The 144,179-nt window shown below is 43.8% G+C and overlaps 2 protein-coding genes across 2 annotated transcripts in view; one reads left to right on the plus strand and one right to left on the minus strand.

Annotated features, from left to right (window-relative positions):
• Positions 1–6,276: 6,276 nt before the first annotated feature.
• Positions 6,277–101,778, minus strand: LOC138667130 (uncharacterized). The gene is made up of 21 exons (XM_069755439.1): positions 101,615–101,778; positions 99,210–99,340; positions 94,396–94,487; positions 93,439–93,534; positions 83,969–84,070; positions 81,680–81,732; positions 80,979–81,118; positions 80,247–80,296; positions 79,966–80,055; positions 67,225–67,338; positions 63,965–64,020; positions 63,729–63,865; positions 47,455–47,522; positions 47,025–47,114; positions 43,236–43,334; positions 42,280–42,332; positions 31,703–31,824; positions 30,686–30,735; positions 30,501–30,605; positions 7,334–7,427; positions 6,277–6,385 (listed from the first exon to the last, which is right to left on the minus strand). The coding sequence occupies exons 1-20, from the start codon at positions 101,726–101,728 to the stop codon at positions 7,336–7,338; spliced, it is 1,854 nt and encodes a 617-aa protein (XP_069611540.1). The 5' UTR covers positions 101,729–101,778; the 3' UTR covers positions 6,277–6,385; positions 7,334–7,335.
• A 41,761-nt stretch (positions 101,779–143,539) lies between these two features.
• The window catches only part of LOC138666187 (olfactory receptor 8B8-like), a 948-nt gene continuing 308 nt past the window's right edge, over positions 143,540–144,179 (plus strand). The window contains exon 1 of the mRNA XM_069754427.1: positions 143,540–144,179. This exon is cut by the window's right edge and continues 308 nt beyond it. Coding sequence (XP_069610528.1) covers positions 143,540–144,179 — 640 coding nt within the window.

The following is a 144,179-nucleotide window of genomic DNA, read 5'->3' on the forward strand; positions in this document are numbered from 1 at the left end:
AAAGTAGGAGGCTGATGGCTGCAAGAAAAGAGAAAGGGCTGGGCCTACAAGAAAGCAGGAGGGGTGATGCCTGCAAGAAAGGAGGAGGGGCGAGGCCTAAAAGAAAGGAGGAGCAATGCAAGAAAGGAGGAGGGGTGAGACCTACAAGAAAGGAGGAGGGGTGAAGCCTGCAAGAACATAGGAGTGATGAGGCCAACAAGAAAGTAGGAAGGGTGAGGCCTACAAGAAAGGAGTAAGGGTGAGGCCTACAAGAAAGTAAGAGGAGTGATGCCTGAAAGAAAGGAGGAGGGACAAGGCCTACAAGAAATTAGGAGCAGTTATGCCTGCAAGAAAGGAGGAGGGGCAAGTCCTACAAGAAAGTAGGAGGGGTGATGCCTGCAAGAAAGGAGAAGGGGCAAGGCCTACAAGAAAGTAGAAGGAGATGATGCCTGCAAGAAAGGAGAAGGGGCAAGGCCTACAAGAAAGTAGGAGGGGTGATGCCTGCAAGAAAGGAGAAGGGGCAAGGCCTACAAGAAAGTAGAAGGGGATGATGCCTGCAAGAAAGGAGAAGTGGCAAGGCCTACAAGAAGGTAGGAGGGGTGATGCATGCAAAAAAGGAGGAGAGACAAGGCCTGCAAGAAAGTAGGAGGGGTGATGCATGCAACAAAGGAGGAGGGGTGAAACCTACAAGAAAGTAGGAGGGGTGATGCCTGCAAGAAAAGAGAAGGGGCAAGGCCTACAAGAAAGTAGAAGGGGATGATGCCTGCAAGAAAGGAGAAGGGGCTGGGCCTACAAGAAAGTAGGAGGGGTGATGCATGCAAAAAAGGAGGAGGGGTGAAGCCTACAAGAAAGTAGGTGGGACGATGCCTGCAAGAAAGTAGGAGGCTGATGGCTGCAAGAAAAGAGAAAGGGCTGGGCCTACAAGAAAGTAGGAGGGGTGAGACCTACAAGAAAGGAGGAGGGGTGAAGCCTGCAAGAACATAGGGGTGATGAGGCCAACAAGAAAGTAGGAGGGGTGATGCCTGCAAGAAAGTAGGAAGGGCAAGGCCTACAAGAAAGTAGGAGGAGCTAGGCCTGCAAGAAAGGAGTAGGGGTGAGGCCTACAAGAAAATATAAGGGCTGGGTCCTACGGGAAAGGAGTAGGGGTGATGCAACAGGAAAATTTGATGGAGACAGTGTGGACAGTGCTATACAAAATAGGGGAGTGGGCTGTCAGAATCATTCCCTGTGGTGGGCCTAAGAATGCCCTTTCCATTTTTTCTATGTCATATCCCTCCAAAATTGCAAATATGGTTCCATTGTGTTTAAAATATGATTTACAGTTAATCCGATTCATCACCCTTACAACCTCCTCAGTACGACATTACACTGTCCCGTTGTCCGCTTTGTGTCAGTCACTGGGGTCGGGCCTACTGTGCTGCATGCTATAGTATATACTGAATTCTAATCTTTACATCTTCACATTTATAAAGAGACCTCGCTAATTCATCTGTTCTGTAGCCTGCCATCCTCTGCAGGCGATGTTAGTGTTACCAGGGGGGAAATAATGATTTTAATCTTTCTTCTAAGTAAAACCACTTCCCCTGCTTTATACACTGCAATTTTATGATTCACAGGGGAAAAAGTGAATGTAGGAAGGCAGACAAATATTGGAAAGTCAGATACTTAAAGGTAATGTCCACACTTTTACTCCATTTTAGAGTTTTGATATTCAATTATTTATCTTGTACTGATCCTATGCCACAGTAAATCCTACATTATACTCCAGAGCTGCACTCACTATTCTGCTGGCACTTACTTAAGCAGATTGCTGAGATGCAACACACAGATAAAGACAAGGCAGAAGTGATTTTGAATAGGAAGTGAATAGTGTGGGAACAGAATACGTCAGAATACAATATTGGCAAATCTGATATAAAACACAGTATAATTTATACAGCAGAATTCCTCTTCCCTATCCAGTGGGAGTAGCATTACAGGAATAAGGGTGTCATTAACGTGGTTCTACTCAGGCTACAGACTCTAACGGGGGTCTCCATTTTTTCCCACTCCAGGCCGCAATTCTTTCCTACAAAGTCAATTAAAGCTTTATGGGCCTTCCTCACACTGGCTGACCCCCGTCAGGTCTGCTGTACGACCCTGTACCGAATTCTGTACAGTACGTTGGAAGTAAAGGCTCGGCTGACTCGCGGCTCCCAATCGCTGCAGTAAACGTCCACTCCCAGATTGGAGTCCACACTTTGGGCCAGGACAGATGAAGGCTGGGCTTTTGGTCTTGACAGGAATAGTCTGGCCCTTGGGTTTTGACCGGCAATGGGCTAGGCCTCAGGTCTAGGCAGGTATAGTCTGGGTCATGGATCTTGGCCGGTGCAGGGCTAAGCCTCAGGACTTGACAGGCCTAGTCTGGGTCACGAATCTTGACCGGAACAAGGCTAGGCTGTAGGTCCTGACAGGCATCGTCTGGCTCTCGTTCTTAATCATCATCGTCTGGGTTCTGTTCACTGTCGCGTGATGCCCCTGGGCCCGTACTAGTGACTCGGCCGTGGTGTTACTCTCAGCGCACGTCCTTTTGATGTCACTTATTGGCGCCAAACTGCTTTCCGCCTTGTCACTCTGGTCTTTTATATTAGGGAGCTGTGTCACAGATGTCACGTGACTCGGTGCTCCTTTTGAACCTGTCCTTCCTGCAACACTTCCTCTTTTTTCTGGTTTCGCAAGGTTCCGTTTAAGTTTAGTAGGTGGCACTCCCCAATCATAATAATCATAATGTCATGATCCAGTTCTGAGTTTATGTTCAGCTGTTTTATCTTTGGACTGGTCATGTGGGAGTTAATCCCCTCTGCCTCACTTTGAAGCTGGCTGAGCTATTTAAGTCCTCTGCAGCCTGTGGGCCAGTGTCAGCTATAGTTCATGCTGCACGGTTTGAGCACCTGACCTGGATCCCTGTTCTAGTGTTCCTCTTTGCCTCTGACTGCCTGCACCCGTTTATGACTTGTTCTGACCTTTGACCTGTACCCCGACTCCGTCTTACGTCTCACGTTTTGGTAACCACGTTCCCGGTAGGTTCTGACGTCTTGCTTGTCCCCGACTATTCTCTGCTCGCCCCTTCTGTACCGCGCTGCTATCTCCGTGTATGACATTGGCTTGTCTCACGTCTCTTTCTTTACCTGTGACACCTGTGTTGTTGTTCAGTGTTGGTGCGCTGTGTGTTCAACCTCCTTTCCTTAACCAGCACCCCCTGGTGGAGGTTGCTCTATACTGCACTGCAGCAGCACATTACACATAATGGTGCACACCTCTGGGGAATCTCATCTTTTATTGTGCACTCTCGCACACACACATTACACTAGTCATCCTGTACTGATCCTGAGTTACATTATGTATTATACTCCAGATGGAGACTATTGAAACTTGCCAAAAGTAAAAAAAAATGTTTTCAAAACTATTTAAAAAAAAAAAGAAAAGTTCAAATCACCCCTCTTTCGCACCATTCAAAATACAACAATAAAAATCAAACATACACATGTTTGGTATCACCGCGTTCAGAATCACCTGATCTATCAATCTAAAAAAAGAATTAACCCGATTGCTAAATGGCGTAACAAGAAAAAAAGTCAAAATGCCAGAGTTACGTTTTTTTGGTCGCTGCTGCATAGCAATAAAATGCGATAACAGCGATCAAAAGATCATATCTACATCAAAATGGTATAAAACAAGAGGTCAGCTCGGTGCACAAAAAATAAGCCCTCAGCCAGTCCCAAATCACAAAAATAGAGACGCTACAGGTCTTGGAAAATTGCGCCATTTTTTTTTTTTACCAAAGTTTAGATTTTTTTTCACCACTTAAATAAAAAGGAGCCTAGACATGTTTGGTGTCTATGAACTCGTAATGACCTGAAGAATCATAATGGCAGCTCAGTTTTAGCATTTGGTGAACATGGTAAAAAAAAAAAAAAATGTGGAATTGCACTTTTTTGATTTTTTTCCCGTTTTACAGTAAACGATATGTTAAAGCCAATTGTGTTGTTCAAAAGTACAACTTGTGCCGCAACCATATTGACGTAAAAATAAAAAGTTATGGCTCTGGGAAGAGGGGGAACAAAAAACGCTACACTATATTGAACAACACAGTGGAAATTAGTGAAAATCCCGTTGTGTTTATTGCACCAAAAATTGTCCAGGAAATGATGTCGGGCTCCATAAAGCAAAATAAAATAAAGATACCAGCGCTCCTCCTACAAAAAAAGGTGAAACAAAGCCGTATTGGCAGTCAGGCTGATCCGAGCCATCCACTAAGAAAACACCGCCCTATGCTGCAGCGACGTCAACAGGATATCGTCCTTCTTCCTCAGGGATTACCATTGTGCAGAGCAGTGTGAACTCATATAGTTTGGAATCAATAGTGATTGGTTGAAGTTTTTTTTAACTTTTATCTACTTTTTTTTTTTTACTATTACTTACTTTTCTTTAACTATTATTTCTTTAGTATCATTTACTTTTTCTTTTTTGCTATTTACTTTTTTTTTTACTATTATTTCTTTATTTTTTTTACTACGATTTACTCTTTTTTACTATTTTTTTCATCTTTTTATTATTATTTACTTTTTTTACCATTCACTTTTTTAAGGCTATATGCACACGTTCAGGATTTCTCGCAGAAATTTCCTGAGCAAAATCGGACATTTTCTGCAAGAAATTCGCATGTGTTTTTTGAGTGTTTTTCTCTCGTTTTAACTGTATTTTTACCGCGTTTTTGTTGAGGTTCCCAATGCAATAATATAGTGGGAAATCTGCAAAAAATCCGCAAAATTATTGAACATGCTGCGTTTTTTACCGCGATGCGTTTTTTTTTTTAGGAAAAAAAAGCAATCATGTGCACAAAAATTGCGGAATGCATTCTAAATGATGGGATGCATAATCCATGCGTTTTTTTCGCGCTTTTATAGCGAAAAAACACGAAAAAAACGTGAAAAATCTGCAGCGTGTGCACACAGCCTTACTGTTATTTCTTTTTTTTACTATTATTTACTTTTTCTTTTTTACTATTTACTTTTTTACTATTATTTCTTTACTATTATTTACTTTTTTACTATTTACTTTATTTTACTATAACTTCTTTACCATTATTTAATTTTTTTACTATTTACTTTTTTTTTACTATTATTTACTCTTTTTTTACTATTTACTTTTTTACTATTATTTCTTTACTATTATTTACTATTTACTTTTTTCACTATTATTTCTTTTTTTTCACTATTCACTTTTGTTTTACTATTATTTCTTTACAATTATTTCCTTTTTTACTATTTCCTTTTTTTACTATTATTTCTTTTTTTTCACTATTCACTTTTGTTTTACTATTATTTCTTTACAATTATTTCCTTTTTTACTATTTCCTTTTTTTACTATTATTTCTTTACCATTATTTACGTTTTTTACTATTTACTTTTTTCACTATTATTATTTTTTTACTATTCACTTTTTTTTACTATTATTTCTTTACAATTATTTACTTTTTTACTATTTACTTTTTTTTACTATTACTTCTTTACCATTATTTACTTTTTTTACTATTCACTTTTTTTTACTATTTACTTTTTTACTATTATTTCTTTACTATTATTTACTATTTACTTTTTTCACTATTATTTCTTTTTGTTTTCACTATTCACTTTTTTTTACTATTATTTCTTTACAATTATTTCCTTTTTTACTATTTCCTTTTTTTTTTTACTATTTTTTTTACCATTATTTACTTTTTTTACTATTTACTTTTTTTTTTTTTTACTATTATTTACTCTTTTTTTACTATTTACTTTTTTTTACTATTATTTCTTTACTATTATATACTTTTTTACTATTATTTCTTTCTTTCTTTTTTAAATATTATTTACTTACTGTATTTATCCACAATTGCAAATAGCGCAATTTCACTATTTAAACCAGCTGGCGTAGATGTGTTCAATTGAAAAATTAATCTGCTCTCCATTTTAGACATCTGGTGTATGAAATCGCCCCTTTCCAGTGTTTTTCTACTTTTTCTATTCCCCAAAAGGAGCTGCCCTTTAATTTCCCACCATGCACTAATTAATAATGCGCCCTGCATATCGGCATGTGATATTACACGCGTGTGCCCTCATTCTTAGGGTACGTGCCCGCTGTCAGTAAATGCACGTAATGTCATTTTTGATGCTAAAACTTCCCTCTATTGTAGTGACACCCACTGACCCTCCCCATTCAGAAATACAGTGAAGTCCAAATAATTCTCCGCTTCCTTACTAATGGTGGAGGCAAAATCTAAATTAAAATTATTTTTTATTAATATTAGTTAAAAACACATTCGCAGATTCTTCTCCACCAGACCGCATGGTTCCATAAAGACTCTTGAAGCTTGAAGATATTTCATCTGCAATCACAAATAATAATAATAAAAAAAAAGTAAATTCTCAGTCGTAATGTCAGTATCAGTAGTAGAGTAGTGAAACATTCAATTGTAAATCCCTGGTGGCCTGGAGCACTAAAGTAGTAGGTTTAAAGGGATTGTCCAGTATTATTATATCGATGGCCCATCTTTAGAATACGATCAGTGACAGAGTTGTTCAAAGCAGAGACCGGGTGCGGAAAAGTAAAGAAAGTGGCATGGCACCACAAATATAGTGTGGTCATGGAGAGCAGAATAATAAAATTAATCTCTATATAAAGTGACAGTGCTACATATCCCAAATATATTGCTGCATATGCATGAGGCCATATCAAGGGAGATACAGTTATAGTTCATGTAGTGAAATCTTGAGACTCATTACCAACATTGATGATGTCAACATGCACCTGACAGTTAATAGCTCTTACTCATGTTCTTATCTGTGGTGCACAGCCCCGACGCGCGTTTCGCGTTGGCTTCCTCAGGGAACGCCAAAACTCTGTCACTGATATGTTTTTTTTTATTATGCATTGCCTTGTATGTATATAATCATGAATGAAAGTATTTTTGTATTCTATTTTGGACAATATACTCCATTTATTCTGCATGCATCCTTGATAGGAGTGTCCATACTTATTGTCCGTAATAGTCCTGATACGTAGGCATAGGACTGTTTTCAATATTGAACTATTATGATATTGTATTTCATCAATACTAGAACCCACCACTAAGGGGAGCTAGTATTAAACTCAGTGGCCAATCAATAGGCTTGTCCCATCGGTGGGTGACTAAGGAGGTAAGTTCTCTTTTTTATAGTTAGAACATGTTCATCTTTTTTTCTCAACTACTGGACAATCCCTTTATGTGCAAGCCCTCCCTCTACTATTTGCCTGTTTTTTTTTTGCTACCCCATCATAGTAGTTACCCCATTACCTCTATTCCTTCAGAAAGACCACGCGGATTGATAAACAGGCCGCGAAATGTTTAAACCTTGTGAGCTCATCGGGTTTGGCGTTGCCGGATTTAGCTGTAACAAACACAAATCAATGAATGATTAAAAAACAGTTAAAAGTTAACTAAGGGTGGAATTATAGAGGATTGAGAGGTGCTAATCCTGAGCTTCCAAGTGTCCAACAAGAGTCGCATAAAGTCCCATGGTGATCTGATGATGTAAATGACCCCAATGATAATGGCTCAGTAGCACCATCCATGTTCCCTAATAACAGTACCATCCACATGAAAGGGTAACCCCAATAACAGCACTCCCTCTAAACAGGACCTGTCACTTGCCATAAATATGTCAATTTTATTACCTGAATCCGGCAACGTTTTCCTTTTGTTCCTATTCCTCTCCGTTCTAGAGATATGGCACTATCTTCTCTGTGTAGAAAATCTAGCCTTTATATCCAACTAGGCGGGGTAATCAAGAACACGGCCACAGAGATGAGTAAAGGAACACACCCACTTGGTTGAAAAGACAAGACTTATATATAGGGAAACGGAGGCCAATATCTCAGGAACGGAAAGGCACAGAAACAAAAGAAAAACATCGCCGGATTCAGGAGAACAGCGGCATTTACACCAGGTCTAAAAATCATTAATGAAAAGTGACAAGGGATTGTCCGCATACTTGCAGACACGTGACTGCCTGCTCTTGTTGCAGGTACTGGAGAATTCGGACAACGTAGGTGTGGTGCGTAGGCTCTCAGGATTAAAAAAAATACTATGTAACTGAACAATGACATATTAATGCCATCACCATGATTCCTTCATCAGTACCTTCAGTACTTTTTTTTTAACCTTGCTGGTCTTCTCCTTTCAGAAGTATTATGGGTATTTATATTTACCATAAATGATGGTGCGATTCATTTATATAATGACCGTTTTTGCTTTTTTCCCCTTAATTGATGATATTTCATGTACTTCTGTGAGTCATATACACAGTTGCAGTTGTAATGAGTAATATCTCTGAATACACCTGAACCATCTGGTAATGAAACCCGGATGATCACAGTTAGCACAGAGATAATGTTGGGAAAAAAAGTGAATGTGTCATCGAAAAATTACCTAATGTTTAAATCAGGTTTTTGTGATAAATGTATTTTTTTTACATTTTTTGGGTAATTTTTAAAATGTTTTACAAATTGTGACTTCTATTTGTATTTAGTTGTCCCTGTAGTTTTATACCCCTAAATAAAATCCTGAGTAATCAATTGCTTCCAAAATTCCCACAATTAGTAATGTATGTAATTTTTTCTCAGTATAACTACAGCTATTCTGTGAAGGCCTCAGAGGTTGGTTTGAGAACATTAGAGATCAAACAGCAAGGAACACACCAGACAGGTCAGGGATAAAGTTGAGAAGAGTAAAGCAGGATTAGGTTCTAAACAAATAACCCAAGATCTGAACATCTCATGGAGTACTGTTCAGTCGATGATCTAAAAATGGAAGGAGTATGGCACAACTGCAAACCTACCAAGACATGGACGTCCACCTAAACTGACTTCCAAAGCAAGGAGAGCACTAATTAGAGAAACAGCCAAGATGAACAAAGTCACTCTGGAGGAGCTGCAGAGATTCACAACATAGGTGGGAGAATCTTTCCACAGGACAACAGTTAGTAGTAAATTCAACAAATCTGCCCTTTATGGAATAGTGGCAGGAAGAAAGACATTTTTGAAAACCATATGAACTCCTATTTGCAGTTTGAAAATTGCCATGTACTGGACTCACCAAGCATGGTGAAGAAGGTATCTGATCAGATGAGACCAAAGTAGAAGCTTTTGAGCAAAATGTAAAATGCTATATGTGGCAGAAAAGTAACACTGTACATCACCCTGAAAACACCATCCTCACCATCACACATAGTGGTGGCATCATCCTGATGAGAGGAGGCGTTTCTTCAACAGGGGCAGGAAGGCTGTTCAGAGTTGATGAGAAGATGGATGGAGCTAAATACAGGGTAATTGTGAAGGAAAACCTGTTAGAGGCTGCAAAAGTCTTGAGACTGCAACATAGGCTCACCTTCCAGCAGGACAACAACCATAAAAACACTGCCAGAGCTACAATGGAGGGTATAGATCAAAACATATTCATATGTGTTAACGGCCCAGTCACAGACCAGACTAAAATCCCATTGGGACTTTAAAATTGCTGATCACAGTCGTCTCCATCCAACCTCACTAAGCGAGAACGAGTGTACAAAGGAGAAGGAGCAAAAAGGTCACCTCTATATGTGCAAAGCTGGTAGGGACAGACCCCAACAGACTGCCGCAGTAATTACAGAGAAAGGTGGTCATACAAAGTATTGACTCAGGGGGGCTGAGTACACATGCATGTCACCATTTTCAGATTTATATATTTCTAAAATATTTCGAATACCATCTATCATTTCCTTTACAAATCCTTGCTACTTTCTGCGGCATTACATAAAATATCAATAAAAAAAATTATAAGTTTATGGATGTAACGTTAAAAAATGGGGAAAAGGTTCACGAGGTATGAAGACTTTATCAAGCGATTGTATATTACAAAGTGTCTTATATTTTTTTGTACTATTGATTTAAGCAAACTTTGCTAAAATTATAGTTCCTGTTTGAGAGAAGTTTTTTTTCTCTTTTTTTTACCTATGTGCTGACTGTGATACCCAAGGTTTCATTACCAGAACCTAAAGGTGTATTCTGAGAGATTAGTCATTATGGCTGCAACCGAACCTGTGACTCACAGGAGCTCATAGTACATCATCATTGACCGGGAATAAAAGCAAACGTTCGAATAAAGGAATCTCTGACACTTCTGGTAAACATTAACATCAGTATTTCCGCCTGGAAATGGAGCATTGACCACTTGCTAGTCTTTCTTTTCCTCTTTGTGCTCTTTGTACGTTACATTTGGCCATTGGATGTGCAGCGATTCCTCACTTGTTTGTGTTTTTATTAATTCATCATTTTTATTACTTTTTTGTACTTTGTTCCTTTTGAAAAATGTAAAATGTTCATATGTGTGTAATGATGATACAACTTGAATATATCCTAACCTGATGGGAAAATGAAAAATGGAGCTGCCTCCCCTAATCATCCATGCGATCAGTACTCATTGAGGGTCTTGAATGGTTAAACTAAATTTTCCCACTTTTCTACGACCCTGACTTTTAGCGCTGGTGTGTGGTTGTACTTTCTACAAAATTTCCAAAGTGTACATGCAAGCAATGCTACAGGAATCACCTCCCACTGATGACATTTGTGTACGTGACGTTACATTAAGTAACTAATCTGCCTATTGATAAACCTCAAAGGGTTATTCCCATCTTCATAGATTATATTTTCGGATAGTGCTGGAAAAAACAAGCATTTTTGAAGTTTAATGCTTTTTAATATTTTCAATAGTTCCTGAGATATTAATGTTTTTATTTTCTTTTGTTCGCGCCTCGATGCCAAGGAGACCGACCACCATTGCAGTTTAGGAGAAGTGGTCGGTCTCCAAGACAAGCTGTAAACCGAGAAAAAGAAAAGTGTTAATATCACAAAAACGGCTGAAAAATATAATAAGCAGTTAATTGCAGAAGTACTTATTTTGCCAGTAGGAGATCTGTGTTATGTTTCCTCTCACCTACAGTTAGGTCCATATATATTTGGACAGAAACATAATTTTTCTAATTTTGGTTATAGTCCTTACCACTAGAGTTGAGCGACCTTGACCTTTTTAGAGTCGAGCCGGGTTTCGCGAAACCCGACTATCTCAAAAGTCGGGTCGAGTGAAATCGGCCGATTATGACGTAAAGTCGGGATCGACCGAAACACGAAACCCAATGCAAGTCAATGGGGCAGCATAGTCGGCAGTGAGTGGGGGCCAGGAAAACACCTAGAGTGCCCATTTTAATGTCAAAACCATCCATTCTTCTTAATGAAGCTTGTCAAGCGTAATTTACCTTATAATAATTGGAAGGCATTTGAAATTGGGGTTCATTTGGCTAAAGTTGTGGTGGGTAGGGCTGGTTCAAGTAATTAGTGGGCCCAGGAAATCTGGACCACGTCACGGCAGTGGAGCAGGGAGAGGTAAGTATTTCAACTTTGCAAGTGCTGTGAACCTGAGCAAGCAGGGGGGGCCCACTCGTTGGCATTGGCACTGGCACAGGGCCCCTCAAAGTACAGCGGTGTTTGCACGGCGGGGGCGCGTAAGGTGTAAGGTGTAAGGTGTAAGGTGTAAGGTGGTATGGTATGCGGGAAGGGGGACCTGACTTTCAGCAGGGTCACAATCTTGCAGTGTAGCGTGCACGGGAAATGTTGCGTTATGGGTCAATGTACCAGCAGACTCATCTATCACTGGCTGGGCAATGGGCAGGATGAGGAGGAAACACAGATATAGGCCCAAAGAATAAAGTGGGCTAAATGCAGTTCAAAATTGGTAACACAGGACTAATCAGGGGGCATTGCAGTGGAGGACAACTGGAATGAGAGGCTGACACAGAGAGTAGGCCCAAATCAGTAAGTAGTCGAAATGCAGTTCAAAATTGGCAACAGTAGTAAACAGGCGGCACAGCTTTGTTCAGTGGAGGAGAACAGCAAGGAGTGGCAGACACCGATAGTAGGCCCCAACCCAACTAGTAGGCCAAATGCAGTCTAACATTAACAACTACTTAGCGAGCGCCTGAAAACGGAATTTCAGGACAGGAAACCAGGAGAACAGCAAGGAGCGGCAGACACCGATAGTATGCCCCAAACCAACTAGTACGCCAAATGCAGTTGTTCCGTTTAACCACAATTTAATGAGAGCCTGAAGATAGAAGTTCAGGAAAGGCAACCTGGAGAACACCTTGGAGTGGAACACACCATCTCTCTACACCCCATACCCAATTTGTAGGCCTAATGCAGCGTAGTTTCCAACAACTACTAAACGAGAGCATGATGATCGAAGCATTGGCGAGGAAACCTGGGGAACACCTTGGAGTGGAACACACCATCTCTCTACAGTGGAACACACCATCTCTCTACACCCCATACCCAATTTGTAGGCCTAATGCAGCGTAGTTTCCAACAACTACTAAACGAGAGCCGGAAGATCGAAGCTCAGGAAAGGCAACCTGGAGAACACCTTGGAGTAGAACACACCATCTCTCTACACCCCATACCCAATTTGTAGGCCTAATGCAGCGTAGTTTCCAACAACTACTAAACGAGAGCCGGAAGATCGAAGCTCAGGAAAGGCAACCTGGGGAACACCTTGGAGTGGAACACACCATCTCTCTACACCCCATACCCAATTTGTAGGCCCAATGCAGCGTAGTTTCCAACAACTACTAAACGAGAGCATGATGATCGAAGCATTGGCGAGGAAACCTGGGGAACACCTTGGAGTGGAACACACCATCTCTCTACACCCCATACCCAATTTGTAGGCCTAATGCAGCGTAGTTTCCAACAACTACAAAACGAGAGCATGATGATCGAAGCATTGGCGAGGAAACCTGGGGAACACCTTGGAGTGGAACACACCATCTCTCTACAGTGGAACACACCATCTCTCTACACCCCATACCCAATTTGTAGGCCTAATGCAGCATAGTTTCCAACAACTACTAAACGAGAGCCGGAAGATCGAAGCTCAGGAAAGGCAACCTGGAGAACACCTTGGAGTGGAACACACCATCTCTCTACACCCCATACCCAATTTGTAGGCCTAATGCAGCGTAGTTTCCAACAACTACTAAACAAGAGCATGATGATCGAAGCATTGGCGAGGAAACCTGGGGAACACCTTGGAGTGGAACACACCATCTCTCTACAGTGGAACACACCATCTCTCTACACCCCATACCCAATTTGTAGGCCTAATGCAGCATAGTTTCCAACAACTACTAAACGAGAGCCGGAAGATCGAAGCTCAGGAAAGGCAACCTGGAGAACACCTTGGAGTGGAACACACCATCTCTCTACACCCCATACCCAATTTGTAGGCCTAATGCAGCGTAGTTTCCAACAACTACTAAACGAGAGCCGGAAGATCGAAGCTCAGGAAAGGCAACCTGGGGAACACCTTGGAGTGGAACACACCATCTCTCTACACCCCATACCCAATTTGTAGGCCCAATGCAGCGTAGTTTCCAACAACTACTAAACAAGAGCATGATGATCGAAGCATTGGCGAGGAAACCTGGGGAACACCTTGGAGTGGAACACACCATCTCTCTACACCCCATACCCAATTTGTAGGCCTAATACAGCGTAGTTTCCAACAACTACTAAACGAGAGCATGATGATCGAAGCATTGGCGAGGAAACCTGGGGAACACCTTGGAGTGGAACACACCATCTCTCTACAGTGGAACACACCATCTCTCTACACCCCATACCCAATTTGTAGGCCTAATGCAGCGTAGTTTCCAACAACTACTAAAAAAGAGCCGGAAGTTCGAAGCTCAGGAAAGGCAACCTGGGGAACACCTTGGAGTGGAACACACCATCTCTTTACACCCCATACCCAATTTGTAGGCCCAATGCAGCGTAGTTTCCAACAACTACTAAACGAGAGCATGATGATCGAAGCATTGGTGAGGAAACCTGGGGAACACCTTGGAGTGGAACACACCATCTCTCTACACCCCATACCCAATTTGTAGGCCTAATGCAGCGTAGTTTCCAACAACTACTAAACGAGAGCCGGAAGATCGAAGCTCAGGAAAGGCAACCTGGAGAACACCTTGGAGTAGAACACACCATCTCTCTACACCCCATACCCAATTTGTAGGCCTAATGCAGCGTAGTTTCCAACAACTACTAAACGAGAGCCGGAAGATCGAAGCTCAGGAAAGGCAACCTGGGGAACAATTTGGAGTGGAACACACCATCTCTCTACACCCCATACCCAATTTGTAGGCCCAATGCAGCGTAGTTTCCAACAACTACTAAACGAGAGCATGATGATCGAAGCATTGGCGAGGAAACCTGGGGAACACCTTGGAGTGGAACACACCATCTCTCTACACCCCATACCCAATTTGTAGGCCTAATGCAGCGTAGTTTCCAACAACTACTAAACGAGAGCATGATGATCGAAGCATTGGCGAGGAAACCTGGGGAACACCTTGGAGTGGAACACACCATCTCTCTACAGTGGAACACACCATCTCTCTACACCACATACCCAATTTGTAGGCCTAATGCAGCATAGTTTCCAACAACTACTAAACGAGAGCCGGAAGATCGAAGCTCAGGAAAGGCAACCTGGAGAACACCTTGGAGTGGAACACACCATCTCTCTACACCCCATACCCAATTTGTAGGCCTAATGCAGCGTAGTTTCCAACAACTACTAAACGAGAGCATGATGATCGAAGCATTGGCGAGGAAACCTGGGGAACACCTTGGAGTGGAACACACCATCTCTCTACAGTGGAACACACCATCTCTCTACACCCCATACCCAATTTGTAGGCCTAATGCAGCATAGTTTCCAACAACGACTAAACGAGAGCCGGAAGATCGAAGCTCAGGAAAGGCAACCTGGAGAACACCTTGGAGTGGAACACACCATCTCTCTACACCCCATACCCAATTTGTAGGCCTAATGCAGCGTAGTTTCCAACAACTACTAAACGAGAGCCGGAAGATCGAAGCTCAGGAAAGGCAACATGGGGAACACCTTGGAGTGGAACACACCATCTCTCTACACCCCATACCCAATTTGTAGGCCCAATGCAGCGTAGTTTCCAACAACTACTAAACAAGAGCATGATGATCGAAGCATTGGCGAGGAAACCTGGGGAACACCTTGGAGTGGAACACACCATCTCTCTACACCCCATACCCAATTTGTAGGCCTAATGCAGCGTAGTTTCCAACAACTACTAAACGAGAGCATGATGATCGAAGCATTGGCGAGGAAACCTGGGGAACACCTTGGAGTGGAACACACCATCTCTCTACAGTGGAATACACCATCTCTCTACACCCCATACCCAATTTGTAGGCCTAATGCAGCGTAGTTTCCAACAACTACTAAAAGAGAGCCGGAAGTTCGAAGCTCAGGAAAGGCAACCTGGGGAACACCTTGGAGTGGAACACACCATCTCTCTACACCCCATACCCAATTTGTAGGCCCAATGCAGCGTAGTTTCCAACAACTACTAAACGAGAGCATGATGATCGAAGCACTGGCGAGGAAACCTGGGGAGCACCTTGGAGTGGAACACACCATCTCTCTACAGTGGAACACACCATCTCTCTACACCCCATACCCAATTTGTAGGCCTAATGCAGCGTAGTTTCCAACAACTACTAAACGAGAGCCGGAAGATCGAAGCTCAGGAAAGGCAACCTGGAGAACACCTTGGAGTGGATCACACCATCTCTCTACACCCCATACCCAATTTGTAGGCCTAATGCAGCGTAGTTTCCAACAACTACTAAACGAGAGCCGGAAGATCGAAGCTCAGGAAAGGCAACCTGGAGAACACCTTGGAGTGGAACACACCATCTCTCTACACCCCATACCCAATTTGTAGGCCTAATGCAGCATAGTTTCCAACAACTACTAAACGAGAGCCGGAAGATCGAAGCTCAGGAAAGGCAACCTGGGGAACACCTTGGAGTGTAACAAACCCTCTCTCTACACCACGGAAGGGCTGATTCTTAGGAAGGAAGGCTGTCGGAAAGAAGCAGGGCGCGTCCGAGGGTGATTATATTCTTATTAGGTATATACTCACCCTCGGACGCGCCCTGCTTCTTTATTTGTAATGAATGTTTATTTGCAATGTGGTTTTGACTTACTCTATTTTTTTGGTAAATAATGATTTTATTATTTTCATTGTTTTGCATCTTCTTGGCAATAATATAAAGAAGACGCGACAGGACAACACTCGGTGGATGCCATATCTGTGTTTAAAATTGAAAAAACCTTTCAGTTAACTACTTGCAGGAGAAAGTTATTGTAGCTGATGGCCATTTTTAGTACTGTACCAGATTTTTGTTGTATGTGTTTGTTTTTAATGTTAAAATGTCTGCATTTGATATCTCTCCAGTATTTTCTTTTTTTATAAGCAAAATACTTATTTTTATATTTTCTGATGTTGGTTCCAGGGGTACACGGGCAGCAGTGGTGTGGTCAGTGGAGGCCTAGTGGAAGGAGTGACCGCAGACAGGCATCGAAGGCCTAAAATAATAACACATGGCTGTAGGCAATTTTAAATTGGTTCCAGGGGTACACGGGCAGCAGTGGTGTGGTCAGTGGAGGCCTAGTGGAAGGAGTGACCACAGACAGGCATCGAAGGCCTAAAATAATAACACATGGCTGTAGGCAATTTTAAATTGGTTCCAGGGGTACACGGGCAGCAGTGGTGTGGTCAGTGGAGGACTAGTGGAAGGAGTGACCGCAGACAGGCATCGAAGGCCTAAAATAATAACACATGGCTGTAGGCAATTTTAAATTGGTTCCAGGGGTACACGGGCAGCAGTGGTGTGGTCAGTGGAGGCCTAGTGGAAGGAGTGACCACAGACAGGCATCGAAGGCCTAAAATAATAACACATGGCTGTAGGCAATTTTAAATTGGTTCCAGGGGTACACGGGCAGCAGTGGTGTGGTCAGTGGAGGCCTAGTGGAAGGAGTCACCGCAGACAGGCATCGAAGGCCTAAAATAATAACACATGGCTGTAGGCAATTTTAAATTGGTTCCAGGGGTACACGGGCAGCAGTGGTGTGGTCAGTGGAGGCCTAGTGGAAGGAGTGACCGCAGACAGGCATCGAAGGCCTAAAATAATAACACATGGCTGTAGGCAATTTTAAATTGGTTCCAGGGGTACACGGGCAGCAGTGGTGTGGTCAGTGGAGGCCTAGTGGAAGGAGTCACCGCAGACAGGCATCGAAGGCCTAAAATAATAACACATGGCTGTAGGCAATTTTAAATTGGTTCCAGGGGTACACGGGCAGCAGTGGTGTGGTCAGTGGAGGCCTAGTGGAAGGAGTGACCGCAGACAGGCATCGAAGGCCTAAAATAATAACACATGGCTGTAGGCAATTTTAAATTGGTTCCAGGGGTACACGGGCAGCAGTGGTGTGGTCAGTGGAGGCCTAGTGGAAGGAGTCACCGCAGACAGGCATCGAAGGCCTAAAATAATAACACATGGCTGTAGGCAATTTTAAATTGGTTCCAGGGGTACACGGGCAGCAGTGGTGTGGTCAGTGGAGGCCTAGTGGAAGGAGTGACCGCAGACAGGCATCGAAGGCCTAAAATAATAACACATGGCTGTAGGCAATTTTAAATTGGTTCCAGGGGTACACGGGCAGCAGTGGTGTGGTCAGTGGAGGCCTAGTGGAAGGAGTGACCGCAGACAGGCATCGAAGGCCTAAAATAATAACACATGGCTGTAGGCAATTTTAAATTGGTTACAGGGGTACACGGGCAGCAGTGGTGTGGTCAGTGGAGGCCTAGTGGAAGGAGTGACCACAGACAGGCATCGAAGGCCTAACATAACAAAAATGTCAATACAATGGTATTGTCAGTGGCAGGCATTGAAGGATGTCAGCGCATAGACTAAACATTGGTGGAGCTGTGAGATAATTTTGCAAGTGGTAGAGCACTGTTTGAGCTGGGGGGGGGGGGGGAAACTGTCTTGTGGCCGGCGGTACAGGCCCAGGGCCCCTCATATTACAACGGTGTGTCTGACGTTGGGTGCGCACCACCACCGCCAGAGACACTTTATTGTACTAGGAGGGACCCAGTGGCAGTGCCGTCGACCAAAAGCGGGCTCACCCACCTCTTCAGACAAACTGCACTCTCACGGGTGCTGTCGCCAAGTGTCGATACCACGGCCCCGTGTGGGGAGTTTGGCCATTTAGTGAGGTGTAAACATGTCGTATGCTGGACAGTCAGGTGCAGAAAATTACGAGATTGGAAAAGGCATTCAGAATAGTCCACAGGCAAGACCTTTTCATAGGAAAGCTAGGTGTCAGCCGGGTAAGGTGGGGCAAAAGATTTCGAAATCCAGTTGTGGTTCATTTTAATGAAGGTTAGATCATCTACATTTTGGGTAGCCAGACGAGTCCTTTTTTCTGTTAGTATTGAACCTGCAGCACTGAATACTCTTTCTGATAGGACACTAGCTGCCGGGCAAGCAAGCTCCTGCAATGCATATTCTGCCAATTCTGGCCAGGTGTCTAATTTTGATGCCCAGTAATCAAATGGGAATGACGGTTGAGGGAGAACATCGATAAGGGATGAAAAATAGTTTGTAACCATACTGGACAAATGTTGTCTCCTGTCACTTTGAATTGATGCTGCAGTACCTGTCCTGTCTGCGGTCATAGCAAAATCACTCCACAACCTGGTCAGAAAACCCCTCTGGCCAACGCCACTTCTGATTTCTGCCCCTCTAACTCCTCTGGTCTGCTGGCCCCTGCAGCTCGTGTGAGAACGATCACGGGCGCTGTGTGCAGGGAATGCCAGAAGCAAACGGTCAACAAGAGTTGATTGTTTGGTTGCTAATATTAGTTCCAAGTTTGCCTTTATAGCGAGGATCAAGGAGGCAGGCCAACCAGTAATCGTCATCATTCATCATTTTAGTTATGCGTGTGTCCCTTTTGAGGAAACGTAAGGCATAATCCGCCATGTGGGCCAAAGTTCCAGTTCTCAAATCTGCGGTTGTGCTTGGTTGAGGGGCAGTTTCAGGCAAATCCACGTCACTTGTGTCCCTCAAAAAACCAGAACCCGGCCTTGCCGCGCCACCAATTTCCAGTGGCCCCGGAAAAGCTTCCTCATTAAAAATATAATCATCCCCATCATCCTCCTCGTCCTCCTCCTCCTCTTTGCCCGCTACCTCATCCTGTACACTGCCCTGGCCAGACAATGGCTGACTGTCATCAAGGCTTTCCTCTTCCTCAGCTGCAGACGCCTGATCCTTTATGTGCGTCAAACTTTGCATCAGCAGACGCATTAGGGGGATGCTCATGCTTATTATGGCGTTGTCTGCACTAACCAGCCGTGTGCATTCCTCAAAACACTGAAGGACTTGACACATGTCTTGAATCTTCGACCACTGCACACCTGACAACTCCATGTCTGCCATCCTACTGCCTGCTCGTGTATGTGTATCCTCCCACAAAAACATAACAGCCCGCCTCTGTTCGCACAGTCTCTGAAGCATGTGCAGTGTTGAGTTCCACCTTGTTGCAACGTCTATGATTAGGCGATGCTGGGGAAGGTTCAAAGAACGCTGATAGGTCTGCATACGGCTGGAGTGTACGGGCGAATGGCGGATATGTGAGCAAAGTCCACGCACTTTGAGGAGCAGGTCGGATAACCCCGGATAACTTTTCAGGAAGCACTGCACCACCAGGTTTAAGGTGTGAGCCAGGCAAGGAATGTGTTTCAGTTGGGAAAGGGAGATGGCAGCCATGAAATTCCTTCCGTTATCACTCACTACCTTGCCTGCCTCAAGATCTACAGTGCCCAGCCACGACTGCGTTTCTTTCTGCAAGAACTCGGACAGAACTTCCGCGGTGTGTCTGTTGTCGCCCAAACACTTCATAGCCAATACAGCCTGCTGACGTTTGCCAGTAGCTGCCCCATAATGGGAGACCTGGTGTGCAACAGTGGCAGCTGCGGATGGAGTGGTTGTGCGACTGCGGTCTGTGGACGAGCTCTCGCTTCTGCAGGAGGACGAAGAGGAGGAGGAGGGGGTGCGAACGGCTACAGCCAATTGTTTCCTAGACCGTGGGCTAGGCAGAACTGTCCTAAACTTGCTGTCCCCTGTGGACCCTGCATCCACCACATTTACCCAGTGTGCCGTGATGGACACGTAACGTCCCTGGCCATGCCTACTGGTCCATGCATCTGTTGTCAGGTGCACCTTTGTGCTCACAGATTGCCTGAGTGCATGGACGATGCGCTCTTTAACATGCTGGTGGAGGGCTGGGATGGCTTTTATGGAAAAAAAGTGTCGACTGGGTAGCTCGTAGCGTGGTACAGCGTAGTCCATCAGGGCTTTGAAAGCTTCGCTTTCAACTAACCGGTAGGGCATCATCTCTAACGAGATTAGTCTAGCTATGTGTGCGTTCAAACCCTGTGTACGCGGATGCGAGGCTAAGTACTTCCTTTTTCTAACCATAGTCTCATGTAGGGTGAGCTGGACTGGAGGGCTGGAGATCGTGGAACTAGCGGGGGTGCCGGTGGACATGGCAGACTGAGAGACGGTGGGAGATGGTATTGTTGCCACCGGTGCCCTAGATGCAGTGTTTCCTACTACGAAACTGGTGATTCCCTGACCCTGACTGCTTTGGCCTGGCAAAGAAACCTGCACAGATACTGCAGGTGGTGCGGAAAATGGTGGCCCTACACTGCCGGAAGGGATGTTGCGTTGCTGACTAGCTTCATTGGCCGAGGGTGCTACAACCTTAAGGGACGTTTGGTAGTTAGTCCAGGCTTGCAAATGCATGGTGGTTAAATGTCTATGCATGCAACTTGTATTGAGACTTTTCAGATTCTGTCCTCTGCTTAAGGTAGTTGAACATTTTTGACAGATGACTTTGCGCTGATCAATTGGATGTTGTTTAAAAAAATGCCAGACTGCACTCTTTCTAGCATCGGATACCTTTTCAGGCATTGCAGACTGAGCTTTAACCGGATGGCCACGCTGTCCTCCAACAGGTTTTGGCTTTGCCACGCGTTTTGGGCAAGATACGGGCCCGGCAGATGGAACCTGTTGCGATGTTGATGCCTGCTGCGGCCCCTCCTCCTCCGCTTCAGAACTGCTGCCGCCTGCACCCTGTTCCCCCAATGGCTGCCAATCGGGGTCAAGAACTGGGTCATCTATTACCTCTTCTTGTAGCTCGTGTGCAACTTCGTCTGTGTCACCGTGTCGGTCGGTGGTATAGCGTTCGTGATGGGGCAACATAGTCTCATCAGGGTCTGATTCTTGATCAGCACCCTGCGAGGGCAATGTTGTGGTCTGAGTCAAAGGACCAGCATAGTAGTCTGGCTGTGGCTGTGCATCAGTGCACTCCATGTCAGATTCAACTTGTAATGGGCATGGACTGTTAACTGCTTCACTTTCTAAGCCAGGGACGGTATGTGTAAAGAGCTCCATGGAGTAACCCGTTGTGTCGCCTGCTGCATTCTTCTCTGTTGTTGTTTTTGCTGAAGAGGACAAGGAAGCGACTTGTCCCTGACCGTGAACATCCACTAACGACGCGCTGCTTTGACATTTACCAGTTTCACGAGAGGAGGCAAAAGAGCTAGAGGTTGAGTCAGCAAGATAAGCCAAAACTTGCTCTTGCTGCTCCGGCTTTAAAAGCGGTTTTCCTACTCCCAGAAAAGGGAGGGTTCGAGGCCTTGTGTAGCCAGACGACGAACCTGGCTCCACAGCTCCAGACTTAGGTGCAATATTTTTTTTCCCACGACCAGCTGATGCTCCACCACTACCACTACCCTCATTACCAGCTGACAATGAACGCCCCCGGCCACGACCTCTTCCACCATACTTCCTCATTGTTTTAAAAACGTAAACAAACTAACGGTATTTGTTGCTGTCACACAAATTACACGGTGAGCTATAACTTCAGTATGATTTAGCTACCCCTTTACAGGTGAGTGAGACCACAACGAAAATCAGGCACAATGTTACACACTCTGTTGTTGGTGGCAACAAATGAGAGAGATGCCACACACGCAGGACTGTCACTGAAGCACAAATGTAAATATTAATCTCCCACTGATTTGATTTTTTTTTTTTTTTAAGGGAGACTTTAGGAAAAAAAAATAATAGAATAAAATGATTTTTTCAGGAAGAATTTAGAAACCAAATAAAATAAAATGATTTTTTCAGGGAGAATTTAGAAAACAAATAAAACAAAAAAAAGCTTTCTATGGCCCACTGAGTGAGAGATGACGCACACAGGAGTCAGGAGTGGCACACAAGCCCAGAGGCCAATATTTATCTCCCACTGATTGATGTAGTGATTTTTTCAGGTAGATTTTGGAACCCAAATCAAGCTAAAAAAAATAATAGGCTTTCTATGGCCCACAATTGGAGAGAGAGAGAGAGATGGCACACCCAGGAGTCAAGACTGGCACACAAGCAGAAAGGGCAATGTTAATCTCCCACTGATTTGTTTTGTTTTTGTTTTTTTTCAGGGAGACTTTAGGGAAAAAAAATAATAGAATAAAATGATTTTTTCAGGAAGAATTTAGAAACCAAATAAAATAAAATGATTTTTTCAGGGAGAATTTAGAAAACAAATAAAACAAAAAAAGGCTTTCTATGGCCCACTGAGTGAGAGATGACGCACACAGGAGTCAGGAGTGGCACACAAGCCCAGAGGCCAATATTTATCTCCCACTTTTTTTTTTTGTTCCAGGGAAAATTTATAAACCCAATAAAAAAAATAATAAATAGGCTTTCTATGACCCACTATCTGAGAGTCAGAGAGAGATGGCACGCTTAGGACTGGCACACAAGCCCAAAGGCCAATATTAATCTCCCTTTTTTTTTAAGGGAGAATTTATAAAACCAAAAAAAAAAAAAAAAAATAGGCTTTCTATGGCCCACTATTTGTGAGAGAGATGGCACGCTCAGGACTGGCACACAAGCCCAGAGGCCAATATTAATCTCCCACTGATTGATTTATTGATTTTTTCAGGTAGAATTTAGAACCCAAATAAAGCAAAAAAAAAAAAAAAGGGCTTTCTATGGCCCACTGAGTGAGTGATGACGCACACAGGAGTCAGGAGTGGCACACAAGCCCTGAGGCCAATATTTTTCTCCCACTGATTGATGTAGTGATTTTTTCAGGTAGATTTTAGAACCAAAATCAAGCAAAAAAATAAATAGGCTTTCTATGGCCCACTGAGTGAGAGATGGCACACACAGGAGTCAGGAGTGGCACACAAGCCCTGAGGCCAATATTTTTCTCCCACTGATTGATGTAGTGATTTTTTCAGGTAGATTTTATAACCCAAATCAAGCAAAAAAATAAATAGGCTTTCTATGGCCCACTGAGTGAGAGATGACACAGACAGGGATGGCACTCTAGCAGAAATGTCAATCTTAACCCCTTTACCCCCAACGGTGGTTTGCACGTTAATGACCGGGCCAATTTTTACAATTCTGACCACTGTCCCTTTATGAGGTTATAACTCCGAAACGCTTCAACGGATCCTGGTGATTCTGACATTGTTTTCTCGTGACATATTGTACTTCATGATAGTGGTAAAATTTCTTTGATAGTACCTGCGTTTATTTGTGAAAAAAACGGAAATTTGGCGAAAATTTTGAAAATTTCGCAATTTTCAAACTTTGAATTTTTATGCAATTAAATAACAGAGATATGTCACACAAAATACTTAATAAGTAACATTTCCCACATGTCTCCTTTACATCAGCATAATTTTGGAACCAATTTTTTTTTTTTTTAGGGAGTTATAAGGGTTAAAAGTTGACCAGCAATTTCTCATTTTTACAACACCATTTTTTTTTAGGGACCACGTCTCATTTGAAGTCATTTTGAGGGGTCTATATGATAGAAAATGCCCAAGTGTGACACCATTCTAAAAACTGCACCCCTCAAGGTGCTCAAAACCACATTCAAGAAGTTTATTAACCCTTCAGGTGTTTAATAGGACTTTTTGGAATGTTTAAATAAAAATGAACATTTAACTTTTTTACACAAAAAATTTACTTCAGCTCCAATTTGTTTTATTTTACCAAGGGTAACAGGAGAAAATGGACCCCAATAGTTGTTGTCCAATTTGTCCTGAGTACGCTGATACCCCATATGTGGCAGTAAACCACTGTTTGGGCGCATGGGAGAGCTCGGAAGGGAAGGAGCGCCGTTTGACTTTTCAATGCAAAATTGACAGGAATTGAGATGGGACGCCATGTTGCGTTTGGAGAGCCACTGATGTGCCTAAACATTGAAACCCCCCACAAGTGACACCATTTTGGAAAGTAGATCCCCTAAGGAACTTATCTGGATGTGTGGTGAGCACTTTGACCCACCAAGTGCTTCACAGAAGTTTATAATGCAGAACCGTAAAAATAAAAAATCATATTTTTTCACAAAAATTATATTTTTGCCCCCAATTTTTTATTTTTCCAAGGGTAAGAGAAGAAATTGGACCTCAAAAGTTGTTGTCCAATTTGTCCTGAGTACGCTGATACCCCATATGTGGCAGTAAACCACTGTTTGGGCGCATGGGAGAGCTCGGAAGGGAAGGAGCGCCGTTTGACTTTTCAATGCAAAATTGACAGGAATTGAGATGGGACGCCATGTTGCGTTTGGAGAGCCACTGATGTGCCTAAACATTGAAACCCCCCACAAGTGACACCATTTTGGAAAGTAGACCCCCTAAGGAACTTATCTGGATGTGTGGTGAGCACTTTGACCCACCAAGGGCTTCACAGAAGTTTATAATGCAGAGCCATAAAAATAAAACAAAATTTTTTTCCCACAAAAATTATTTTTTAGCCCCCAGTTTTGTATTTTCCCTAGGGTAACAGGAGAAATTGGACCCCAAAAGTTGTTGTCCAATTTGTCCTGAGTACGCTGATACCCCATATGTGGGGGGGAACCACCGTTTGGGCGCATGGGAGGGCTCGGAAGGGAAGGAGCGCCATTTGGAATGCAGACTTAGATGGAATGGTCTGCAGGCGTCACATTGCGTTTGCAGAGCCCCTAATGTACCTAAACAGTAGAAACCCCCCACAAGTGACACCATTTTGGAAAGTAGACCCCCTAAGGAACTCATCTTGATGTGTTGTGAGAGCTTTGAACCCCCAAGTATTTCACTACAGTTTATAACGCAGAGCCGTGCAAATAAAAAATATTTTTTTTTCCACAAAAATTATATTTTAGCCCCCAGTTTTGTATTTTTCCAAGGTTAGCAGGAGAAATTGGACCCTAAATGTTGTTGTCCAATTTGTCCTGAGTACGCTGATACCCCATATGTGGGGGGGAACCACCGTTTGGGCGCATGGGAGGGCTCAGAAGGGAAGGAGCATCATTTGGAATGCAGACTTAGATGGATTGGTCTGCAGGCGTCACATTGCGTTTGCAGAGCCCCTAATGTACCTAAACAGTAGAAACCCCCCACAAGTGACCCCATATTGGAAACTAGACCCCTCAATGAACTTATCTAGATGTGTTGTGAGAACTTTGAACCCCCAAGTGTTTCACTACAGTTTATAACGCAGAGCCGTGAAAATAAAAAATCTTTTTGTTTTCCCACAAAAATTATTTTTTAGCCCCCAGTTTTGTATTTTCCCAAGGGTAACAGGAGAAATTGGTCCACAAAAGTTGTTGTCCAATTTGTCCTGAGTACGCTGATACCCCATATGTGAGGGTAAACCCCTGTTTGGGCACACAGGAGAGCTCGGAAGGGAAGGAGCACTGTTTTACTTTTTCAACGCAGAATTGGCTGGAATTGAGATCGGAAGCCATGTTGTGTTTCGAGAGCCCCTGATGTGCCGAAACAGTGGAAACCCCGCAATTATAACTGAAACCCTAATCTAAACACACCCCTAACCCTAATTCCAACGGTTACCCTAACCACACCTCTAACCCTGACACACCCCTAACCCTAATCCCAACCCTATTCCCAACTGTAAATGTAATCTAAACCCTAGCCCTAACTTTAGCCCCAACCCTAACTGTAGCCCCAACCCTAACCCTAACCCTAGCCCTAACCCTAGCCCTAACCCTAGCCCTAACCCTAGCCCTAACCCTAGCCCTAACCCTAGCCCTAACCCTAACCCTAGCCCTAACCCTAACCCTAGCCCTAACCCTAGCCCTAACCCTAGCCCTAACCCTAGCCCTAATCCTAGCCCTAGCCCTAACCCTAGCCCTAGCCCTAACCCTAGCCCTAATGGGAAAATGGAAATAAATACATTTTTTTTTATTTTTCCCTAACTAAGGGGGTGATGAAGGGGGGTTTGATTTACTTTTATAGCGAGTTTTTTAGCGGATTTTTATGATTGGCAGCCGTCACACACTGAAAGACCCTTTTTATTGCAAAAAATATTTTTTGCAATACCACATTTTGAGAGCTATAATTTTTCCATATTTTGGTCCACAGAGTCATGTGAGGTCTTGTTTTTTGCGGGACGAGTTGACGTTTTTATTGAAACCATTTTCGGGCACGTGACATTTTTTGATCGCTTTTTATTCCGATTTTTGTGAGGAAGAATGACCAAAAACCAGCTATTCATGAATTTCTATTGGGGGAGGCGTTTATACCGTTCCGCGTTTGGTAAAATTGATAAATCAGTTTTATTCTTCGGGTCAGTACGATTACAGCGACACCTCATTTATATCATTTTTTTATGGTTTGGCGCTTTTATACGATAAAAACTATTTTACAGAAAAAATAATTATTTTTGCATCGCTTTATTCTCAGGACTATAACTTTTTTATTTTTTTGCTGATGATGCTGTATGGCGGCTCGTTTTTTGTGGGACAATATGACGCTTTCAGCGGTACCATGATTATTTATTTCTGTCCTTTTGATCACGTGTTATTCCACTTTTTGTTCGGCGGTATGATAATAAAGCGTTGTTTTTTGCCTCGTCTTTTTTTTTTTTTTTTCTTACGGTGTTTACTGAAGGGGTTAACTAGTGGGACAGTTTTATAGGTCGGGTCGTTACGGACGCGGCGATACTAAATATGTGTACTTTTATTGGGTTTTTTTTTTATTTAGATGAAGAAATGTATTTATGGGAATAATATTTTTTTTTTTTTTCATTATTTTGGAATATTTTTTTTAATTTTTTTTACACATTTGAAATTTTTTTTTTTTACTTTTTTACTTTGTCCCAGGGGGGGACATCACAGATCAGTGATCTGACAGTTTGCACAGCACTCTGTCAGATCACTGATCTGACATGCAGCGCTGCAGCCTTCACAGTGCCTGCTCTGAGCAGGCTCTGTGAAGCCACCTCCCTCCCTGCAGGACCTGGATCCGCGGCCATCTTGGATCCGGGGCTGGAGGGAGCAGGGAGGGAGGTGAGACCCTCGCAGCAACGCGATCACATCGCGTTGCTCCGGGGGTCTCAGGGAAGCCCGCAGGGAGCCCCCTCCCTGCGCGGTGCTTCCCTGCACCGCCGGCACATCGCGATCATCTTTGATCGCGGTGTGCCAGGGGTTAATGTGCCGGGGGCGGTCCGTGACCGCTCCTGGCACATAGTGCCGGATGTCAGCTGCGATAAGCAGCTGACACCCGGCCGCGATCGGCCGCGCTCCCCCCGTGAGCGCGGCCGATCGGCTATGACGTACTATCCCGTCCAGGGTCAGATAAGCCCAGGGCACCTCGACGGGATAGTACGTCTAAGGTCACAGAGGGGTTAATCTCCCACAAAAAAAAAAAAAAAAAAATGGAACTGTCCTTCAATTACTATCTCCCTGCAGTAATCTCAGCCAGGTATGGCAGGCAGCAATAAGGAGTGGACTGATGCACAAATTAAATAAAAAGTGTGGACAAACCAAAAAGATAGCTGTGCAGAAAGGAAGGAACAAGAGGATTTGTGCTTTGAAAAAAGCAGTTGGTTTGCACAGCGGCGTACACACAGCAATGCAGCTATCAGGGAGCCTTCTAGGGCAGCCCAATGAGCTACAGCGCTGAGGGGAAAAAAAAAAAAAATGTAGCTTCCACTGTCCCTGCACACCGAAGGTGGTGTTGGGCAGTGGAAATCGCTACAGCACAAGCGGTTTGGTGGTTAATGGACCCTGCCTAACGCTATCCCTGCTTCTGACGAAGCGGCAGCAACCTCTCCCTAAGCTCAGATCAGCAGCAGTAACATGGTGGTCGGCGGGAACTCCCCTTTATAGCCCCTGTGACGTCGCAGACAGCAAGCCAATCACTGCAATGCCCTTCTCTAAGATGGTGGGGACCAGGACCTATGTCATCACGCTGCCCACACTCTGCGTTTACCTTCATTGGCTGAGAAATGGCGCTTTTCGCGTCATTGAAACGCGACTTTGGCGCGAAAGTCGCGTACCGCATGGCCGACCCCGCACAGGGGTCGGATCGGGTTTCATGAAACCCGACTTTGCCAAAAGTCGGCGACTTTTGAAAATGTTCGACACGTTTCGCTCAACCCTACTTACCACAATAAATTTTAAGCAAAACAATTCAGATGCAGTTGAAGTTCAGACTTTCAGCTTTCATTTGAGGGTATCCACATTAAAATTGGATGAAGGGTTTAGAAGTTTCAGCTCCTTAACATGTGCCACCCTGTTTTTAAAAGGGCCAAAAGTAATTGGACAGATTCAAACATTGTAAATAAAATGTTCATTTTTAGTACTTGGTTGAAAACCCTTTGTTGGCAATGACTGCCTGAAGTCTTGAACTCATGGACATCACCAGACGCTGTGTTTCCTCCTTTTTGATGCTCTGCCAGGCCTTCACTGCGGTGGTTTTCAGTTGCTGTTTGTTTGTGGCCTTTCTGTCTGAAGTTTAGTCTTTAACAAGTGAAATGCTGCTCAATTGGGTTGAGATCAGGTGACTGACTTGACCATTCCAGAATATTCCACTTCTTTGCTTTAATAAACTCCTCGGTTGCTTTGGCTTTATTTTTTGGGTCATTGGTCGTCGTTTCATACTACAAATGGACAATCAGTTTTGCTGCATTTGGCTGGATCTGAGCACACAGTATGGCGGCTCTGAATACCTCAGAATTCATTCGGCTGCTTCTGTCCTGTGTCACATCATCATTAAATACTAGTGACCCAGTGCCACTGGCAGCCATGCATGCCCGCGCCATCACACTGCCTCCGCCGAGTTTTACAGATGATGTGGTATGCTTTGGATCATGAGCTGTACCACACCTTCACCATACTTTTCTCTTTCCACCATTCTGGTAGAGGTTGATCTTGGACTCATCTGTCCAAAGAATGTTCTTCCAGAACTGTGCGGCTTTTTTAGATGTTTTTTAGCCTTCTTATTCTTGATGCTTATGAGTGGCTGCACCGTGCAGTGAACCCTCTGTATTTACTTTCATGCAGTCTTCTCTTTATGGTAGATTTGGATATTGATACGCCGACCTCCTGGAGAGTGTTGGTCACTTGGTCGGCTGTTGTGAAGGGATTTCTCTTCACCATGGAGATTATTCTGCGATCATCCACCACTGTTATCTTCCGTGGGCGCCCAGGGCTTTTTGCATTGATGAGTTCACCAGGCTTTCTTTCTTTCTCAGGATGTACCAAACTGTAGATTTTGCCACTCCTAATATTGTAGCAATTTCTCGGATGGTTTTTTTCTGTTTTCGCACCTTAAGGATGGCTTGTTTCACCTGCATGGAGAGCTCCTCTGACTGCATGTTTACTTCACAGCAAAACCTTCCAAATGCAAGCACCACACCTCAAATCAACTCCAGGCCTTTTATCTGCTTAATTGAGAATGACATAACGAAGGGATTGCCCACACCTTTCCATGAAATAGCCATGGAGTCAATTGTCCAATTACTTTTGGTCCCTTTAAAAACAGGGTGGCACGTGTTAAGGAGCTGAAACTCCTAAACCCTTCATCCAATTTTAATGTGGATACCCTCAAATGACAGCTGAAAGTCTGAATTTCAACTGCACCTGAATTGTTTTGTTTAAAATTCATTGTGGTAATGTCTAGAACCAAAATTAGAAAAATGTTTTCTCTGTCCAAATATATATGGACCTAACTGTATGTCTATATGTACAGGGTGGGCCATTTATATGGATACAGCTGGGTGGGCCATGTATATGGATACACCTAAATAAAATGGGAATGGTTGGTGATATCAACTTCCTGTTTGTGGCACATTAGTATATGGGAGGGGGGAAACTTTCTAAGATGGGTGACCATTTTGAAGTCAGTCATTTTTTAATGCAACTTTATAAATGGCCCACCCAGGGTATCTATATAAATGGCCCACCCTGTATTGAATAAAGCTATTTCACTAATCATAGACTGAGTAGGTGATCCATATCTACCTACTCTTTATGTTGGATATTCCATGTGTCTATCAACTTTTTGATACTGGGCATCACAATCCAAATATTACAAGCCTACAACCACTAATACTCTACTTGAAATTGATGATGTAACAAAGGTAGTTCCAATTAATTTTTCACATAGGCTCTTGCTTACAGAAGAGGAACAAGGAAATCTTCTTCTCTTTGATATTCCCAATCCAGGTCAACAAAGACTCCCCCAGAGGTTCATGAAATCTCATTTCCATCCAACTATCTCCAACTGGGAAATACACAAAAATCCATGAGAAAGGCACTAAACAGCCAATAAGCTCAGAGCATGGTTTGTGAAATGGTTCTTACATTTGCTATACTGAAGTCTTCTATTTTCTACTTTCACTGCTTTTTTCGTCCTGCAATGGTGTAACAATAAATACAGTGTAATATGCACCACATCAAATTCAGATGAAGAAAAATCAAAACAGTTTGAAATTCTCTGTAAATTTCACAAAATGTTAATGTAATATAACCCACAGTGGGGTGATAAATGTGTCTTAGGCCAGGGTCACACTAGCGTAGAATCCGGACGAGTGCTATGTGAGAAAATATTGCATAGCACTTGGACCACTGTTAATCTATGGGGCAGCTCCCATCACCGTTTTTTTTCTCAGGCATACTCAGCATGCTGTGAATGTACGCGTATATCGGCCGAGTCTCACCAATGCAAGTCTATGGGTGCAAGAAAAAATCGGACACCACATGGACCATCAGTGTGACTTGCGACAAATACGCACACATTTTCCTCGTTTCAGCCCATTGAGCCATTAAATTCATTGAGGAAAAGCAGTGAGAAATGTAAACGGATGCCATACGGATACATAGATGTGAGGAAATCGCATCATTGCATTGCAAACGCATTACACGCAGATGACCATACGGAGAACATTTGTGCGACTCTTGACAGGGAGACTTGGATCGATTTTCCATAGGGCAAGTGTGACCCCGGCCTTTGACAAGTACACATGATGCCCATGTATACAAAGATCATCATGTAAATCAAGGATGTCTTTGTGTACTGCACTGGGACTTTATGGTCCCAGCAGTAATTCGATGTTGTTTTTTGTAACTTTGTGCTTCTGCACTTTTTCCACTAAAGTGGCACCGCCATGGGGTCTTTTCTAGTGCAACCAATTGAAACCACTGTAAAGGGTTAACTATACCAGGGCAGATGTATCATCAGGGCAAAGTTAATTCTCACTGTCTGGAGCAGTGAAATAAATTATGACTAATAGCATGCATAGTTCGACATTGACACCACCATTCGGTTTTTTGTTTACTAGCAGGTACATTGCTGCTGTCTACAAAGGATGTGTCTCTTACCAGATGCCATCTGTGATTGTCACCTCCTCATTATTAACAGTAAATTGCATCTCAGTTGGTAACACCACATCACTTTCAGGTATATTGGAGGCAATAGCAGCAAGTTTCCATGTACCAGCAATCTGAGAAAATGCAGCAGAAATATGAATAATAAAATTCAGTACAATAGATTTGTTTTTAGATTTTTTTTTTAAATAAAACTATACAGGTATAATACAATAAAAGTTATATGAGAAGTTATCTAGATGACATCACTGAGCTACATTTCATAACATTGTCTTAATTTGGAAAGTAAAACAATTTTTAATATGGTGGAAATTATGATCCGTCTGGCAAATTTCTGATGGCGATCACTCTTTGTAATGAAGCAAATATCCGAGAGACAGAGAAAGGCTTTTATGTGGACCCAAGTGATGTGTCTACCAACTTTCTTAAAAGTTTAGAAAAGAGCGAGGAATATTTGAACAAGTTTTTGCTTTCAGACACATCAGGAAATACAATAAAGAAATACCTTGGGCATAATACCTTGGGCTCCCACCTTCTAACGCTCTGTCTGCTACTCCTCATCTCTGGTGATGTATCCCAAAATCCCGGCCCCCCTCAACACATCCTCACACTCATTTCTAACCCCCTGCCACGATCCTCTACACATTTTCCAAACCATGATAACCTCATACCCATTCATCCAGCCCCCACTCCCCCGATCCCCTTACCTGGAGCACTATGGAACGTACACTCTGTCTGCAACAAACTGCCATTTATCCATGACCTCTTCATCACCAACAAACTCTCCTTCCTTGGCATAACTGAAACCTGGGACTCAGCACTCCAGCTGTGGCTGTGCTTTCCTAGGGCGGATTCCACCTCTCTCACACCCCTCGCCCAAGTAACAAACGTGGTGGAGGAGTTGGCTCGCTCCTGTCCGACACCTGCTCCTTTACTCCAATCCAGCTACCACCCTCCGCTACTCTTTCCCCGTTTGAGGTGCACTCCGTCCGCATCTATTCCCCCTCCAACCTTCAGCTGGCTGTCATCTACCGCCGCCCAGAACTAGCCATCTCCACCTTTCTCGACCACCTCACCGCCTGGCTCCTTCATTTCCTCTCTGCTGCTCATGCCAAGATCACACCCATCCTCAAAAAGCCCTCCCTCGACCCATCCTCTGTGTCTAGCTATCGCCCGCTATCTCTTCTCCCTTATGCCTCAAAACTACTGAAACAACATATCCATCTTGAATTGTCCTCCGACCTCTCCTCCTGCTCCGTCTTTGACCGGTTACAATCTGGCTTTCGACCCCATCACTCAACTGAAACTGCCCTAACTAAAGTCACCAATGACCTACTGACCTACTAACAGCCAAGAGCAAGCAACAATACTCTGTCCTCCTTCTCCTGGACCTGTCTTCAGCCTTTGACACTGTGGACCACTCCCTTCTGCTACAGATCCTCTCATCTCTTGGCATCACAGACTTGGCCCTATCCTGGATGTCGTCATATCTAACAGACCGAACATTCAGTGTCTCCCTCTCCCACACCACCTCCTCACTTCGCCTCTTGTCTGTCGGTGTTCCTCAAGGCTATGTTCTAGGACCCCTACTCTTCTTCATCTACACCTTCAGCCTGGGACAGCTCATAGAATCCCATGGTTAGCAGTACCATCTCTACGCCGATGACACACAGATCTACCTATCCGGACCTGACCTCACCTCTTTAATTAGCAAAATCCCACACTGTCTGTCTGCTATCTCGGCCTTCTTTTCTGCTCGCTTTCTAAAACTGAACATGGACATAACAGAATTCATCATCTTTCCCCATCTCACTCTACCGCTCCACCAGACCTATCCATCAATGTCAATGGCTGCTCACTCTCCCCAGTCCCACACGCCCGGTGCCTCGGGGTGATCCTCGACTCTTCCAAGCCACATATCCAAGCCCTTGCCTCCTCCTGCCGTCTCAAACTCAAAAATATTTCCTGGATCCGTACATTCCTTGACCACGACACCACAAAACACTAGTGCATGTGCAGCCCCCCAGAGATCTGGACGGTGCAGTATGACACTCTGCCACTAAGGGGAGTGATGGTACGTCTGATGGCACTGAAGGAATTCTACTGACCAGGTATCACCAGCACACTTTACACTTCACACTCCGGCCACTAGGGGGAGCAAAAGGCTTTATTTATTTGGCCCCTCCTCACACTGGTAAAACTAGGGGTTGGATAGAAAGTTAGTCAGAAGCTGACTGGATTGGATTCAGGCAACATCCCATGGCAGGGGGTGTTGCAGGGAGAAGACACAGGGGGCTCTGTTATGATCAGGTGACCTTGGAGCAGCATGAAAACTTTCACTGGAGTAGGTGGTAACTATACTGACCGCAAACCCTGATCTTAACACCGCAACTAGAAGTAGCCGTGGGGTGTGCCTAACAAAACCTAGACACCTCGACACAGCCGGAGGACTAAATACCCCTATAGATGGAAATAGGAATTCTACCTTGCCTCAGAGCAGAACCCCAAAGGATAGGCAGCCCCCCACAAATAATGACTGTGAGTAGTAGGGGAAAAGACACACGCAGGCAGGAAACAGGATTTAGCAAAAGAGGCCACACTAGTTAAAATAGGAAAGGATAGGACAGCATACTAAGCGGTCAGTATTAAAATCCTTCCAAAAATATCCACAGCAGAAAATACAAAAACTCCACCATCTAACTAAAGATGTGGAGCGTATATCTGCAACTCCAGAGAATCCAACAAGACTGAGAAAACATTGACACAGTCTAAACTGGAAAAAAGAAAACAAATGAATAGCACAGAATATAAGCACACTGCATGTGTGCCACAGAAAAAGAAACAGACACTTATCTTTGCTGAATTGGCAGCTAAGCAGGAGAAGCCAGACAAAGATCCAACACTTCCCAAGAAACATTGACAACTGGCCAGGACTAATGAATCCTGCACACCTAAATATGACAGTCAGAACTGCAATCAGCAGATACACCTGGCCAGGACTGCGACTCAGAGACAACTGCATTCCCACCTACAACCACTGGAAGGAACCCAAAAGCAGAATTCACAACAGTACCCCCCCCTTGAGGAGGGGTCACCAAACCCTCACCAGGGCCCCCAGGACGATCAGGATGAGCCAGATGAAAGGCACGGACCAAATCAGCAGCATGGACATCAGAGGCAAAAACCCAAGAATTATCCTCCTGGCCATACCCCTTCCATTTGACAAGGTATTGAAGCCTCCGCCTCGAAAAACGGGAATCCAAAATCTTCTCAACCACATACTCCAACTCTCCATCAACCAACACAGGGGCCGGAGGATCAACAGAGGGAACAACGGGCACCACATATTTCCGCAATAAAGATCTATGGAAAACATTATGAATGGCAAAAGAGGCTGGAAGAGCCAAACGAAAAGACACCGGATTGATAATTTCAGAAATCTTATAAGGACCAATAAACCGAGGCTTAAACTTAGGGGAAGAAACCTTCATAGGAACATGACGGGAAGACAACCAGACCAGATCCCCAACCCCGAAGCCGGGAACCAACACACCGACGACGGTTAGCAAAACGTTGAGCCTCCTCCTGAGACAACACCAAATTATCCACCACATGAGCCCAAATCTGCTGCAACCTGTCAACCACAGAATCCACACCAGGACAGTCAGAAGGCTCAACCTGCCCAGAAGAAAAACGAGCATGAAAACCAAAATTACAAAAGAAAGGCGAAACCAAAGTAGCCGAACTAGCCCGATTATTAAGGGCAAACTCGGCCAATGGCAAGAAGGCCACCCAATCATCCTGATCAGCAGACACAAAGCATCTCAAATAAGTCTCCAAAGTCTGATTAGTTCGCTCGGTCTGGCCATTTGTCTGAGGATGAAATGCAGAAGAAAAAGACAAATCAATGCCCAGCCTAGCACAAAAGGCCCGCCAAAACCTGGAAACAAACTGGGAACCTCTGTCGGACACAATATTCTCCGGAATACCATGCAAACGAACCACATGCTGAAAAAACAACGGAACCAAATCTGAAGAGGAAGGCAATTTAGGCAAAGGCACCAAATGAACCATCTTAGAGAACCGGTCACAAACAACCCAGATAACAGACATCTTCTGGGAGACCGGAAGATCAGAAATAAAATCCATCGAAATATGCGTCCAGGGCCTCTCAGGGACTAGCAATGGCAAAAGCAACCCACCAACACGGGAACAACAAGGCTTGGCCCGCGCACAAGTCCCACAGGACTGCAAAAAAGAATGCACATCACGCGACAAAGAAGGCCACCAAAAGGACCTACCAACCAAGTCTCTGGTACCAAAAATACCAGGATGACCAGCCAACACGGAACAGTGAACCTCAGAAATCACTCTACTAGTCCATCTGTCAGGAACAAACAGTTTCCCCACAGGACAGCGGTCAGGTTTGTCAGCCTGAAATTCCTGAAGAACCCGTCGTAAATTAGGGGAAATGGCGGAAAGGACCACCCCTTCTTTCAGAATACCGACCGGTTCTAACACCTCAGGAGAATCAGGCAAAAAACTCCTAGAGAGGGCATCAGCCTTAATATTCTTGGAACCCGGAAGGTACCAGACCACAAAATCAAAACGGGAAAAAAACAAGGACCATCGAGCCTGTCTAGGATTCAGCCGTTTGGCAGACTCGAAGTAAATCAAATTCTTATGATCGGTCAAGACCACAATATGGTGCTTAGCTCCCTCAAGCCAATGTCGCCACTCCTCAAACGCCCACTTCATAGCCAACAACTCCCGATTGCTGACATCATAATTGCGTTCAGCAGGCGAAAACTTACGGGAAAAGAAGGCACACGGTTTCATTAAGGAACCAACAGGATCCCTCTGAGACAAAACGGCCCCTGCCCCAATCTCAGAAGCGTCAACCTCAACCTGAAATGGAAGAGAAACATCCGGTTGGCGCAACACCGGAGCAGAAGTAAATCGATGTTTAAGCTCCTGAAAGGCAGAGACAGCTGCAGAGGACCAATTCGCCACATCTGTTATGATCTGGTGGCCTTGGAGCAGCATGAGACTTACTCTGGAGAAGGTGGTCCCTGTACTGACCGCAAACCCTGAACCTAGCAGCGCAACTAGAAGTAGCCGTGGGGGGTACCTAACACTCCCTAGACCCCTCGGCACAGCCTAAGATCTAACTACCCCTAAAGACAGAAACAGGAAACCTATCTTGCCTCAGAGAAAATCCCGAAAGGATAGATAGCCCCCCACAAATATTGACTGTGAGAGGAGAGGGAAATAACATACGCAGATATGAAATCAGATTTTAGCATAGGAGGCCATACTAGCTAAAAAGAAAGAATAGAACAGAGTACTATGCGGTCAGTATAAAAACACTAGAAAATATCCACCGCAGAAAATACGGATCACCACATCTGACTAAAGACATGGGGGGTATATCTGCATCTCCAGAGAAATAGCTAGGCTGCAAAAAATCCTTCACAGACCAAGCTGGACATTACAAAAACATGAAAATGCACAGAACTATAAGGTCCACTGCAGGTGGACAGCAAAAACAAAGCCAGGACTTATCTTTGTAGAAAAACACAGCAAACTGGAGAGACCAGCAGGGAAGTGAATCCTTCAAGAACAATGGACAACTGGCACTGACTAAAGGATCAAGCAAAGCTATATACCCCAGTCAGTTTTGCAATTAGTAGATACACCTGTCCACTCCTGCAGTCCAGGCACAACTGCATTACCCTCTACAACCACCGGAGGGAGCCCAAAAGCTGAATTCACAACAGACATCAGCGCCTTTCTTCGTCAAATCGGTCAAGGGTTTAACCACGCTGGAAAAATTAGCAATGAAACGGCGATAAAAATTTGCAAAACCCAAAAATTTCTGAAGGCTCTTCACGGATGTGGGCTGAATCCAATTATGAATGGCCTGAACCTTAACCAGATCCATCTCTATAGACGAGGGAGAAAAAATAAAGCCCAAAAAAGAAACCTTCTGCACCCCAAAGAGACACTTAGACCCTTTCACAAACAAAGCATTGTCACGAAGGATCTGAAATACCATCCTGACCTGTTGCACATGAGACTCCCAATCATCGGAAAAAATCAAAATATCGTCCAAATATACAATCAAGAATTTATCAAGATAAGTCCGGAAGATATCATGCATGAAGGATTGGAACACAGATGGGGCATTAGAGAGTCCGAATGGCATCACAAGGTATTCAAAATGGCCTTCGGGCGTATTAAATGCAGTTTTCCATTCGTCACCCTGCTTGATACGAATAAGATTATATGCCCCTCGAAGGTCAATCTTAGTAAACCAGCTAGACCCCTTAATCCTAGCAAACAAATCAGTAAGCAAAGGCAAGGGGTATTGAAATTTAACCGTGATCTTATTCAAGAGGCGATAATCAATACAGGGTCTCAAGGAGCCATCCTTCTTGGCAACAAAAAAGAACCCCGCTCCCAATGGTGAAGAAGATGGTCGAATATGCCCTTTCTCCAAAGACTCCTTAATATAGCTCCGCATGGCGGTATGTTCAGGCACAGACAGGTTGAAAAGTCGGCCCTTAGGAAACTTACAGCCTGGAATCAAGTCAATAGCACAATCGCAGTCCCTGTGCGGTGGAAGGAAACTGGACTTGGGCTCATCGAATACATCCTGAAAATCAGACAAAAACTCTGGAATTTCAGAAGAGGAAGAAGAGGAGATTGGCATCAAAGGAACATCATTATGAACCCCCTGACAACCCCAACTAGTCACAGACATGGACTTCCAATCCAACACAGGATTATGTACCTGCAACCACGGAAAACCCAGCACGATAGCATCATGCAAATTATGCAACACCAGAAATCGACAATCTTCCTGATGGGCTGGCGCCATGCGCATGGTCACCTGTGTCCAAAACTGGGGCTTATTTTTAGCCAAGGGTGTAGCATCAATGTCCCTTAAAGGAATAGGGTTCTGCAAAGGCTGCAAGGGAAAACCACAACGCTTGGCAAACTCAAAGTCCATTAAGTTCAAGGCGGCGCCTGAATCCACAAACGCCATGACAGAAAATGATGACAATGAGCAGATCAAGGACACAGATAACAAAAATTTAGGTTGTACAGTACTGATGGTAATTGAACTGGCGATCCTCTTTGTCCGCTTAGGGCAGACTGAAATGACATGAGAAGCGTCGCCACAATAATAACACAACCTATTCTGACGTCTGAATCCTTGTCGTTCCGTTCTAGACAGAATCCTATCACACTGCATTGGCTCAGGAATTTGCTCTGAGGATAACGCCACAGCGCGCACAGTTCTGCGCTCCCGCAAGCGCCGGTCAATCTGAATGGCCAGAGACATAGAATCACTCAGACCGGAAGGTGTGGGAAACCCCACCATAACATCTTTAACGGATTCAGAAAGACCCCTTCTGAAAATTGCCGCCAAAGCATCCTTATTCCATTTAGTCAACACAGACCATTTTCTGAATTTCTGACAATACAATTCTGCCGCCTCTTGACCTTGAGACAGGGCCAACAAGGTCTTCTCAGCTTGATCCACAGAATTAGGTTCATCATATAATAATCCTAAGGCCTGAAAAAAGGAGTCTACATTAAGCAAAGCCGGATTTCCAGATTCCAGGGAAAATGCCCAATCCTGTGGATCGCCACGCAGCAGAGAGATGATGATTTTAACCTGCTGAATGGAATCACCAGAGGATCGAGGTCTCAGAGCAAAAAACAGTTTACAGTTGTTTTTAAAACTCAAAAAATTTGGACCTGTCACCAAAAAACAAATCAGGAGTAGGGATCTTCGGTTCTAAAACAGGAGTCTGAACAATATAATCAGAAATACCCTGTACCCGAGCAGCAAGCTGGTCTACACGAGAAGCTAATTCCTGAACATTCATGCTAGCACAAGGCTCCTCAGCCACCCAGAGATTAAGAGGGAGGAGAAGACAAAGCAGACTGAAGAAAAAAAATGACTCAAGACCTTTCTTCCCTTCTTCTGAGATGCATTTAACTCATTATTGGCCAGTTGTACTGTTATGATCAGGTGACCTTGGAGCAGCATGAAAACTTTCACTGGAGTAGGTGGTAACTATACTGACCGCAAACCCTGATCTTAACAATGCAACTAGAAGTAGCCGTGGGGTGTGCCTAACAAAACCTAGACACCTCGACACAGCCGGAGGACTAAATACCCCTATAGATGGAAATAGGAATTCTACCTTGCCTCAGAGCAGAACCCCAAAGAATAGGCAGCCCCCCACAAATAATGACTGTGAGTAGTAGGGGAAAAGACACACGCAGGCAGGAAACAGGATTTAGCAAAAGAGGCCACACTAGATAAAATAGGAAAGGATAGGACAGGATACTAAGCGGTCAGTATTAAAATCCTTCCAAAAATATCCACAGCAGAAAATACAAAAACTCCACCATCTAACTAAAGATGTGGAGCGTATATCTGCAACTCCAGAGAATCCAACAAGACTGAGAAAACACTGACACAGTCTAAGCTGGACAAGAGAAGACAAATGAATAGCACAGAATATAAGCACACTGCATGTGTGCCACAGAAAAAGAAACAGACACTTATCTTTGCTGAATTGGCAGCTAAGCAGGAGAAGCCAGACAAAGATCCAACACTTCCCAAGAAACATTGACAACTGGCCAGGACTAATGAATCCTGCACACCTAAATATCCCAGTCAGAACTGCAATCAGCAGATACACCTGGCCAGGACTGCAACTCAGAGATAACTGCATTCCCACCTACAACCACTGGAGGGAACCCAAAAGCAGAATTCACAACAGGGCTCCCTGTCAGGCGTGGGAACCTGGCAGGCACCTAACGACCAGAACAGAACGTTACGGAACCGCGCCTGCACACCCCGCGGCGGTATCCTAAGAAAGAGACACGAAGCGAAGGATATTGTGAGACAGTGAGAAACGAGATCAAGCACAAAGGAGAGCCAGTAGGAGTTGTGCCGTGAGACCGAGGCAACATCCTACTGAGGCGCGTAGCCGGTGGCCGGAACACCGAGGGAGTAACTGACTCTACGCCTTACTTCAAACTCCGCAGGACAGTTAATTATAGGTTGGCTGTCTCACCTAAACACCTACGAAGACATAGGGGGCAACAGTGGGAGAGGGGCGTCTCTAGGGTCCCGGGAGACCTCCAGGCCTTCCCATCATACGCGTGCGTCCTATAACATACCTGGGGGACGTTGAACTAGAAGCATCTGGAACACATTAGAAAGAACGAACGAGAACAGAAGTTGTGAGGACTATTCCGAATGCTCAGCAGGGTAGCACTACAACACACAGGCGCTATTGGTAGGCAACGATTTCCACCTGCAAAGGGAATTCTGGAAGTGCCCAACGGACCGGCCGGTCTCAGATAGCCCTGTTAAGCGTGCTCTGGATTGCGGATCTTGAAGTCTTCAGTAAAGAGGTAAAGAGACTGCAACCTTGTGTCCTCGTTATTGACTGCACCTCACACCATCACCATCCACTTTACCTGGGAAGCCCTGGGGACATACTTCACCTGTGGGAAGGTATACCATCCAGCTGCCATTCCATCACCCCAGCGGACCCCACAGCAGCGTCGGTCACCCTGACCGAACACCACAGGTGGCATCACAAATCCCTTACAGACTGTATCACCCTTATTGGACGCCTCTTAGCAGGGTCACGGACCAGGTCTAGCCACCGTGACAGCCTCAGAACCGAACCAGAGAGGCCCGGTACCGAGAACTCGTGGCCCTCTGTCTGGGGGCGCTCCACATGCCCTTATCTCCCACCTTGTCTACTGCAACCTCCTACTCTCTGGCTTCCCCTCTAGCACTCTGGCACCACTCCAATCCATCCTACACTCTGCTACCTGACTAATCTACCTGTCTCCCCGCTATTCCCCGGCCTCTCTCCTATGCCAAGCTCTTCACTGGCTTCCTATCGCCCAGAGACACCAGTTCAAAACCCTAACTATGACATACAAAGCCATCCACAACCTGTCTCCTCCATACATCTGTGACATGGTCTCCCGATACTTACCTACATGCAACCTCCGATCCTCTCAAGATCTTCTTCTCTACTCCCCTCTCATCTCCTCTTCCCACAACCGCATCTAAGAATTCTCCCGTGCTTCCCCAATACTCTGGAACGCTCTACCACAACACATCAGACTCTCGCCTACCATAGAAACCGTCAAAAAGAACCTGAAGACTCACCTCTTTTAACAAGCCTACAGCCTGCAGTGATCCTCAACCTACTGAACCACCACACAACCAGTTCTATGAAAGCTAGTGAAAGCTAATATGGCTACTTCATGGCTTAAACTTCAAGTTAGAAGAGGTATGGAGCATGTAGATTAGATAAACTGGATGCACATAATGATTTAGGACCCCAGTTGTGTTCATTTTGGTAAAAAGTATAAATTGTATATCCTAGGTTGTTGTCTCTCAGCAAAGTCAATGCGATTGTGACAAGAGCCCTATATTATGGTGTCTGGGCAATTCCCTTGATGGGCCTGGGCAGAAGCCCTCAACAAGTCAAGATTATAACTTCATTATATATTACCTTTTCCAAATCTAGAGTGTGAACTTCAGCAGGCATCTCTGAACATAAAAATGCTAAAAAATAAAACAACGACAAATTATAAAATCTGAAATGGGATAAGTCTCAGTAGTTGGTTATATGGTTATTGAACTGTTAGGTCATAGATCAGACAACTGATGTAATTCCAGTAGAAAAGAGTAGGCTCAACAGATAAACAAAAGAGCCTCTTCTTCCTAACAGTTCTTTGTGGTAGTAAGTTTATGACCCTTGGGCTGCATCTCCAACCTTAACGCCTTACCGACCTCCGCCGTATTATCAGGGTATGTGCACACGTTCAGGTTTTTTTGCATTTTTTTCACGTTTTTTCACGATAAAACGCTATAAAAACGCATTATCATTTAGAATGCATTCTGCAATTTTTGTGCACATGATGCGTTTTTTTTCCGCGAAAAAAACACATCGCGTTAAAAAAAGCAGCATGTTCATTAATTTTGCGGATTTTTTGCGTTTTTCACGCTATTCTATGCGTTGGGAAAAAACGCAAAAAAAAAACCTGCGCAAATAAGCACATAAAAAACGCAAAAAAAACGCATGCGGATTTCTGGCAGAAATGTCCGTTTTTTGTCAGGAAATTTCGGCAAAAAATCTTGACGTGTGCACATACCTTAACTGCGGAGGTCGGATCCCCTGCTTAGATGTGGACTCCGGCGGTGAGCCCGCATCCAAGCCGGATTTGTCCTGCAAAAAACAAGCCCTCACATGGCCATATTGACGGAAAAATAAATAGTTTAGGCTCTGGGAAAGAGGGGAGCGAAAAACGAGAACGCAAAAACGGAAAAGGGCAAGGTCTGGAAGGGGTTCATTTTCTTATGTAGGCATTCCTATGTTAAAGGAAAGTTTTTAGCCCCCCTCACTTCATGGTTGTCACACAATCTAAGGTAATAGTCTTTGGCTAATTTTAACAGTCCAGTACTCACAGGCAGGTTGACGAATCAAAATTTTGTTAAAGTTTCGACAAGTCGCGTATTTCAGAAACTGACTAATTTCACCCATGGGTGGAAAGTGGTCTGAGCGACCTATATAAAAAAGATACATAAAAAAACTCATACATTTTTTTTAGAAAAAACATTGGACAAGAATCTACTATTGTACTGCTCAAATGTACAAGAACATAACTACTATAATACTACCCCCTATGTACAAGAATATAACTACTATAATACTGCCCCTATGTACAAGAATATAACTACTATAATACTGCCCCTATGTACAAGCATATAACTACTATAATACTGCCCCCTATGTACAAGAATATAACTACTATAATACTGCTCCTATGTACAAGAATATAACTACTATAATACTGCCCCTATGTACAAGAATATAACTACTATAATACTGCCCCTATGTACAAGAATATAACTACTATAATACTGCCCCTATGTACAAGAATATAACTACTATAATACTGCCCCTATGTACAAGAATATAACTACTATAATACTGCCTCTATGTACAAGAATATAACTACTGTAATACTGCTCCTATGTACAAGAATATAACTACTATAATACTGCTCCTATGTACAAAAATATAACTACTATAATACTGATCCTATGTACAAGAATATATCTACTATAATACTGCCCCATGTACAAGAATATAACTACTATAATACTGCCCCTATGTACAAGAATATAACTACTATAATACTGCCCCCTATGTATAAGAATATAACTACTATAATACTGCTCCTATGTACAAGAATATAACTGCTATAATACTGCCCCCTATGTACAAGAATATTACTACTATAATACTGCCGCTATGTGCAAGAATATAACTACCATAATACTGCCCCCTATGTACAAGAATATAACTACTATAATATGTCCCCTATGTACAAGAATATAACTACTATAATATGCCCCCTATGTACAAGAATATAACTGCTATAATACTGCCTCTATGTACAAGATTATAACCACTATAATACTGCTCCTATGTACAAGAATATATCTACTATAATATGCCCCCTATGTACAAGAATATAACTACTATAATACTGCCCCTATGTACAAGAATATAACTACTATAATACTGCACCTATGTACAAGAATATAACTACTATAATACTGCCCCCTATGTACAATAATATAACTACTATAATACTGCTCCTATGTACAAGAATATAACTACTATAATACTGCTCCTATGTACAAGAATATAGCTACTATAATACTGCCCCCTATGTACAAGAATATAACTACTATAATACTGCCCCCTATGTACAAGAATATAACTACTATAATACTGCCCCTATGTACAAGAATATAACTGCTATAATACTGCCCCTATGTACAAGAATATAACTACTATAATACTGCCCCTATGTACAAGAATATAACTACTATAATACTGCCCCTATGTACAAGAATATAACTACTATAATACTGCCCCCTATGTACAAGAATATAACTACTATAATACTGCTCCTATGTACAAGAATATAACTCCTATAATACTGCCCCTATGTACAAGAATATAACTACTATAATACTGCTCCTATGTACAAGAATATAACTACTATAATACTGCCGCTATGTGTAAGAATATAACTACCATAATACTGCCCCCTATGTACAAGAATATAACTACTATAATATGTCCCCTATGTACAAGAATATAACTACTATAATATGCCCCCTATGTACAAGAATATAACTGCTATAATACTGCCTGTATGTACAAGATTATAACCACTATAATACTGCTCCTATGTACAAGAATATATCTACTATAATATGCCCCCTATGTACAAGAATATAACTACTATAATACTGCCCCTATGTACAAGAATATAACTTCTATAATACTGCACCTATGTACAAGAATATAACTACTATAATACTGCCCCCTATGTACAATAATAGAACTACTATAATACTGCTCCTATGTACAAGAATATAACTACTATAATACTGCTCCTATGTACAAGAATATAGCTACTATAATACTGCCCCCTATGTACAAGAATATAACTACTATAATACTGCCCCCTATGTACAAGAATATAACTACTATAATACTGCCCCTATGTACAAGAATATAACTGCTATAATACTGCCCCTATGTACAAGAATATAACTACTATAATACTGCCCCTATGTACAAGAATATAACTACTATAATACTGCCCCTATGTACAAGAATATAACTACTATAATACTGCCCCCTATGTACAAGAATATAACTACTATAATACTGCTCCTATGTACAAGAATATAACTACTATAATACTGCCCCTATGTACAAGAATATAACTGCTATAATACTGCCCCCTATGTACAAGAATATAACTACTGTAATACTGCCCCTATGTACAAGAATATAACTCCTATAATACTGCACGCGATGTACAAGAATATAACTCCTATAATACTGCACGCGATGTACAAGAATATAACTACTATAATACTGCCCCTATGTACAAGATTATAACTACTATAATACTGCACGCGATGTACAAGAATATAACTACTATAATACTGCCCCTATGTACAAGATTATAACTACTATAATACTGCCCCTATGTACAAGAATATAACTACTATAATACTGCTCCTATGCACATGAATATAACTACTATAATACTGCCCCCTATGTACAAGAATATAACTACTATAATACTGCCCCATGTACAAGAATATAACTACTATAATACTGCCCCTATGTACAAGAATATAACTACTATAATACTGCTCCTATGTACAAGAATATAACTACTATAATACTGCTCCTATGTACAAGAATATAACTACTATAATACTGCCCCTATGTACAAGAATATAACTACTATAATACTGCCCCTATGTACAAGAATATATCTACTATAATACTGCCCCTATGTACAAGAATATATCTACTATAATACTGCCCCTATGTACAAGAATATATCTACTATAATACTGCCCCTATGTACAAGAATATAACTACTATAATACTGCCCCTATGTACAAGAATATATCTACTATAATACTGCCCCTATGTACAAGAATATAACTACTATAATACTGCCCCTATGTACAAGAATATATCTACTATAATACTGCTCCTATGTACAAGAATATATCTACTATAATACTGCCCCTATGTACAAGAATATAACTACTATAATACTGTCCCTATGTACAAGAATATAACTACTATAATACTGCTCCTATGTACAAGAATATAACTACTATAATACTGCCCCTATGTACAAGAATATAACTACTATAATACTGCCCCTATGTACAAGAATATAACTACTATAATACTGCCCCATGTACAAGAATATAACTACTATAATACTGCCCCTATGTACAAGAATATATCTACTATAATACTGCCCCTATGTACAAGAATATATCTACTATAATACTGCCCCTATGTACAAGAATATATCTACTATAATACTGCCCCTATGTACAAGAATATAACTACTATAATACTGCCCCTATGTACAAGAATATATCTACTATAATACTGCCCCTATGTACAAGAATATAACTACTATAATACTGCCCCTATGTACAAGAATATAACTACTATAATACTGCTCCTATATACAAGAATATAACTACTATAATACTGCCCCTATGTACAAGAATATAACTACTATAATACTGCCCCTATGCACATGAATATAACTACTATAATACTGCTCCTATGCACATGAATATAACTACTATATCTGTGTAGCAGACAGTTGGATGGTTACATACAGTTAAGGAAGAGGAGTGGTCCCTCAGGTGAGAAGAGGATGCAGTTGGCACTCACACTATGGATGGTGGCTGTGGTCATAGTTGGCGAATCTACAGAGAGAAAATACGTTTTATCAGCATGACATGTTTTGTTTGGTTTATGCGCTTTCAACCATGTAAACATAATAACCGTCCATAAAGAATAAAAGACAGATAATATCAATGACGTCACTTACCTCTGTTGTGGCACCTGACCGAACTGTAATACAAACTCGAAACTTTTGAAGAAGTTCTTAAAATAGTGAATATTCTTTGCGGAGTCATTACAGATCTCGCAAGACTCTGATCTTTAGGATAGCTGGTCTTTGAGGGTCTTCAGTGTCAGGCCTCAATATCCCCAACTACCTCAACTCTCACGTAATCACGGTGACTATTTTGGGTTAATAGTTACCTTTATATATAATGCGGCCAGTGCTTTCTTCCACTTCTATATCATCCAGAGTATTGACTGTGCCGTCACTGTAAATGAAACATTAAATTAATGTATAATGAGCCATTAGTCATTTACGGGGTCACACAAGTCAGTGGGACTGAGCTGCAACATCGGACACGGCCAATGGACAAGAGTGGCCTGATACACTCCTTCACATTCACCCTCAATTTCATATTTTCCCTCCTCTCCTTGTTACCTCCAAATTTTGAAATATTTTTTGCAATTTCATATGGGCAGCTCCTCCACTATGGCCACTTTTCAGATCTCAAGCAACAATCATTAGGAGCTATCCCGAAGCCTGCCCATTCTAGCCATCAGTGGAGGTCCATCTTCCGGAACCCTCCTGACCTGATATAGTTGAGATATCATCACTGCATATCAATTTAGCCATTTTTCCCAGCACTGAAAACTTTCCAAGTCAAAAAAATCTAGGAAGCTGAGAAATTTGAAGAAGTTGGTCATAGTCTTGTACTCTAGTTCTGCTTTCTACGCGCTATCCGGTGGGATTTTTTTTTTCCAATTCAAAATATTACTCTCTCTGCTGGGTCAAAGGAAATCCATCATAAGAAAGCAAAGCATGTAATGGATTCGATCTTGTGCCCTTTAATCTGCCATATTGAGTCCAAAAGCTTATATAAGCCGCAAACCTATTAGGACCTAGAAAAGGAAAATAATTACACAGCATGTCCTCAATATTAGAAGAGACATCTTCAATGTGGTCAGAAGAGGCAGCATCCCTTCCGTGTGACATCTAGATGGTAAAATAAATCCAATGTCTCCAGTATTGCCTGAAGGTAGTCACACATCTTTGGTATGACTGCTGGTTACAATAGACCCGAGCTGCCTCCTGCTGGCCAACTAGAGGAATACTACCTCATGCTGTCAATGGTAGAGGCTGACCTGGTCTACCTCCCATCCTCCTGATCACATGGAACAAATGTTTCCTACAATACAGTAATCCAACCCAGCAGGAGATAGCACTTCTCTAATGTAAGCAGCAGGAGGTAACACACCTCTAATGTGACCAGCAGGAGGTAGCACACCTCTAATGTGACCAGCAGGAGGTAGCACACCTCTAATGTGACCAGCAGGAGGTAACACACCTCTAGTGTGACCAGCAGGAGGTAGCACACCTCTAGTGTAACCAGCAGGAGGTAACACACCTCTAATGTAACCAGCAGGAGGTAGCACACCTCTAGTGTGACCAGCAGGGGCTAACACACCTCTAGTGTAACCAGCAGGAGGTAGCACACCTCTAGTGTAACCAGCAGGAGGTAGCACACCTCTAGTGTAACCAGCAGGAGGTAGCACACCTCTAGTGTAACCAGCAGGAGGTAGCACACCTCTAGTGTAACCAGCAGGAGGTAGCACACCTCTAATGTAAGCAGCAGGAGGTAGCACACCTCTAATGTGACCAGCAGGAGGTAGCACACCTCTAGTGTGACCAGCTGGAGGTAGCACACCTCTAGTGTGACCAGCAGGAGGTAGCACACCTCTAATGTAACCAGCAGGAGGTAGCACACCTCTAATGTGACCAGCAGGAGGTAGCACACCTCTAATGTGACCAGCAGGAGGTAGCACACCTCTAGTGTGACCAGCAGGGGCTAACACACCTCTAATGTAACCAGCAGGAGGTAGCACACCTCTAATGTGACCAGCAGGAGGTAACACACCTCTAGTGTAACCAGCAGGAGGTAGCACACCTCTAATGTAAGCAGCAGGAGGTAGCACACCTCTAATGTAACCAGCAGGAGGTAGCACACCTCTAGTGTAACCAGCAGGAGGTAGCACACCTCTAGTGTAACCAGCAGGAGGTAGCACACCTCTAATGTAAGCAGCAGGAGGTAGCACACCTCTAATGTGACCAGCAGGAGGTAGCACACCTCTAGTGTGACCAGCTGGAGGTAGCACACCTCTAGTGTGACCAGCAGGAGGTAGCACACCTCTAATGTAACCAGCAGGAGGTAGCACACCTCTAATGTGACCAGCAGGAGGTAGCACACCTCTAATGTGACCAGCAGGAGGTAGCACACCTCTAGTGTGACCAGCAGGGGCTAACACACCTCTAATGTAACCAGCAGGAGGTAGCACACCTCTAATGTGACCAGCAGGAGGTAACACACCTCTAATGTAACCAGCAGGAGGTAGAACACCTCTAGTGTGACCAGCAGGGGCTAACACACCTCTAGTGTAACCAGCAGGAGGTAGCACACCTCTAATGTAACCAGCAGGAGGTAGCACACCTCTAGTGTGACCAGCAGGAGGTAGCACACCTCTAATGTAACCAGCAGGAGGTAGCACACCTCTAATGTGACCAGCAGGAGGTAGCACACCTCTAATGTGACCAGCAGGAGGTAGCACACCTCTAATGTGACCAGCAGGAGGTAGCACAACTTTAGTGTAACCAGCAGGAGGTAACTCACCTCTAATGTGACCAGCAGGAGGCAGCACAACTCTAGTGTGACCAGCAGGAGATAGCACACCTCTAGTGTGACCAGCAGGGTGTAGCACACCTTTACTATGACCAGCAGGAGATAGCACACCTCTACGGTGACCAGCAGGAGATAGCACTTCTCTAATGTAACCAGCAGGAGGTAACACACCTCTTATGTGACAAGCAGGAGGTAGAGTACACTTCTAGTATGACCAGCAGGAGGTAGCAGAACTCTACTGTAACCAGCAGAAGGTAGAACACCTCTAGTGTGACCAGCAGGGTGTAGCACACCTCTTGTGAGACCAACAGGAGATAGCACAATTCTACTGTGACCAGCAGAAGAAAAAACACCTCTAGCGTGACCAGCAGGAGGTAGCACAACTATACTGTGACTAGCAGGAGGTAACACACATCTAGTGTGATGAGCAGGAGGTAGCACACCTCTACTGAAAAGAACAGGAGGTAGTGTAAGGGGTTGCAAAGACTGAAAAAGCCCTTCTCTCGTTTAAATGTTGCTAACTGTGTATGTTTTAATACCTGAGGCTGCTATGTATATCTGTTGTGTAGATAGGGAGAGTGCAGTACTCAAGCTAGCCCACTAGAGGGGGCATTATAGGAACATAGAGATAGGAACATAGAATAGAAACTAGTTAACATAGGAGGGGCCAGCTGTGGGTAAGACAGGAACATTTCCTGAATGTAGTCAGTCACACCAGGGAGCCCAGATAAGAGAGATGGCCAGGGAGCCCAGGCAGGTCAGCTGGGCCTGGGAGCCCCCAGCTATGCAGAGGGCCACGCAACCTTCAAGTGTTAGCCCAGTTGCCCAGGAGCAGAAGTGACAGCAGAAGTAAGAGTGGAAGTGACAGCAAAAAGGACAGAAGAAGTGACAGCAGAAGTCACCGCAGAACAGAAACGTAGGTCGCTCCAAGATGTGGCAGCTTACTACATGGGCAGATGCCCTTATGTTGGCGCAAAACGGACTAGGGAACTCCTGAAAGTAGTTGAGCCAGACAGAGAGAATGCTGCAGTACAAACTGGTTGGTACGTCCCGGGGACACCCTAGGAGCAATGAGAGAATATACAGGGAAAGTGAAGGATGTATACTGTGTGAATTCTCATGTCAATGCTGTGACTTATCTGGACATGCTGAGATTGGATGCAAGTAAACTTATTTGTTTAAAGTTGGAACTGGACTCTGTCTTTATTTGTGCGCAATCGACGGGAGTGAGCTTGCAACGGACCAGAAGTGACCATGATGGTGCGGAAAGCAGAGAGACAGGTACACTGCCTAAAGGACATTGCATTCATGTGGCGGGAGACCAGGGCATGTGTAAACAGATATCCTCAGCCACGACTACGGCCCTGGCACTCCCTCACAGTAGCACACCACTAGTGTTACCAGCAGGAAGAATCACACCTCTAGTAGGTCCAGCAGATGTATCACACCTCCAGAGTGACCAGATGGAGGTATCACTCCTCTAGTGTGGCCAACGGGAGGTATCACACCTTTATTATGACTAGGGTTGAGCGACTTTTACTTTTTTAAGGTCGAGTTGGGTTTCGCGAAAGTTGAGTCGAGTGAAATCGGCCGATTATCGCGAAAAGTCGGGGTCGGGGATCGACCGAAACACGAAACCCAATGCAAATCAATGGGAAATATGTAATCCGTATGGCATCCGTACTGCGAGATTTTCTTGCAGGCTTGCAAAACCGACATACGGACATACAATGGATCCATGTGCTCAAAAAATCATAAAAACATGTGTACTGTTATATATATATATATATATGTATATATATATATATATACATATATATATATATGTAATTGAGACACACACACATATATATATATATATATATATATATATATATATATATATTTACTTCAGCGCGATATAGCAGAAAAGCCGGTAATTCAATTGCCGGCTTTTCATTTCTCCTGCCTAAACCCGACATGATATGAGACATGGTTACATACAGTAAACCATGTCATATTCCCATTTTTTTTGCATATTACACACTACTAATGTTAGTAGTGTGTATGTGCAAAATTTGGGCGCTGTAGCTATTAAATTTAAGGGTTAAATCGCGGAAAAAATTGGCTCCCGCGCAATTTTCTCCGCCAGAGTGGTAAAGCCAGTGACTGAGGGCAGATATTAATAGCCTAGAGAGGGTCTATGGTTATTGCCCCCCCCCCCCTGGCTAAAAACATCTGCCCCCAGCCACCCCAGAAAAGGCACATCTGGAAGATGAGCCTATTCTGGCACTTGGCCACTCTCTTCCCACTCCCGTGTAGCAGTGGGATATGGGGTAATGAAGGGTTAATGTCACCTTGCTATTGTAAGGTGACAGATTAATAATGGAGAGGCGTCAATTATGACACCTATCCATTATTAATCCAATAGTATGAAATGGTTAATAAAAACACACACAATATTGCAAAATATTTTAATGAAATAAACGCACAGGTTATTGTAATATTTTATTCCACTCTCAATCCACCTGAAGACCCTCGACCTGTAACAAAGTAAAAATAATAAACCAACAATATCTCATACCTTCCGTCGATCTGTCCCACGATGTAATCCATCTGAAGGGGTTAAATATTTTACAGGCAGGAGCTATGCTATAATGCAGCTGTGCTTGTGCCTGTAAAACCCCGGAAAATGAAGGTAATGTAGGTCAATGACCTGTAGTTACCTTCATTCGCGGTGATGCGCCCTCTGCTGCATGACCTCATATGACCTCGAGCCTGGGAACTTTTCCCACGCTCGAGGGGCATCCAGCAGGGGGCACATCACCGCGAATGAAGGTAACTACAGGTCATTGACCTACTTTCCATTCATTCGCTGGGGTTTTACAGGCAGGAGCACAGCTGCATTATAGCAGAGCTCCTGCTTGTAAAATAATTTAACCCCTTCAGATGGATTTACATCGTGGGACGTGACAGATCATCGGAAGGTATGGGATATTGTTGGTTTATTATTTTTAATTTGTTACAGGTCGAGGGTCTTCAGGTAGATTGAGAGTGGATTAAAATATTTACAACAACCTGTGTGTTTATTTCATTAAAATACTTTGCAATATTGTGTGTGTGTTTTTTTATCCATTTCATACAATTGGATTAATAATGGAGAGGTGTCATAATTGACGCCTCTCCATTATTAATCTGGCTTAATGTCACCTTACAATAGCAAGGTGACATTAACCCTTCATTACCCCATATCCCACCGCTACACGGGAGTGGGAAGAGAGTGGCCAAGTGCCAGAATAGGCGCATCTTCCAGATGTGCCTTTTCTGGGGTGGCTGGGGGCAGATGTTTTTAGCCAGGGGGGGGGGGGGCAATAACCGTGGACCCTCTCCAGGCTATTAATATCTGCCCTCAGTCACTGGCTTTACTACTCTGGCGGAGAAAATTGCGCGGGGGGCCCACGCCAATTTTTTCCGCGATTTAACCCTTAAATTTAATAGCTACAGTGCCCAAATTTTGCACATACACACAACTAACACTAGTAGTGTGTAATATGCAAAAAAATGGGAATATGACATGGTTTACTGTATGTAAACCATGTCTCATATCATGTCAGGTTTAGGAAGGAGAAATGAAAAGCCGGCAATTGAATTACCGGCTTTTCTGCTATATCGCGCTGAAGTAAATATATATATATATATATATATATATGTGTCTCAATGACATATATATATATAAAAATGGCGCTGAACGCGTCATACGAAACCCGACTTTGGTGCTAAGATTGCCGACCGCATGGCCGATCCCACACTAGGATCGGGTCGGGTTTCATGAAACCCGACTTTGCCAAAAGTCGGCAACTTTTGAAATTGTCCGATCCGTTTTGCTCAGCCCTAATTATGACCATCAGATGATAGCACAAGTCTAGTGTAATGCTCAGGTGCTCTTTGCTCGGGTCGAGCAAATTGGAATACTCGGGTACTCGGCCAGAACAACGAGCCCAATGTAAGTCTATGGGAGAACCGAGTATTTTTACCGCGATCCCCCCGGGGGTGCTTTAAAGGTTTAAAATGTCTGAAAATGATGGAAACACTGCTCAAATGACACAGGAACATCATGGGGACCGCCCCTGGAAGCATTCCTGACTCCTAGTTCACAGCTTTAATCATTTTTTTCCGAGATTCATGCCATTTTTCCCGGTGCCACAAAAAACTCATGAAAACGAAACCAAAACGGGTTTTGCTTGGAAATATGTCAAGGTACATCCTTTGCAGGTTAATGACTTGCCTGTAAGGCCAAATATTTAACCCCAGACCGAAAATCTCCTCCACCACTTAGGCTTAGTTCAGACGCAGCGTTTTTGAAGCGTTTTTCATCTTTAGCATTGCTTTCAACCACTACAAATGCATTCACTGTGAAATGTCATTGTAACATGTAACACCCCTAGCTGGCCATGTGGTGTGTGACACATAAGCAGACCCATCTTGTTTCATTTATGAAGGAGGGACTCTTAAAGTCACAGAGCCTATTTTTACTGGTGCATCAGGCGGCATTAATATTCTTAAAGGGCCATTATTAAACTGTGGGTCTCCAAAACTGTTGTAGCCTATGCTGTGAGTGGATTGGCTGCCAAGAATTACGACGCACCACAATACCCCTGTCATAAGATGTCCAGGAGGGCCTCCTGAAAAAATATGCACCCAATTATGCCTTGGAACCCACATACTGGATGGGCCCATGAAAATCCACTTCACAATATGCATTTTGTGCTCCATACTCTTTTGTTTTATACATTGGCAGGAAGGAGAGCCCTGCTGCATAGTCAGTCATATGCGCCCCATTAGGCCTTGGAACTCACATACTGGATGGGACCCAGGAAAATTCACTCGTACTTTTTAATGGTATGATGGTTCCCTCTTTGCACAATTATTTACAGGAGAATTTGGCAATTTTATTTGACATGTTTTGAACAGTAAGGTTCAGATACGGCTTTAAAAAAGCTCTAATACTTGCAATACAACGCAATTTTATTATGAACTTCAAAATTCAAGGAATAGTATGATTAAATAGTGTGAGTGTGTACACTTTTGTATGTGTTAAAATACACAGGTTAATAAGTACATATAAGGATTAAATAAATATAGTGATTACGTATATATGAAGATTAACGACATACAGTATAGTTAGATCATCACCAAGAGGCTTTTAAACATCATCCACCTGGAATATCAGAGAAGCAACACCACGACAGAGAACCCCTGGGAGATAACCTACACTGCATGGGCGTCCCCAATTATGCAGGTATCAGCACACTGTACATGTACAGGTACCCCAGTTTTGACATCTGTCTTAGTCATGTTTCTCTGGTCTTATATAGTGAATAACACTATGTAGTAACTCTAGTTTCACCCACACCTTCAAGTGGCCACTTTTCAAGGTTGGATGAAACTGAGATATCATGGAGTCATCAGACGAGGGGTCATAAACCCCTAGAAAATAAAGCCACAAGGATTTAGATCAAACCACCAACGGCATAGTTTCAGTAAGCTTTAATGTTTTACAAAGACAAACAGCAAACATATAGAGGCTTAGAACTGTTTGTGAAGTGAATGAACAAACATTTATCAAGATCGTGTCACTATGAGCATTGTCTGTCACATCTGTAAATCTTTTACAAGAAATGCAGCTATGTAATTGTCTGAATGCATTCGGTGTACAGTATTTCAATCTTCGTTACAAATCGCCATTTGTGTATTCTCCATTTGTACATTTAAGACAGACAAAGTTAAGGCTTGCACGGAGAGAAACTAATGTAGTGGACAAAGCTATATTTTTAATGAACTACTGAGGCAAAGTAACAGCATTGCTTTATCAAATTTATATGAAGTGTATTGTGTCCAATGTTAGCAACCAGGCAACACAAAAAGGAGCTTTTCAAGGGAGCTCTTTAAGGTACACAAATGTTATGAAGTCTTTGCCAACAAGGATGTGGTTTCACCAATGGCGGGTACCTTTTTGTAAAAATAGACTAGTGCTATCACAGCCCCCTTGACCAAATGTAGAAGTAGGCCCAACGTAATGTAAAGCCCAATTCCCCAATGTAAAATCCTTTTTTTTAAATAAAAGAGTGGCATGACAGTCCCCTTGGCCAAAATGCACCATACAGAGCACGTAGACACTGGTATTCTAGTGGCAGGTACATGACAGATTGCAGGAGACCGAGTTAATAAATAGGCCCAATAGAATGCCATGTCCAATTCCCCAATGTGGTGTCCTTTTTGGACTGATTAAAATGGTGCCATTACAGCGCCCTTGGCCAAAATGCACCGTACAGAGCACGCTGACCCTTGTGATCTAGTGGCAGGTACAGGATAGATTGCAGGAGAGTTAAGAAGTAGGCCCAAAGAAATGTCATGCCCAATTCCCAAATGTGTTGTCCCTTTTGGACTTAAAAATGTAGTGCCATCACAGCCCACTTGCCCAAAATTCACAGGCCTATAACAGTACTGAGCATGTGCACCCTGGTCATCTAGTGGCAGTTAAGTCTGTCTCCTGCAATGTATTCTTTAAGAAGCAGGCCCAATGTAATGTAATGCCCAATTCCCCAATGTGGGGTCCTTTTTTTACAAAATGAAATAGTGTCTTCACAGCCCCCGTGCCCCAAAATCACCGACCTATAACAGTACTGAGCATGTGCACCCTGGTCATCTAGTGGCAGTTAAAGGACCCATTGCAGGAGACAGACTTAAGAAGTAGGCCCAATGTAATGTCATGCCCAATTCCTCAATGTGGGGTCCTGTTTTTACAAAATTAAATAGTACCTTCACATCCCCCATGCCCCAAAATCACCGGCCTATAACAGTACTGAGCACGTGCACCCTGGTCATCTAGTGGCAGTTAAGGGACACATTGCAGGAGACAGACTTAAGAAGTAGGCCCAATGTACGGTAATGCCCAATTCCCCAATGTGGGGTCCATTTTTTAAAAAATAATAGAGTGCCATCACATCCCTCTTGCCCAAAATTCACTGGCCTATAACAGTACAGACCACATTCGCCCTGGTGATCTACTGGCAGGTACAGGACAGATTGCAGGCGACTGAGTTAAGAAGTAGGCCCAATGTAATGTCATGCCCAAATCCCCAATGTAAAATCCTTTTTTTTTTAAATAAAAGTGCCATCACAGCCCCCTTGGCCAACATGCACCATACAGAGCACGTTCACCCTGGTGATCTACTGGCAGGTACAGGACAGATTGCAGGAGACAGAGTTAAGAAATAGGCCCAATGTAATGTCATGCCCAACTCCCCAATGTGTTGTCCTTTTTAAAAAAAATAAGAGTGCCATCACAGCACCCTTTGCCAAAATGCACCGTACAGACAACATTCACCCTGGTGATATAGTGGTTCTGGATGAGGAGGATAAGGATAAGGAGGAGGATAAAAACAAACAGACCAAATCTGGAAGCGTATACCCATGTGTGGTTGTGAAGAGTTGCATGAGAATACACCTCCACAAAAGAGAGAATGTATTTAAGGTTATGTTTCGCTGTATACACTTGGTGGTGTACAGAAGTCTTTCCCAATCCAGGCCTTGTTCATTTTTATAAGAGTCAGCCTGTCAGCATTTTCAGTTGACAAGCCGATGCGCTTATCTGTTTTAATTCCACCAGCGGCACTAAAAACCCACTCTGACAGAACGCTAGCAGCAGGGCAGGCCAGGACCTCCAAGGCGTAGAGAGCCAGTTCATGCCACGTGTCCATCTTGGATACCCAATAATTAAAAGGCACAGAGGAATCATGGAGGATGTTTGTACGATCTGCAAGGTACTCCCTCACCATCTTCCCAAACATTGCACTTCTTGTAACAGCACCCCTTGCCTCTGTGCTGCCACGATGGGAGGGTCTGAGAAAACTGTCCCAGAACTTGGCCATTTTTTCCCTGCCTGAGCTGGATTGTACTTCTGTCTCTCTCGCTTGAAGTCCTTGGTTGTACAACAAACTCTGACGTCTGCTGCCAGTGTTCTCACATGAGAATTTTCTAACTAATTCTGCTACAAGGGCCCTGTGGTACTGCAACATTTTAGTACACCTCTCTGCCTCAGGCAGAAGAGATTGAAAGTTCTCCTTGTAGCGTGGGTCTAGAAGTGTCACCAACCAGTAATGAGTGTCACCCAAAATTTTGATAATCCGAGGGTCACGTGAAATGCAGCGCAACATAAAGTCAGCCATGCGTGCCATACTGCTAACAGGCAACACTTCCATGTCCTCACCAACGGGACAACTGACCATGCTGTCCTCATCCTCATCCTCCTCCTCCCTGTCCTCAGGCCATCCCCGCTGAACAGAAGCTAATACAGATGTGTTTGTAGCACTGTCTATAGCGCATGAAAGTAGCTCCTGTTCTTCCTCTTCCTCCTCATTGCCTACCAATCCACGTTGAGAAGATATGAGGCTGGGCTGAGTGTAATCCCCCTGTATGTTTCCTTGCTCCATGTCCTCGTGCTCTGCCTGCAATGCATTCTCTTTGATTGTGAAGAGAGAGTTTTTCAGAATGCTGATAAGCGGGATGGTGATATTAATTATGGCGTCATCGCCGCACACCATCTTAGTAACATAGTTATTAAGGTTGAAGGAAGACTTTAAGTCCATCTAGTTCAACCCATAGCCTAACCTAACATGCCCTAACATGTTGATTCAGAGGAAGGCAAAAAAAAAACCCATGTGGCAAAGAGTAAGCTCCACATTGGGGAAAAAAATTCCTTCCCGACTCCACATACAGCAATCAGACTAGTTCCCTGGATCAATGCCCTATCAAGGAATATAGTGTATATACCCTGTAACATTATACTTTTCAAGAAAGGTATCCAGTCCCCTCTTAAATTTAAGTAATGAATCACTCATTACAACATCATACGGCAGAGAGTTCCATAGTCTCACTGCTCTTACAGTAAAGAATCCGCATCTGTTATTATGCTTAAACCTTCTTTCCTCCAGACGTAGAGGATGCCCCCTTGTCCCTGTCTCAGGTCTATGATTTAAAAGATCATCAGAAAGGTGTTTGTACTGTCCCCTCATATATTTATACATTAAAATAAGATCACCTCTTAGCCTTCGTTTTTCCAAACTAAATAGCCCCAAGTGTAATAACCTATCTTGGTATTGCAGACCCCCCAGTTCTCTAATAACCTTGGTCGCTCTTCTCTGCACCCGCTCCAGTTCAGCTATGTCTTTCTTATACACCGGAGACCAGAACTGTGCACAGTATTCTAAGTGTGGTCGAACTAGTGATTTGTATAGAGGTAAAATTATGTTCTCCTCATGTGCATCTATGCCTCTTTTAATGCATCCCATTATTTTATTTGCCTTTGTAGCAGCTGCCTGACACTGGCCACTAAATGTGAGTTTGTCATCCACCCATACTTCCAGCTCTTTTTCATTGATGGTTTTGCCCAGAGTTTTAGAATTAAGCACATAGTTATACATCGTATTACTTCTACCCAAGTGCATGACCTTACATTTATCCCCATTAAAGCTCATTTGCCATTTATCAGCCCAAGCTTCTAGTTTACATAAATCATCCTGTAATATAGAATTGTCCTCCTCTGTATTGATTACTCTGCAGATTTTAGTGTCATTTGCAAATATTGAAATTCTACTCTGTATGCCCCCTATAAGGTCATTAATAAATATGTTAAAAAGAAGAGGGCCCAATACTGACCCCTGTGGTACCCAACTGCTAACCGCTACCCAGTCCGAGTGTGCTCCATTAATAACCACCCTTTGTTTCCTATCCCTGAGCCAGCTCTTAACCCACTTACACATATTTTCCCCTATCCCCATTATTCTCATTTTATGTATCAACCTTTTGTGTGGCACTGTATCAAAAGCTTTTGAAAAGTCCATATACACTACGTCCACTGGGTTCCCTTGGTCCAGTCCGGAACTTACCTCTTCACAGAAATTGATGCAGTCCTCAAAGTTTTGGAGGATGTTACATATGTCTGACATCCATGTCCACTCCTGAGGTCTTATGTGTGGAGTCTGACCTGATATTTGACGGCCTTGTTGATGTTGGTAGTCAACAACGGCCCTCTTCTGCTCACAAATCCTTTCCAACATATGCAGTGTAGAGTTCCAGGGCGTGGGGACATCACACAACAGTCGGTCAGCTGGAAGCTGAAACCGCCGATGAAGCATGGCAAGGGCAGCTGAAGCTGTAGCTGACTTTCTAAAATGGGCAGACAGAAGGCATACTTTCACTAGCAGATCCGGCAGTTCCGGGTAGCTTTTCAGAAAACATTGAACCACGAGGTTAAGCACATGGGCCAAGCAAGGTAAGTGTCTGAGCTCACCTTGCCTCAGAGCCGCCACCAGGTTACGGCCATTGTCACACACGACCATGCCTGGCTGTAGGTTCAGCGGTGTCATCCAAACATCTGACTGCTCTTTCAGCGCTGTCCACAACTCTTCTGCATTGTGTGATTTGTCACTCATGCAGATTAGCTTCAGCACAGCCTGTTGCCGCTTGACTGAGGCAGTGCTGCAGTGCTTCCAGCTTCTGACTGATGTGTTGATTTCAGAGATGGAGGATGAAGAAGAGGAGGAGGAAGTGCAGGAGCTGTAGACTGTGGGGGCAACCCTGATTGACGTAGGGCCAGCAATTCTCAGCGTGGGGAGGATGTGTTCCATCCCAAGGTCCGACTGGGTCTCGGCTTCTACTGTGTTAACCCAGTGTGCTGTCATTGAGATGTACCGTCCCTGCCCATAAGCACTTGTCCACGTGTCTGTGGTTAGGTGGACTTTCCCGGTAACAGCATTGTTGAGGGCACGGGTAATGTTGTGAGACACATGCTGGTGTAATGCCGGTACGGCACACTGGGAGAAATAGTGGCGACTGGGGACCGACTACCTTGGGACGGCCGCCACCATCAGGTTGCGGACAGCTTCTATCTCAACAAGCCTAAAAAGCATTTCTAGTGCAAGCAGCAGAGAAATATTAGAATTGAAGACTGTGGCCTGTGGGGCATTGGCTGAGTATTTCCGCTTGCATTACAAAGACTGGGTTATAGACAACTGAACGCTGTGCTGGGACAAGGACGTGGACGCGCTTGCTGATGGTGCTGCTTGACTGTGGGCCACAACAGGTGCAGGGCTAGAGGCATCTTCACATGCACGGTGTACTGGGGATTGGCTTCTACGCAAAACAGTGGCAGAAGCAGTGGTGTGACCAGCAGGAAAGTGGTCCTGGATCCTGGGGTTCGGCCCACAAAGTTGGGTGCTTTGCTTGCATGTGCCTGATCTCGCTGGTGGTGGTCAGGCTGGTTGTTGTGCTACCCCTGCTGATGCAAGCATGGCAGGTGCTGCAAATGGCCTGTTTGGGGTTATCAGTAGAGTATTTAAAAAATAGCCAGACTCGGGAAGATCTCACAGGTGGAATGGCAACTTCACTCATGTTGGTGTCACGGGGAACGGATACACGCCTTCTGTCTGTGGCCACCACACTGTTTCTTCCTGCCTGTTGGGGGGATATGCCTCCTTCCCCATTTGTGCTGCTGTCCTCGCTATGCATGTCCTTCTGCCAGGTTGGGTCAGTCACTATGTCATCCACCACCTTGTCTTCCACATCTGCACCCTGCTCCTCCTCCTGACTTTCTGACAATTGTGTTTCATCATCGTCCACCTCTTGTGACACTTTCCCACCATCGCGTTCATGTGACCAAGGCTGGTCAAAGCTTTGGGCAGTTCTACATGCGATCTCATCTTTACCTACTTCAAGCTGACCGGCAGAGATTTCTGAATATTCAAATAAAAAATTGAACAGCTCTTCTGAGTGTCCAAGTGTGGGATCAGTTGTTTCAGGGCACTCGGCATGGTGGGAGGAAGGAGGATCAGGGTGAGGAATATCCTGACCACCCTCACAGCTAGTGAGACTTGACCGTGTGGAAGACAAGGTGGTGATGGCTAAGTGACTGGAAGCATTATCCGCTATTCAACCAACAACCGTTTCACACTGCTCTGGCTTCAATAGTGGTGTGCTGTGGTTCCCCAGAAAATGGGACAGGAAGATCGAGCGAGAAGATGTGGGTCTTTGTTGTTGCCCACTTTCACCTTGCCCACGGCCTCGTCCTCTGGATGCACCATTAGCATCACGTCCACTTCCCCATCCCTTGCCTTAACCATTTTAAATGGACTACTGCACTATTTCAAATGCTCAACACAAATGTCTTTATTAGTAGCAAAATATTATGTGATCAGTATGCCTGCAAATGTACGATTTTTCAAACCCAAACACCAGGCAGGCCTCAGCCTGACCTAACAGACTGTATTCAATTTTTTTAATTTTTTTTTAAGTTAATTTATGCGAAATAGTGCTGTATAGAATTTGAGTATCACACAGCCAAAAAATAAGTACACCGGCCTCCAATGACCAAACTTAGAGCACAGAGATATATGACGGCTGTAACGGAAATACCACACTGGCAAATCTGTGGCCTTTCAATTTTTTTATGCTAAATAGCGCTGAATAGAATTTGAGTATAACACAGCCACAAAATAAGTACACCGTCCTCCAATGACCAAACTTGGAGCACGCAGATATATGAGGGCTTTTTCGGTGAATTTAAAACACCCCGAAAAAAAAGGGGAACAAGGGTAGCACACACAACTATGCTACGTATGCCTGACAAACTATCAGTTTTCAACAGGCCTCAGTCTGACAGAACAGACTGTATTTTTTTGAGGGGGGGAATTTGTGGAAAAAGGTCTATAGACAGTAAATAAGCTGCAACAGCAGCAGACAGTTATAGAGCTTTGGGAGGGATGCAGTGGGAGCAATGGACGCACATACAATGCCTGCAGGCCTTGCACTGATGTGGATATACTGTGCCCTGCCTACCTAGCGCTGCAATATCGGGACCCACAAATTAGCCCTAAAGAGGACTGTTGGTTTCTCAGGAGTTGTGAATGTAAGAGTTGCAGACCTACATTACCTCTAAAAACTATGATTCTGACCCTATCTCGGCACCAGCTCTCCCTACTCTCGCTGAAACAGGAACAGAATGCGACGAGCAGGGCGGCGCCAGGTCTCTTATACTCGGGATGATGCTGTACGGCCCAGCTAATCACTGCATGACCACAACAAAGATGGCTGCGGCATTTAATGGCCTGACAGACAATCCCTACACCGTGATTGGGTCTCTAAAATCCGCCAAAAACGCGGGGTGGAGACAACAGTTACCGCCGAATAATCCCGGAAATGCTCGCTGCTCGGCGAGTACCCTGATACTCAGGCGAGTAACGAATAGTGGCGAGCACGTTCGCTCATCACTAATAGTGTGACCAATTTGAGGTAGAAAACCTTTAGTAGGACCAGAAAGCGGTAGCACACCTCCTGTAGGACAAGCATGATGTATTACACCTCTGGTGTGACCAGTTGGAGGAAGGGTATCTCCAAAATGGCCTGCAGGTGGTTGAATAACTCCTTTGTGGTTAGTTGATGTAAAGATATCTTCAGTGTGGTCAGCAGGTGGTAATATGCCCCCAATATGGCCATCAGGTGCCAGAATGAAAGATTGTCAGGTTGAGAGACCTAACCCTAACCGACTGCCATATCTCCAATTGCCTCATGTCAGCGGTGAGAAATTTCTTCCCAACAATAGAACATGGTGGACGTTGAGGACAAGGGTAAAACATTCTGACTTATGACCTATGTATCTGACGAATCTAAGATATTGTCTCTGGTCTGGATGACCTGCCTGCTGGTTTCCACAGTCCTAATTCACTACTGTTTTAGATACTACTCCTCCCAGTTGGTCATACTCACTATATTGAAGTGTGGGACAAGTGCACTGTGTCATTTACAATCACAATGTCGGTTTCTCCGTAAGAAGATAAGGCGTCCTTCAGAGCTGTTGTGGTGTCTTTATGGGCTGAGACTACCAGGATCCATTTACCTATAGACTGAAAAAAAAACACCAAGGACATTAGAAGATGCCTCCAGATTTAGGACAGAAAAAAAAGCAAGACAACAGGAAAAATGTGCAGAGCGTATACACTTACTTCTCGGAAATTAATGGGCACTCTTTTCTCTAGTTGATCATCACAAGCTTCATCTCCTAAAATAAAGAAGCACAATATTTGTGAAGCTAGAAGTAGGTCAAGCCACTTTACCTCAACAGGAGCTGTGTTAACTTCCCTCCACAGTTAGCAGTCAACACAGCTGGCACAGATAGTACTGTCTAGCTGTCTCTCCCTGTAAATCAAGTAGGTGGATAAATAGCACTTCCTCAATGTCTACATGTAAATTCTCTAACCACAGGTAGTACTGTACCCTTGTCTCTCCCACACATAGTGCTGTATTTTTGTTTTTCATCGTAAATTATGTAATCACAGAAAGTGCTGCATCCTGGTCTCTTCCTGTAAATTATTTAAATATAGATAATACTCTCTTCCTATTTCTTCCTGTTAATGATGTAGTCACGGAAAGTACGATCTTCCTGCTTCTTCTTGTAAATAATGTGATCACAGATAGTACTGCACAATGGTCTCTTCCTAGTACAGTCTCCCCGTCTTTTACTGTGCATCATGTAGACACAGACTGCACTGATTTCCTGTATCTCACTGTAAATGTTATAGGCACAGATAGTACAGTCTCCCCGTCTTTTACTGTGCATCATGTAGACACAGACTGCACTGCGACCGTCCAGGCTGAGAACCACTGGTGAATGAGCTGCTGAGAGCGCAGCATCGTTCACCAGTGGGGACATCATCACCAGCTTTTCTCATGGCCCTGAGGTCACCGCAGTTCAGTCTGGCCTCGATTATGTCACCGCTGGTGAATGATGCTGCACCCTCTGCAACTCATTCACCAGTGCTTCTCAGCCTGGACGATCACATCTTGGCGCCATCCAGGTTGAAAACTATTTAGCCCCCAGACATGGATTACGGCATGGACAGAACAATGGACAGGTATGGTATATTTTACCAAGAAACCAGGAAAAGAATTCTAACCCAATATTCTTACTTTGTTTCAAGGATAACCAAAACAAACTACTTGAAAATATTACCAGTAACGCAAAAATTATAAAAACAAAATATTTTATTAAACAATATAGAGACACCAACAAACAAAACACAGAAAAACCGGAGGAGGCACAAAAGAGTATATATATTAGATGGTAAAAACTTCTATGCAAGGACCATTCGTAACAATATATAGAATAAATGGTAAATATTATGTCCTTTTTTGCTAATAAAGTGCATACATGAGCCGACGGCAAAAGAACCACTACACAAAAAGAAAAAATGATGTGAAAAAGGAATATAGTAAATATATTATCCACCCATAGAGGTAATCTAGATATATAATATAATATAAAATATAAAGTGCACCATGTAAAGTGCTAGTGGTAATAGTAATACCTATACGGCCTCTATGTGCCAATCATTATAGAATAGAACAAATTTCAAAGTGCATAGTGCATGTAGCAGGCCTTACCGGTGCTCATGATGGCGTTCCAGTGCCTCAACCCCGCACTCCAACGCGCGTTTCGCAGCACGTCGCTTCCTCAGGGAGTGATACAGGGTGGGTACATTGTAGGCTTTTTATATACTGCCCGCAAATATTAGGCCAATCATGGCACTAAAGGCGGCGCATCCCATGCCACTGCAGCGTCGGCGTCCTCGGCACATGACCGGCGGCAGCGTCACAGAAAGGCGCCCAGGCGCCCAGGCGCCTTTCTGTGACGCTGCCGCCGGTCATGTGCCGAGGACGCTGACGCAGCAGTGGCATGGGATGCGCCGCCTTTAGTGCCATGATTGGCCTAATATTTGCGGGCAGTATATAAAAAGCCTACAATGTACCCACCCTGTATCACTCCCTGAGGAAGCGACGTGCTGCGAAACGCGCGTTGGAGTGCGGGGTTGAGGCACTGGAACGCCATCATGAGCACCGGTAAGGCCTGCTACATGCACTATGCACTTTGAAATTTGTTCTATTCTATAATGATTGGCACATAGAGGCCGTATAGGTATTACTATTACCACTAGCACTTTACATGGTGCACTTTATATTTTATATTATATTATATATCTAGATTACCTCTATGGGTGGATAATATATTTACTATATTCCTTTTTCACATCATTTTTTCTTTTTGTGTAGTGGTTCTTTAGCCGTCGGCTCATGTATGCACTTTATTAGCAAAAAAGGACATAATATTTACCATTTATTCTATATATTGTTACGAATGGTCCTTGCATAGAAGTTTTTATCATCTAATATATATACTCTTTTGTGCCTCCTCCGGTTTTTCTGTGTTTTGTTTGTTGGTGTCTCTATATTGTTTAATAAAATATTTTGTTTTTATAATTTTTGCGTTACTGGTAATATTTTCAAGTAGTTTGTTTTGGTTATAGGTATGGTATATTGTTGTTTTTTTATTTTATTTTTATTACAGGAGATCGAGGGCTTCGGTAGAATTAGGCGAGGTCGTAAGTATGGTTTATTTTAGATTATTAAAGGAGTCTGTGTCATGTTTTTCAATTAAAGGACTTTATTCTGGCTGTGTCTTCATTTACCATGTAACTATAGGATTAGTAATGGATTGGTGTCTTATAGACACTTCTCCATTACTAAGCGATGGGCTTGATGTCACCTGACAATACAAAGGTGACATCAACCCCACAAATATGAACCCCAATTGCCACCGCTACAGGGCAAGTGGGAAGAGCCGGGCAAAGCGCCAGAATCGCCGCATCTAATAAATGCACCTTTTCTGGGCTGCTGTTTTTAAAGTGGGGGGTGCCTATATCAATGGCCCCTAACCAGCCTGAGAATACCAGCCCCCAGCTGTGAGCTTTAGCAAGGCTAGTTGTCAAAAATGGGTGGGACCCCACACCATTTTTTAAAATTATTTAAATAATTAAAAACAGCGTGGGGACTTGATAACCAACCTTGCTGAATAGCGTGGGGACCCCTCTATTCTTGATAACCATCCTTGCCGGAACTGACAGCACACGTACCGGAGACATGGATGTGTGAAAGAGGCCTAAATGATATTGGCACAGATAGTGCTGCCTTTGTCTACCTGTAAATAATATATTATTGTTATTATTATTATTATTATTATTACTATAATACTGTCTCCTTTTAAATGATATTGGTAGTGAAAATGCTGCCATCCTGTTTTTCTCTTTAAATGATATAGGTACAGATAGTACTGCTTCCTGGTTTCTCCCTACTGCAGAAAGTAAGTGGATTCAATAATAAATGACAGCAATCAGACCTGCATGTATCTTTTTTATCAGTCGATCCTTACCATCATCGTCTTCCCTGACGCTCCCTGGTATGAAGTAATTATACTTAGTTTCAAAGCAAAGTGCCTGGGCCTTGAATTTCTTGATGTCAGACTGGTTTACTGTTGGTGTTTTTGCTACGAGACATGAAAAAGGAGAGTTTTCAGCTATTTCCTTGATCTGGTGATCAAGAATGTGATCAATTTGGATCTAGCGATCACATCCACCTTTCATTGCCTTTGACTGATCTCACACGATACATTATCAGCTTTTTCTTCAGCTCGTGTAAACACCACATGCATTGTGAACGGATGCTGCATATAAAACCACACACGACCATGACCCAGAAAAAAAAAAGATTAATGTGAGTGCGGGTTTCAATTGAAAAAAACTACATTTTTCTATGGTTTTACCTTTGTAGAGAAGGAACAATGAAAAAAAAAAGATAATAAAAAACAAAAATACAAAAATAAAATCAAAAGTACCCGCTAGTATCAATGCACAATCCTGGATAGTTAAGGAGGGCATTTGCACCAGGACTCTTTATGGAGAAGCTTAAAATTGTAATATTTGATTATATGATTTATTCACCCCAAATAATGCTCTCGGCTCCAAAAACTGGCTCCAAGGCATCTGCCACTAGGTGTCTCCCTTCTGCCTGACTTGCTGTCCACTGCCTGTTGTAAAGTCCAATCCGTGTGCAGCAGCAGTGATGTTGAGACTAGAGTTGAGCGACCTTGACCTTTTTAGAGTCGAGCCGGGTTTTGCGAAACCCGACTATGTCCAAAGTCGGGTCGAGTGAAATCGGCCGATTATGACGTAAAGTCGGGATCGACCGAAACACGAAACCCAATGCAAGTCAATGGGGCAGCATAGTCGGCAGTGAGTGGGGGCCAGGAAAACACCTAGAGTGCCCATTTTAATGTCAAAACCATCCATTCTTCTTAATGAAGCTTGTCAAGCGTAATTTACCTTAAAATAATTGGAAGGCATTTGAAATTGGGGGTCATTTGGCTAAAGTTGTGGGGGGTAGGGCTGGTTCAAGTAATTAGTGGGCCCAGTAAATCTGGACCACGTCACGGCAGTGGAGCAGGGAGAGGTAAGTATTTCAACTTTGCAATTGCTGTGATCCTGAGCAAGCAGGGGGGGCCCACTCGTTGGCATTGGCACTGGCACAGGGCCCCTCAAAGTACAGCGGTGTGTTTGCACGGCGGGGGCGCCTCCCACCGGCAGCAACACTTTTGCGTACTATGAGAGGCCCTGTGCCAGTGACGTCGCCAACTAGTATTCCTCCCCCCACCTGATGAAGGAACCTGCACTTTCATCTGCACCTTCCTCTTTGTCCCCGTGTAAGGTGGTATGGTATGCGGGAAGAGCAACCTGACTTTCAGCAGGGTCACAATGTTGTTGTGTAGCGTGCACGGGGAATGTTGCGTTATGGGTCAATGTACCAGCAGACTCATCTATCACTGGCTGGGCAATGGGCACGATGAAGTGGAAACACAGATATAGGCCCAAAGAAGAAAGTGGGCTAAATGCAGTTCAAAATTGGTAACACAGGAATAACCAGGGGGCATTGCAGTGGAGGACAACTGGAATGAGAGGCTGACACAGAGAGTAGGGCCAAATCAGTAAGTAGTCGAAATGCAGTTCAAAATTGGCAACCGTAGTAAACAGGCGGCACAGCTTTGTTCAGTGGAGGAGAACAGCAAGGAGTGGCAGACACCGATAGTAGGCCCCAACCCAACTAGTAGGCCAAATGCAGTCTAACATTAACAACTACTTAACGAGAGGCTGAAAATGGAATTTCAGGACAGGAAACCAGGAGAACAGCAAGGAGTGGCAGACACCGATAGTAGGCCCCAAACCAACTAGTACGCCAAATGCAGTTGTTCCATTTAACCACAATTTAATGAGAGCCTGAAGATAGAAGCTCAGGAAAGGCAACCTGGGGAACACCTTGGAGTGTAACACACCATCTCTCTCCACCCCATACCCATTTTGTAGGCCTAATGCTGTGTACTTTTCTACAACTACTAAACGAGAGTCGGAAGACCGAAGCAATGGCAAGGAAACCTGGGGAACACCTTGGAGTGTAACACACCATCTCTCTCCACCCCATACCCAATTTGTAGGCCTAATGCAGCCTACTTTCCGACACCTACTAAACGAGAGCATGAAGATCGAAGCTCAGGAAAGGCAACCTGGGGAACACCTTGGAGTGTAACACACCATCTCTCTCCACCCCATACCCATTTTTTAGGCCTAATGCAGTGTACTTTTCTACAACTACTAAACGAGAGTCGGAAGACCGAAGCAATGGCAAGGAAACCTGGGGAACACCTTGGAGTGTAACACACCATCTCTCTCCACCCCATACCCAATTTGTAGGCCTAATGCAGCCTACTTTCCGACACCTACTAAACGAGAGCATGAAGATCGAAGCTCAGGAAAGGCAACCTGGTGAAAACCTTGGAGTGTAACACAACCTGTCTCTACACCCCATACACAATTAGTAGGCCTAATGCAGCGTAGTTTCCAACAGCTACTAAACGAGAGCCGGAAGATCGAAGCTCAGGAAAGGCAACCTGGGGAACACCTTGGAGTGTAACACAACCTCTCTCTACACCACGGAAGGGCTGATTCTTAGGAAGGAAGGCTGTTGTAAATAAGCATTGCGCGTCCGAGGGTGATTATATTCTTATTCGGTATCTACTCACCCTCGGACGCACCATGCTTCTTGATTTGTAATTAATGTTTATTTGCAATGTGCTTTTGACTTACTCAATTATTTTTTTAATTATTGATTTTATTAAATTAATAGTTTAACATCTTATTGGAAATAATTTAAAGGAGACGCGACAGGACAACACTCGGTGGATGCCATATCTGTGTTAACAACTCCAAAAAACTTTCAGTTAACTTCTTGCAGGAGAAAGAAATTGTAGCTGTTGGACCTTTGTAGTACAGTTCCAGATATTTGTTGTGTGTTTGTTTTGATTGTTAAAATGTCTGCATTTGAGATCTCAACACGATCTTATTTTTTATAATCAAATTAATTTTTTAAATATTTTATTAGGTTGGTTCAAGGGGTACACGGGCCGCAGTAGACAGGTCAGTGGAGGCCTAGTGGAAGGAGGGACCACAGACAGGCATCGAAGGCCTAAAATAATAACACATGGCTGTAGGCAATTTTAAATTGGTTCCAGGGGTACACGGGCAGCAGTGCCCTGGTCAGTGTAGTAGTAGTTGAAAGAATGGACCGCAGACAGGCATCGAAGGCCTAAAATAAAAAAATTGGGCTGGCTGTAGGCAATTTTAAATTGGTTCCAGGGGTACACGGGCAGCAGTGGTGTGGTCAGTGGAGGCCTAGTGGAAGGAGTGACCGCAGACAGGCATCGAAGGCCTAAAATAATAACACATGGCTGTAGGCAATTTTAAATTGGTTCCAGGGGTACACGGGCAGCAGTGCCCTGGTCAGTGTAGTAGTAGTTGAAAGAATGGACCGCAGACAGGCATCGAAGGCCTAAAATAAAAAAATTGGGCTGGCTGTAGGCAATTTTAAATTGGTTCCAGGGGTACACGGGCAGCAGTGGTGTGGTCAGTGGAGGCCAAGTGGAAGGAGTGACCGCAGACAGGCATCGAAGGCCTAAAATATTAACACATGGCTGTAGTCAATTTTAAATTGGTTCCAGGGGTACTTGGGCAGCAGTGCCCTGGTCAGTGTAGTAGTAGTTGAAAGAATGGACCGCAGACAGGCATCGAAGGCCTAAAATAAAAAAATTGGGCTGGCTGTAGGCAATTTTAAATTGGTTCCAGGGGTACATGGGCAGCAGTGTATGGTCAGTGGAAGTCTAGTGGAAGGAGTGACGGCAGACAGTCTTCGAAGGCCTAACATAACAAAATTGGGCTGACTGTAGGCACTTTTAAATTGGTTCCAGGGTAACACGGCCAGCAGTGGCCTGGTCAGTGTAGTAGTTGTAGAAAGAAGGGACCGCAGACAGGCTTCGAAGGCCTAACATAACAAAAATGTCAAAACAATGGTATTGTCAGTGCCAGGCATTGAAGGATGTCAGCGCCTAGACTACACATTGGTGAAGCTGTGAGAGATAATTTTGCTAGTGGTAGAGCACTGTTTGAGCTGGGGGGGGGGGGAACTGGCTTGTGGCCGGCGGTACAGGCACAGGGCCCCTCATATTACAACGGTGTGTCTGACGTTGGGTGCGCACCACCACCGCCAGAGACACTTTATTGTACTATGAGGGACCCAGTGGCAGTGCCGTCGACCAAAAGCGGCCACACCCACCTCTTCAGACAAACAGCACTCTCAAGGGTCCAAGCGCAAAGTGGCGATAGCACGGCCCCGTGTGGGGAGTTTGGCCATTTCGTGAGGTGGAAACATGTCGTATGCTGGACAATCAGGTGAAGAAAATTACGAGATTGGAAAAGTCATTCAGAATAGTCCACAGGCAAGACCTTTTCATAGGAAAGCTAGGTGTCAGCCGGGCAGGGTGGGGCAAAAGATTTTGAAATCCAGTTGTGGTTCATTTTAATGAAGGTTAGATCATCTACATTTTGGGTAGCCAGACGAGTCCTTTTTTCTGTTAGTATTGAACCTGCAGCACTGAATACTCTTTCTGATAGGACACTAGCTGCCGGGCAAGCAAGCTCCTGCAATGCATATTCTGCCAATTCTGGCCAGGTGTCTAATTTGGATGCCCAGTAATCAAATGGGAATGACGGTTGAGGGAGAACGTCGATAAGGGATGAAAAATAGTTTGTAACCATACTGGACAAATGTTGTCTCCTGTCACTTTGAATTGATGCTGCAGTACCTGTCCTGTCTGCGGTCATAGAAAAATCACTCCACAACCTGGTCAGAAAACCCCTCTGGCCAACGCCACTTCTGATTTCTGCCCCTCTAACACCTCTGGTCTGCTGGCCCCTGGAGCTCGTGTGAGAACGATCACGGGCGCTGTGTGCAGGGAATGCCAGAAGCAAACGGTCAACAAGAGTTGATTGTTTTGTTGCTAATATTAGTTCCAAGTTCTCATGTGGCATAATATTTTGCAATTTGCCTTTATAGCGAGGATCAAGGAGGCAGGCCAACCAGTAATCGTCATCGTTCATCATTTTTGTAATGCGTGTGTCCCTTTTGAGGATACGCAAGGCATAATCCGCCATGTGGGCCAAAGTTCCCGTTGTCAAATCTGCGGTTGTGCTTGGTTGAGGGGCAGTTGCAGGCAAATCTACGTCACTTGTGTCCCTCAAAAAACCAGAACCCGGCCTTGCCACGCCACCAATTTCCCGTGCCCCCGGGAAAGCTTCCTCATTAAAAATATACTCATCCCCATCATCCTCCTCATCCTCCACCTCCTCTTCGCCCGGTACCTCGTCATGTACACTGCCCTGACCAGACAATCGCTGACTGTCATCAAGGCTTTCCTCTTCCTCTGGTGCAGACGCCTGATCCTTTATGTGCGTCAAACTTTGCATCAGCAGACGCATTAGGGGGATGCTCATGCTTATTATGGCGTTGTCTGCACTAACCAGCCGTGTGCATTCCTCAAAACACTGAAGGACTTGACACATGTCTTGAATCTTCGACCACTGCACACCTGACAACTCCATGTCTGCCATCCTACTGCCTGCCCGTGTATGTGTATCCTCCCACAAAAACATAACAGCCCGCCTCTGTTCGCACAGTCTCTGAAGCATGTGCAGTGTTGAGTTCCACCTTGTTGCAACGTCTATGATTAGGCGATGCTGGGGAAGGTTCAAAGAACGCTGATAGGTCTGCATACGGCTGGAGTGTACAGGCGAACGGCGGATATGTGCGCAAAGTCCACGCACTTTGAGGAGCAGGTCGGATAACCCCGGATAACTTTTCAGGAAGCACTGCACCACCAGGTTTAAGGTGTGAGCCAGGCAAGGAATGTGTTTCAGTTGGGAAAGGGAGATGGCAGCCATGAAATTCCTTCCGTTATCACTCACTACCTTGCCTGCCTCAAGATCTACAGTGCCCAGCCACGACTGCGTTTCTTGCTGCAAGAACTCGGACAGAACTTCCGCGGTGTGTCTATTGTCGCCCAAACACTTCATAGCCAATACAGCCTGCTGACGTATGCCAGTAGCTGCCCCATAATGGGAGACCTGGTGTGCAACAGTGGCAGGTGTGGATGGAGTGTTTGTGCGACTGCGGTCTGTGGACGAGCTCTTGCTTCTGCAGGAGGACGAGGAGGAGGAGGAGGAGGAGGGGGTGCGAACGGCTACAGACAACTGTTTACTAGACCGTGGGCTAGGCAGAACTGTCCCAAACTTGCTGTCCCCTGTGGACCCTGAATCCACCACATTTACCCAGTGTGCCGTGATGGACACGTAACGTCCCTGGCCATGCCTACTGGTCCATGCATTTGTTGTCAGGTGCACCTTTGTGCTCACAGATTGCCTGAGTGCATGGACGATGCGCTCTTTAACATGCTGGTGGAGGGCTGGGATGGCTTTTCTGGAAAAAAAGTGTCGACTGGGTAGCTCGTAGCGTGGTACAGCGTAGTCCATCAGGTCTTTGAAAGCTTCGCTTTCAACTAACCGGTAGGGCATCATCTCTAACGAGATTAGTCTAGCTATGTGGGCGTTCAAACCCTGTGTACGCGGATGCGAGGCTAAGTACTTCCTTTTTCTAACCATAGTCTCATGTAGGGTGAGCTGGACTGGAGAGATGGAGATCGTGGAACTAGCGGGGGTGCCGGTGGACATGGCAGACTGAGAGACGGTGGGAGATGGTATTGTTGCCGCCGGTGCCCTAGATGCAGTGTTTCCTACTACGAAACTGGTGATTCCCTGACCCTGACTGCTTTGGCCTGGCAAAGATACCTGCACAGATACAGCAGGTGGTGCGCTAAATGGTGGTCCTACACTGCCGGAAGGGATGTTGCGTTGATGACTAGCTTCATTGGCCGAGGGTGCAACAACCTTAAGGGACGTTTGGTAGTTAGTCCAAGCTTTCAAATGCATGGTGGTTAAATGTCTATGCATGCAACTAGTATTGAGACTTTTCAGATTCTGACCTCTGCTTAAGGAAGTAGAACATTTTTGACAGATGACTTTGCGCTGATCAATTGGATGTTGTTTAAAAAAATGCCAGACTGCACTCTTTCTAGCATCGGATACCTTTTCAGGCATTGCAGACTGAGCTTTAACCGGATGGCCACGCTGTCCTCCACCAGGTTTTGGCTTTGCCACGCGTTTTGGGCAAGATACGGGCCCGGCAGATGGAACCTGTGGCGATGTTGATGCCTGCTGCGGCCCCTCCTCCTCCTCTGCTTCAGAACTGCTGCCGCCTGCACCCTGTTCCCCCAATGGCTGCCAATCGGGGTCAAGAACTGGGTCATCTAATAACTCTTCTTGTACCTCCTGCGCAACTTCGTCTGTGTCACCGTGTCGTTCGGTGGTATAGCGTTCGTGATGGGGCAACATAGTCTCATCAGGGTCTGATTCTTGATCAGCACCCTGCGAGGGCAATGTTGTGGTCTGAGTCAAAGGACCAGCATAGTAGTCTGGCTGTGGCTGTGCGTCAGTGCACTCCATGTCAGATTCAATTTGTAATGGGCATGGACTGTTAACTGCTTCACTTTCTAAGCCAGGGACGGTATGTGTAAAGAGCTCCATGGAGTAACCCGTTGTGTCGCCTGCTGCATTCTTCTCTGTTGTTGTTTTTGCTGAAGAGGACAAGGAAGTGACTTGTCCCTGACCGTGAACATCCACTAACGACGCGCTGCTTTTACTTTTACCAGTTTCACGAGAGGAGGCAAAAGAGCTAGAGGCTGAGTCAGCAAGATAAGCCAAAACTTGCTCTTGCTGCTCCGGCTTTAAAAGCGGTTTTCCTAATCCCAGAAAAGGGAGCGTTCGAGGCCTTGTGTAGCCGGACGACGAACCTGGCTCCACAGCTCCAGACTTAGGTGCAATATTTTTTTCCCCACGACCACCTGATGCTCCACCACTACCACTACCCTCATTACCAGCTGACAATGAACGCCCCCGGCCACGACCTCTTCCACTAGACTTCCTCATTGTTTTAAAAACGTAACCAAACTAACGTTATTTGTTGCAGTCACACAACTTACACGGTGAGCTATAACTTCAGTATGATTTAGCTACCCCTTTACAGGTTGGTGAGACCACAGCGAAAATCAGGCCCAATGTTACACACTCTTTTTTTGGTGGCTGCAAATTAGAGAGATGCCCCACACGCAGGACTGTCACTGAAGCACAAATGTTAATATTAATGTCACACTATTATTTTTTTTTTATTTTTATTTTTTTCAGGAACACTTTAGAAACCCCCCCCCAAAAAAAAAATTGATTTTTGCAGGGAGAATTTAGAAAACAAATGTAACAAACTATATGCTTTCTATGGGCCACTGAGTGAGAGATGACGCACACAGGAATCAGGAGTGGCACACAAGCCCAGAGGCCAATATTTTTCTACCAATGATTGATGGAGTTATTTTCTCTGGTAGATTTTGGAACCCAAATCAAGGAAAAAAAATATAGGCTTTCTATGGACCACAATTGGAGAGAGAGAGAGAGAGAGAGAGAGAGAGAGAGATGGCACACCCAGGAGTCAAGACTGGCACACAAGCAGAAAGGCCAATATTAATCTCCCACTGTTTTTTTTGGTTGTTTTTTTTTTTTTTTTTTTCAGGGAGACTTTAGAAAAAAAAATAATAAAAAAAATATGATTTTATCAGGAAGAATTTAGAAACCAAATAAAATAAAATGATTTTTTCAGGGAGAATTTAGAAAACAAATAAAACCAAAAATAGGCGTTCTATGGCCCACTGACTGAGAGATGACGCACACAGGAATCAGGAGTGGCACACAAGCCCAGAGGCCAATATTTTTCTACCAATGATTGATGGAGTTATTTTCTCTGGTAGATTTTGGAACCCAAATCAAGGAAAAAAAATATAGGCTTTCTATGGACCACAATTGGAGAGAGAGAGAGAGAGAGAGAGAGAGAGAGAGATGGCACACCCAGGAGTCAAGACTGGCACACAAGCAGAAAGGCCAATATTAATCTCCCACTGTTTTTTTTGGTTGTTTTTTTTTTTTTTTTTTCAGGGAGACTTTAGAAAAAAAAATAATAAAAAAAATATGATTTTATCAGGAAGAATTTAGAAACCAAATAAAATAAAATGATTTTTTCAGGGAGAATTTAGAAAACAAATAAAACCAAAAATAGGCGTTCTATGGCCCACTGACTAAGAGAGAGAGAGAGAGATGGAACGCTTAGTACTGGCACACAAGCCCAAAGGGCAATATTAATCTCCCTTTTTTTTTCCAGGGAGAATTTCTAAAACCCCCCCCCAAAAAAAAATAGGCTTTCTATGGCCCACTATTTGTGAGAGAGATGGGACACTCAGGACTGGCACAGATGGCACGCTCAGGACTGGCACAGAAGCCCAGAGGCCAATATTAATCTCCCTTTTTTTCTGGGAGAATTTATAAAACCAAAAAAATATTTAAATAGGCTTTCTATGGCCCACTATTTGTGAGAGAGATGGCACGCTCAGGACTGGCACAGATGGCACGCTCACAACTGGCACACAAGCCCAGAGGCCAATATTAATCTCCCTTTTTTCAGGGAAAATTTGTAAAACCAAAAAAAAAATTAAATAGGCTTTCTATGGCCCACTATTTGTGAGAGAGATGGCACGCTCAGGACTGGCACAGATGGCACGCTCACAACTGGCACACAAGCCCAGAGGCCAATATTAATCTCCCTTTTTTCAGGGAAAATTTATAAAACCAAAAAAAAAATTAAATAGGCTTTCTATGGCCCACTATTTGTGAGAGAGATGGGACGCTCAGGACTGGCACAGATGGCACGCTCAGGACTGGCACAGAAGCCCAGAGGCCAATATTAATCTCCCTTTTTTTCTGGGAGAATTTATAAAACCAAAAAAATATTTAAATAGGCTTTCTATGGCCCACTATTTGTGAGAGAGATGGCACGCTCAGGACTGGCACAGATGGCACGCTCACAACTGGCACACAAGCCCAGAGGCCAATATTAATCTCCCTTTTTTCAGGGAAAATTTATAAAACCAAAAAAAAAATTAAATAGGCTTTCTATGGCCCACTATTTGTGAGAGAGATGGGACGCTCAGGACTGGCACAGATGGCACGCTCAGGACTGGCACAGAAGCCCAGAGGCCAATATTAATCTCCCTTTTTTTCTGGGAGAATTTATAAAACCAAAAAAATATTTAAATAGGCTTTCTATGGCCCACTATTTGTGAGAGAGATGGCACGCTCAGGACTGGCACAGATGGCACGCTCACAACTGGCACACAAGCCCAGAGGCCAATATTAATCTCCCTTTTTTCAGGGAAAATTTATAAAACCAAAAAAAAAATTAAATAGGCTTTCTATGGCCCACTATTTGTGAGAGAGATGGGACGCTCAGGACTGGCACAGATGGCACGCTCAGGACTGGCACAGAAGCCCAGAGGCCAATATTAATCTCCCTTTTTTTCTGGGAGAATTTATAAAACCAAAAAAATATTTAAATAGGCTTTCTATGGCCCACTATTTGTGAGAGAGATGGCACGCTCAGGACTGGCACAGATGGCACGCTCACAACTGGCACACAAGCCCAGAGGCCAATATTAATCTCCCTTTTTTCAGGGAAAATTTATAAAACCAAAAAAAAAATTAAATAGGCTTTCTATGGCCCACTATTTGTGAGAGAGATGGCACGCTCAGGACTGGCACAGATGGCACGCTCACAACTGGCACACAAGCCCAGAGGCCAATATTAATCTCCCTTTTTTTCAGGGAGAATTTATAAAACCAAAAAAAAAATTAAATAGGCTTTCTATGGCCCACTATTTGTGAGAGAGATGGCACGCTCAGGGCTGGCACAGATGGCACGCTCAGGACTGGCACACAAGCCCAGAGGCCAATATTAATCTCCCTTTTTTTCAGGGAGAATTTATAAAACCCAAAAAAAAATAAAATAGGCTTTCTATGGCCCACTATTTGTGAGAGAGATGGCACACTCAGGACTGGCACACAAGCCCAAAGGCCAATATTAATCTCCCACTGTATTTTTATCAGGGAGAATTTATACACCCCACAAAAAAAAATACAGAAAAATGAAAAGGCTTTCTATGGCCCACTATGTGAGAGAGATGGCACACACAGGGATGGCACTCTAGCAGAAATGCCAAATTGCCAATCTTAATCTCCCACCAAAAAAAAAAAAAAAACAGGGAATGTCCTACAATTACTATCTCCCTGCCTGCAGTAATCTCAGCCAGGTATGGCAGGCAGCTACTATCTCCCTGCCTGCAGTAATCTCAGCCAGGTATGGCAGGCAGCAATAAGGAGTGGACTGATGCACAAATGAAATAAAAAGTGTGGACAAACAAAAAAGATAGCTGTGCAGAAAGGAAGGAACAAGAGGATTTGTGCTTTGAAAAAAGCAGTTGGTTTGCACAGCGGCGTACACACAGCAATGCAGCTATCAGGGAGCCTTCTAGGGCAGCCCAATGAGCTACAGCGCTGAGGGGAAAAAAAAAAAAAAAAAACTTCCACTGTCCCTGCACACCGAGGGTGGTGTTGGACAGTGCAAATCGCTGCAGCACAAGCGGTTTTGTGGTTAATGGACCCTGCCTAACGCTATCCCTGCTTCTGACAAAGCGGCAGCAACCTCTCCCTAAGCTCAGATCAGCAGCAGTAAGATGGCGGTCGGCGGGAACGCCCCTTTATAGCCCCTGTGACGTCGCAGACAGCAAGCCAATCACTGCAATGCCCTTCTCTAAGATGGTGGGGACCAGGACCTATGTCATCACGCTGCCCACACTCTGCGTTTACCTTCATTGGCTGAGAAATGGCGCTTTTCGCGTCATTGAAACGCGACTTTGGCGCGAAAGTCGCGTACCGCATGGCCGACCCCGCACAGGGGTCGGATCGGGTTTCATGAAACCCCGACTTAGCCAAAAGTCGGCGACTTTTGAAAATGTTCGACCCGTTTCGCTCAACCCTAGTGGAGACCGATTACAGGTCCTTGTCTCGCTACAAGAAATTGAGCTGGGTGGGCAGTGAATCTCTCTAGACGCTCCTGCTCCTCTGTTTGAGCATATAGGTCTAATCGAGATGAGGGATTTCATTTCAGAGCACACTAGACAGTGGACATTTGCATTAGCAAAGTGTTTTAAATTAAAAAAAAATATTAAGGTCTTTTTAAAAGTCTGAAATGCATAAGAAACTACATCATGCTTGGATTTATTGTGAGTGCCAACTTTTTAAAAATATTTTAATCAAGAATTGGCTAGAAAAGCTTCTATTTGTTATGCATTCCCAACAGTCAACTTGGGATCAAATGGATTGTCCCTCAATTTTCTTTCGAACGTTGTAATTTTTAGATTTTTATTTATACTGCCAGCAACGTCCCCCGTCACAAGTGGAGTCATATAATCCTATGGTAAAATGTTATCTGCCTGCACCCACCACTAGGGGGAGTCCACTCTGTACATCTGTATGCAGTTCCCAAATACATATATCACTAGCTCCCCCTAGTGGTGGCAGATGGCAGCCTGTGGAGGAGATTTCCCTGCTGGGCCAGCGGTATTTCAGCAGAATAGTATGCCTATAATGGATTGTATCGTGATCATAACGTGTAGGTTCCTTTGATGAGGAAACATCTCTATATATGTATGTATAGCCCGTAAATTATTTCACCATTATATACTCACAAGCAAGATATAAAGTTCTTCCGGTTGCAGTTCGTACCCCTAAAAGCAGCAAACCGTTCTCAGTTTTGAATCTCATGACCGCAACGCCATCTAGTATGAAAATGATGAAAGAATTAAAGGCTCGGAGGTGTAAGCATGGGATCGGCAGCCATCGGATCCATATCTACTCATATATGGTGGGATCGGCAGCCATCAGATCCATATCTACTCATATATGGTGGGATCGGCAGCCATCAGATCCATATCTACTCATATATGGAATTTTTTTTTTTCGACTATACCTTGATCTGACTTGCCAAACTTCAGCTCTAGGAGATTGGAATCGATAGGTCTAGGGAAGAAAGTAGAGAGAACATTTTGTAAGAAGAGACTTCGAAATTTGAGATATTTCCACTTCTTTTGTAGTTTTATGGATGGAGATATAACAAAATGAGATGACAATAGTATGAGTTGACATCGCCATGTGGACTTGTATGGGGACATTCTCACATTGGTGTCGGTGGGAACTAATGGCTGTAGAGTTTAACATTCACAAAGTTGGCAAAAAACAAAAATGCCAACTTTTGGAAGATTTATGTCATAAGTTATAAAGTTGCACTGTCCATAGCCATGGCGTTTGTAGAGGTTACTCCCCGATATGTCTGGTTTCCTACTCCCCAAATGTTCGCTAGGGATCCATCTAATGACAGAACTTCTTGGGGTGAAGCAGAAGAAACCTGGAAGTCCTGCTTTCCAGGAGGCTTCGAGGAGATTTTGGTCTTGATTTTGGAGTTGTTCTGTTTTTTTTTGGACATTTTGGGACACTTGGCATGTGTGACAAACATTTAGCAATGGATAATGAGTAGGACTTTTATAGAGGTTGATTATAGGTGAGTATATGTAGCCTAGAAGATGGGGATTAAGGATGAAAAATGAAGGACTATAGAAATAGAAATTTTTAAAGTGGGAAAAAAAGAATGAGGAGAAAGCCAACACAGTAATTAGGGGGTGGTTAATATTAGGGGAGGACGTACGCTGTGATGATCTCTTTCAAAGTATATTCTCCATCTTTATTACTGATCTCCAGCCGGGCAGTGTAGAGGATTCTCACGTTATAACGAAGGTCCATAGAACTGGAAGACTTAGCCACAAGATGCCAAGAAGAAAAGTTCTCCTACAGAAGTGGAGAAAGCAAGAGTGAAAGTCAGTATTGTCTATGCGGTCTAAGTTATGGTAATATACGAGATGTTAAAAGAGTATTCTGACAATTATGTTTCATTTCTGGAGGGTCTAACCTCTGTGGTACTCATAAATTAATACAACGGAGATGTTCATTACTAGTCTCAACCTAGGGCAGAAGAGGGAGAAAGGAACGTTCTAGTACACGCCAAGCAAGAAGGCTCTTTTCGTGGCTCCATATGGACTTCTACAATGGACCTCTGCTTTATTTTTGCCCTGGGCTTAGACTTAGGTTGAGGCCTCCACCCTTGAAAGAACTATGGCATGTCCCATGGATACCGGAATCCTCTTTTTAAATCCTAAATTCACTTAGAACATCAATTTAGATCCCATGTAAAAATCACGAGAGTCCATAAAGCTGAGCTAGGTGGAGCTTTGATTCTTCATTTGCCATTAAGGAAACATTATCAATAGGTTAAGTTTGGCATAAACCACATCAGCTTTGAAAACAAGCCGTAGATTATTGGATGGTGGACTATGTTTTTTAAACACAAACCTCAGTTTTCGCCAAAAATTCTTCTTGTTTGAAAAGTCCGTAACATTTCTGTGCTAAAGAGAAGAATACTCGTTATAGTAAGCAGAATAATCAATAATATTTTAATATACAGTATATACCGGTACTTACTGTATGTAATACCGGTACTTACTGTATGTAAATCAAGAGGGGATCTATCAAAGAGTAAAAAGTCTACTTTTGACTTTGTTTAAAAAAAATCCCACCGAATACTCCATTTAGGATTATGGTTAAGAAGGTCTATAGATTGCCGACAAAGTTTCCAAACCAATCTCCAGCTACCATTGTGCCAAAGACTCATCAGTGAAGAGGACAGACCTCCATTCCAGCCTCTGCTCTGCAACATGGTAGCCTTTATGAGCGGTGTCGTGAGGTCAATGGACACCTTCACAAGGGAACGTCACACCTGGTGGCATAATGTACAGTAGCTGGACCTTTCCTGTCTTCTTTCTAGGTGCACTAACAGCTAGGCGTTACATTGGTTGTGGAGCCAGTGGTTCTCGTTTTCTCTCATTGATGCTTGTTCTTTCTCTCTGTCTTTCGCCATGTTCCTCATCTACCAGAATTGTTTTCGTTGTTGTCACCATCCCACATTTTTAGCTATAATTGTTTTTTATTTTTTAGCATTTTGCCACACACAAACATTAGTGTTACATTTTTATGAACTTGTGTATATTGCAATTTTATTCCGCCCCCCCTTTTATTACGGTAACTTTATAGAAGAATCTCCAACTTTTACATTTCTGCTGTTTTTTTTTTTAACTTCTAACGTATTCCATATAGAGTAAATTCCAGGGCATTATGTCTGTAACGAAGAATTCTCAAGACGTTTTAAGGCAGAGAAAATTCTCTTAAACTCATTGTCTCGCTGTAAGAGCTCGCTCATACTAGCGTATAAAAAAAATCGATCCCATTCTCATCCAGGACAGTGGGGCGATTTTTTTCTCATTTGTCACCCATGTGCTGTCCCTTTTTTTTTTACAGGACCATTTACAGTTTCCTGTCCTGCAGAATTATAATTTATCCTTAAAATTGGAGGCCATTCTGATCGTCCGTATGGCATGCGATTTTTTTTCTCGCATTGTCCGATTTCAGAGTAAAATCGCATCCTGCCAAATGAAGTTGAGAAAAAATACGCAGATCTCATTAAATAACATTCGTCTGAGTGCAATCCGATTTTTTTATCAGATTGCACGCATCCGATTTGCACACAGGTTGTCACGGGAAGCAATGGGAAAACAGGAGATGAGGGACCTGGGCCCCTGAACTGCCCCTCAGACTGGGGGACGTCATATCTTTCCTTAACTCGGGGTACCCTTGATGGTAGGGAGGCCCGAGTCACCAACCTGTCCCTCTATCCTGTCCAGCCCTGAGCTAAATCCCCAACCCCCACCCCAGCCCAGGAGGTGAACAATAATGGAAACCACAGATATAGAGCAACAGGGAATAAAGTAAACTGCACCACAAAGCAAACCAACAGGATGACACAATATGTGCGTGAGAGGGAACACAATACCAATATGGAAATGAACAAACGACAAAGTATACTTCACCAAACTCCTAAATAAAGACTTGAGTATCAACAGCTACTCCAACACAGGACCGGTATGCAATAGATACGCAAATGCTATAGTCAGTGTCCAGGAATGTTCTGAACCATACTAAAAGGGAGAAGGCGTTCCCAGCAGCCTCAACCACTAATCAAAAAGTTAACTCCTGCCAAGCTGAACATCAGTGAACAAACCAACACCGACGCCCAAACTAAGGCTGAGCAACCGGAAGATCTAAAACTGCACAACAGACTCCCCAGTGTGAACAGAGTCCAAAGCCGGCATGACACAAGTGTGAGCACGTCCTTCAATGTTCCGCCTTCCATACTACTGAGTTTGAGACCCTGCAGAGATGAGTTTCACAAGCAGCCTAGAATTCATGAGAAGGGTTGGCTGCTCCATGTTTAGGACCATTTGTTGGTTTTCTTTTCCACTTGGTTGCTCTTGGGTTGTGTATAGAGTTTATATCTTGGCTAAGGGCTGATATGGCGGTCCACTTGCTACACCCTTTGCTGGTAGTCCCCAATTCATGGACTACCACAGATGATTGATATCGTCTGTCATGTTGGAAGACGTCAAAAAAGTAGTTACACCCAATCTGCTGCCATCAGCTTTTCACCAATGACCCATCTATTACGGCGCATCCCCTTCTCGAAAGAGCAAAACATTGTGAATTATAGGAGGCTTATCACCATGAGTCCAACCATAATAATTTTCTTACCATAATCAGTGATGCTGAACTCCTTATGCAAGCGCAGTTCTTTGCATTTATACCATTCTTTGAAATGTTCCAGCTCCGATTCTGGATATGTAGACGATCTCACTAGAGACAGAACTTGATATTACAAAATTGCCATATGGATTAGGTATAAAATACAGTAAGACATACACATTGCTTCTTAATATTAATGCCTACAAATAATACATCTATACAATACTAATGCTTAATGCCCAAAGAAAGCTGGTTTTCGGAGACCAAGTAATAACACCATATAATAAAGAAACATACAAAAACACATACAGTGGGGCAAAAAAGTATTTAGTCAGTCAGCAATAGTGCAAGTTCCACCACTTAAAAAGATGAGAGGCGTCTGTAATTTACATCATAGGTAGACCTCAACTATGGGAGACAAACTGAGAAAAAAAAAATCCAGAAAATCACATTGTCTGTTTTTTTATCATTTTTTTGCATATTATGGTGGAAAATAAGTATTTGGTCAGAAAAAAACAATCAAGATTTCTGGCTCTCACAGACCTGTAACTTCTTCTTTAAGAGTCTCCTCTTTCCTCCACTCATTACCTGTAGTAATGGCACCTGTTTAAACTTGTTATCAGTATAAATAGACACCTGTGCACACCCTCAAACAGTCTGACTCCAAACTCCACTATGGTGAAGACCAAAGAGCTGTCAAAGGACACCAGAAACAAAATTGTAGCCCTGCACCAGGCTGGGAAGACTGAATCTGCAATAGCCAACCAGCTTGGAGTGAAGAAATCAACAGTGGGAGCAATAATTAGAAAATTGAAGACATACAAGACCACTGATAATCTCCCTCGATCTGGGGCTCCACGCAAAATCCCACCCCGTGGGGTCAGAATGATCACAAGAACGGTGAGCAAAAATCCCAGAACCACGCGGGGGGACCTAGTGAATGAACTGCAGAGAGCTGGGACCAATGTAACAAGGCCTACCATAAGTAACACACTACGCCACCATGGACTTAGATCCTGCAGTGCCAGACATGTCCCACTGTTTAAGCCAGTACATGTCCGGGCCCGTCTGAAGTTTGCTAGAGAGCATTTGGATGATCCAGAGGAGTTTTGGGAGAATGTCCTATGGTCTGATGAAACCAAACTGGAACTGTTTGGTAGAAACACAACTTGTCGTGTTTGGAGGAAAAAGAATACTGAGTTGCATCCATCAAACACCATACCTACTGTAAAGCTTGGTGGTGGAAACATCATGCTTTGGGGCTGTTTCTCTGCAAAGGGGCCAGGACGACTGATCCGGGTACATGAAAGAATGAATGGGGCCATGTATCGTGAGATTTTGAGTGCAAACCTCCTTCCATCAGCAAGGGCATTGAAGATGAAACGTGGCTGGGTCTTTCAACATGACAATGATCCAAAGCACACCGCCAGGGCAACGAAGGAGTGGCTTCGTAAGAAGCATTTCAAGGTCCTGGAGTGGCCTAGCCAGTCTCCAGATTTCAACCCTATAGAAAACCTTTGGAGGGAGTTGAAAGTCTGTGTTGCCAAGCGAAAAGCCAAAAACATCACTGCTCTAGAGGAGATCTGCATGGAGGAATGGGCCAACATACCAACAACAGTGTGTGGCAACCTTGTGAAGACTTACAGAAAACGTTTGACCTCTGTCATTGCCAACAAAGGATATATTACAAAGTATTGAGATGAAATTTTGTTTCTGACCAAATACTTATTTTCCACTATAATATGCAAATAAATTGTTAAAAAAACAGACAATGTGATTTTCTGGATTTTTTTTTTCTCAGTTTGTCTCCCATAGTTGAGGTCTACCTATGATGTAAATTACAGACGCCTCTCATCTTTTTAAGTGGTGGAACTTGCACTATTGCTGACTGACTAAATACTTTTTTGCCCCACTGTAAAGCAAATACAGTGTGAATATAATGCTGCACATAAAGCCCCCATATAATACCGTTATATAGTGCCAAAATAATACTGCTCACGTACCACAGAAATAGTATCCTAATAAAATTACAATTCTGCTCTACAATAATACGTCCATACTGTTAGGACTGGCGGAACGCACCAAGAAAGATGATATGGATGCGTTCGCAGTCCGGGGTCCACCGTGCAGGTAAAACCTACTGCTAGTAAATGGCAGACTATATGACGGTACTCAAAAGTATACACACGTGGGTTAACCTCACCCAGTGTGAAGAAAGCGATCCTGTTGCGTCACAGGACCGCAGTACCGCACATAGAGCGCGAGCAAGTGGTCAGCGAACTTAACCCCAACTGGGATTGAAGTCCGATTAGACCCTTGCTGGCACAACACCAAAACTAGGTGTGTAAAGAACCTTATTAATGTTCTATGAGCACAAGAGTGTGTGCGAAGCCGCACTGACGGTCGCCACTATCCACCCAGGCTTGGGTATGGAAAGCGCAAGGCAAGCGCACGGCGCCGTACTGGCGGACACAGCCACAGGACGCTGAGAAGTGTGTACCGTGCAGATGGTTAGTCGGGCGCTAGAGAGCTACCATCATCCGCGAGCAGACAACAACACTAGGGAGGGATATTTAGGAGCTTTCATCCTTCGACATACATCCATCTACACACACACAATATAATTGTACACTAGCGCATGGCCGTGCGGTCATGCACAGTTTATATAGTTGCAGCACAGGAAGTGGCTACAGAAACTTTGCCCTTCCAAGACCTGCCAAGAAGACCAATGGAATGTGCTGCAGAGTCTGAGCACATGACCCTCGATCTCCAACGAGAGATCTTGCCCTGGGCATGCTCAGTGTGCGCAGACAAGGACTTAGTCCCAGAGAAGTCCGCTCGCTGCTGACCAGTACTGGCTTTAATGGCAGAGACTGGAGAAGCAGCAGTAACTCTCAGAACAGAGTGAGCAAGACGCTGGGACCGACGTCCCCGCTGAGCAGACTCCGGGAGACCGCAGCGGAGACGGCTCAAGATTCCCCCTGTGCAGAAGCGGGAACTCGAGACCTAACATTACCCCCCCTCCTAGGGCCCCCCCCTCCTTGGGCCTCGCTACGCTCGAAGGCAGCAATGAGCTGCGGAGCCCGAATGTTTTCAGCAGGCTCCCATGATCGGTCCTCTGGGCCATAACCCTTCCAATCCACCAGATAGAACTTTTTGCCGCGTACTACCTTGCACCCCAAAATAGCGTTCACCTCATAGTCGTCCGTAGACGAACCCGATGTCCCGGCAGATGACTCGGAAAACCGAGACATGTATACGGATTTCAAGAGGGACACATGAAAGGTGTCGGTGATACCCAAGCGTGGAGGAAGAGCCAGACGGTAGACCACAGGATTAACCTGTTCGAGAACCTTGAAGGGACCCAAGTAGCGAGGAGCAAACTTAGTGGACTCAACACGCAGCCTGATGTTACGGGCGGCGAGCCACACCAAGTCGCCAGGAGCAAAGGTCGGAGCGGGACGCTGATGAACATCGGCGGAAGACCTCATTCTCTCCTTGGAGGCCCTAATGGCATCCTGCGTGCGGTCCCAAATGTCCCGTGCCTCCACAGCCCAGTCTGCCACCCTGGAGTCAGCGGAAGACACAGGCATGGGCACAGGAACACGCGGATGTTGGCCGTAATTTAGGAGGAATGGAGTCTGACCGGTGGAGTTGGCAACGGCATTGTTAAGTGCAAACTCTGCCCACGGTAGCAAGGATGCCCAGTCATCCTGCCTGGCAGAAACAAAATGTCGTAAATATGTGACCAAGGTCTGGTTGGCGCTCTCTACCAACCCATTCGTCTCGGGATGATATGCCGAAGAGAGATTCAACTCAATACTGAGTAGACGACAAAGCTCTCTCCAGAATCGAGACGCAAACTGGGGACCTCTGTCACTAACAATTTTGTCTGGCATACCGTGTAGGCGAAAAATATGTTTGACGAACAGAACAGCCAAGGCCCGTGCAGAAGGTAACCGTGGAAGAGGCACCAAGTGCACCATTTTGGAAAAATGGTCGGTGATCACCCAGATAATGGTGCAATTACGAGACTTGGGTAAGCCCACCACAAAGTCCATCCCGACCATCTCCCAGGGCCTGTCTGCCACCGGCAGAGGATAAAGCAAACCAGCTGGCCGTTGCCGAGGAGTCTTGTTCTTGGCGCAAGAGACACACGCTCGAACATACTCTGCGACATCACGAGCCATATGCGGCCACCAGTATGTCCTCGCCAGTAACTCAGATGTCCTTTTGGTACCAAAATGTCCACCCACCCTGGACGAGTGTGCCCAAGAGAGAACCTCCGGTCGCAAATTGGATGGAACAAAAGTCTTGCCCGGGGGCACAGACTCTAGCGAAACCGGGGCCACAGTTCTCAAGCTCTCGGTGGGGACAATAAGCCGAGGCTCCTCCTCCTCCTCAGCAGATGACACAACGGAGCAAGAGAGAGCGTCGGCCCGAATGTTCTTCTCCCCAGAAAGAAAATGGAGGGTGAAATGAAACCGGGAGAAGAATAAGGACCATCTGGCCTGGCGAGAATTCAGCCGCTGAGCTGTCTGCAGATACACCAAATTTTTATGGTCTGTGAAGACTTGGAAGGGAAAACGTGCTCCCTCCAAGAGGTGTCTCCACTCCGAGAAAGCCAACTTCATGGCTAGCAACTCCCTATCCCCGATGGAATAATTCCTCTCTGCTGGTGAGAAGGTCTTGGAGAAAATGAAGCAAGGGTGCTTCCGACCTTGAGCATCCTTTTGGAAGAGGACTGCTCCTGCACCAACAGAAGAGGCATCCACCTCCATGATAAATGGCTTATCAACATCGGGACGATGTAGAATGGGAGCGCTAGCGAAGTGCAACTTTATAGAGATAAAGGTTTTGGAGACCTCCTCAGACCACAATTTGGGATTCGCTCCCTTCTTGGTAAGGGCAACCAAGGGAGCTACCAAAGTCGAGAAGTGCGGGATGAACTGGCGATAATAGTTAATGAACCCCATAAAGCGCTGCACCGTTTTAAGAGAATGGGGTTCCTGCCAGTCCATCACAGCCTGTAGTTTGGCAGGATCCATAGCCAATCCCTGGGCAGAGATGATGTAGCCTAGGAAAGGTAAGGACTCCTGCTCAAACATACACTTCTCCAACTTGGCATAGAGGGAGTTTGCCCATAGGAGATCGAAGACTTTGCAAACATCTCTCCGGTGGGAGTCAATATCTGGAGAGTAGATGAGAATATCATCCAGATAGACTACGACCGAGGTGGAAAGCATATCCTGGAAGATATCGTTCACAAAGTCTTGGAAAACGGCTGGGGCATTACAGAGCCCGAAGGGCATCACCAGATATTCATAGTGCCCATCCCTGGTATTAAAAGCCGTCTTCCATTCGTCCCCCTCACGGATGCGAATCAGGTTGTAAGCACCCCGCAGATCTAATTTCGTAAATACCCTTGCTCCCCGGAGCCTATCGAATAGCTCAGATATCAAGGGCAAGGGATATTTATTCTTGACGGTGATGACATTAAGACCCCTGTAGTCTATGCATGGACGCAATTCCCCACTCTTCTTCTGCACGAAGAAGAACCCTGCCCCAGCAGGAGACACTGACTTCCTAATGAATCCTCTTGCCAGATTTTCCTGGATGTATTGTGACATTGCCTCCGTCTCCGGGAGAGATAGCGGATAGACTCGACCCCGAGGAGGCTCAGCACCAGGCAAGAGGTCAATAGGACAGTCATAGGGGCGATGGGGCGGAAGAATCTCTGCCGCCTTTTTGGAGAACACATCTGCATAAGACCAATACTGCTTGGGGAGAGAGGAAAGATCTGCGGGTACCTCTGTTGTAGCAACCTGAACGCACTCCCTCTGACACCTACCCCTACAAGATTCACCCCATCCCAGAATTCTGCCTGAGGACCACTCGATATGAGGAGAGTGATACCGTAGCCAAGGTATTCCCAACAGGACCTCATCAATTCCTTCCGGAATGACGAGCAGAGAAATAATCTCCTGATGAGATGGCGACATGGACAGTGTAAAAGGGATGGTCTGGTGTGTTATCTGTGAAGGCAGTGTCGACCCATTCACCACTCGTACCGTTACTGGTTGAGCTAGCATAACCAGGGGTATTGCGTGACGTTGGGCGAAGGCAGAAGACAAAAAATTGCCCTCCGCCCCAGAATCCACGCAGAGCTCTACCGAGTGGGAAAATGAGCCAATAGTAACTGTCCCCTTAAAGGACAATTTAGAGGCAAACGTCGCAGTGTCAAGTGTACCTCCACCGACTACCACTAGACGCTGACGTTTCCTCGACCGCTGAGGACATCTGGTGGCTAGATGCCCTGACTGCTGGCAAACATTACAGACCCTGAGTGCACAAGCGGTCCGGGACTTAGATCCCGCTTGTGACACTTCCCTGGTCTCAGGTGACTCAGGAACCAGGACCGGAGATTCCAGAGGTTTGGCGAAAGTAGGAGCCAGCCGAAACCTCTGCCTACACTGGGCTCGTTCTAACCTCCGCTCGTTAAAACGGAGGTCAATTCGAGTGGAGACAGTTATTAAGTCCTCCAGTGTGGTAGGAATCTCCCTAGTGGCCAGAGCGTCCTTTACGTGGTCAGCCAGACCCCTCCAAAATATGGGAATAAGGGCCCTATCCGACCAATCCAGCTCAGATGCTAAAGTGCGGAATTGGACGGCAAAATGACTGACCAAGGACTCACCCTGAGTTAATGCCAGCAGTTGAAGCGCAGTATCATGGGTGACTTGAGGTCCCAGAAAGACCTGTTTCAGAGTGCTCAGAAATAGAGGAGCACTCTGCACCACATGATCGCCACGCTCCCATAGCGGCGTAGCCCATTCCAACGCCCTGCCCGACAAGAGAGAAACTATGAATCCCACCTTAGCCCGCTCTGTGGGAGAACGTGCAGTCAGGAGCTCGAGGTGAATAGAGCACTGACTCACAAATCCCCTACAAAATTTGCTATCACCAGAAAATTTTTCTGGCAGCGGGAGGCGAGAAAATGTCGGGACAGGGGTGGCAATGGACATATTTGCTGCAGCCACGCTGGCAGCTTGTACAGCAACTGCGGTAACATCCACAGCTGAGGTTACGCTCTCGAGAGCCGCCAACCTACCCTCCAGCTGCTGGATATACCGCAAAGATTGCTGCTTGTCCGCCATTACTAGCCAGACCCTGGCGCTAGTGTAATGTTAGGACTGGCGGAACGCACCAAGAAAGATGATATAGATGCGTTCGCAGTCCGGGGTCCACCGTGCAGGTAAAACCTACTGCTAGTAAATGGCAGACTATATGACGGTACTCAAAAGTATACACACGTGGGTTAACCTCACCCAGTGTGAAGAAAGCGATCCTGTTGCGTCACAGGACCGCAGTACCGCACATAGAGCGCGAGCAAGTGGTCAGCGAACTTAACCCCAACTGGGATTGAAGTCCGATTAGACCCTTGCTGGCACAACACCAAAACTAGGTGTGTAAAGAACCTTATTAATGTTCTATGAGCACAAGAGTGTGTGCGAAGCTGCACTGACGGACGCCACTATCCACCCAGGCTTGGGTATGGAAAGCGCAAGGCAAGCGCACGGCGCCGTACTGGCGGACACAGCCACAGGACGCTGAGAAGTGTGTAACGTGCAGATGGTTAGTCGGGCGCTAGAGAGCTACCATCATCCGCGAGCAGACAACAACACTAGGGAGGGATATTTAGGAGCTTTCATCCTTCGACATCCATCCATCTACACACACACAATATAATTGTACACTAACGCATGGCCGTGCGGTCATGCACAGTTTATATAGTTGCAGCACAGGAAGTGGCTACAGAAACTTTGCCCTTCCAAGACCTGCCAAGAGGACCAATGGAATGTGCTGCAGAGTCTGAGCACATGACCCTCGATCTCCAACGAGAGATCTTGCCCTGGGCATGCTCAGTGTGCGCAGACAAGGACTTAGTCCCAGAGAAGTCCGCTCGCTGCTGACCAGTACTGGCTTTAATGGCAGAGACTGGAGAAGCAGCAGTAACTCTCAGAACAGAGTGAGCAAGACGCTGGGACCGACGTCCCCGCTGAGCAGACTCCACTGCGGCTGGACAAGAATGGGAGACCGCAGCGGAGACGGCTCGAGATTCCCCCTGTGCACAAGCGGGAACTCGAGACCTAACATATACACTGCTAAAGAATAGGTGGGCTCAGGGTTAACGATAGTCTCATTGAGTGCTGAACATAAATTGTAACAGACATTGGATTGTTTTATTGTTACTCCATTCATAGAATAATTCACACAATAGGCTTTGGGTCCCAAACTAAAAAATGCCCATTACACCAGCCCTGATTCTAACTATATACGAGTTGGCGACTCTGGGTTCAGCACCTGTTCACACTCAGTCTATGTTTGGATGTGCAGGTCAGGTTTTTGAAATGTATTCTCTAGCCTTCTGATCGTGCACTCCCCGCCTCCTAGCTTCAGGTGTTTTAATTATAGTAGGTCCAATACCCCTCCACATAGAGAGAGAATTTGAGTCCAAGAAGAGGTTTTAACATGTACCCATTCAGATGGAGACGTTTATTCTCAGTGAGGTAGGTCAAACGTAGGACCTCGTATAAGAGAGATGCCTTAACGTGGCTACGAGGTACACATAAAATTGGCCATTTTTGTGCGCTAAAAGCTCTCATTTTTCATATTTCTAGTGCAGTAATGCAGTTCAAATTTCGTTTTTTCTAGTTTGCATGTTTTGGCGCTGCAGTGTGCTGCCCTATTTATTTAACTATATACGAGTTGGCGACTCTGGGTTCAGCACCTGTTCACACTCAGTCTATGTTTGGATGTGCAGATCAGGTTTTTTGAAATGTATTCTCTAGCCTTCTGATCGTGCACTCCCCGCCTCCTAGCTTCAGGTGTTTTAATTATAGTAGGTCCAATATCCCTCCACATAGAGAGAGAATTTGAGTCCAAGAAGAGGTTTTTACATGTACCCATTCAGATGGAGACGTTTATTCTCAGTGAGGTAGGTCAAACGTAGGACCTCGTATAAGAGAGATGCCTTAACGTGGCTACGAGGTACACATAAAATTGGCCATTTTTGTGCGCTAAAAGCTCTCATTTTTCATATTTCTAGTGCAGTAATGCAGTTCAAATTTCGTTTTTTCAAGTTTGCATGTTTTGGCGCTGCAGTGTGCTGCCCTATTTATTTAACTATATACGAGTTGGCGACTCTGGGTTCAGCACCTGTTCACACTCAGTCTATGTTTGGATGTGCAGATCAGGTTTTTTGAACTGATTCTAAGGGACATGGACCAATTTCCTGTATTTTTTAAGATTTCACTGCCCCTATTGGTGAATGACGGGTTAGGCAGGAAACCGCTGGTTGCTTCATGTTATTGCACATGTACATCTACGTAGTCAATTACTTGAACACTCATAATATACTATATATATATATATATATATATATATATATATATATATATATATATATGCTCAGGACTCACCGAAAAGGATTGATGTTTTAATGAATTCATTGGTTTGATAGATTAAAATTAACACATCGGAATGGACTTGCAGAAATGTCAACAGCAACCCGCGTCCTGGATGGAAAAGAAAATAAAGATATCACATTAAGGAAATCTCCAATCAGGTTGTAAAAAAAAAAGTGTTTAGAAAAGAAAATAATTAAAAAATATGTAAATTGCCCTTTTTTTCTAATAAATTCTTAGTTATTGGACAAAAAACTCCTATATATAAAAAACAAATATTTGACATCGTTGTTTCTGTAACGACCCAAACTATAAGACTGGCTTTTTACTTGGCTTAGTTTTTTATGGCATAAAAAAAGAAGCCCGAATTGCTATTTTTTAGTCACTTGAGATAGAAAAAAAAGGAATAGAAAGCCATCAAAAAGCCACGAGCCTCGGAATTACACAAGTTAAAATGACAGCTTGTCCCAAAGAAAACAACCCATGTCGTCGAAAAAATGAAAAAGTTATGGCTTTTTTTAATGGCATTTTTTTTGGAGACAGTCATAAAATTTAAACTACAGTAGAATACGACCATTTTTTTTTCTTGTATTTCTTCTTGCAAAAATGAAAAATTTGGGGCTAATGCTAAATTTTAATGGAAAAAAAAATAATTTAGTATTGACAGTGGATCAGCCTTGATGGTGGAGAACATCAGAATCACCGTTTTTCATTATGTGCTGCTTTTTTTTTTCCAAAAAAGGGCGACACCCGTCCACGTGTTGGGTTTCCTATTGTAGCTGAGCTCCATTGTAGAAATTGAACCTGAGCTACAATATCAATTCCAACTCGTGTCAAGGTGTGGTGCGGTTTTTGGAACAAAGCACCCTTCTTGTTCTGATCTCGGCTAAAATTTTAAAGTTGGCTGTTTTTGAACTTGGAAAGTCTCATACCCCCCGGGTTATATAATATATCAGCACCCATATATCTTACCTCTCTGATCAATATCTCTGTAAGCTAGAGTCTCCTTCCCATCATTCACCCGCTCTAAAAAAAATGGTCCACTAGTCATACTCTCCGATATTCTGAAATTATTAAGGCAAAGTTATTTAGTTAGTGATATATGAGTTTGAATACTGTTGTTTACGGTGATTTTTCATAAATCAATCGTACACCTGAAAATAAGTAACTTTGTATTATGTCTTATCTGATAAGACGTATTGCAAAGTTTTTTTAGTTTCATATGTGTCAAGATCATCACAGGCCGAGAAGGTGATACAGAACTTTGTATGGAACAGCTCTCTGCTGTTCCTTATTGTCAGGACAATTAACAGAGGAGACCACAGGCTGTCACCACTAATAGGCCGGTTATCAGGAAACTAATAGTGAGCATATGATATATACACCTCTGATTCCAACGCATGGGATATGTATTTATCCCCGTATGATCACTGCTAACTCCATGATAATCCCAGACTACTCGCTGCCACCACCAGTCGTGCTTTATACAGTCTGACTGGAGGCCTGGTTCTGGTAGCATATGGTTTTCAGGGGTGCGGTTTAGAGAACAAAAGGAACACAACTATTTAATTTTATATTTAATCCAAAAGGAGGCAGTGTTTGTAAGAAAAATATACAAAAGATTTTTACAAAGGGGACAAAACAATACAGCATATACAGTTACAGAAAATAAAAGGGATTAACAAGGGAACTTACTACATCAATTGCAGAGACGATTCAGTTTAGTTAAGGGAGAGCGATTCACTTAGGGCTGTTCAGTAAATAGGATTCATGCATGCACAATGTGCATCTATCTACAGGAACCCAGATCATAATTCAGCTTGATCTTTTATTAACACCTGAGTTACACCCCCCCCCTTGATGACCTCATGCAGGCCGGGTTGTGGGCTATCATGAGCCCTTCAGGATTTTATGATAATCCCAACTAATGTGGTAACTCTTCTCTGCATGACCGCGGAAGTTTGAAAATGCCACCATATTATTGAGATTTTGCAGTTACTTGGACACCAAACATGACATTGCTGTTGTCAGTGATTTGGGGCTTATAGGCAGGGGCTACAGCTATGAGAAAACATGCATATTCTTCCCCTATTAGCCCTGAGGCCAAAAATGTATGTCCCATTACAATCAGATCCATACAAACTTTGATATTCCATATTTTCTTTCAGAGACATATGTCTGCCAAAAATGTGTCCCTTACAGGAACAAAAACCGTTTAGTGTAAATGTAGAAGAAACAAAGAGACAATGTATTTCTTGGGACAAAAGGATTCTTTCACTTTTCTGTCTATGTGTAAATATATGCACGTTATTGACCTTTTGTCTACTTACCTGTCCATGCTAAATCTGTCTTTCTCACAAAAGGTTCCTGCTTTCAGTCACCTGAGATTCAAAAGGACTTTGTGCTTTTTTTTTAACTAAGATTCCTCACTCCGCAATATGTTAACTGTGTGCTCCTATTGTCAAAAGAGGTTGGTGGATTGTAAGCTCTTGTTTCCTTACTGCAAAACCGTGTGAGGTAACATAGTAACATAGTTAGTAAGGCCGAAAAAAGACATTTGTCCATCCAGTTCAGCCTATATTCCATCATAATAAATACCCAGATCTACGTCCTTCTACAGAACCTAATAATTGTATGATACAATATTGTTCTGCTCCAGGAAGACATCCAGGCCTCTCTTGAACCCCTCGACTGAGTTCGCCATCACCACCTCCTCAGGCAAGCAATTCCAGATTCTCACTGCCCTAACAGTAAAGAATCCTCTTCTATGTTGGTGGAAAAACCTTCTCTCCTCCAGACGCAAAGAATGCCCCCTTGTGCCCGTCACCTTCCTTGGTATAAACAGATCCTCAGCGAGATATTTGTATTGTCCCCTTATATACTTATACATGGTTATTAGATCGCCCCTCAGTCGTCTTTTTTCTAGACTAAATAATCCTAATTTCGCTAATCTATCTGGGTATTGTAGTTCTCCCATCCCCTTTATTAATTTTGTTGCCCTCCTTTGTACTCTCTCTAGTTCCATTATATCCTTCCTGAGCACCGGTGCCCAAAACTGGACACAGTACTCCATGTGCGGTCTAACTAGGGATTTGTACAGAGGCAGTATAATGCTCTCATCATGTGTATCCAGACCTCTTTTAATGCACCCCATGATCCTGTTTGCCTTGGCAGCTGCTGCCTGGCACTGGCTGCTCCAGGTAAGTTTATCATTAACTAGGATCCCCAAGTCCTTCTCCCTGTCAGATTTACCCAGTGGTTTCCCGTTCAGTGTGTAATGGTGATATTGATTCCCTCTTCCCATGTGTATAACCTTACATTTATCATTGTTAAACCTCATCTGCCACCTTTCAGCCCAAGTTTCCAACTTATCCAGATCCATCTGTAGCAGAATACTATCTTCTCTTGTATTAACTGCTTTACATAGTTTTGTATCATCTGCAAATATCGATATTTTACTGTGTAAACCTTCTACCAGATCATTAATGAATATGTTGAAGAGAACAGGTCCCAATACTGACCCCTGCGGTACCCCACTGGTCACAGCGACCCAGTTAGAGACTATACCATTTATAACCACCCTCTGCTTTCTATCACTAAGCCAGTTACTAACCCATTTACACACATTTTCCCCCAGACCAAGCATTCTCATTTTGTGTACCAACCTCTTGTGCGGCACGGTATCAAACGCTTTGGAAATATCGAGATATACCACGTCCAATGACTCACCGTGGTCCAGTCTATAGCTTACCTCTTCATAAAAACTGATTAGATTGGTTTGACAGGAGCGATTTCTCATAAACCCATGCTGATATGGAGTTAAACAGTTATTCTCATTGAGATAATCCAGAATAACATCCCTCAGAAACCCTTCAAATATTTTACCAACAATAGAGGTTAGACTTACTGGCCTATAATTTCCAGGTTCACTTTTAGAGCCCTTTTTGAATATTGGCACCACATTTGCTATGCGCCAGTCCTGCGGAACAGACCCCGTCGCTATAGAGTCACTAAAAATAAGAAATAATGGTTTATCTATTACATTACTTAGTTCTCTTAGTACTCGTGGGTGTATGCCATCCGGACCCGGAGATTTATCTATTTTAATCTTATTTAGCCGGTTTCGCACCTCTTCTTGGGTTAGATTGGTGACCCTTAATATAGGGTTTTCATTGTTTCTTGGGATTTCACCTAGCATTTCATTTTCCACCGTGAATACCGTGGAGAAGAAGGTGTTTAATATGTTAGCTTTTTCCTCGTCATCTACAACCATTCTTTCCTCACTATTTTTTAAGGGGCCTACATTTTCAGTTTTTATTCTTTTACTACTGATATAGTTGAAGAACAGTTTGGGATTAGTTTTACTCTCCTTAGCAATGTGCTTCTCTGTTTCCTTTTTGGCAGCTTTAATTAGTTTTTTAGATAAAGTATTTTTCTCCCTATAGTTTTTTAGAGCTTCAATGGTGCCATCCTGCTTTAGTAGTGCAAATGCTTTCTTTTTACTGTTAATTGCCTGTCTTACTTCTTTGTTTAGCCACATTGGGTTTTTCCTATTTCTAGTCCTTTTATTCCCACAAGGTATAAACCGCTTACACTGCCTATTTAGAATGTTCTTAAACATTTGCCATTTATTATCTGTATTCTCATTTCTGAGGATATTGTCCCAGTCTACCCAGTCTAGGGAGGTATTCCCTTTAATCCTCTCACTTCACAAAGGGAGACCTGCATGTTCAATCTATAGGTATAGGTAACTCCCAGTCTATCCAAGATGGCTTGGATTGGCTGCTATTTACCTCCTCAATGGAAATTTGCATGAGGGGGTAGGAGAGAGCACTACAGAGTCATAGAGATTTTTAATATTTTCTATGACAACGTGTAATATTGATGAAAGAAATAGTTTCTTCCTTAAGGCTATGTGCACACGTTCAGGATTTCTTGCAGAAAATTCCTGAGAAAAACCTGAAATTTTCTGCAAGAAATCTGCATGCATTTTTTGCGCGTTTTTGCCACGTTTTTGATGCGTTTTTTTTCCAGACATTTCCCAATGCATTTTAGGCTGTGTGCACACGTTGCTGATTTATCGCGTTTTTTTCGCGATAAAAACGCTATAAAACCGCAAAAAAAAAAGCATGCAATATGCATCCCGTCATTTAGAATGAATTCCACATGTTTTGTGCACATGATGCGTTTTTTTCCGCGAAAAAAACGCATCGCGGTAACAAAAACGCATCATGTTCATTAATTTTGCGGGGTTTTTTTTTGCCGATTTCCCACTATAAAATGCATTGGGAAATGTCCGGGAAAAAAATGCATCAAAAACACGGCAAAAACGCTGCAAAAACGCGGTAAAAACGCATACAGATTTGTTGCAGATTTCTTGCAGAAAATTTCAGGTTTTTCTCAGGAATTTTCTGCAAGAAATCCTGAATGTGTGCACATAGCCTCATAGTGGGAAATCCGCAAAAAAAACCCCGCAAAATTAATGAACATGCTGCGTTTTTTTTTACAGCGATGCGTTTTTTTCACGGAAAAAAAACGCATCATGTGCACAAAGCATGCGGAATTCATTCTAAATGATGGGATGCATATTGTATGCTGGTTTTTTTTGCGGTTGTATAGCGTTTTTATCGCGCGAAAAATCAGCAACGTGTGCACACAGCCTAATATTCAGAAAGTTCTGAAGATTTGCCAATTCTTATTAAGGAGATGTTGGTTCCAATCAAAAATATTAATGGATACTGTGAGTTATGAATTAGATGACCATCAATAATTTCCAAGAAACTTACGGATTGAAGATTTGTATTATCGTTCCTTCCTTCTCTCCGAGGGATAGTTTGACATAAGCATAATGCAAATCTTTCAGAGCATTCAGTGTGTCGCGGGACACTATGGATTTTATGTTCCACAGGCCATTTATCTGTAAAGATAGGATGTACAAAACATAAAGGTAGATCATGCACAGAACTATTTCCTTGATTTTCCAATTCCAAAAAGTGATTGCATATTGTTAAGACCTCCGTGCCCTCGTGACCCTGAGAGTGAAGGGGATGCAGCATTGGTTTAAGGCTTTGCTATCTGTAGGGTAGATTGTTTGTTTGATTGTAGGGGCCGTAAGCAAGGGTATAACCATCGTTGTGACAGAGAGTTCATCCTCGACCAGGCCCGTGCAGGAGGAAGGCTCGCCGACGTCGACTTCAACTGGATATACATCGTTGGTCGCACATTCAGTTGAAGTGTATTGCAGTGCAGGGACTCTCCGGCTCCCTGTCCTGCAATACACGCTGCCGGCCAATCACAGGCCGTCAACTGATGAAGGCATGCCAGTCACGAGTGACGCATGGCAGTGACTTCATACGGTGCCCGTGTCGGTACATTGAAGTCAGCTGCCGGCTACAGAAGAGGACATCACACGTCATAGGAGTAGAGGAAGGTAAGAAGAAAAGTTTATTTTTTTTATGTCTTGTGGAAAAAAACAGACATTATATCAGGAAGGGCCCAGGATGGGGTAGTTATACCAGACTGGGATACACTACACAAGGAATTATTATACCTGGAAGGGGCCCATGATGGTGAGCATTATTATAGGATCATTGTGGGTCATTGTGCCAGGAAGGGGCCCAGGATGGGGGACATTATTACAGAAAGGGGCCCAGGATGGGGGACATTATTACAGAAAAGGGCCCAGGCTGGGGGACATTATTACAGAAAGGGGCCAGGATGGAGGACATTATTACAAAAATGGGCCAGGATGGGGACATTATTACAGAAAGTAGCCCAGGATAGAGACATTATTACATAAAGGGGCCCAGGATGGGGGACATTATTACAGAAAGGGGCCCAGGATGGGGGACATTATTACAGAAAGGGGCCAGGATGGAGGACATTATTACAGAAACGGGCCCAAAAATGGGGACATTATTACAGAAAGGTGCCCAGGATGGGGGACGTTATTACAGAAAGGTGCCATGATAGGGACACTTACATGTATGTATATGAAATAGAATACTACAAAGGCCCTTACATCTGACCAAGGTAGACGTGGGGGCTCAGATCCATATTTTGCACCGAACCCCATGGAACTCTGGTTACACCACTGGCTGTTAGATAACAGGGCAGAAACATTGTGTTGTGGCCCTGAATTATACTGCAGCTCTCATTCAGAATAAGAGAGCTGCAGCATCACTACTGCCATTACACAATGCGCCAAGCTCGGCCAGTTCCTTGTGCCTCTGGATATCACTCACTTTATATATACAGTTTTTTTCCCTGGTGTAAATGCTCCATTTTTTCTTTGATTCTTCCATAAATGTCTACTTTATTGACCAAATGTAAATGCCGCTGTTCTCCTGAATTCGGCAATGTTTTTCTTGTGTTCCTGCTCCTCTCTAATCCTGAGATATGGCATCTTCTTCTGTTTATGTGAATCTAGTCTTTTTTATCCAAGTGGGTGTAGTCTTCAATTCTTCCTTGTGGGCGTATCCTGTAGAACTACGCCTGTTTGGCTACAAAGACTAGATTTCTACACCGAGAAGAGGAGGGTATATCTCAGGAACGGAGAGGCGTAGGAACAAAAGAAAAACAGCGTCCGATTCAGGAGAACAGCAGCTTTCATATTTGTGGCAAGTGATAGGTCCTCTTTAGTCCCTGGAAAAAACAATAAGCATAATTTTTCCAAACAGAATCACTGGTTTATATGGATGCCTGGCGGAACACCTTGGACAATCAGCTTATCTTCTCAGTGACCACATTGTGAAAGATGTCTGTAAGGGGGCAACCCCTTTAAGCCTAGTGGATAGCCTGCTAGGAAGGTGCATAACCCAGGGATTTATGGAACCAATTAGAGGGAATTCTGTATTTTTCGTTTCCATTTAGGGATCTTGTAAACTGAGTAACAGGTAAGTGGAGTAGAGGGAACCATTTTATATCATAAGGCGGCAGAACCTTGGAAAATACCATGTTACTATCCAGTAATACTAGGAAAAGGAACGTGGAGTTGTTTTGACAATAGATAAAAAAAAGGTACAAAAGACCAAAATGGATAAAACAACATAACATAATAAGGATCCTATAGTAATGGAGAATTAAAAAACTAAAAAAAAAAAATAGATATACAGCATAGACAAAGTATCTGGAGAAATTCAGAAGAAGGTAAAGACAATTTAATTAGAAGTCTTCTATCCTGCCTACTTACCTGGGTGAAATCGATGGGTAGCGTCTTAATTTCTGGGCAAGGATCTGAGGAGCTCACCCAGGTTACATGAAGGAGAGAAACAAGAATCAGTCGGAGGGTGGTAGAGATCTTCATGGTTGACGAGACCAGTGAAAAGAGACCTGGCTTTCTGTATTCCAGGAGCGAACTATGAAATAACCTTCAAATTACTCAACAGAACAAAAAAAAGCAAAAAGCGCCAGTATCCTGCACCAGGGGTCAACGATTAGAGGTGAGGAAACAAGCCAAATATTGACTCAGATCATGCAATAAGGAAAACAGAATATTTAACCCTTGGCTCTCAACCTTTTACCCATAGATTTTTTTCATATGTTGCAAAGAAAACCCCATTCATTTGGATATGCCATACATGTAGAGGAAAGGTGATCTCATAGGGAAGAGAACAAGATGTCCACCTTCCTGGTGTTGGTACAACTGATGGTTGCCTTCTCCTCCTTACTTCCATCACTAACTGGAGAAAAGTGTCAGGGACACCTGTCTTAAATATCAAATTCAGTTTTTCCCTTTCATCTTTGTCCATCTTATTTGCTGATAGGCAAAGTGGAAATCATATAAAGAATCATCTTGTTCATTGGACAAAGAAAAGTAGGTACTAAGGTAGTCCCTCTCGTGAAGACCTCCATGGGAGCCAGAGACGCACCAGAACTTATATCTTCTATGAGGTCAGCGGGGAACGAACGGCACTATTAGCAAGCAAAGGGATGTGGGATTGGACCAAGGGTCAAGAAATTGTTGTAAGAAGGGAACCAACGCAATTCCTTCGAGTTCTAGGTGGCCAAACGCATCTCCATTAATGGTTCTCCCATTTAGATGTCTACTTTGAAGCCTCATTTAGTGCATATATTTTACTGTCCAACTATGGTAGAGATTCGGTGATGTGACTCAACTCTTCCAGTGGTGGCTCATCTCACCCAGGCTTGTTTAGTATGGGGACGATTGGCCACAGTTAAGTATTTTTTTTCTTTTAGAGATATTTTTGAGCATTTATTACGTACTGAATCTTTCCTGATAGATACTAACATTTTCTGTGTTACGTAAAAATAATGCCAAAAAAGGCACACTGATGCTAATAGTTTCCAGTATGATTAGGGTTACAAAGTGTAAAAAGCACCTAACATAATATTTCTAAAATGAAATAAAACGTTAGAAGTTAGAACGTAAGAGTCGTGGGACCAATTAAATCTAAAATTGGACTATGATAAAAAAGTCTAAAAATCAATAACAACATAAGAAACATTACTCTAAGAAACTCTGTCTTCTTGCCTTGAGGAATACATTATTCCCAAATTGGTTGTTTAGTTTATCCTCACGTAACCCGAGCAGACGTTTCATATTGTAACCAGCTATTTCTGATGACAAATGCACTTAAATATCAATAATTACAGATAAGTTTATTGATTCAATACAAATTGAAGTTGTGCAATTTTTAGGATTTTGCTCAACTTGATGAATGTGAAGAATTTTCTATACATTTTACTCATTGCAGAAGTTTACACGGCCCAGAGAAGGCTCATCTGTCCTCAGGTGTGGCCAAGAGGGCTGCCCAAAATGCCTTGCAGCAATCACATCACATGATATAGCACAGGTAATCAGGTTGAACCATCATAGCCAGTATAAAAGCTGAGGCAGGGAAACCAACAACCTGCCGTTTTATTGTGAATTTGGATAGTGATAGGACGTCACAAACTAACAACTGAGACAGGGAGAGAAAGCCATAAAATATTGATGAAACTGGACATATAGCATGCAACAGCATTGTAGTTAAGAACAATTACCACCCATTTACCATAAATGTATGTGTTGAGGTCACTTTGATGTTACTAACACTGTGTTTGTGCTAAAGTGATTGAAAGAGTTTGAATACAGTCCTAGAAGACTTCAGAGTCTTACACAAATGTTTTCAGGACAATATGGAAGTTTTGCTATATTGAGATTTGTTGTATATGGAAGTGTTGCAATATTGAGATTTGTCGTAAATAAAAGTTTTAAAAAAAATTGGTGATGACGGTGAACTTGAATTCCAAAAGCTTTTCTGGTCTCTATGATTAATAACTTTGCCTGAATCTAGTGTGTAGTTCTTAACGTGACTCGTTCGGAGACCTGGACTATCACAGATCCGGTATTAACAGCTTTAAACTCACAAAGTGCACACAGCGGTATTTGCAGAACTTCATGTCCAGACCTTCTGTCATGTTGAGATCATGTCGAAATCCTGCACCCATATGTGCCAGAGAATATAGGAAAACCATCGACACTACCATAAATCTCAATATTTGCATTACTTTTTTTATTCCTTGTAGCCAGTTTCCCAGTGGATATGGTCAAAAAGCTGCTGCTAATGGATCTTTTCGTTATCCTGTGTCTTGACCTCAACTCCACTTTAATAGCTTTGCAGTCCTATGTATTATCCTGTTGCGACTCTTTGATGTACATGTCAGTCACAAGAGGGAGGTAATCATTAACCTTGTCTATACATCCCCTAAATTGCTCCTTATTCTAGTGTTATAAACATAAGGGAGTAACTCTTTCCTGAACTATATACACTGCTCAAAAAAATAAAGGCAACACTTAAACAACACAATATACGTAACTCCAAGTAAATCAAACTTCTGTGAAATCAAACTGTCGACTTAGGAAGCAACACTGATTGACAATCAATTTTTACATGCTGTTGTGCAAATAGAATAGACAACAGATGGAAATTATTGGCAATTATCAAGACACATTCAATAAAGGAGTGGTTCTACAGGTGGGGACCACAGACCACATCTCAGTACCAATGCTTTCTGGCTGATGTTTTGATCACTTTTGAATGTTGGTTGTGCTTTCACACTCGTGGTAGCATGAGACGGACTCTACAACCCACACAAGTGGCTCAGGTAGTGCAGCTCATCCAGGATGGCACATTATTATTATTATTATTATTATTATTTATTGTTATAGCGCCATTTATTCCATGGCGCTTTACATGTGAGGAGGGGTATACATAATAAAAACAAGTACAATAATCTTAAACAATACAAGTCATAACTGGTACAGGAGGAATGAGGACCCTGCCCGCGAGGGCTCACAATCTACAAGGGATGGGTGAGAATACAGTAGGTGAGGGTAGAGCTGGTCATGCAGCGGTTTGGTCGATCGGTGGTTACTGCAGGTTGTAGGCTTGTCGGAAGAGGTGGGTCTTCAGGTTCTTTTTGAAGGTTTCGATGGTAGGTGAGAGTCTGATGTGTTGTGGTAGAGAGTTCCAGAGTAGGGGTGATACGCGAGAGAAATCTTGTATACGATTGTGGGAAGAGGAGATAAGAGGGGAGTAGAGATGGAGATCTTGTGAGGATCGGAGGTTGCGGGTAGGTAAGTACCGGGAGACGAGGTCACAGATGTATGGAGGACACAGGTTGTGGATGGCTTTGTACGTCATGGTAAGGGTTTTGTAGTGGAGTCTCTGGGCAATGGGGAGCCAGTGAAGGGATTGACAGAGGGGAGAGGCCGGGGAATAGCGGGGGGATAGGTGGATTAGTCGGGCAGCAGAGTTTAGAATAGATTGGAGGGGTGCGAGAGTGTTAGAGGGGAGGCCACAGAGCAGGAGGTTGCAGTAGTCAAGGCGAGAGATGATGAGGGCATGGACTAGGGTTTTTGCAGATTCATGGTTGAGGAATGAACAGATTCGTGAAATATTTTTGAGTTGAAAGCGGCAGGAAGTGGAAAGGGCTTGGATATGTGGTTTGAAGGAGAGATCAGCGTCAAGGATTACCCCGAGGCAGCGAGCTTGTGGGACTGGGGAGAGTGGGCAGCCATTTACTGTAATGGATAGGTTCGTTGGGGGGGTCGCGTGAGATGGGGGAAAGATGATGAATTCTGTTTTGTCCATGTTAAGTTTTAGAAATCTAGCGGAGAAGAAGGATGAAATAGCAGACAGACATTGAGGGATTCTGGTTAGAAGGGAGGTGATATCTGGTCCAGAGATGTAGATCTGTGTGTCATCAGCATAGAGGTGATACTGAAAACCGTGAGATTCTATGAGCTGTCCCAGGCCAAAGGTGTAAATGGAGAAGAGCAAGGGCCCAAGAACTGAACCTTGTGGGACTCCGACAGATAAGGGGCGAGGTGAGGAGGTGGTGTGTGAGTGGGAGACGCTGAATGTCCTGTCTTTTAGGTATGATGAGATCCAGGATAGGGCCATGTCTGTGATGCCAAGGGATGAGAGGGTCTGTAATAATAGGGAATGGTCCACTGTGTCAAAGGCAGCCGACAGGTCGAGGAGGAGGAGGACAGAGTAGTGTCGCTTGCTCTTGGCGGTTAAGAGGTCATTGGTTACTTTAGTTAGGGCAGTTTCGGTGGAATGGTGTGACCGGAAGCCAGATTGTAGGTGGTCAAAGAGGGAGCAAGAAGAGAGATGGGAGGACAGTTCAAGGTAAATGTGTTGTTCCAGTAGTTTTGAGGCATAGGGGAGAAGTGATATAGGGCGATAGCTAGATACAGAGGATGGGTCAAGAGAGGGCTTTTTGAGGATAGGTGTGATGGAGGCATGTTTAAAGCTTGAGGGGAAAACACCAGTTGTTAGTGATAGGTTGAAGAGGTGGGTTAGGGTTGGGATGAAGACTGTGGTGAGGTTTGGGATGAGGTGGGATGGGAGTGGGTCAAGTGCACAGGTGGTGAGATGCGATCTTGAGAGTAGAGTGGAGAGTCGATCTTCTGTAATGGTGGAGAAGTTGGTTTTGGAGGTGGAGGGCTGGGAAATCGGGAGGAAGGGCTCTGGGGGTTGTTGACCAAAACTGTCTCTGATGCTATCAATCTTCTGCTTGAAAAATGAGGCAAAGTCTTCAGCGGAGATAAGTGGGGGGGGAGGAGGTGCTGGGGGATGGAGGAGAGAATTGAAGGTGTTGAATAACTGTTTAGGGTTGTGAGAGAGAGAGGATATGAGAGATGAGAAGTACGTTTGTTTAGCTGTGGCGAGTGTGGTCTTGAAAGTAGTGAGGGACTGTTTGAAAGCGATGAAGTGCTCGTTGGAGTGGGATCTTTTCCATCTGCGCTCAGCAGCCCTGGAAGCTCGCCTCAGTTCTTTGGTCAGGCTGGTGTGCCAGGGCTGTCTGTTGATTTTGCGAGCTTTGGTATGTGTAAGTGGGGCAGCAGATTCCAAAGCTGCAGCTATTGTGGTGTTATATAGAGCAGCAGTGTCATCCGCATTGTGTAAGGAACTTATGCCTGTGAGGGGGAGGAGGGATTCGGAGAATGAATGTAGGTCAAGATGTTTAAGATTTCTGCGAGGGTGTGAAAGTTTGTGGGGTGGGGATTGTAAACATGGAGTGGAGAGAGATGAGAATGTGAGAAGGTTGAGGTCAGAGAGTGGAAGAGGTGAGTTAGAGAGGTTAGATAGGGAGCAGAGGCGGGTGAAGATGAGGTCCAGTGTGTGACCGTCTTTGTGAGTGGCTGCAGAAGACCATTGAGTGAGGCCAAAGGAGGAAGTGAGAGTTAGAAGTTTAGTGGCAGCTGAGAGGGAAGTGTCAATGGGGATGTTGAAGTCGCCCATGATGATAGTGGGAATGTCGGCAGAAAGGAAATGAAGTAGCCAGGTGGTGAAGTGGTCAAAGAAGGTGGTGGCTGGCCCTGGGGGGCGGTAAATGACAGCCAGTTGGAGGTTGGTGGGGGAGTAGATGCGCATAGAGTGCACCTCAAAGGAAGTGAGGGTAATAGAGGGTGGCAGTGGGATTGGGGTGAAGGAGCAGTTGTCTGACAGGAGAAAACCAACTCCTCCGCCATGCTTGCTGCTGGGGCGGGGTGTGTGGGAAAGGTGGAAGCCACCGTAAGAGAGTGCAGCAGGGGAGACTGTGTCAGAAGGGGTGAGCCAGGTTTCGGTGATGGCGAGGAAGGAAAGTTTGGTAGTAACAAAAAGATCATGGATGAAGGAGAGCTTGTTGCAGACAGAGCGAGCGTTCCACAGAGCTCCTGTTAGTGGGACTGGGGAGGCGGGGGCTGGGCGAATGGGTATAAGGTTCGAGAGGTTACGGAAGTTTGTGATAGAGCGTGGATGGGAGGTAGAAATGATTGTGGGAATGTGGTGAGGGGGACCAGGATTTGGAGAGATATCACCAGCAGTAAGAAGGAGCAGAGAAAGTGTTAGCAAGTGGGAGCAGGAGAGGGCATGAGAGGGCTGTCTGTGGTTGGAGACAGAAGATTGTATGTTAAGGAACAGTTCTGTGTAGGAGGTGAGGTGGATGGGGAGGATTGAAGAGGAGATGAACAGTTCCTTACTTGTTGTGGGGATTAGTGGAGGTAGCATAAAGTGAAGGATTATAGGGGTGAATGTGAAAACAAACAGAAACATTGTATATAGTGACTGGCCAGTTACCTTCAGTTCCCTTCAGGTTCAATTCAGGTTTTAATTCTACTGTAATCCACACTTTTAAGGACACACTTCTAAGGGATCACACTGCAGACTGAAGTCCTTGCAGACTTTTGCTATGCAATATATGTACAACTAAGTGCGTTCAGGTGTGAAGCAGAGAGGAGTGGCAAGCTGTGCCAAGAAGGTTTGCTGTGTCTGTCAGCGTAGTGTCCAGAGGCTGGAGGTGCTGCCAGGGGACAGGCCAGTACACCAGGAGACGTGGAGGGGGCCGAAGGAGGGCAACAACCCAGCAGCAGGACAGCTACCTCAGCCTTTGTGCAAGGAGGAACAGGAGGAGCAATGCCTGAGCCCTGCAAAATGACCTCCAGCAGGCCACAAATGTGCATGTGTCTGCACAAACGTTTAGTGACTCTATGAGAATGGTCTGAGTGTCCGACATCCACAGATGGGGGTTGTGTTCACAGCCTAACACTGTGCAGGATGCTTGGCATTTGAACACCAGGATTGGCAAATTCGCCACTGGCTCCCTTTGCTCTTCCCAGATGAAAGCAGGTTCACACTGAGGACATGTGACAGATGTGATAGAGTCTGGAGACGCCATCGAGAGTGATCTGCCTGCAACAGCCTTCAGCATGACTGGTTTGGCAGTGGGTCAGTAATGGTGTGGGGTGGCATTTCTTTGGAGGGCCACACAGCCCTCCATGTGCTCGCCAGAGGTAGCATGACTGCCATTAGGTACAGAGATGAGATCCTCAGACCCTTGTGAGACCATATGCTGGTGCGGTTGTACCTGGGTTCCTCCTAATGCAGGACAATGCCAGACCTCATGTGGCTGGAGTGTGTCAGCAGTACCTGCAAGATGAAGGCATTGAAGCTATGGACTGGCCCGCCCATTCCCCAGACATTCCACCATCCACCAACATCACGTTGCAACACAGACTGTCCAGGAGTTGATGGATGCTTTAGTCCAGGTCTTGGGGGAGATCCCTCAGGAGACCATCCGCCGCCTCATCAGGAGCATGCCCAGGCATTGTAGGGAGGTCATACAGGCACATGGAGGCCACACACACTACTGAGCATCATTTCCTTGTCTTGAGGCATTTCCACTGAAGTTGGATCAGCCTGTAACTTAATTTTCCACTTTGATTTTGAGCATCATTCCAACTCCACACCTCCGTGGAATATTTGTTGTGATTTACGTTGATAATTTTTAAGTTTTATTGTTCTCAACACATTCCACTATTTAATGAATAAAGATTTACAACTGGAATATTTCATTCCGTGATATCTAGGATGTTGAATTTTAGTGCTCCCTTTATTTTTTTGAGCAGTGTACAATTACAAGCAGCCCAAATCCTAGGAAATGCCACCAGAAATGTCCTGTGAAGCAGTATACTGTATGTATGCCTACATGGGAATATATTTATTAACAACCTATATACTTCTCTGGTTTATTGTAACGCTCGCGCCGAGACTGGTTGGCGCGGGCGCCTGAGGGTGTGGCCCCACTGGACCACAGACCGAACTTCCCTGGAAGGGGCATAACTAAGTAGCTTCCTAGGTGTTCGCTGGAGCCTCTGATGGTGAGGTCAGACTTGTTCAGTAGGAAGCTACCAGGTACCACTCCAGGGTGGAGTCGGACTGTGGATGCTGATCCCACCGGGGACAAGACACGGACAGGCAGGCACGGCTGTGACACTGGCTGACAGATGGGTATGGCAGAGGCCCTGACGGGCGGACTGGCTTGACGGAAATATAGGCAGGCAGACGGGCGCGGCTGGCACTCAGGCAGACAGGCGGGCACGGCTGGCACTGGCAGACAGGACTGATACTCTGGTAGGCACTGGTATTCAGATGGATGTATGGAAACAGGTAAGAACTTGTTCAGACTGGAGAATATAAAGAAACAGGTAGAGACCAGTATGGCAAGTAGCAGAATAAAGATAGAGCAAGAGTGGAAGCAAAGCTGAATCACAGGAGGCGGAGTACGAGTAGGAAGTGGAGCTAAAAGCTAAGAGAAGAGAAGGAGAAGGCAGAGCTATGAGCAGAGAAGGAGAAGGCAGAGCTATGAGCAGAGAAGGAGAAGGCAGAGCTATGAGCAGAGAAGGAGAAGGCAGAGCCAAGGACGGAGCCGCAGGAGGCGAAGCCAAGAGCGGAGACGCTAGACTCTAGAGGCGGAGCCAAGAGCGGAGACGCTTGAGGCGGAGCCAAGTGCGGAGATGCTGGAGGCGGAGCCAAGAGCGGAGACACTGGAGGCGGAGCCAAGAGCGGAGTCGCTGGAAGTAATGCCAAGAGCAAAAGAAATAGAACTGCAAGGAGTGGAGCCAGGTAGAACCGCAAGGAGCGGGGCCGCAGAGCGAGAGCTGAGCAGAGCCACAGAGCAAAGCCACAGAGTGCAGAGCAAGATCAGAGTGCAGAGCTGAGAGCAAATCCACAGAGTGTAAAGCAAAATCAGAGTGCAGAGTAAAGATACAGAGAGCAGAGCTGAGAGAAAAGCTGAGAGACACAGAACCACAGGTTGTGGTAGAACTGAGCAGAGAGAAGCAGAGCCACAGACAGTGGCGAACAGAGCAGAAAGATAAGGCGGAGGTACACACAGCAGAGTGGGAAATGACTAATGACAAAAGAGGAGCAGGGACGGACATAGACCAGAGTTCAGACAAGAACGGATACACAAACAGAACACAGATGAAGGCCTGCAGTACTGCAGCCCTCTGAGACAGGAAACAGACACGACCTGGCAGCTCAGTAGCAAATGCTAACTGAGGGGAATAGTTTGCTCAGGCATCCTCCAATGGGTGAGGATACCTTAAGTATCAGAGGCCTCAAGGCTATTGGCCAGGAACACCCAAGGGAGGTGCACACAGTCTCAATAAGAATCCGGAGTGGCTGGCGCCGCCCCCCTATGCACACAGCCAGGAAGTGTACACAGAGCAGGCCGCCATGAAGCACATGGCATGAAGCCGGCAGCAGACAGATCTCACAGCATGGCACTGGGTGAGTGAGTTGATGTAACAGGCAGGTGGGGAATGGAAGGCCATGCAGTGATGCCGGCAGGGTTGTTACATTTACCAGTATCTCCAACCAGATTCAACAGCTAGCAAAGAGTCCAATAAACTGTACTCTCTTTTTAACATTGCAGCTGTTCCCTTACTCAATCCCCTGATTTACAGCCTAAAAAATAAACAAGATAAGGCAGCTACACCAAGGGCTTTTATGCTCTTTTTGATGAAGAACAGTATTAATAAGAACCCTGTGTTATTTAAATGCACTTTTGCTTTTTACGTTATTTAGTTACAGCAGGGTTTATGCTTATTTTGCTTCTTGAAGGTTTTGTATGATCATAAAAGGGGCAGAAGTGCTCAGCTAAATGCTCTGCCCCTTGATTCCTCTCTGTACTCCTTGGAGAATGGAATGAATGGTGCACAGAGCCATGGAAAGTCAATAGGACACTTGGCTCTCTTAGAACCAAAGTTAAAAGAAGAAATGGGTGGCAGCTCTCAAACAAGCATGTCTGATCCTTTGTTATAAAATCTCAGTTACTGTCCATACTTAATACTTACATATACGAGTTAAAAAATATCCCAAATTTTACAAAAATTGGTCTTTGTTGTCCTTACTTTGTCAGAACGCGTTACAGGAAAGTCAGTTAAACAGCCGAGCTTCAAGTGCGTGTGGCCAAAGAAAATAGTTGGCAACTTGTGAAACTTTTGACATCTCGTAGACCATGCAGCCTACGGCAATTTCCCAATATTTATCTGCACCCACTGGCAAAACAAAAGTTTGATGGGAATTGTGGTCACAAGGATAGCATAGCCATAGGTTATATAGGACATATACGATACGATACACTTTATTGATCCCGTGGGAAATTATGGTATCACAGCAGCACGACTTAAATCATAAAAATCATAAAGGAATTACATAGTTGACATGACAGTTTGTTGACAGAAGAACATTATACATTATACATTAGAATAGGACATACACAACAAGTGAACTGAAATGTAGAGAAATAAGTAGACATTCACCTTGGTGGTTTAACCCTAATGTTATTGTTGTACATGTTATGTTGTATATAAGCGGGTACAAGCATTTTAGATGTTAAATGTTAGGTGGTAAACAAGTTACAGATATGTTTTGGGGTCTTGGATTTGCAAGTTATGTCTCTGGATGAAGCGCCACAAAGCGCTGAACTACTGTTTGATAATAAGCAGAAACTTTCCAGTAGTTTAATTGTTTGTTCAGAAGCTGAGCTGCGAAGTTCTCTGGAGACACTGGAAGCTTGAGAGTCAAGGACATAAAGACTGAAGGTGTCGAAGCACAAAGAAGAGATTGACTTCCAGGAAACCATCCTTCTTACTTATCGGAAGTTGGTCCAACATGTGGTGGGCTCAAAATAAAAAAAAGGTAAATTTTAATGATTAAGTAACATTATTAATATTCTGCCTGATAAAGTATTTAAGAAACCTGCAGTGGTGGAACGAACAGAAGACCATCTGATTACACAAGTGGAATGTTTCTTGAAGACCATGTAACAGTTGAGTATACAGAGTCCACCGTTGACCTTATTCTTCAAGTACTTCTCGACAGTTCCAGCATACAATAGAGCTACTTCATTTTATACCTATCGTTACTGTATATAGTTACTTCATACCCTACCACTCTCTGACCTTGAAGGAAGGTTAGTTCTGTTTCTCACATTTTTCACTTGACGTAACAATTTGTATTGTAAAAAAAAAAAGCGTATCTGACTGGATGTGTTTGTATCTACATAGAATATAAGTGGAAAAATAAATGTAAATTTTTTTGTTTGACACGTTTGTGCACATATTTGTTTCAATAAGTTTTTTCTTTCATAGGATGCAAAAAGCACTTTTTATACTTAAAAAATCAAAAAAAACAAAAAACATCCTTTTTTTATAACACTGCAGTCTGTGGAATACGGATACAGACATGGTCATACATCTGCATCCATATCTTTCATCCTTTTAATTTCATGTTTCTATCTTCCAGATGACAAGTCACACAATCTCCTGACGCTTTTTCGCTGTCGATAAGAAAATTGAAAATGTTTATTAAATTAAAAAAAAACAAAAAAAAAAATTGGTGCAACGGATATGGTAAAAGAATGGGTATATTTGTTTTAAAATCATTCATTTGCATCAGTTGTACAATGAATATTTTTTTTTCCAATATAAAAGCATGAGGCTGTTAAAAATGGCAAAAGGTTGGTGTGAAACAGGCCTTTAAGGGCTTGTCCAGCTGCTAAACAAAATGTACAAGCGGTAGGGTTTGCTTTAAAATAATAAAGTCAGGCATTTACTCATCTGCTGTGACCCCTGTGGATTCAGCTCAGGCTGTTCCAGTGGCCGGTACCTGGACGGGAAGTGACGAAATGCTGTTGTTTATTTACCCGACAATGGAAGCCATTGATTGGCTGCAACAAGTCAGGTGATTGGAATGTTTCTCTGATGTGCTTTTTCAGTCACCTATGGCTGAGGCCATTGATTGGCTGCAGCAGTCAGGTGACCGCAATGTTTCTCTGATATGCTTTTTTCAGTCACCTGACAGCCGAAGCCAATCACAGACTTTAGTGGTCAGGCATCATTTTCTCTCCCACCGGAGACCACCTGGATGAAAGTGGATTAAGGTATATAAGTTGGCATAACTTTATTGATATGAGGCCTGCCTGCTATTTGTAAATTGGGTTTACAGGCTGGACTCTTAATGCCTTTAGTGAAGAAGTTAAAAGGGTTTCCATGTTCGGACCTACCTGCGTTAAAAAATAATAGAAACATCCTTTACTCCCTTTTGTGCTGTTTCTCTGCCACTGCTCGGGGACTCTTGCCATCTACAAGGGTGACATGACATCACAATTCCCGATGCTGCGGGGGAAACAACACTGAACCTGTGGAGGAAGTACCAGCTGTTTCTATTATTTTTAAACGCGGGCATGTCTATGGCATCTAGAGTGCTAATAGAGGAAAACACCTTCCGTGTTCAGTCTTTGACAATTCAAGAGACTGACTGCTTTTACTGTAAAGAATTCTTTCCTATATGTTTACTCTCTCAGTGGTTGTGTGTACACAACCAAACCAGGTGAGCACCACCGTGCATGTTAACAATTTTAACCCAGATAAGACCCTATTTGCTCTTTTTATCTTTTCCAGCTTTTCTTCGCTTCACTATATACATCTAGTCACCCAAATTATAGCCTATACTAACTCTCACATTTTTGTGGAGCCAAAAACTAAACTTCATGTCCAGAATGAGGCATTAAAGGGGATTTATAGAGAAATTTTTACATTTGGATTGCATATTTGTATGTATTTTTTATTAAATACCTTAAAATTATGCTTGCTTTTGCAGCTGCTGCTTGGTATTGAGAAATGCTACTTGTTCACTCGTAACCAGCATATTCAAGCTCTCCCTTTCTCAGTTACTCTAAATCGTAATCCATGTAACGTATATGCCATGTTTTTAATAAATGTGAAAGTGTTTTTTACATACATTGCCATTCTGTGATTTTGGACAAAACCCACTATCAAAAAGTCAATGATGCAGCTTTGCTACCAAGCTGCTCTGTATATTCCAGATAATCTTTGTCTTATGTTTCAGATATATACTATGTATTTGATTCTTGAAAATCAAACATCCCAGGATCATTTTATAATAGTGGGGTTATCAACTGACCCTAATCTACAAGTTCCAGCCTTCCTCTTGGTTTTGGTCATTTACGTCCTCACATTTGGTGGCAACCTAACCATTCTTCTTCTGATCTGTCTGGATCATCATCTCCACACACCCATGTACTTTTTTCTGGCCAACCTCTCTATAATTGACATGGTATCAACCTTCACTACCCTTCATAGGGCACTCATTAACTTTATTATAGAGATTAAAGCTATCCATTTTGTGGCCTGTATGATACAAATGTATATCTTTGCAGGCCTAACATGCAATGAACTTCTGATTCTGATGGTGATGAGTTATGACCGGCACGTGGCAATCTGTAATTCTTTACGTTATCATGCAGTCATGAACCAGAGGGTTTGTACGACCTTGGTTATCATGTGTTGGCTATTGGGGTTTATACAGGTTCTTCCGATTGTTTTTGTGCTTTCAAGTTTCACCCGTTACAGGTCCAATGTGGTCAACCACTTCTTCTGTGACCCTTTATCCCTGAAAAAGCTCCTCTGTGGTTATAGCTATTACCTAGAGCTTGCTATTTACGTAAATGGAGTGTTTGATGCCACGTGTCCTTTTCTACTCACGTTCCTTCCTTATGTTTTCATCATGGCCACCATACTGAAAATTCGTAACACTACTGGAAGACGTAAGGCCTTCTACACATGTTCCTCACACCTCACGGTAGTTGTCCTCCTTTACACAACTCTTGTCTTTCAATATTTAAGACCACACTCAATGATCAACTTAGACTCCAATAAGCTCTTCTCGTTGTTCAACACGGCTGGTGTCCCGATGCTGAACCCATTGATTTACAGCTTGAAAAATAAGGACGTGAAAGCTGCTTTAAAAAGGAGGTTCCAGAGGATGTAAACAAACAAAACAATAACATTGTGACCCAGATTGCACCAATAACCAATGACAGCGACAGTCACATAATAGTTCCAGTGTCTCCATGACATTCCCAGCATTGCCAGGTCATCGATGAGAACTCTTAACTGAAGGTGAGCCTAATCATTCTGATCACTTACCGGGGGAAATTCATGAAGTCCCATCAGGGCACATTACATAACAGTTGGTCACATTAGACTAGAAGACAGCAATCGGATAGCAAAAACCACCTGTAGCAACCTAACGTGCTAACAGCAACAAATCAGTGGACAAGGTGTTCCAGCATTGCATCAAAGTGAACACAAGACAGCCAACCATGCTGGTGAGGTGCTGAGCGTCACTGCTTCTCTACAGTGTTGGACTGGGGATTGTTAGGCCCAATCGAGTAAAGGGTCATAGTTATCCATTACTTTCAATGTTGGCTACATATTTTTGTGAACACCTAGGCAATAAAGTGACAGTAAACCTTCTCTTTCCTCAACTTCTCTTAACGACTCAGAATATTATGCAACAACAATGAATGCCATGGTGGGGTTTTCTTTCATAGATTTGGCCACACTTTTTGCATAATTTCTTGTCAAAGTAGAACATTTTGGGCTACATTCAAAATGCTAAGTGTGGCAGAAAACTAACACTGCACATCACCCTGAAAACACAATCACCACTGGCAAACATGGTGGTGGCAGCATCAAGCTGTGGGGAGGCTTTTCTTCAGCAGGGGCAGGGAAGCTGGTCAGAGTTGATGTAGAGATGGATGGAGAAAAATTCAAGGCACTCCTGGAGGAAAACCTGTTAGAGGCTGGAAAAGACTTGTGACTGGGGCGCATGTTCACCTTCCAGCTAGACAAAGACCTTAAACATACTGTGTGTGAATGGCCCAGTCACAGTCCAGACCAAAATCCCATTGAGAATCTGTGGTAAAGGCGTGATAAGTGCTGTTCACAGACATCTTCATCCAATCTCACTAAGCAAGAGCGAATGTGCAAAGAAGAACAGGTAAAAATGTCACGTAGATGTGGAAAGCTGGTAGAGACAGATTCCAAAAGACCTCAGCAGTATTTGCAGGGAAAGGTAGTCGTACAAAGTATTGACTCATGGGGGTTGAATACAAATGCACCTTACAATTTTTCGGATTTATATTTTACATTGTTTAGAAAACCATGTATCATTTCCTTTACACTTCACAAATACTTGCTACTTAGCATTAGTATCACTTAAGAATCAGATCCATTAAAGATTGTAGGTGTAATGTGAAAAATTGTTGGAAAGTTCACGGGGTATGTACAGTTAGGGCCAGAAATATTTGGACAGTGACACAAGTTTTGTTATTTTAGCTGTTTACAAAAACATGTTCAGAAATACAATTATATATATATAATATGGGCTGAAAGTGCACACTCCCAGCTGCAATATGATAGTTTCCACATCCAAATCGGAGAAAGGGTTTAGGAATCATAGCTCTGTAATGCATAGCGTCCTCTTTTTCAAGGGACCAAAAGTAATTGGACAATGGACTCTAAGGGCTGCAATTAACTCTGAAGGCGTCTCCCTCGTTAACCTGTAATCAATGAAGTAGTTAAAAGGTCAGGGGTGGATTCCAGGTGTGTGGTTTTGCATTTGGAAGCTGTTGCTGTGAGCAGACAACATGCGGTCAAAGGAACTCTCAATTGAGGTGAAGCAGAACATCCTGAGGCTGAAAAAAAAGAAAAAATCCATCAGAGAGATAGCAGACATGCTTGGAGTAGCAAAATCAACAGTTGGGTACATTCTGAGAAAAAAGGAATTGACTGGTGAGCTTGGGAACTCAAAAAGGCCTGGGCGTCCACGGATGACAACAGTGGTGGATGATCGCCGCATACTTAATTTGGTGAAGAAGAACCCATTCACAACATCAACTGAAGTCCAGAACACTCTCAGTGAAGTAGGTGTATCTGTCTCTAAGTCAACAGTAAAGAGAAGACTCCATTACAGTAAATACAAAGGGTTCACATCTAGATGCAAACCATTCATCAATACCAAAAATAGACAGGCCAGAGTTAAATTTGCAGAAAAACACCTCAAGAAGCCAGCTCAGTTCTGGAAAAGTATTCTATGGACAGATGAGACAAAGATCAACCTGTACCAGAATGATGGGAAGAAAAAAGTTTGGAGAAGAAAGGGAACGGCACATGATCCAAGGCACACCACATCCTCTGTAAAACATGGTGGAGGCAACGTGATGGCATGGGCATGCATGGCTTTCAATGGCACTGGGTCACTTGTGTTTATTGATGACATAAGAGCAGACAAGAGTAGCCGGATGAATTCTGAAGTGTACCGGGATATACTTTCAGCCCAGATTCAGCCAAATGCTGCAAAGTTGATTGGATGGTGCTTCATAGTACAGATGGACAATGACCCCAAGCATACAGCCAAAGCTACCCAGGAGTTCATGAGTGCCAAAAAGTGGAACATTCTGCAATGGCCAAGTCAATCTCCAGATCTAAACCCAATTGATCATGCATTTCACTTGCTCAAATCCAGACTTAAGACGGAAAGACCCACAAACAAGCAAGACCTGAAGGCTGCGGCTGTAAAGGCCTGGCAAAGCATTAAGAAGGAGGAAACCCAGCGTTTGGTGATGTCCATGGGTTCCAGACTTAAGGCAGTGATTGCCTCCAAAGGATTTGCAACAAAATATTGAAAATAAAAATATTTTGTTTGGGTTATGTTTATTTGTCCAATTACTTTTGACCTCCTAAAATGTGGAGTGTTTGTAAAGAAATGTGTACAATTCCTACATTTTTTATCAGATATTTTTGTTCAACCCTTCAAATTAAACGTTACAATCTGCACTTGAATTCTGTTGTAGAGGTTTCATTTCAAATCCAATGTGGTGGCATGCAGAGCCCAACTCGCGAAAATTGTGTCACTGTCCAAATATTTCTGGCCCTAACTGTATACTTTTTCAAGACACTATAGGTTTCACTCATTACAAAATAATGTGCAAAGTTATCACAGTCAGCGCAAATGTGTTTGTGCACAATACATGCACATGCATCAAGTTGTTACAAACATTTACATTGCACACACATTGTACATAGGCACATACAAATTACTTTTACACATACTGCACATGTTCTACCCACATACATGTATATTACACAAATAACACTCAAGATCAGCAAGCAAATACTTATGCCATATTTATCCGTAGATATTAAAGTTTTTTATTTTTGGAAACTGTGTTTTGTAAGGCTGCCGTCACACTAGCAGTATGTGGTCAGTATTTTACATCAGTATTTGTGCCAAAACCAGGAAGGAACAAATAGAGGAAAAGTATAATAGAAACATTTGCACCACTTCTGCATTTATCACCCACTCCTGGTTTTGGCTACAAATACTGACGTAAAATACTGACCAAATACTGCCAGTGTGACGGCAGCCTGACATTGTATTTATCGGAATAGATATGTTTTATCCTTATTCACAACGATTCTCAGAGTTTTGCTATTACTGTTTTCTTACGTTTGCACATTATCTTTAGTCACTTATGTATTGTGAGGGGTTGCACGCTTAGCTGCTTCTTCAGGTAGACACAGGAACACTTTGATAGTGAAACACCTGCTGGTTTATTCAAGTCAGCATAGACCAAGGCAGGTTCAGGAAAACAAAAGCAGAGCCTTCCTGGCTTAATGGAAAACAAGACAAACAAAGTTCATCAGAGTCCGTTCTCTGCAGGTTTCTGCAGGCAATGTCCTCCGCTCCTCCTGGAGCCACGTGGGAGTGTTCCCTCTCCAACACACCACCCAGACTGTCTCTCATGTACAGGTATTTAACCAGGACCATTTGGTGATCACATGATCGTGACATCACCGCAGGTCCTGCTAAGACACATGCCGGTGATGAGACGCTCTGCCTGTCCAGAGCGCCTCATCTACTCTGCCTGTCCGGAGCACCTCATCTTCTCTGCCTGTCCAGAGCACCTCATCTACTCTGCCTGTCCAGAGCGTCTCACCTACTCTTCCTGTCCAGGGGACCTCATCTACTCTTCCTGTCCAGAGGACCTCATCTACTCTCCTATCCAGAGCGCCTCATCTACTCTGCCTGTCCAGAGCACCTCATCTACTCTGCCTGTCCAGAGCGTCTCACCTACTCTTCCTGTCCAGGGGACCTCATCTACTCTTCCTGTCCAGAGGACCTCATCTACTCTCCTAACCAGAGCGCCTCATCTACTCTGCCTGTCCAGAGCGCCTCATCTACTCTGCCTGTCCGGAGCACCTCATCTACTCTGCCTGTCCAGAGCACCTCATCTACTCTTCCTGTCCAGAGCGTCTCACCTACTCTTCCTGTCCAGGGGACCTCATCTACTCTCCTATCCAGAGCGCCTCATCTGCTCTGCCTGTTCAGAGTACCTCATCTACTCTGCCTGTCCAGGGAAAAATCCAAGTAGCCTGAAGCGCTCACCCTTTGCGACCACGTTCGCCTCTCCCACGTGCTGCCTCACGCTAGCTTCAACAGGCATCCAGGCAACTTGGATTTCTCCCTGGACTTTTTGTAGAAAACAGGAGATCCATAACAAGACATAAAACGCAGTCTTCTCATATCAGTTCTGGTGAAGGTCCGGATGTGGACCGAAAACATTGTCACTTTTCTCTCAGTGCTAAGTTTTTTCAACAATTTTTCACATACTCTTCCTGTCCAGAGCACCTCATCTGATCTGCCTGTCCAGAGTGCCTCACTTCCTCTTCCAGTTCAGAGTGCTTCATCTAGTCTGCCTGTCCAGAGCGCCTCATCTGATCTGTGTTAGAATCTGTTTAGTTTGTTACTATCCGCCATTTTCTTGTGGAGTTCTGGCTGCTGGTCTTTTTTCCTCTGGTGCTGGGTTTGTCTTGGGTCAGGTGTTTGTATCACTCTTTATTAACCAGCAAAGTGCCTCCCATTCCTTGCTGGACAACAGTGCTAATCTGCTTGAGCTTTAGCTTGGTGCTTTGCTTTGTGTTCTGTGTGTGTTATTTGTGCAGTGCTGGTACATCTGGTTCTGCTAGCCTTAGTTTCTGTTTTCTATTGGTTTCTGCTGCCGTCTCTGTGTTTTCTACTAGGAGGTGACCCGTTTTTGTACCCAGTCCTTAGTTCTTTTAGGGAACCCCTTCCCCTTATCTATAAGTCTTCGCTTGAGATTAACCTAGGATCGTCGGTGGATCTACTTGCAAGGAATGGGTCGCTCACTCCATAGTCATAGTGCAGGGTCAGTTTTCCCCCTTCTACCTTAATCTTGTGTTGCAGATCCATAACAATCTGCCTGTCCACGGCACCTCATCTGATCTGCTTGTCCAGAGTGCCTCATCTGCTCTCCATGTCCAGAGTGCCTCATCTGATCTGCATGTCCAGGGCGCTTCAGACATTGTCCTTGTGTGGCACCCCAGGAGTACAGGTACCACATTGGTATTGCCTTCCTCTTGGGGAGGGCAATGCCATGCCTGGAAGCGACAAGGATCCCTTTAACAGGTAGCACATACATGCAACATGTTCAGGTCAGAAGGGGAGCTCCAGACCCGGCTTCAGGGGGGCTTCCCTATATATGTTCTGGCTTGGAGGAGGAGTTATTTCAGTCTGTAGGAAAGTGTGAAGGGAGAAGGAGCACAGGAGAAGTGAGGAGCTGGAGGGGAGCTGCGACTGAGCTCCCTCCATGCTGAAGCACAGGAACCGGACACCGGGAGTCCGAGGCTGTGTGGAACTGTATGTCCCACAGCAGAAATCGGAGGGCAGGAGATTTCAAGTCGCCTGTTCACAACTACACCCGAAGGCACATCAGCATATAGAGTCCGGAGTCGCCGCAAGTAGGGACACCTGTGAAAAGGCCATACCATCCCTGCTGTAACAACATCATCCCCAGTGGACCCCTTTAAGCAGGGTCGGTCATCCCTGACCGAATACCACAAGTGGTGTCACAAACCTTCTTTATTTTCTTTCCAAACAACCCCTTTAAAGACCTTTCCTTTAACCTGGACATCCAGGGCCACGGACCGGCTCACCGCCACTATGTCTACCCCCTTTAACGACCAACGGACCCGGCCTGAGTACCCGACGGCCCTAGCAGGTGTTCTATTCGAACTTGATCCGTCATGATGACTTTATTTATTAATTTCTAGCCATGACAATACGACATTGATAAATTAACGCTTTTCATAAACACAGCCAATAGCCAAAATGGAAACCATAATCAATTTTACCATATGTAGGTACAAAAAGGTGTCTGTTTTGAAAAAAGGCAGACCATGCAGTTACAATAAGGCCAGTGATGGGACAGAGGCCAACACTGAACTGCTCCTTCTCCTTCTTTTCCAGTAAAGTGTATCTTTCTTTTGCATACTTCCTTCAAGGGATGTATAAAGACCAACTTGATTCCTTTATATCCTCTAGATGTGCTCCTCCATTTCAAAGTATCACCTGGAGCTCCATAAGCTATCTTGCATTGTTATAACACCAAGCTCTTTCATCCAGTCAAGACCAACCTGCTATGTGAGGGCCGCGGGTTACTCGGTACCGGTCCTCTCTGTCTCAGTTCTATTTTGGTCTACATGGCGGATTATGCCTTGCGTATCCTAAAAAGGGACCCCCGCATTATAAAAATGATGACTGATGACGATTAATGGTTGGCCTGCCTCCTAGATCCACGCTATAAGGGGAAACTGCAAAACATCATGCCACATGAGAACCTTGAACAAATATTGGCAACCAAACAAGCAACTCTTGTTGACCATTTGATTCAGGTATTCCCAGCACACAGCGCCGGTGATGGTTCTCACACGAGCTGCAGGGGGCAACAGGGCAGAGGTATTAGAGGTGCACAAATCAGAAGTGGCGTTGGACAGAGGGGTTTTCTGACCAGGTTGTGGAGTGATTTTGCTATGACCGCAGACAGGACAGGTACTGCAGCATCAATTCAAAGTGACAAGAGACAACATTTGTCCAGTATGGTTACTAACTATTTTTCCTCCCCTATCAATGTTCTCCCTCAACCGTCATTCCCATTTGATTACTGGGCATCCAAAATAGACACCTGGCCAGAATTGGCAGAATATGCATTACAGGAGCTTGCTTGCCCAGCAGCTAGTGTGCTATCAGAAAGAGTATTCAGTGCTGCTGGTTCAATACTGACCGAAAAAAGGACTCGTCTGGCTACCCAAAATGTTGATGATCTAACCTTCATTAAAATGAACCACTCATGGATTTGCCCCACCTTTCCCGGCTGACACCTAGCTTTCCTTTAAAAAGGTCTTGCTTTTGGGCTGGTCTTACTGAGTGTTCCAATTTCTCCATTTGCAGCTGCTGTATGTCCAGCATACGACATGTTTACACCTCCCTAAATGGGCTGACTCACCCCACGGGGCCGTGGTCTCGCCACTTGGCGCAAGCACCCGTGAGAGTGCCTTTTTCTTCTGATGAGGTGGGTGTGCCCACTTTTGGTCGACGGCACTGGCACCGGGTCCCTCATAGTACAATGAAGTGTCTCTGGCGGTGGTGGCGCGCACTCAACGTCAGACACACCGTTGTAACATGAGGGGCCTTGGGCCAGTACCGCCGGGCACGAGAGAGTGCCCCCCACCCCCCAGCTCAAACTGTGCTCTACCACTTGCAAAATTATCTGTCACTGCTCCACTGCTGTTTAGTCTATGCGGTGAAATCCTTCAATGCCTGGCACTGACAATACCAATTTGTTGACATGTGTGATGCTACTTAAAATATTCAGTGGCCCTGTCCTACATTTACACCAGTAAATACTTTGCGCCAAATAACAATTAACAGCAGAGGAGCCCACCCCTGTACCTAAGTATGCCACCCTTTTTTGGGGGGGGTTGTTTTTTTGTGAGACATTAACATCTATGTATTCTTTTGGAGTACTAACTGTGTCAGACACTCCTTCCAATAGTCCTCCGCTGACCACACCAATGCTGCCTGTGTACCCCTGCAAGATAATTGAAACTGCATTGAGCCACCTTTTTTATGTTAGGCCTACTAAGCCTGTCTGCAGTCCTTACTTCCAATTGTCCTCCACTGACCACACCAATGCTGACCGTGTACCCATGTAACCTTTTTTAAACCTGCATCGAGCCAACTTTGTGGTGTAAGGCCTACTAGCAGTGTCTGACTGCGCCACTCAATACAGCTGTCCTCTTAAAAAAAAAGGACCTGCAATTATCAGGTTTTCAGCCTATCGGAATTTTAAAACTGCAGTGGGGCTACTAGCTTGGTTAGGGCCTACTAACAGTGTCTGCCGCTCCAAGGTGTTCTCCTGGTTGCCTTTCCTGAGCTTCTATCTTCAGGCTCTTGTTAAATAGTTGTTAAATGGAACAACTGCAGTGGGGCTACTAGTTTGGTTGGGGCCTACTAACGGTGTCTGCCGCTCCAAGGTGTTCTCCTGGTTTCCTGTCCTGAACTTCCATATTCAGGTTCTCGTTAAGTAGTTGTTAATATTACACTGCATTTGGCCTACTAGTTGGGTTGGGGCCTACTAACGGTGTCTGCCGCTCCTTGCTGCTCTCCTCCACTGAACAAAGCAGTGCCGCCTGTTTAGTCCTGTTAACAATTTTGAACTGCATTTAGACTACTTACTGATTTGGGCCTACTCACTGTGTCAGCCTCTCATTCCAGTTGTCCTCCACTGAACAAAGCAATGCCGCCTGTTTAGTCCTGTTAACAATTTTGAACTGCTTTTAGCCTACTTTTGTACTTGGGACTATATATGTGTTTCATCCTCATCCTGCCCATTGCCCAGCCACTGCTAGATGACTCTGCTGGTACATTAACCCAGAATGCTACATTCCCCTTGCACGCTACACAGCCAGATTCTGACCCTGCTGAAAGTCAGGTTCCCCTTCCCGCATACCATACCACCTTACACAGGGACAAAGAGGAAGGTGCAGATGAAAGTGCAGGTTCCTTCATCAGGTGGGGGGGAATACTCGTTGGCGACGTCACTGGCACAGGGCCCCTCATAGTACGCAAAAGTGTCGCTGCCGGTGGGAGGCGCCCCCGCCATGCAAACACCGCTGTACTTTGAGGGGCCCTGTGCCAGTGCCAATGCGAACGAGTGGGTCTCCCCTGCTTGCTCAGGATCACAGCACTTGCAAAGTTTAAATACTTACCTCTCCCTGCTCCACTGCCGTGACGTGGTCCACGTTTCCTGGGCCCACTAAATACTTGAACCGCCATACCCCCACAACTTTAGCCAAATGACCCCCAATTTCCAATGCCTAACTATTATTATAGGGTAAATTAAGATTGACAAGCTTCAGTACCAAGAATGGATGTTTTTGCCATTAAAATGGGCACTGTAGGTGTTTTCCTGGCCTCCACTCACTGCCGACTATGCTTCCCCATTGACTTGCATTGGGTTTCGTGTTTCGGTCGATCCCGACCCCGACTTTACGCGATAATCGGCCGATTTCACTCGACTCGACTTTTGAGATAGTCGGGTTTCGCAAAACCCGACTCGACCCTAAAAAAGTAAAAGTCGCTCAACCCTAGTCATAAATACTCGGAGACCACCTGAGCAACGAGTACACTCACTCATCACTAGTCCTGTACAAAAAAAAAAATATTGGAAAGTAAGAAAGCAAATCTATCACCAGGACAGATGAGTACATTGATTCAACAAGAATCGAATTTGTGTCGAAATTTTCAGAATTAGCTAAATCCATCAAATTTCAAAAATTTCTATTTGCTTTGTGTAAGACGCTTAAAATAACCATCAACAATTCACATATTGCAGAAGATTGCTTCTGCCAGAGAAGGATTACGTGATCTTGGGGCTTCCCATAATGCCTTGCAGTTATCCCATCAGATGGGCTAGCACAGCCAATCAAAAGGGACACTCATAGCCTGTACAAAAGCAAAAGCAGGAAATGCAGCAGCTATTTTGTGGTAAATTTGGATAGTGAGAGGACGTAACAGCTCATCTATAGGGAGGAGAGAAACCCATAAAACACTGAGCAAACTGTACAGATAGTGTGTGACAGCAAAGCGGTGAGGAAGATTAGTGTGCGAGGAAAAGAGTATCGGATCTTTTCAGAGAAATTGTACATGGAGGATTACTACCTTTGATTGATGGTGAATCGATTTGCCGCAAATCAAATTTCCTGAGAAAATTAAGTGACGGGGAATTCAAATGTCAAAAGATTCGGCCATTGCTGATCAACACTTATTGATGACAGAGAATATCATCATATGTCTACTGAATGTGGGGGCTTTACTAGCACCTTAATGACTAATTAAAAGTTCTACAAGCCAGATGTCTACATCAATGACAAATAATCATCTCACATGGGACTGATGTTTACAGTCAAAATACTAATTAGTACTAATGAGCCCCTGAACCAAACACAGAAAGGTGCGTCATCTACATATCTTAAAATAATTATATTTTTATTTCTGTTCATTTTTGCTTGTTAGAAATATGAAATGGAACATTTTCTCATTTATTATTATTGTTACTCTTTATATATTTGTTGCTGCTCTAATTTTATAATTATTATTATTACTTTTCAGGTTATGGATTTGTTTTCTATTATCACTTATAATATTTTGGTTTATTTTTGTTGTTATTCTTGTTTTATAAAAAAAAACATATATATTATAAAATGAAAACAAAATCTGAGATGTGCTCACCAGAATTATCAGAGAATGTTCAATAATATAGGATAGCATTAGTGGCTTTCTTACCTGTTTGTTATGCTGCAGTGATGATGCATCCTAGATGCTGTAACGTCCGCTTAGCTGCGAGGGATCCTGCAGCACTATGATGGCGAAAAGTTCTCCTGATCGTGAGAACCCAGTTTGTGGAAAGATTCCAGGTGCCTTGAATGATGCCGCCAATAATGAAGTGTGCTGGTATAGTGCCGGTCACTGTCCTACCAGCGACTTGCAAGCGTGTGACGTCACTGTTCCGTACAGACTCTGTTCGTTCATCCTACGCGTTTCTGCAGTTGCGACCACCTTCATCAGGGATAAAATGAAGCCAGTAGTTGTGAATGATAATTATAAATAACAAAAGACTGACTGTCACTTCCAAAACAGAAGGCTAGTGCGTACAGGTACAAACTAAGAGTAGAAATCTCTATACATAACGAACAAATAAAGTATAACACTCTGCAGTGCTATAGCATGTAAATATGAAATATGAATAGCATTAATGGTCTAGATGATTAAAAAAATGGAGATACATAGCACATAATTTGGCCAATTCATGTATGCCCAGCAGCCAACGACAAGGCGATCTCCATTGCTGGGAACCTATCTAATCTGAATCTTCTTCTAGGCTGAAACCTGCATTTATGGGTAGGTAGGTTCCTGCTGCAATTAAAATTGCCGCAGTTTGGAATTGACAGTCATTTGTACACTGGGTGTCTGAGCATTCCACACCTCAATATAAATGCAGGCTTCAGCCTAGGAGAGGAGTCACATTAGGATAGGTTCCTGGCAACCGGAGATCGCCTTGTCGTTGCCTGCTTGGCATGCATGAATTGGCCAAATTATGGGCTACGTATCTCCATTTTTTCTTATTATCTTTTTTCTTATTATCTAGAGCAGTAATGCAATTCAATTGTCATCTATTTCATGTTTACATGCTATAGCACTACAGAGTGCTATCTGTTTTGAATGATAATTAGTTTATCAGACATTGGGCTACATACCGTGCATTGATTTGTCACTGTCGAACTTTACTTTTTCCATATCACAAACAGTAATGAGCGGCTTGGAGGATAGAAAATCATTGCATGTTGCCCATCTTTAACTTTTTCTTATAGGGCATTGTAGTTTAGGCGCCTAAAAATGTCTGCAGCAGTCAAATATCTTTATTTTTCTCAAAGGTTCTCTTTCAAGGTTCTCAAATTTCACAGAATTTTTTTTTAGTACAGTAGCTTTACTTATCAAAATATATTTTGGGGGATTTTTTGTAATTAAAACCTTTGAATAATACAATTTCTAAGATTTATCATGTATTGTAAGATATACTTAGGGCTCTGATATTTCTTTTTTTGGTTCTGTGGATGGTTGATGAGAATTGGACACGGACCTTTATATAGTTGTTTTTTTTTTTCTAAATGATTCCTTCCAAATAGGAAATGAAAATAATTCCACTGAGCCATTAACCAGATTCTTCATTCTGTGAAGCAGCCTATCTGGGAAATGTAAAGATTTTTGTCAAAAATTATATCAAAGTACTTATTTTTTTTATTTAATTATGCACTCATTAAGGCCTCTTTCATGCTTGTGTTGGTACGGGTCCGTCGCTATGCGTCGGGCCAACGTACTGACGCACGTTGTGAAATTTGTGCACGACGTGGGCAGCGGATGCAGTTTTTCAACGCATCCGCGGTCCATTCTGAAGTCCGGGGAGGAGGGGGTGGAGTCTCGGCCGCGCATGTGCGGTAGAAAACGGCGGACGCGACGGACAAAACAATGTTCACTTGAACATTTTTTTGTGCCGGCGGTCCGCCAAAACACGAAGGTTCCGTTGCACGACGGACGCGACGTGTGGCGATCCATCGCTAATACAAGTCTATGGGTAAATAAACGCATCCTGCGAGTACATTTGCAGGATCCGTTTTTTTCTCATAGAATTGTATTAGCACCGGATGGCGCCTGATGGCCACATGTTTCATCCATTTCTTGCCGGATCCGTCAAAAAAGCTGTTTCCGCCAGACGGAAAACACATACAGAGGAACGGTTTTTCTGTCTGGTGAAAAACGCACAATGGCAGATCCGGCAAATAACGGATTAAACGTGTGTATGTAGTATGTATGTTGTATGTATGTAGTATGTATGTATGTAGCATGTATGTTGTATGTATGTAGTATGCATGTATGTATGTAGTATGCATGTATGTAGTATGCATGTATGTAGTATGTATGTATATAGTATGTATGTATGTAGTATGTATGTATGTAGTATGTATGTAGTATGTATGTATGTAGTATGTATGTTGTATGTATGTAGTATGTATGTTGTATGTATGTAGTATGTATGTATGTAGTATGTATGTAGTATGTATGTAGTATGTATGTATGTAGTATGTATGTTGTATGTATGTTGTATGTAGTATGTATGTAGTATGTATGTAGTATGTATGTATGCATGTAGTATGTATGTATGTAGTATGTATGTTGTATGTATGTAGTATGTATGTAGTATGTATGTTGTATGTATGTAGTATATATGTAGTATGCATGTATGTAGTATGCATGTATGTAGTATGTATGTATATAGTATGTATGTAGTATGTATGTAGTATGTATGTATGTAGTATGTATGTAGTATGTATGTATGTAGTATGTATGTAGTATGTATGTATGTAGTATGTATGTAGTATGTATGTAGTATGTAGTATGTATGTAGCATGTATGTTGTATGTATGTAGTATGCATGTATGTATGTAGTATGTATGTATGTAGTATGCATGTATGTAGTATGTATGTATATAGTATGTATGTATGTAGTATGTATGTATGTAGTATGTATGTAGTATATATGTAGTATGTATGTATGTAACCTCAGAAAGAGTACATGCCTAGGAAAGGCAGCTTTGACAAAAGATAAATGCATCCAAAAACTAGAACAAGAGAAAGCTATAGCCTTAAAATAGTAAACATACTTTATTTCAATCACAAGACATAAAAAAGCATTATCATAAAGGTAAGTAAAAAATGGGTTATGCAGATACAAAGTGCAAATGATATAATCGCCCCAGACTAGAACCAGGCAATGTCATGGGTCATTAAGTGCAGGGTATAGTAAAGAGCATACAAACGCTTCTAATGGCTAATAAAGTGCTGATGTGCTTTGGTGCAGCGGTTCTATATGCAAAAAGAGCTGATAGGCCAAGGATTGTACGTTAGTGCAAATATAAATATATCCTAGTGGATGATGTGGCCTAACTATATTGTCAGCGGTTAAGTAAGTGCTGCTGTAGCGAACTGACGTGGTGACCCAGAATGGATAAGGCACAATGGCAAGGACACATTACCTGCAGCCGTGGAGCGATTCCCCGACGCGCGTTTCGCGTGTAGCTTTGACGAGGGGTAAGATGCAAAGTGGTGTTACCGGCTTATATCATGTGGGGACATAATGGCAGCGGCTGAGGCGGCGCTTCCGCCGGGAGGATCCGCCGACGTCATCGGGCCTCGGCGTCATGTGGCGGTGCTCCTCCCCGCTCGACGCGTCAGAGCTGGGAGGCTGCATCGTACCACAATAGACGCGTTGCCCCGGCAACGCTCAAGCAGGACGCCCAGCGGGAGCGCACACCGCTGCAGAGGCGGATTCAGCAGGTACTCAGTGTGTATGGCGAACAGCAAACAGGGACTAAGCAGGGGGAAACAATGCCCTATGGCTGAAGGAAATCTCTGTGAGAGAATGGTGTGTGCAAAAGTACATTTGGGGCTTATAAATAAAGAGAAAACACAAGTGCATAAATGGGAAAGCATTAGAATGGGAAGATGTGTGGTGTGGGCAGGGACTGCTCCGGGGCAAGGAATAAAGGGGATAAAGGGGAAAAGTGCATATATAGGCAGAAGTTACATCTAAAGAATAACCTGCCAGTTAAAGAGAACAAAAAATAGGGAAATATATATATAAAAATACGTCAGTTTATGCAAGAAGGACATGGGTGCCAAATAGTCTAAAAACTTTGATATATGCAACAGTGGATCAAAAAACAGACATATGTATCAATAAAAAGCATATATATGATTAACATAGTGTGAGAATTTCCAAGACTCCAATACGGAGAGAACTTATCCTCATCTGGAATGGGTAATGCCGTTTGCAGTATGATGTAATTTGCAGATCTATTTCACTACGCCGCAGCAGTGTCCATCATGTCCATGAATTTCAAAGGAAAGAAGAGCATCGTAGACTAAATACATAGGTAACATAGTAACATAGTAACATAGTTAGTAAGGCCGAAAAAAGACATTTGTCCATCCAGTTCAGCCTATATTCCATCATAATAAATACCCAGATCTACGTCCTTCTACAGAACCTAATAATTGTATGATACAATATTGTTCTGCTCCAGGAAGACATCCAGGCCTCTCTTGAACCCCTCTACTGAGTTTGCCATCACCACCTCCTCAGGCAAGCAATTCCAGATTCTCACTGCCCTAACAGTAAAACAGTAGGTGAAACTGTTGTAGAAGAAAAGCATAAGTGTAAATATAAAAACATGAAAACATGATAAAAGCACTAAAAAATACATAAAATAAATTAGAGAAATGGGGCAAAACTGAGAATTTCATTTAAACCATATGGTTGAACTGACCCTATTCTGTGGATCAACCGGGCCTCCAGCTGGGCAAGGGATTTCCTCCAATTACCCCCTCTAGCATCTATGTAAATTTTGTCTATCCCAAAGGCTTTTAAAAGGGAGGCATCACAGCCGTGTGCCACCTTAAAATGCCTAGGTACCGGTTTTAAAATGGCAAGGTCTTCAATCCCCTGGGCATTAATAATGTCCCGATAGTGTTCTCTGATTCTCGTTTTAAGCGGTCTCGAAGTAAGGCCTACATAAATTTTAGAACAGGGGCAAGAAATATAGTAGACTACCCCAATAGTGTCACAAGTTATGTGTTGGGTTATTGAAAACGTCGTTCTCCCATCCCAAGATTTGAATGTGGTGGCCCGTGCCATATTGGGGCAGGCAATACAATTGCCGCAAGGGTAAAAGCCCCATTTAGGACCTTTGGATGAAAACGCCTTTTCCGGGGTGGTCCCCGAGTAGTAGCTCCGGACCAATTGGTCCTTGAGGTTGGGGGATTTTCTGTATGTGATAGAGGGTCGATCCGGGAGAAGCTTTGCGAGGGTATGGTCGACCCTTAGGAGGGGCCAATATTTTGTGAGCGCTGCTGACATATCTTTCCAATTTTGATTGTATGTGGTGATAAAACGGATTTTCGTATCAAAGGTAGTTTTATTGCGAGGTTTCAGTAGGTCAGTACGGTTGGCCTTTTCGGCTCTCTTTAGTCCCCTCTTTATACTTCTATTGGAGTATCCTCTGTCCTGGAAGCGTGTAGCTAATGCGGCTGCCTTTTCGAAGAAGTGCCCGTCATCAGAGCATATGCGTCTTACTCTGAGAAATTGCCCAATCGGGATACTAGAGATAAGGGGCCGAGGGTGGGAAGAGGTGGCATGCAGGAGGGAGTTCACTGCGGTCTCTTTGCGGAATATACTGGTTTCCAAACATCCCCCTGGGGGACCTAGTATTTGGATATCTAGGAAATCAATAGAAGTCTGGCTGCGTTTGTGGGTCAGTCTTATGTTGTATCCATTATCATTCAATATCCCAATGAACTCCAGGAGGTCCTGCTCTGGACCCTGCCATACCATAAGGATATCATCTATATAGCGGGCCCAGAACAGGACCCGCTCGATATGGGCTACAGGTTTAGTGAAAAAAATTTCCCTTTCCCACATTCCCATAAAGAGATTTGCGTAGGAAGATGCAAAAGCCACACCCATTGCGGTCCCCTGCTGTTGTTGGTAGATGCTCTGCTTGAAAATAAAGAAATTGTGCTCAAGAGCAAACCTAAGAAGGGTAAGGAGAAAAAGAACAAAATCGGGTTGGTATTCCGACATTTCAAGGAATATTTGTGTGGCCCTGATACCATGTTGGTGCTGAATAGAGGTATATAGGGATTCAACGTCCAAAGTTACCAACCACATGTCAGAATCTAAAGGGATACCTTCTATTTTTCTGAGAACGTCACTCGTGTCTTTGACGTAAGAGGGGAGATCTGCGACTAGAGGTTTGAGGTAATGATCCAGGTATTTGCAAATAGTTTCCGTCAGGCTACCATTATCAGAAACGATAGGGCGTCCAGGGGGGTTAAGTGCGTTTTTGTGGATTTTGGGTATGAAGTATATACACGCCATCCTCGGGTAGAGTGGAACTAGATGGTTTTTCAAATCCGCGGTTATGAGACCCTGATCGAATGCTTTATCCAAAATATCCTGCAACTCCCCCTTAAATTTGACCGAGGGGTTAAACGTCAATTTTTTGTAGCAGGAAATGTCCCTTAGCTGTCGAAAAGCCTCCCTCTCATACATGTGTATGGGCCATACCACCACATTACCCTCCTTGTCTGCCTGTTTAATTATGACCCCTTTTAGCTTCTTGAGTTCGGAAAGGGCTGACCTTTGTGAGAAGGTAAGATTGTGATTGGTTACAGGAGTTTTAATCCGTTCAAATTCCTGGGTGACGAGTTTTACATATAATTCAATATTGGGAAATAGGTTGAGTGGTGGAAATTTTTTGGGGACAGGAGGAATAAATTTACCTGAAGGTGTAGGGTCTGGTGGCTCGTCACTGAGTTCCTCAAGGATGGCAATGGCTCGCAGCTCATCCTCAGACCACACATCCTCAGATCCTGGTTTATCATGAAGTTTTTTCAACACTAGCTTACGGGCAAAAAGTTGGAGGTCTTTGATGGCTAGGAAGGGATCAAAAGCGGATGAAGGTGAGAAAGACAAGCCCAAACTGAGAACCTCAATTTGTGATGGTGATAGGGTGATATCAGAGAGGTTAATTACCTGCAGTTTGGAAGAAGATGCATTACCCGGTCGTACATGGGTTTTAGTAGGCGTATAACTTTTTTTACTGGGTTTGTCCTTACGCAAGTTATAGGCTCGCTGCTGAGAGCTGCCGCTTTCCCTTGAGGAAGTAGATGATATAGAGGACGAGCGTATAGTTGTCCGCTCACGTCTTTCACCAGAGGGCCATTTGTATATGGAGCCATTGTTAAAGTCACTCAAGTCCCTTTGAAACTTCCTGGCCTTGGTCTCTTTCACCTCTTTTTCCCATATAACAAATTGGTTGTCAATATCCTTATTGATTGCCTCAATTTCTACAGCCGGAAGATTATCCAGCAATTTGGAGCGAGTAGATTCAATATCTGTATCTAATTTTTCAAGGGTTTTTTTATTGTTCCCTATTAAGAGTTTGATCAGTGACTTGGAGCAGGAGGTACAGGATTCCTCCCATCTAGTTCTAAAAGTGGCATCCTCAATAGGAAAAGAAGGCATTATGCGTACACGCAGACCCCTGGGTATCAGTCCCTTGGCCAGATAGCTCTCTAAAGAGGCTTTGTTCCACCAGGTCCGAGTTCTTTTTTTGAGAAGATATTTCAGTGTATTTCTCAACTCAGTTTTTTGCCCATTTTCAGTAGTACAAAATTGCACAGTGTCTCCACAAAATACCGTATCTACACAAGAGAGCCAGGTTTTGTCCCTTGCTTTGTAATCCATCCTGGCACGTGGATGAAAACCTGTAACTGGTACAGAAAATAACAATAACCTCAGAAAGAGTACATGCCTAGGAAAGGCAGCTTTGACAAAAGATAAATGCATCCAAAAACTAGAACAAGAGAAAGCTATAGCCTTAAAATAGTAAACATACTTTATTTCAATCACAAGACATAAAAAAGCATTATCATAAAGGTAAGTAAAAAATGGGTTATGCAGATACAAAGTGCAAATGATATAATCGCCCCAGACTAGAACCAGGCAATGTCATGGGTCATTAAGTGCAGGGTATAGTAAAGAGCATACAAACGCTTCTAATGGCTAATAAAGTGCTGATGTGCTTTGGTGCAGTGGTTCTATATGCAAAGAGCTGATAGGCCAAGGATTGTACGTTAGTGCAAATATAAATATATCCTAGTGGATGATGTGGCCTAACTATATTGTCAGCGGTTAAGTAAGTGCTGCTGTAGCGAACTGACGTGGTGACCCAGAATGGATAAGGCACAATGGCAAGGACACATTACCTGCAGCCGTGGAGCGATTCCCCGACGCGCGTTTCGCGTGTAGCTTTGACGAGGGGTAAGATGCAAAGTGGTGTTACCGGCTTATATCATGTGGGGACATAATGGCAGCGGCTGAGGCGGCGCTTCCGCCGGGAGGATCCGCCGACGTCATTGGGCCTCGGCGTCATGTGGCGGTGCTCCTCCCCGCTCGACGCGTCAGAGCTGGGAGGCTGCATCGTACCACAATAGACGCGTTGCCCCGGCAACGCTCAAGCAGGACGCCCAGCGGGAGCGCACACCGCTGCAGAGGCGGATTCAGCAGGTACTCAGTGTGTACGGCGAACAGCAAACAGGGACTAAGGAGGGGGAAACAATGCCCTATGTCTGAAGGAAATCTCTGTGAGAGAATGGTGTGTGCAAAAGTACATTTGGGGCTTATAAATAAAGAGAAAACACAAGTGCATAAATGGGAAAGCATTAGAATGGGAAGATGTGTGGTGTGGGCAGGGACTGCTCCGGGGCAAGGAATAAAGGGGATAAAGGGGAAAAGTGCATATATAGGCAGAAGTTACATCTAAAGAATAACCTGCCAGTTAAAGAGAACAAAAAATAGGGAAATATATATATAAAAATACGTCAGTTTATGCAAGAAGGACATGGGTGCCAAATAGTCTAAAAACTTTGATATATGCAACAGTGGATCAAAAAACAGACATATGTATCAATAAAAAGCATATATATGATTAACATAGTGTGAGAATTTCCAAGACTCCAATACGGAGAGAACTTATCCTCATCTGGAATGGGTAATGCCGTTTGCAGTATGATGTAATTTGCAGATCTATTTCACTACGCCGCAGCAGTGTCCATCATGTCCATGAATTTCAAAGGAAAGAAGAGCATCGTAGACGAAATACATAGGTGAAACTGTTGTAGAAGAAAAGCATAAGTGTAAATATAAAAACATGAAAACATGATAAAAGCACTAAAAAATACATAAAATAAATTAGAGAAATGGGGCAAAACTGAGAATTTCATTTAAACCATATGGTTGAACTGACCCTATTCTGTGGATCCACCGGGCCTCCAGCTGGGCAAGGGATTTCCTCCAATTACCCCCTCTAGCATCTATGTAAATTTTGTCTATCCCAAAGGCTTTTAAAAGGGAGGCATCACAGCCGTGTGCCACCTTAAAATGCCTAGGTACCGGTTTTAAAATGGCAAAGTCTTCAATCCCCTGGGCATTAATAATGTCCCGATAGTGTTCTCTGATTCTCGTTTTAAGTGGTCTCGAAGTAAGGCCTACATAAATTTTAGAACAGGGGCAAGAAATATAGTAGACTACCCCAATAGCGTCACAAGTTATGTGTTGGGTTATTGAAAACGTCGTTCTCCCATCCCAAGATTTGAATGTGGTGGCCCGTGCCATATTGGGGCAGGCAATACAATTGCCGCAAGGGTAAAAGCCCCATTTAGGACCTTTGGATGAAAACGCCTTTTCCGGGGTGGTCCCCGAGTAGTAGCTCCGGACCAATTGGTCCTTGAGGTTGGGGGATTTTCTGTATGTGATAGAGGGTCGATCCGGGAGATGCTTTGCGAGGGTATGGTCGACCCTTAGGAGGGGCCAATATTTTGTGAGCGCTGCTGACATATCTTTCCAATTTTGATTGTATGTGGTGATAAAACGGATTTTCGTATCAAAGGTAGTTTTATTGCGAGGTTTCAGTAGGTCAGTACGGTTGGCCTTTTCGGCTCTCTTTAGTCCCCTCTTTATACTTCTATTGGAGTATCCTCTGTCCTGGAAGCGTGTAGCTAATGCGGCTGCCTGTTCGAAGAAGTGCCCGTCATCAGAGCATATGCGTCTTACTCTGAGAAATTGCCCAATCGGGATACTAGAGATAAGGGGCCGAGGGTGGGAAGAGGTGGCATGCAGGAGGGAGTTCACTGCGGTCTCTTTGCGGAATATACTGGTTTCCAAACATCCCCCTGGGGGACCTAGTATTTGGATATCTAGGAAATCAATAGAAGTCTGGCTGCGTTTGTGGGTCAGTCTTATGTTGTATCCATTATCATTCAATATCCCAATGAACTCCAGGAGGTCCTGCTCTGGACCCTGCCATACCATAAGGATATCATCTATATAGCGGGCCCAGAACAGGACCCGCTCGATATGGGCTACAGGTTTAGTGAAAAAAATTTCCCTTTCCCACATTCCCATAAAGAGATTTGCGTAGGAAGATGCAAAAGCCGCACCCATTGCGGTCCCCTGCTGTTGTTGGTAGATGCTCTGCTTGAAAATAAAGAAGCAGAGCATCTACCAACAACAGCAGGGGACCGCAATGGGTGCGGCTTTTGCATCTTCCTACGAAAATCTCTTTATGGGAATGTGGGAAAGGGACATTTTTTTCACTAAACCTGTAGCCCATATCGAGCGGGTCCTGTTCTGGGCCCGCTATATAGATGATATCCTTATGGTATGGCAGGGTCCAGAGCAGGACCTCCTGGAGTTCATTGGGATATTGAATGATAATGGATACAACATAAGACTGACCCACAAACGCAGCCAGACTTCTATTGATTTCCTAGATATCCAAATACTAGGTCCCCCAGGGGGATGTTTGGAAACCAGTATATTCCGCAAAGAGACCGCAGTGAACTCCCTCCTGCATGCCACCTCTTCCCACCCTCGGCCCCTTATCTCTAGTATCCCAATTGGGCAATTTCTCAGAGTAAGACGCATATGCTCTGATGACGGGCACTTCTTCGAACAGGCAGCCGCATTAGCTACACGCTTCCAGGACAGAGGATACTCCAATAGAAGTATAAAGAGGGGACTAAAGAGAGCCGAAAAGGCCAACCGTACTGACCTACTGAAACCTCGCAATAAAACTACCTTTGATACGAAAATCCGTTTTATCACCACATACAATCAAAATTGGAAAGATATGTCAGCAGCGCTCACAAAATATTGGCCCCTCCTAAGGGTCGACCATACCCTCGCAAAGCATCTCCCGGATCGACCCTCTATCACATACAGAAAATCCCCCAACCTCAAGGACCAATTGGTCCGGAGCTACTACTCGGGGACCACCCCGGAAAAAGGCGTTTTCATCCAAAGGTCCTAAATGGGGCTTTTACCCTTGCGGCAATTGTATTGCCTGCCCCAATATGGCACGGGCCACCACATTCAAATCTTGGGATGGGAGAACGACGTTTTCAATAACCCAACACATAACTTGTGACACTATTGGGGTAGTCTACTATATTTCTTGCCCCTGTTCTAAAATTTATGTAGGCCTTACTTCGAGACCGCTTAAAACGAGAATCAGAGAACACTATCGGGACATTATTAATGCCCAGGGGATTGAAGACCTTGCCATTTTAAAACCGGTACCTAGGCATTTTAAGGTGGCACACGGCTGTGATGCCTCCCTTTTAAAAGCCTTTGGGATAGACAAAATTTACATAGATGCTAGAGGGGGTAATTGGAGGAAATCCCTTGCCCAGCTGGAGGCCCGGTGGATCCACAGAATAGGGTCAGTTCAACCATATGGTTTAAATGAAATTCTCAGTTTTGCCCCATTTCTCTAATTTATTTTATGTATTTTTTAGTGCTTTTATCATGTTTTCATGTTTTTATATTTACACTTATGCTTTTCTTCTACAACAGTGTCACCTATGTATTTTGTCTACGATGCTCTTCTTTCCTTTGAAATTCATGGACATGATGGACACTGCTGCGGCGTAGTGAAATAGATCTGCAAATTACATCATACTGCAAACGGCATTACCCATTCCAGATGAGGATAAGTTCTCTCCGTATTGGAGTCTTGGAAATTCTCACACTATGTTAATCATATATATGCTTTTTATTGATACATATGTCTGTTTTTTGATCCACTGTTGCATATATCAAAATTTTTAGACTATTTGGCACCCATGTCCTTCTTGCATAAACTGACGTATTTTTATATATATATTTCCCTATTTTTTGTTCTCTTTAACTGGCAGGTTATTCTTTAGATGTAACTTCTGCCTATATATGCACTTTTCCCCTTTATCCCCTTTATTCCTTGCCCCGGAGCAGTCCCTGCCCACACCACACATCTTCCCATTCTAATGCTTTCCCATTTATGCACTTGTGTTTTCTCTTTATTTATAAGCCCCAAATGTACTTTTGCACACACCATTCTCTCACAGAGATTTCCTTCAGACATAGGGCATTGTTTCCCCCTGCTTAGTCCCTGTTTGCTGTTCGCCGTACACACTGAGTACCTGCTGAATCCGCCTCTGCAGCGGTGTGCGCTCCCGCTGGGCGTCCTGCTTGAGCGTTGCAGGGGCAACGCGTCTATTGTGGTACGATGCAGCCTCCCAGCTCTGACGCGTCGAGCGGGGAGGAGCACCGCCACATGACGCCGAGGCCCGATGACGTCGGCGGATCCTCCCGGCGGAAGCGCCGCCTCAGCCGCTGCCATTATGTCCCCACATGATATAAGCCGGTAACACCACTTTGCATCTTACCCCTCGTCAAAGCTACACGCGAAACGCGCGTCGGGGAATCGCTCCACGGCTGCAGGTAATGTGTCCTTGCCATTGTGCCTTATCCATTCTGGGTCACCACGTCAGTTCGCTACAGCAGCACTTACTTAACCGCTGACAATATAGTTAGGCCACATCATCCACTAGGATATATTTATATTTGCACTAACGTACAATCCTTGGCCTATCAGCTCTTTTTGCATATAGAACCGCTGCACCAAAGCACATCAGCACTTTATTAGCCATTAGAAGCGTTTGTATGCTCTTTACTATACCCTGCACTTAATGACCCATGACATTGCCTGGTTCTAGTCTGGGGCGATTATATCATTTGCACTTTGTATCTGCATAACCCATTTTTTACTTACCTTTATGATAATGTTTTTTTATGTCTTGTGATTGAAATAAAGTATGTTTACTATTTTAAGGCTATAGCTTTCTCTAGTTCTAGTTTTTGGATGTATGTATGTATGTAGTATGTATGTTGTATGTATGTAGTATGTATGTATGTAGTATGTATGTAGTATGTATGTAGTATGTATGTAGTATGTATGTATGTATGTAGCATGTATGTTGTATGTATGTAGTATATATGTAGTATGCATGTATGTAGTATGTATGTATATAGTATGTATGTATGTAGTATGTATGTAGTATGTATGTATGTAGTATGTATGTAGTATGTATGTATGTAGTATGTATGTATGTAGTATGTATGTAGTATGTATGTATGTAGTATGTATGTATGTAGTATGTATGTTGTATGTATGTAGTATGTATGTATGTAGTATGTATGTTGTGTGTATGTAGTATGTATGTATGTATGTAGTATGTATGTATGTAGTATGTATGTATGTAGTATGTATGTATGTAGTATGTATGTAGTATGTATGTAGTATGTATGTATGTATGTAGTATGTATGTAGTATATATGTATGTAGTATGAATGTATGTAGTATGTATGTATGTAGTATGTATGTATGTAGTATGTATGTAGTTTGTATGTAGTATGTATGTAGTATGTATGTAGTATGTATGTATGTAGTATGTATGTTGTATGTATGTAGTATGTATGTTTGTGTTTTTTTTTTTACATTCAACACATTAGCCGGATGATGGGGCTACTACTGTCCCATCATTGGCTAATGTGTCAATCACTGTCATTGTAGCAGGCATAGCCCGATGGGACTTGTAGTCCCATCGGACGATGCCTGCACAGAAACACAACCCCTGGCAGGCCCGTACAGACCCCCGGCAGGCCCGCACAGACCCCCAGCAGGCTGCACAGACCCGTGGCAGGCTGCACAGAACCCTGGCAGGCCCACACAGACCCCCGGCAGACCATACAGACCCCCGGCAGGCCGCACAGACCCCTGGCAGGCCCGTACAGACCCCCGGCAGGCCCGCACAGACCCCCAGCAGGCTGCACAGACCCCCGGCAGGCTGCACAGACCCCTGGCAGGCCCACACAGACCCCCGGCAGACCATACAGACCCCCAGCAGGCCGCACAGACCCCCGGCAGGCCCGTACAGACCCCAGGCAGGCTGCACAGACCCCCCACGGTCATGCACAGACACCGCCCGCACACACAGACACGCAGTCTCCGCTCACGCACCACCCACACTCCATTATAGTGCATCATTGCACTATAGGAACTTCTGATTCCGGTATCCGATATCTTAAAAGTATGAGGATCCATGCGGAAACCTGCGGCTGATACTAGGAAACCTCCTGAATAGCAAATACACACTTCTCCAACTTGGCATACAGTTTATTACCCTGTAGAACCTATCTGACATGTACCTGGTGAGACTTGAGATCGGGTGAGAATATGAGCTGTGAGTAGAAGCAAGAGAGAAGTGAGCATCACATATTTGTTTAACCTTTTCATGCTGTTGGATTCACTTGAAGCCAATCAAAGAAACAATTCAGATTCGGGCAAATTTGGTTGTTTTTGTAAGGAGCACCCTGTTTTCTATCTGAGTAGGAAACTATCGACATGTGAAAATAATTATTCCATCGTTGAAAAGGAATGTTTGGCCATAAAGAGGGTTGTGGACACGTTAGAGTACTATCTGTTAGGGCGAACACTTAAATTGGTATCAGACCATGCCCAACTCAGGTGGATGAGTGAGAATAAGGGGAATAATGCTAGGATCAATAACTGGTTTCTAGCCTAAAAGATTTCTGCTTCCATAAGCTGGGAAGCTACATGGAAATGCCCATCTCCTGTCTAGTAGTAGAGGGTGCCAAGCCCCACGGCTTTAGGTAGAGGGGGGAGGTATGTAAGGCAGCTACTGGATACATAGTTGATGGAAGGTACGTATCACAGAGATGGCTTGCGTCTGTGATATAATCCTGTAATATTGCTTTAGTGAACATAGCACTAAGAGGATTGTTTGGTGCATTTGGGCCAGGTTTTACGAGTGACCTGAGAAATATGCTGGTCTGGCTGCCCACATATCTCACCTCTGGGTGTGGTTAACATGTTAAAGTAGAGTCCGTTGTTTGGCATGTGGTTGTGTGTGGACGGAGAAGGCTACTGTGTGGTATGTCCGTCCTAATTGGTGTACTGGACGCTATCCAGCCTGTTTGACCGTTAGTGGCTTAGAAGAGACTTTACCAAAGGTACTGTTTTCTTTGTTTTGCCTGCACTGAAGGCCATTATTTGTCCTTTGCTTGTGGTATGATTTATGAAGCAGAAATAAACCCGCATGGACATTTGAATGGAAACGCTTTCCGGTTTTTCCTCCTGACACATCCAAGTGAGTAATATCCCTACAATACATTAAGAAAAGTTGTATACCGCTACATTTATGTCTATACATACATAGATAAAATTGTGGCCATTATAGGGAAGGCAATCTGAATTTTGGCCCTTATGATTTCTGTGCTCCCCGACCTTGTAATCCAATAATTAATGTTTTTCTGGCTATAATGTCATTATTACAGTTAATCTGCATTAATGTCCTTTCCAAAGAGCATCTGTTGACATGTTTATGTTTTCTCCAATATTTAATTACGACAAAGGTCCCGGTGGGCCAATACTGATCTTAAGTGACAATCCCCGGAGATCAATTACAGATGAACTGTATATCTATTTTAATATATATAAGACAGCTGGCCTGAGCCATAGAAATACAGAAATACGGGTGGATTGTTCTAGAATGATGTGATCCTACAACAATAATTATTGCGATACTATATCAGAGTAATGATAATAATATAATAATAATGTTTGCGAGTAAATTCATAATCTCAATGGCTGACTAGAGAGTTGATATGCTTGCGTTCCTCTGATGGATGGCTTACTTGGCTCTGTGGGTCTCATGGGTCTTTCTACTGGACATTTAGGACCACTAGATTATAAGGAAGCAGCTCTGACCATAAGAGATGAGAACAGATGGACAGAGCAGAAAAAGCAACCGAGGTAAGTCCTGTCCTCTGCTCCTTGCTGTGATATATTCTTCATGATCCTCGTTGCTATGGATGGTCTACCGAGGATTTTTCTTTTTTTGCAGGACTACTGATACTCATGGTTACTCTTTAAAAGTAGAATTGTGTGGTCCTAAATTCAGAAACAGGGTGTTTAGCTTTGATGCCACTATCCTGACCAAGACTGAAGCCCTCCACACGCGTTAGACTAAAGTCAGCTGAACCCGCCGATATCGATGGATTTTACTGACAGTCTAATTTGAATGGGGGCTCGGACTCCAATGTTATAGGAGATAGGTAACAGTCATGTTCAATTTTGGACAGCAGATCCTGCTTAATTCTAAGTGATAAGATGCCACCAGAGATGTCTGGGAGCACCTCTTTTATAGAGGACTGAGAAGTGCACAGTATAATGAGCGCTCCTGTGTATGAGGGACTCCGGAAAGATAGCTGCCGGATGAATGATCGGCCAAATCATTATTTAGCCATCCGAATTCTAAAGTTTTTGAGGGCCTGAAAGTGAAGATAATTTTAGACCTTTATTACATTAGCAGGATCTCATGGAGCGATGAATAGCTGTGTGGGTGAAAACTTGAAGGGTAAAATAATTGGGGCATTTGGGGGTCTCTGCACCTATAAAGCATGATATTGGGTATTTTTTTTAACAATTTTTTTTACTCTACCCAATGGGCCATTTTTATCAAAATGATGTTTTGTTTTTTTTTAGAAATGAAAGCTTTGGATCAAAAGTTAGAGAACCCCCTATAATTAAAGAGACTTAACTCAAAGTTCCTTAGCCCAAATGCTAAATCTGTAACAAGAAACCTGTCTTACTTGTCCCATTTATAGTATTGGTTTCTTGTTATGTGAGATGGGTTTTTTGTCTCCTCAGCAACAGGGACCAAGTGCTCTAGATAGCCACCATATCTACATTACTGACTTCAATTGTGGTCTTGACCAGAATGATTTTGTGTTGCGCATGTGTGACCTTTACTGTAATCTAACTTTTTGAAAAATGTTTTGATTTGGCCACTTTAATCTAGATAATTACTTAAGCAAGAGACTAATGCAGAATGAGGGATACTTGGCCCAGTTCCGAGATCACTTCCTAAGAAGTTTTCAAGCCGCTTGAAAAGTTCTCAGAAACTGGAGAACCTCAAAGATTAAGAAGACTGTTTCTCAATTGCAGATAAATGATTGAGCTATGTTTCGGAATTCTACAAACCAGACGTTAATGGCGTACTTCATCATTAAAGGGATCACAGATGTCCCAGAGCTCCAGGCTCCAATCTTTATTTTGGTTCTTCTCATTTACCTTATCACATTTGGTGGCAATGTTACCATTTTTCTACTGATCTGCTTTGACCAACACCTTCACACCCCCATGTATTTCTTCCTGGGTAATCTGTCTATTGTGGACTTTTCTTCTACCACCATCACTTTACATAAGGTCCTTCTCATATTCATGACTGGTGACAACAAAGTTTCCTACCTAGCATGTTTAATCCAGATGTATGTTTTTGCTTCTTTGATTGGTCATGAACTATTAATTTTGGCCGCAATGAGCTATGATAGATATGTGGCCGTCTGTAACCCTTTACGTTATCATGCTCTTATGAACTATAGACTTTGTGGTTTACTATGTTCTTGCTGCTACCTGATAGGATTTGCCCAAGTCCTTGCTCCGGTTATCATCTTCTCAGGTTTCTCATGCTATACATCCAACGAGGTCAACCACTTCTTCTGTGACATCATACCTTTGATGAAAATAACTTGTAACGACACTTACGTGTTGGAGATGGTGGTCTTCATCCAAGGACTTTTTATCATTACATTGTTGCCTT

Source organism: Ranitomeya imitator, chromosome 2 (genome assembly GCF_032444005.1).
Source record: "Ranitomeya imitator isolate aRanImi1 chromosome 2, aRanImi1.pri, whole genome shotgun sequence".
Taxonomy (NCBI): domain Eukaryota; kingdom Metazoa; phylum Chordata; class Amphibia; order Anura; family Dendrobatidae; genus Ranitomeya; species Ranitomeya imitator.

Bases quoted from the DNA above. Each gene is read 5' to 3' on its own strand.
- LOC138667130 (XM_069755439.1), bottom strand. From the start codon at position 101,728: ATGAAGATCTCTACCACCCTCCGACTGATTCTTGTTTCTCTCCTTCAT. The intron at 99,341-101,614 runs GTAAGTAGGCAG...CTATCTTTACAG, and splicing joins TACCCATCGATTTCACCCAG to ATAAATGGCCTGTGGAACAT. The intron at 80,297-80,978 runs GTACGTCCTCCC...TTTCTTCCCTAG, and splicing joins TTGAAAGAGATCATCACAGC to ACCTATCGATTCCAATCTCC.